Source organism: Erigeron canadensis, chromosome 9, assembly GCF_010389155.1.
Source record: "Erigeron canadensis isolate Cc75 chromosome 9, C_canadensis_v1, whole genome shotgun sequence".
NCBI lineage: Eukaryota > Viridiplantae > Streptophyta > Magnoliopsida > Asterales > Asteraceae > Erigeron > Erigeron canadensis.
Genome location: NC_057769.1, coordinates 33,869,498 through 34,004,267, shown reverse-complemented (window position 1 = coordinate 34,004,267; position 134,770 = coordinate 33,869,498). Strand labels below are relative to the sequence as shown.

The window sequence follows — 134,770 nt, the reverse complement described above, 5'->3', positions numbered from 1 at the left end:
ATCGTAATAAATTTTCTATTTTACTAACATTTATATGGTTATGTATTTCACATTATATTGTATACAACGATCGTGAAAAGAAATATTGTTGAGCCCCTTAACATTAATTTCTGGCTCCGCCTATGGCTATTTGTGTTTTTTTTCCTGAAACTTATGCTATAAACCTTATAGGGAAGTGATTTGTACACCACCACATTTTGACCCTACACCACCAAACATGCTATATAGTATTGTACTATGCAACACTCTAAAGCACATTTGGTAGTGTATTGTCAAAAACAGGTGATATATAGATCATCACCCAACCTTAATTATATCTTAGAAATGAAGAGAAAAGATAATCAAAAGGCACTATTGCACAAAGACCATCTAGTATATAGTGTATGTAAAACGAGTAATGCACCTGCACAATGTGACGCCTGAGACGGTATGCCATATACAAGGAAAATGGTTTTTGGCCACGACGAACATGCCATAAATATCGCGGCCAAAAGTTTTGGCCATGAATTAGTCATGACAAAAAGTCGTCTCCAAATGAACGAATCTTATTCTTTTGGCCACGACCAATGATGGCGGCAATGGTTGTGGGTTGACGGGTGGTAACGGCAACGACCAGTGATGAGGATGGTGGTAGCAGCAGTGTGGTGATGACGTTGACGGGTGGTGGTGACGGTAATTAGTGGCGGTGGTGTGGCAAGGGAGTACATTATAAAGCAATTAACCATTTACAATGGGAAATGATTCATATACAACACAAATTAATTATACATAACAATATATGTAATAAATAGTTGTACAATACAACTGTCTAATATATATATTGTTATGTATGGTAAAATTGTGTTGTGTGGAGATAACCTCCCATTTACAATAGTGCCCATAATTGCTTTCCACGTAACCAGTTTTGCAATAATAAAAGATTTTGAGGTTTTGGAAGAAATTTCATAATTTTGTCTTAAGAGGAATCCGTACAAAAATCTTACAGATGTATTAACGTAATGTGGGGACCAAGAATGTTAAACTTAAGAAAAATAATTCTTTGATTCTTTCTATACGTAGCAGTCCCTCCCCTCTTTTGTACGAGCACTCGAGCAGTGCGTATTAAACATTTAAACCCAATCGAATATTACCAGGTTCACAAAATATTTATATTAAGAAAAACGTTAAACTGTTCTGAATGTTATAATTAATATGCGTAAAAATATTATACATTTCTATTACGTTTTAGCTAGAAAGATTAGATTTTTGTTACAAAATTTGTACCACTTGAAAAGAAAAGAAACATCTATGTGGATCATGGACATTATGGGTTTTACTTAAGACTACTTTTAATGGAAATGATTAGCTATACCAGTCGATAAATTAAACAACAAGGACGAGCTTTAACCGACGTTTGAGAGAGAAACGGTCTAATTGAGAAAGTGCATATCTTGAGGCTCTTTTGTGTAATTTTTATAGATGAGTAATATTTGACAAATCACATGACCATTCATGTAATTTACCACTTCATTAAATCATCACTAAATACTTTAACAAACTTCAGACCACATAAGTCAAAGTCAAGTCATCCTACAAGATGTGTGGACGAAGCCAACAACTAAAAATCACGACTTATAGATGACGTGTAACGTCCGATGACTTGTACTAGAAGTGGGGTATCCTTCTAGGCTTATTTCCCATTGCAAGTTTGAAAAGAGATTTGATAAATTATCAAACTGTACATGATACGTAATGTACAAATATATAATACGAGTACATATATAGCTTTTGATAGATTAATTTTAATGAATTATACTAATATAATCTCCCATTTGAAAAGCCTATTCCCTATTTCCATAAATATTCGTGAGTACCCAATTTATTATAAAAATGAATCAATTTAATTAATTTTTTTCAGACTTTCACAAAATACACAACAAAATCGCAATAAAAAATGAAAATCGCAATGAGATTTTGAAAATCTTTATGAGATTTAGAAAATCGCTATGAAATTTTACAAAGTCGCATAGAGATGTTGTAAAATCTCTATGAGATTTTCAAAATCTTTATGAGATTTTGACTTTTTATAATTTTGATTTTTTTTTGAAATTTTGATTTCCACGTTACGTTTTTGACTTTTTTTTTTTTGATTTTGACTTTTTTGAGATTCAAAAAACACAATGCAAAAATCAAAATCTAAATAAAAAGTCAAAATTTAAAAAAAGTCAAAATAAAAAACAAGTCAAAATTTCATAGCGATTTTACAAAATCTCTATGCGATTTTTCAAAATCTCTATCTGATTTTGCCAAATCTCTATGCAGTTTTAAAAATCTCAATGCGATTTTCAAAATCTCATTGCGATTTTCACATTTTATTGCGATTTTTTCTTGGGTAATTTGTGAAAATAAAAAAAAGTTGGCTAATTTGATATATTTAAAAAAAAAGTTGGATACTCATGTGTTATTAACTCTATTCATAAATATTGATTGAACAATTAAATGTCCTTGATGCCCATATAATAAGAATATAAAAAAGGAATGTCAGCGTTACTAAAATCACGCTGAGGGACCCCTGTATAATGTACTCAACAAAAAGTCGTTCGCCTTTAGTTATGACGTATGTCACCTAACTAGTATTCCCGTGATCGTGTCTAGATCTTTTCTCTCATCATTCCAAAAGTTAGCAACATTTTACAAACCTCTGTTTACCAAGCAACATTTTCCCCACATATGTGGAAAGTTCTTCAATACGTATGCACAAGTCCTATAGGTAGTTTGTTTTTACTTTTGTTTCTTTTTTCTTTATGAATATTTTGCTGTTATTTATATTTTTAAATTCATACTTCGTATATTCACTTTATTGTCAAGCTATTTAGCCCATTGACAAACTAAGCCACACACTATCTCTAGACTCATATAGGCCCATTGACAAACTACACACTACTTAGCCCATCAACACATACTATGAATTATGAAATATGAATGATACGACTTCCTAAAGTTTGTACTTCTTCAGTTCTTCCCAAACAATAATTTAAATATCTGGACTAATATAGGCCCATTAGTAAATAGGTTTCCATTTGGGTCATTTTTTTAATTTTTTTTTTAATATTTGTTTTTAAAAGGGGCAAGTAATTCACACAGGTGCGGTAAAACCCCAATGAGTTTGTTAATCATTTTTAAGATCTCACTCATTTTTGGTCTCAGCTTCCGGTCTTCAGTTAAGCATATGTTGGCTATACTGGATAGCTTATGTACCGACTCCAGTGAAATAGTGAATGATTGCCTTCGAGTCTTGGATCAATGATTAGCTCAAACTTTTTTAAGTCTACGTATAGTTTCACCCATTTTAGAAGCTTCCGCCCATTATGAGGTTGGTTCCCATCCAATAGCAGCCTACCCGTGATGAGCTCATATCCCAATTAAATGTTGTGCCTTCGGGCAGTTTAGTTGGGGGTTTCTCTTCCTACTAGGTATTGAGTGTGAAGAGACACTTTAGCGCGGACCCGTTAAAGACTGTTTAAGTTAGATCCCCTTGTTGCGAGCAAATGAGGTTGGATACTAGAATACTAAAGTAGTAATTTCCCTTTCTATGCTTGTTTTTCATAAAAAAAAAATAGACTGGTCCAAGCTCTCCTTCTCCGATCTTTGAAGACTGGCTAAATTGCAGGTGGCTTTCTGCAGCTGATAATATGGGACATATAAGAATTCCTCAGTGGACAAGGTTGCTGCAAAATCCGCATGTGCAGAGTAATAAGATTGTTCGGTCAAAGATAACAAAAAAAGGTCTATTCTCGACTTCTGTGGCTAAGGAAACAAATTCCAAACATCTAAATCTGGAAAACATTTTTCAAACAGTTCATCAAAACTGCTTTCAAGGTACAGATCAAAAGAAGTGATAATACACATGAGACGGAAAAAGGTGTAAATATATACAGGAACCTATAAATAAACACTAAAAAGCCAAGTCCTATTTATGATCACCACACAATGTATAGTTTTGTTTTTAATTTTATTTGTCTAGATAAACATTTTGCCATATTTCTTTTGTTTTTAACTTCGTATCTAGTTCTATCACTCTTACTCCATTATCAAGATGTAAACTGAATTCACATATTATGAGTTTTTACAGTATCTTCTTCTTATTTCCTTAAAATTTGATAACCATGCCACAAACTATTATATCCATTCAAAGGCGGAACTTAGGCCCCCAAGAATCTCACTAGTTAGTAGTTACTAATATATATGTAGTCATGTAGAATGCAGGAAGAATAAGTATGCAGTTCAGATTGCCCAAGTGGTTCTCCACTAACATAGTAGGTTCTAATGGAGTAGTAATGGTAGTAGATAGGTTAGCCTTTTGATTTCGACTCCTATACCATAAAATAAAACGGTTAAGTTCTAACACCCAGACCAAGTAGAATATAGCCAGCACCAGTTAGAGCAAGTGGTTTTGTCCCTGTACAAAGTTAAAAAACTATAATGTTCTCGGGGCTATGTGCACTTATACACCGATTACAGTGTAAAGTTCTAACCACCAACAGATATTGTAAAGTTAAGACAAAAGATTGACAACTGTTAATACCCCCATTCTAATATAGAATCACCTTAAAAGTGAGGGTTATCATCTACATTCTACATAACTTAGCAGATTCATCACATAACTTCCAAATATACTGTTTACAAGTTAGATGTGTACAAAAATTGGGATAAATAGATGAAGCCGATCCAGTAACTTGCTAAGTTTCTTGTGCAGCTTGGTCTTTTAGGTCGCCTTTGGAAGCCAACCCACGAATTTTCACATCATAAAACACTTCCTCAACTTTTCGCAAATCATATTTCATGCCTGCAAGAAACATACGCAAACAGTGATGTAGCATTAACTGCAAAACGACAACCAGTATCCTAAACCATGGAGATTGAAAAATGCATTAGAAAAAAAAAAAAAAACGGAAGACGCCAGTATAAGAAACGTCGCTACCCACTTTTATAGTACGAGCATAGTGTTCGCGCGTTGCGGCGGCTAGAAAGTGAGGACAATATAAAAGGGAGGCGGTGTTGGAGATTGAGGGCGGCGACGGAGGGTGATAGAAGGTCGATGAGAGTGTGTAATGATTAGAAAGAATGGGGGAAAGGAGGGTATATAAGGGTTTTATGTTTAAGTAGGAGTATTTTGGGGGGAAAAATGCTTAATTTCTTAATCCTAGTTCTCTTTATAAGGGATTATAGATATAGATATAGATATTAATAAAGTAAGTCAATTGTTGTTTGGTAATTATCACCATTTCTCTTAGCATTCTCAATGTTCTATAGCATTCTCTATATTTTTATGTAATGTGGTACTTTGTACTTAACTAAATAAAATTTGTAAATATATTTGGAAGAAAAACTTTGCAAATATCAAACGTTATATATAAATTATTTTAAAATTTTATAATTCAAACGATATATTTATATATACAGTATCTTATTAGTTAACAACTACTAAACAATAAGTCAGTAACCTAGCAGTTTGGGCCTCTTTAGTGGTTATAACAAGAACAATTATAGGCAAGAACTGTTCGTTTACTCCTTTGTACATTCTCTTCAATCATAATGACAGTCACCCTTTAAAAAAGAATATTTTGAAGCAACTTTAATGTTAGGCAAGTTTTACTTGGTGGGAGCTCTTGAAGATGGAAATATGAATCTATAGATGTCCTAAGAGATCTAAATGAACTATTTATTGAGAATGCAACAACATTTAGAAATAACATACCATCAAACTTTCTCCTCAAAAGATCATTCCTGAGATTAAGCAACCGAAACGAGGCATGAAGGTCAGTTAAAAACTTTAGGACCTTTCTGGGGCAATCGTAGTCACCAGCTGTAACTTGGTTCACCACATACCTCGGCTGCAAATAATATAATTAATTTTGTTATATCAGACCCATTCATAAAAAGATAAAAAGACATCCAAAGAAAGTCGGATTTAGCTACGTAAGAGATGTCACATAAGGGTTATCTATAGCATATCACAGCCAACAGATCATACTATCAAGTAGCTATGCAGAAACTTGATTGTTCCAAACATTCTTACATACATGCTATTTAGACTTGGTAAACATTTCTGTGGGACAAATCGATACACTAATATAAAGAAAAATCAGTACATGGGATCTTCAGACGTCATGCCAAAAGGAACACAAAGATCTCCAAGGATTCATGCATAGATAATCCAATTGTAAAAAACATTTTTTTTCATCAGAATCTCAAATCAATCCATGCATTTACTTCAGAAAAATCGTTTACTACAAAGTAAACCGTAATAGTAGTTGAAGGTCAAGGAAGTAGTTTGCAAACTTAATTAGATATGGGAATCCTGACTAAATTGTTTTATCAATGAAAAAATGATAAGTAATAAGCATTTCCTGCAAATTCGATATGAACAATCAAGCATACAATCATAAAATATGACAACTCACCATTACTGCTTTTAGAATCCATCATAATTCATAGCGTTTGTCCATATGAAAGCCTATGTTTTAACTTGCAAAGTTGCAATCTTGTTTTAAAAAGACTCCACCTAGGCTTACCACATTTATCTACTTCCACTATCCAAACTACCCAATAATTTCACATAAAGGAAACATCAAGTTTGATAGGATTCTTACCAGTTCATTTGACATAAAACAGATTCCTGCAATACGAAAGTACATTAGTAAGACTGCAGCAGCTTAAAGTATGTTGTAACAAAGAAAGAACATGCATCATAACAAGTCACTACACATTCAAGTTAATACATATTGAAGTCTCCATGGGACACTAAGATATGGCAAGAGAAAAACATGTATCCACATGAACCACTCACCAATAAGATAGTCTTCAACATCGAGACCAAATTCTGAAGCATTCACTGCATGAGCCATAAAAAATTAGCATCAATCATGCACTAGATAGGTGAATAAAGCAGCTAATAGAAAGGTGTTATAAAAGAAAGAATGAGTAGCGTAATGCCGTAATAGTCTCAAAAAGGTAACTGAAGTTTGTAAATGTACATGAATCAAAAAGTTTGTAGACGTATTAAGTCACATATAACATGTGTGCTATATCAGAGCCACATGTGAGCCAAAATCCATTTTTACATGCCACCTCAAGAGTACTAGATTCTAATCCTCACATGTGTGCTAAATCAATGCCACATGTGCACTAAATCAATGTGTACATGCTAGCTCAGGAGTGATAGATCATAATCTTCATTTACCAAAGTTCAAAATAAGATATCCCAGTTGGGTAGTTTTATGACAATTGATGTATACTGACAAATGTTTAGAACTTACTTACAAAAGTTGACATTCTGAACATTTAGACCACATGGGGAAGGATCAAGAAAAAAACTCCATGAGGTAATAGTAAAACAAGGTAGCAGCCAAGGATTATGGACTTATGGTGTTGACACATGTCTGCTGCTTTTACACGGTGTCGCACCAAAAAAAAGGGGAATATCAATATGAAAAATAAGGTTCATGATGCATCAAACACATGGCAACAACGTATCATTTCTAACCCTATTTACCTTGAGAGATCTGTTCTCCTAAAACCCACCCTAATCTGCAAATCTTAAGACCTATAGATAGATACTCAGATGATCCCTATCAAACGAAATCACAGAAGAGAACTTACACTCTAGTTTTTCCTCCACTTCCACATGTACTAAAAGGTTTCCCGTCTCTAGCCAATGCATAAAAGCAAGAAGAGAGACCACCTGTTGGGTCTCATTCCTCCAATCACCATGGTACCTATTAGTAAACAGAGTAATATTACTACCAACAAGAAGCAATGACAGAAAAAGCAATAATACAGATTAATAAGTAAAACATATTTTTAACTGTTGCACTCACCTATAGTATTGACCAGGACTTTCCCGGACGATTTCTGCTAGACGACTGAACAATTGCTTCAGTTCGTCAATCTGAGCCTTGGCCTTTTCTAGAACCTCTAATTGTAACAAAGTAAGGAAATGCATTAGCCCACATCATTGAAACATACAGTTAGATTCTTCAAAAATATAAACTTCTCTTTAAAAGTGTTGTTGGAATAGGGCGATTATATGTGCGAAGTCATATATATTCAGTTTTATACAATGCAATTTGTAGCAAGTTCATTCCAGTTACGTCGACTCATTTACATATTTCCACATTCTTTCTGTGTCTTTCCTTCTCTCTCTCTCTCTATATATATATATATATAGGGTAGAGATCCAGAGAGAAGGTTCTCAAGGAGAGAAGGTCCGTTTTTTATTTTATTTTTTAGCTTGTTTTTGTGATTTTTTTTTTCATTTTTTCACCTTTTTCATTCTTTTTTTTAATTAACTCAAACCATAAAAAAATTTTAAAAAAAATTAAAAAAAAAAAAATTTCTTACCCGAGTTAGTGAGTTATACATGTAAGGGTATGGTACGGTCTTCGCCCTTAAGGATATTAATAAGGGGTATCTTGTGGGAGTGAAAAAAAAAAAAATTAATTCTTTTAGAATTTTTCTATCTAATTAGTGAATTAAGGAGAGAATGAAAAAAGTGAAAAATAGAAAAAATGTTCAAAAAAACAAGCTAAAAAAAAAATCAAAAATCAAAAACGATCTTTTCTCCCTACTCTGACCTTCTCATCTGATCTCTATCATATATATATATATATACACACACACATTATCAATTTGTTTCCAATCAAGGGCGTAGCTACATAGGGGCCGGGAGGGGCGCCCGACCCCCCGAAAACTTTTTTGTGATGTAGGGGATATATTGTTTTCGTGTAGAAAAATTTCGATATACATGGTTTCGACCCCCCATCTTAATTGTGAAATTTTTTTTATATACTAAGCAATAAAATTGATCCATTACATTTTACATAAGCCAACAAAATTACTTAGCCCAAACTAAAACTCATTACTTAAATAAAAACTTAGCCCACTGAATTCAAGGTTCTTAAAGGTCGAAAGACTGAACTCTAATTTTTTCAGTGAATCGAACCAGGTCCCAACCGTTTGTCTCCTTTTTAATGTTTACTTGTCTTGGACAAATGTTTAGTTTTGCCGTGATTGAAATTTTTTTTATAATAATAGTATCTAATTTTTTACCCGACCTGAATCGAATCACTGACCCAGACATATTACCTGAAAAATAACGTTAGGAAAAAAAAATTTAGATCCCGACCCCCACTCAAAAATTTCTAGCTTCGCCACTGTTTCCAATACACTGCTAAGCTCCAAAATACATAGTCATACTAACCAATTATTTTCAACCCAAAACTTATCACATTATATATACATATAATATATAGATACAGATATAAATATAGATAGAGATATAAAAAAGGTAATAATATGTATACCAGGAATGGGCCGAGATTGATGAACAAGAAGAAGGCTAGAATGCATCATTCTTGTAATAGATTCGATTTCCGTCGCAACAGCTTTGATTCTGTCACGTAAGCTTCCGGATTCTTCCAACCGGAGACGGAATTCATCGAATTGTTTTTCCACAACAGCGGAAGTAGGTGAGGACTCGCCGGTGGCTGCCATTGAAGTTGAGAAAATGGTGCGGCGGTTGACGGCGGTGGTGAGATTCAGATGATATGAAGGAGTAGTGATGATAGGGTGGTTAGGGTTTAAGGAACGGTGGGTTAGTGTGTTGTTGGTGGCTATTAATGCGGTCCGGAAAATTGACTTCATTGTTTTGAATTTTGATGTTTGTTTTGTTAAATGTGCGTTATTCATTTTTACTATCTATTGGGTTTATGTAAAAATAAAATAAATATTAGGGCGCGTTTGGTTTGCAGAATATTTTGGATGGAATGAAATCTTTCGAAAGAATTGGAATTTAAAAGAATGTAATTTAACGGAATGTTTTTGATTTTTTGAAGCTTTAAGTGAGGGACGAAATGAAATTCATTCCCCTATCTCTAAGGAATGGAAATTCCATCAAATGAGGGAATGTTAACATTCTAACGGAATGTGATTCTTCCATCTTTAACCAACCAAGCACGCTAAGGAATAGAATTTAATTCCAATTCCATCAAATTCTGTGAACCAAACGCGACCTTAGAATTAATTATAAAAATCGTTCTTGTCGTAGGTATCATCCCTAACTTTTTAAATTTACAAATTTAAAAACTTAGGTCTGTCAACAGTTTTAGTCCTAGCCATAAATGTCCTATTAAAACCAGGTCACGTGATTCACACGTGATGGGTAATCTCGTAAATTGGTTTAATTATACCTAGAGTTAATTACAAAAATCAAACGTACTGCTAACAATATGCTTAGCTCCTCGTCTTCACATATTCTTCGGTAAGACACATTCATCCGTGACACGCTCATGACATGTTGCCAACAAGAGTGTCACGACGGTACACACCCGTGATAATCCGTTGGGAGCGGTTAACAATCCTTTCAATAAGTAACATTTAAATGGGCTAGGTCAAAGTTTTTTTTTGGGATGACTAAAAGCAGCAGAGGGACGGAAGGAAGATGAAACAAAATAGTTATAAGCATATTGTAGTTAATGTCATCAATCCAAATCAAACATACTAAATGTTCACTATATATTCTCGAATAAAACTTGAATGCTATAGTTCTATATGGGATATTTTTTGTTTTTATGTATGTAAGAGTGTGTTGTTTCAACTTGTAAAATTTAAACTTTATCCATGTCTTAGTTAGATATCCTATTTTTTATGCCTAACACGAATTTTGTCTTTTTTATTATGCATTTGAGTAATGATTTTTCTAGTGCTTTTGCAAATCAGTCTGAAAAAAAGGAAGGGGATGCCCGTTCAATATATGTTGGAAATGTGAGGCTTTTTGTCCTTTCACTTTATTTTCATGTATTTAGCGGTTGATATAGTCTACACAAACTAAAAGAGTATTGTTGTGTTCTACATGATCAGTTACATGGATTAGAAAATTATAAGAGTAAAATGCGGTTTTGTTTAGATCTTGTATCAAAAATGGAAAATGTGGTTTTGAATCCAATGGGTTTGACCTAAAAAGGTACATACAACAGCTTCTAAGCAGATGCCCAGAAGCAAGTCAGTTACATGTAATTCACTAACCAGGTATACACACAATCACTGATGTACCATTGTATACATGTTTGCTATATCATCAAACAGAATATAGTATCAAGCAACAATGGTAAACATTATAATATAGCGAAACACTCTAACACACAACGGAAGATAAAAATCCAACTATTCTATACCTTGAAATTCCAAAAAAAAAAGCAAAACTGATCGATTACCTCAACAGGAAGTGAAGAGGTAGATGCACCGAAAGGAGCAGCCGTGGAAGGAGTAACAAGTATCTATAATACATTTGGGTATATTTACATTAAGTATGTAAATCCATATTTACATTTTTCATTTCCAATGTCAAGCCAAATACAATAATTAACAAACAACATTCAGCCTTTACATATACAAAAATATCAAAAATATCAAGTGAGGCATGCATAATTATATGCAGAACGAACGGCTTGTAAGAAATCTCTGTGAGAAATAAAGTTTTGTAAGAAATCATACAAGTTAATGAAAATCTATTATTTTTATTCATAACGATAAGCCTGATCAAATTTGTTAGCTTACCTCCGCTAGAATAATTAGAATAGCTGTTATTCTAGTCATCAAAGTGATGAACTGATGATGATAGATAGCATACACATACACATACACAAACAAAGAGAATTATATACTTGTATAACCCTAAATAGAAAACTTGAATATTCCATAAATTTTTCTCACTCGTAAAAATGCTTTGAAAATTAATCTAATATCAAATAACATAATCAGACCCATTCATCTGCTCTTCCAATTGTTTCCTCAAAATCTGCTCACGTCTAAGTTCTTCCTTTGTTAATTCCATCTGGGCTTGTATCTTCTTTTCCTTCTCCGTGGCAACTTTTGCCCGCTCCTCTGCAGCTTTTGCCCGCTCCTCTGCAGCTTTTGCCCGCTCCTCTGCAGCATCTGCACGCTCCTCTGCAGCTCTTGCATGCTCCCTTAGTTCTTTGCCTGGCTTCTCAAATACCACCTCGGTACTCAATAAATCTTCAAGCTCTTTTATGACGACATCCATAGTAGGTCGTTCTTGTGGATCATCCAACAAGCATCTATATGCAATTGCTGAATATCTGTCCACGAAATATGCGCCAATCATTTGTGCTCTTAAAACGGGATCAACAATCTCCTCAAGTTTCTTCTTTTCATACAACTCTTTGACGAGTTGGGCTGATAACATGTCTCCATCCACCTCTTCGATGCACAACCTTCCACACAGAACTTCAAATAATACTATGCCAAAAGAATATACATCTGCTTGACTCGAAATTTTACCACTAAGCATGTATTCTGGTGCACTGTAAACATGTTTAGCAGCAACCACATCTAAACCTGTTGAACTTGATATCATAAAATCACAAACTTTAGCAACCCACTTGTTATCTAGCAAAATATTTGTACTTCTTAATGCTTTCTGGAATATGCGTTGATTATGCAGTTGATGTAATCCATGAGCTGCACCAACACATACTTGAAGTCTTTGGAGCCAGGTAAGAGTTATACAAGTGGTATTGTTATGCCTGCTTATATACTGGTCTAAGCTTCCACGCTCTGCATATTCGTGAATAATAATTTTTCTCCTTTCCTCGTCACAATAACCATGAACAGAGATCGTGGCCGGGGGCAATGGATAAGAACGGTAAATAAGTTGACACAAAAAATCATGTATGTCTCGTGAACGGTCACGAAACCTCTTTATAAAGACCATTGTAGGTTTTCCTCCTGAAATGGAAAGTTCCCCTTTGTAAAACTGATATTGATGAGTTTCCCAAAGACACGTTTTAAAGTTATCGGTCGCTACTTCTATCTCTTTCATAGGCACTTCTGGCAGTTTCATGTCGGCAAGTGCCTATCAATTTGAGAAAAAAACTGTCAGAAAAAATATATACAAAACTAGGCTTATGAATTTAATTATCTTTCCATTTGAATGAACTAGATATAAATATGTATTAAAAAAAAAAAAACTATATGTATGGAAAGATTTTCAACAATAATACATACTTGATATCTCCATGCAAGGTCAATCTCTTCTGCGATTTTAGCCATTGATGGTCGTTCTTCACGATTTATGTGCAAACATTGATAAGCTATTGCTGAAAACCTTTCTAAAGACTTCGGCGAAATTGTTTTTCTAATACCAGAGTGAATGATTGTATCCAATTTCTTTTCTTCATAGCACTTTCGTGCCAATGCCGCCAACCATTTGCGAATATCACTGTGATCTTGTACACAAGCAAGTCTTCCACAAAGAACTTCGAACAAAACAACACCAAACGAATAGACATCGGATTCTTTGGTCAAGAAGCCTGTACGCGCATATAGTGGATCACAATAGCCAGGCGTGCCTACTGCATTGTCAATAACAAAAGTAAAATGTTGGTTAGCAGGACCAACTTTAGACAAACCAAAGTCTGCTATCTTAGGTGTCCACTTGCGATCCAACAATATATTTGCACTCTTGATATCACGATGCAAGATTCTTTGATGATGACTCCCCTCTAAGGGTTCATGAAGATATTGTAGTCCCCTTGCAACTCCATGGCATATAAAAAGGCGGTTATGCCAAGAGAGATTGGTGCTACTTAGGTATAAGTCCAGACTTTTGTTAGATAGATACTCATAGACGAGTATTTTCTCACCTCCCTCGTCACAAAAGCCTAGGAGGGAGACAATATTAGGATGTTTGTATTGACAAAGCATCACTATCTCTTTCAAAAACTCGGGAGTTCCCTGCCCAAATGATCTATCTAAACGCTTTATAGCAACTGTGGTGAGCACACTAGTTAGGAGAATTTTTCCTTTGTAAACTTTTCCAAATCCTCCATGCCCGATTAAGTTGGCGTCACTAAAATTGTTGGTGGCATCTTCTAAAACTTCGAGTGAAATTTTGAGATGCTGGAATTCTTTAGGGAAAGACATTATTTTAGTGATTAGAAGTTAGAACAAACAAAAAGAAGAGAATTAAGGAATATATATAGCTAGATAGATGAAAGCAAATCGACTCGCAGAGCTTGACAAGATTAAGAAATTAAATGTGTTTTAATTTCTATCTTGCTCGATTAGCACGTATATATGTGATGTAATGTTGTTAAGAATGAAAGGCTCGAAATATAATTAAATGGAGATAAAGACCAAATAATTGCAAATTAAAGAGCTTGAAACGTTAAGATATATAGTGATCTCGATCTCCTAAGCCAACAAAGCTACTTCCTATCCCTGTATCTCAAAGTCAATTCTTTATTTTAATGTTTTATGAGTTGCTTGCATTGGTGGTGCATCAGACTTTAATATTTGGTTCATCGAGATTGTTTATTTGTTTTAGATATTGTAGTAAATTAATTTTGTATGAAAAACAAATGATTTACGACTCTTTCAAAATGTTATATGTTACGTTGTTCGTAAAATATATTCACATATGTACGTGTGTATGAGGTCATGACACAATTTTACACGTTTTGATTCGTTCTGCCTACGATATAAAAACAAGTTTTCATTCTGAATTGCTCATAAGACACTATATATATATGAAAAAAATGAAAAACAAATCATATTAACACAAAACATTTATATTAAAAGAAATAAAGAAATGGCATCTAGTCTCCACAAGTTCTCCATGAAGACATCTTTGTCCGTGACACTTCATGACGTACCTACCAACGGTGTCACAGTGTGACACAACAGTAACACGGCCGTGACACAACCGTACGTTGGGGGCAATTATATTTTGTGACAACTAGACCATCTTTTAAGCAAAATCAGACTATTGGATTTGGGGCACACATGAAAATAAAGTATAAAATTAATTACCCAAGTTGGCGAAAGCTTAATTGAATAATTCGGTTGACCTCATCCACAACTATTCGATGTGGTAATGTTAGTCACATGGCCACCCCTAAACCATCCGTGGCCCATTAATCATGGAGTGATTACGGTTTAATAATAAGTTGACTTTAATTTTCATCTCAATTAACGTAATACATTTGTTTTAGTCGTCCTACTAGTCGATCATTGCATATTTAAGATTTAGAAAAGTGGTTTGTTTTAGTCCCACTAGTCCGTAAAATATTACCAGTACATAATTGAATGTAGTTTGCTTGGTTTGAAACAGTCAGGCAATGAGCGACTCAGCGCATACACATTTAATTAACACCTTTAACAAACAAAAATTCTCTTTACCCACTTAATAGCAAAGTCAACTAACCTATGCATTTGATGCAAAGTCAACTGACCTATCACCTATGCAATTTGGTGAATTTCATTATTGTAACAAATAGATTCTAGAATAGTAGCATATTAACACAATGTTTTAACTTAAAAAAAAAACACATAATTTCATTTTGTTCCAAAGCTGTTTTTTTAATATTATAAGAAAACTTTGCGTCATGTGTAATTCCTGGTATGGTATTGAATCCGATCAAGCACAAAACAATTTAACAGTTAGTCTGAACTTGAGGTGGAATCCCTTATCTGTAAACTGGGAGTAGAATTTATGGTTATAGTCTTTGGGTTTACTGACATCATTGCTCCACCAAAAAGAATTCATTGTGGTGACAGTACTATGGTCGACCAATAAGCATGTATAATTAGAAGAGGAGGGATTGGGGGTTGGGGGCGCAAAGTTGCTTCCAATAACTATGTATAATTTTGCATAGAACCCAGAATAAAGTCTTTGGTGATTCCGAGTTTTTAGGCTTATTTGTTAAGCTCGTTTCAAAAGACCAAAGCCTATGAGGTCAAGTTTGTCCGCACCGAGTCCATTGCGGGGAACCCGTCCACAAGACCAACTACAGCCTAAATGGTTCCTAGATGCCGCAAATATCCTTGACATAAGCATTTGTAAACATCGAGAGAGAAAGGAGCCTCAGATGTTTGAGCTTTGAAATGTAGTATCCCGCCCAATAGATGCATGTTCCTTTCGTATCATTGTTCTTAGTGTAAATTAATCTAACATTTTTTAACTTAAGAGCCCTGTTCTCAATTAACTCCCAATCACAGGGGGGAACTCACACTCTAGGTTTTCCTTCACCTCCACTTGTATTGAAACATTTACCGTCTTTAGCAAATGCATAAAAGCAAGCAAATAGACCAGCCGTTGTGTCTTGTTTCTCCAGTCACCAGGTATCTATTAGTGAACAGAGTAAATATTACCAGCAAGAAACAATAGCAAAGGTAATAACATAAATTAATACGTGAAACATACTTCTAACTCATGCACTTACCTATAGTATTGACCTGTTAGACGACTATATAATTGTTCCAGTTCATCGATCCGAGCCTTGCCTTGTCTACAACCTCTAACTGTAAAAAGCCAACCCATGAAAACATACAGTAGATTCTTGCAAGGTATAAACTTCTCTTTAAAAGTGTTGTTCGAACAGGGCAACCATATATGCGAAGTCATTTATTAAGTTTTATGTAATGCAATTTGTTGTTCCAAATAAATTGAATTCATTTACATTTTCCTTCGAATGAGAAGAAAAAAAAAACACCCCACTCATATGCTCATACATTCTGTGCCTTTCTTTCAAAGACTTCATTTTTTTATACATTATAGTATACAACCTTAATTTACACTTTCACAGCTTAAAGCCGGTACCAGTAGACAACTAGACATACATCTATCAACCAATTGTGTAGCAAAAAATGGCAAAAACAAAAAAGCCTAGACAGAATGGAGATGTCATCTAAGGCAAACATGGAAATATCTGGTACAATGTGCATATCGATAAATATGAAAAGCACAAAAAAGTCAATACAATCCCCAAAGATATTAACTAATCTTAACAAATGGCGTGAGCCAAGTCATATATCCAGTCTTCTCTAATGCATTTGTGCCTTTATCAGATATATTAAATCTATTCATATTAATACATATGAAATATTCCTTTAATTAGCAGCAACAAGACAACAACAAAAGAAGCCTAAAAACTCGGATTCAAAATTTGAACAAATGTCGGAGCAAAAACTAATTCAAAATGTGAATAAATTACCAATTAATTGCCCTGAATAAATTAGAAAACCATTTACATTTTCATTTGTCCATTTTTAAGTCATCAAACTTTTTTACTTCCTGATTAGGTCATTTGGTAACCTAAAAGCATGTAGTAACGTTTTATTTACTTTAATTTTTCACTCTATATTATAACTAAGCTCAGGAATACATAGTCATATTAAACAATAACTTCAACCGAAAGCTTACAATTTCAAGATATATAAAATCCTAATGTTACCGCAATCATGTGACCACATGAGCCCATAGATGAAGTGGAGAAACTATATCTTGTGATCTCATGTGTGAGGATGGTGACTTACCGGGCATGAGTTCTATGGGCTGTCATTGAAGTTGAGAAAATGGGGCGGTTGACGGCGGCAGTGAGATTTAGGGGATATGGAGGGGTAGTGATGATACGGTGGTTAGGGTTTAAGGAACGGTGTTATTGGTGACTATTAATGCGGTCCGGAAGACTGGCCCTTCTTTGTTTTCAATTTTGATTGTTTATTTTGGCGCCTGGTAACCCGATCACCTTTTTGGTAACCAGACCAGACTTTTTGCAGCGACCTAGAGAGGAGGCCCGCTTTTATTCTGCCATATTTATCATTATAGACATGGGGGCCCGTATTTTTTTCACTTTTTGCAGCGAGGGTCACTGCAAAAAGTGGTAGTGATCTAGATACTAAAAAAGAATGATTGGGATATGAGGGGCGTTTATTTTTTGTTAGAAGATATGTCTCCATTCTTTATGCTTTAAACATGATTTTAGTGTATAAAATTTAACAAAATAACTTGTAAGCAACAACAAATGAGTAAATATTATATGTTATATTCTTAATGTACTAAATGAATGGATACAATTCTTGACATATATTATTGTTGATTCATGACAAACAAAGAAATCAACAACATACGACACATGTAAGTATGTAACAATAGAAATTACACTTGATAATATTTATGTGTAACACACCAACCAATTAAAATAAGTTCTAAATGTTAGTGAAGGAAAAAAAAAAAAGTAACATAATTGAGATCTGACGGTTGACATGATGATAGTTGTCGACCTCTCATTGATTCATAAACTTCTGCGACAAATGTCATTTGACTTCTTTTCCATTTTTGATATGAAAGAGAAAGTTTTACTCTAACTTGATCATCATATTTTAATGCTATGTTCTTGAGTTTTTTTAAGGGATGAAAAGAAAGGAATCCAAATGATTTTGAAACAATTTGTGTTCTTGAGTTTTTTTTAAGGATGGAAGAGAAGTGAAATGATAGAAAATGGAGTGATAATTTAGTTGATTTTGTTCCTTAAATCTTCTTCCCACTTTTGGGATGATTTGAAAGGATTGATTATCTTCTAATCTCATCTCATCATTTCTTTTCTTTTCTTTTAATAAGGAACTCAAGAACATAGCATAATAGATGTTGAAACTCTGTCACGTGATCATTTGTCTTTTTGCCTTTTAAAGTTTTTCCCGCCTTTGCCATACAAATAGATAAAGATAAATGTTACTAGCTGATGATTTGTTGATGACTTACATCACCACCTACTCTTCTCCATGAATCCAGTACCTACAGACACATATACATAAATGACACACTTATATACATATACGCCATCACCACTTAGGTGGAGTGGTAATTAAAGACTTTTACCTTTTGGATAAAACCGGTTTAAACCTGACAATGTCTATTATGAAATTTATGCATATTAGTATGTCATATATGTCACGAATATATACATATTTTTTTTTTGACTAACATTTATAAAATTTATTAAAAAAATGATAGTAACTAGCTAGCAAGTACAAGACTCTCGCAAGTCGATCCAAATGACAAAAGAAGATAAGGAACTAAATAAGTCTAACGATACAAGACAAACACGCAACATATCGACTGCTACTACAATTTGAATATAAATATATATACTATATATATTAGACAAATATTCGCCCGATGCGGCGGTGTAACGACGGGTGGCGGTGGTGGAAAGAGTGTGGATATTGATGTAAAAGATAGTGTCATAGTTATTTTAAAAGTTGAAGGATGTATGTTGTAAATAATTTCATTAAGGGTATTATAGGTATTTTAATTCAAGATATTTATATTAACGAATATATAAAAAGTATGTTGGTGTTATCAACTACTTAGTTGAAAAAATTGAAAGATAGAAATACATTAATTTTAATTATAAAAAAATCTATTAGGACAAGTCTTGGCTAGAGAAAAGTTTTGTGACATGGAGGACCAACCCAACTCGATCGGTTGGTTGGCCTGCTGAATGACTTGTCTGCTACCAACTACTTTCTCTATGGGTAGGCCCAACCACCACCACACTAAAAGTTAGCCGGGATTTCTTTATTCAAAGGGAGGCAATAGAAATATTAAAAGAGTACACAAGTTATGTAAAAGTGATTTCTTATTAAGAAAAAACATTTCGTGAGGACAAGTCATCACAAAAAGTAAAAACCAAGAAAATTAGATGTGGTGTTTTGTAATTTTGTCGAGGACTTAATTTGTCCTCATGAAAGGATCAGTCAAACTAAAAATGGACCATTGACAATTTTTTTTGTAATTTAGCGGGATTTAATTTTGTGAAAACATTAAATCTTCGCAAGAAGTTTTCCTCACATTAGCCTCTTTTCCTAGTAGTGTAACAATATTCAATGGGAAACGAATTAATGAAAATGCATTGAGGCGAATTCCACACCTTCACCATGTTATATGTTGAAAAGGAATACCTGAAGATTAAGATCAATGTAGGCTAGTATTATAGGTTGGGGCTCCTTGTCGATTGGAACCAAAGAAAGATGACCTTCTATTGCAGTCCCACGAAGCTTTACAAGCTCGTGTAAAACAGTTTTGACCATGCTCAAAGGTCTATCATCTGCTCCCGCTCTACAAGTAGTAAAACACTCCAATTAGTTTAATACAAACTAGCAGCTAAAGATTCACCGGTAGATAATACGAACCTCCGCCTGATTTCTTCCATCCCAAGTTCTTGCAGATATACATGAATGCTTTGGAGAATGCGGTCAAGATCAACCTCATAAATGGTACTTTGAAGAACCTACATCAAAATGTAGCAAAGCCAATGGGTGGTCAAGTGTTAAAGATCAAGTCATCATCAAACCTACCAAATCTACCCATATTGCCATGCAATCAGGATACTGTGTTAACCTTTGTAATTTTAATCAAGCATTTGACGACTAACTCTGAAAACTTCTTATTTTTTAAAGCAAAAGACTCGGTTGAAGGTGGAGACGGTCGCCATCTAGAAGGGTCCAGTGGTTTTAAGAGATTGATCAGCACCACGAAAGAAGATGTCCTCTCTGCATTATCCTTCATTTGTTGTACCATTAATTAGCAAATAGTCTTAGTGTAGGATTATGTATGTAAATATAATAAATAAAGGGGTGTTTAGTGGTCATCCCCAAAGTGTCTAACGGGTCAGGATGTTAGGAAGTAACTGACTCAAATACCTCTTGATGGATCGACATATCCATTCACTGGCACCGGTTCACATTGTATATATAGGGTTAATGTCTGTACAAAACAACATATCCCATTCGTGTATTATATATCAATTTATATATTCTATGTCTCTCTTTCTCTATCGTTCTTATGGTTTACCAACACAACAACCGTCTCATCAAGGGTATGAGAAACCCACAGATAAATTCTCTACATCATTTACAACAAAATCAATAGAATTTTTTTAAAAAAATGTTCATGAGTTCAGATTAGGGGGCACATTTACCAATATCTTAAGAGTCAAAACATTTAACGCCTTCAGAAGCGCATTGCCATCGTCCATCCTTTCAACCCTTTCATCTATAAGCCACGTCAAAAGCTCTGTAATCAGATTGTTGAGTGTTGTCTGGTTGACAGCATGAGCAAGCCTCTTATTTTGAAATGCCTGCAAAAAAAGCACAATCATAAAACATAAGATACTCTTCCTAATCTGCTGAAATTAATCTATTGTAACATAAAAACTATTTGTAAGATCGAGCAGTATCAGGGATCACCTGCATGAGTGTGTTGAGAACATATTTGCAAGACCTTGAAGAAGCACCCATCAGGATATAGTCAAAAGTGTGTGGGACCTAGAAACCAAAAATCATAACAAATCAAATCAAATCAAATCAAATCAAATCATGGTAGATGTGTTGAAAAGAAGTTAAATTGGGTGAATTAAGCAAATTACTTTAGCTGCTAAACAAGAAACAAGCTTGTCAGCATCTTTTATTAGATCCTCCATCAAAGTACCATCAGGATCATTGGTTGCATCTGCCAACTCACGGGTCGTAACTTTCATGTCTTCAACCAACTACAAAACATTTTTATCGTTAGTGCACAAAGTAAATGATGCAGGTTGATCAAAGAACATGTAATCAACATAAATTATATTATATATTTGTCATTGTCAATTGTTACATAGACGATGGAAATTGTTATAGTTTTGGTCAGAACTAGCTATCCAACATCATGAAAAAGTCTAAACTTTGGGCCAAGTAGTAGCAGCAAGCCTAAGATTTTGAATACCCATGGATTGCGTGATATTTTAAGGAAATCCAATTCCAAATTCTTTGACCAAATATCACAAAATTTATTTTGGTATTAAAATTTGTGTTTTAGTTAATGATAATCCTGTTACCACCTCCCAAAAAGATGGAGGTGTAATTAGATAGAACGTACTTGATTCTGAATTGCACTTATAAGCTTTTCCACGACTTCACGCATTGTTGGTCTTTCTGCACGGTCTAATTGCAAACATTGATACGCTATTGCTGAAATACTTTCCACACACCATAGAGATATATTATTCTTGGGACCATTATTGTGAATAATTGTATCCATTGTCTTTTCTTCGTAGCACTTTCGTGACACTGCAGACAGAGAACTGCGAATTCCGTTATAACTTTGAAAACATGGCCTTCCACAAAGAACTTCGAACAAAACCACACCAAAAGAATAAACGTCAGATTCTTTTGTCAATAAGCCTGTATGCGCATATAGCGGGTCACAATAACCCATTGTACCTACTGCGTTTGAGAAAAGAAAAGTAAATTGCTGGTTAGCAGGACCAAGTTTGGACAATCCAAAGTCTGCTATCTTAGGTGTCCAATTGTGATCCAACAATATATTTGCACTTTTGATATCCCGATGCAAGACTCTTTGCTGACTCCCCTCTACAGGTTCATGAAGATATTGTAGTCCTATTGCGGCTCCTAGGCATATCATAAGGCGTTGATGCCAAGAGAGCTCAACGCTATCTAGGTATAAGTCTAGACTTTTTCTCGATAGATACTCATACACTAGAAGATTCTCACCACCCTCGTCACAAAAGCCTACGAGGGAGACAAGATTTTCATGTTTGTATTGAGATAACAACATTATCTCTTTCCAAAACTCAGTGGTTCCTTGTCCTAACGATCTATCTAAACGCTTTATGGCGACCATGGTGAGCACGCCAGATAGGAGAATTTCACCTTTATAAACTTTCCCGAACCCACCACTTCCGATACAGTAAATTTCACTAAAATTGTTGGTGGCAGATTGTAAAACTTCGAGTGAAATTTTAAGATGTTGGAACTCTTTAATGGAAGACATTATTTTGTTGATTAGAACAAACGAAAGAAGAGAAGGTATATAAAAACAAGTAACAAAAGCTAGCTTGAAAAGATTAAGAAAAGTAGCGCGCGATTTCTGTGGTTATGCCAGCTTATTATGTATTTGCCAGCGCTCTTATATCGATCTCTATCTCAAAGTCAACTCTTTATTTTATTGTTTTATGAGTTACTACATGGTGTCTCCAGTGGGCAGCGTATGTGATGTATTAAACTATTAATAATTGAAACAAACGAAACGTCGTAGTTACTAACATAGTAACATGGGTGGTGCATGTGCATACTTTCAAACGAGTGTCTAGTAGTCAAACAAAAAACAACTCTAGATGAGCAAAGGCTATCCTTGTATGCAGGGCTAACAGTTCTTTTAAACAATCGGTTTATTAAATTCAATACTTCACTTTTTTTTTTAAGAAACCTGTAGTTAAGACTTAGGACATTATACCTTGTGAGTTGTGACTACTAGACAATATATCTTGTGATAGTTAAACATTCACTTATGTTGAATAATAGTAGTATTTTAGGCAAAATCAGATTATTGGATTCGGGTCACATTGAAAAGAAATTATTAATATTATTTTTTTTAAAATATAATGAGGGTCATGTGTAATACGATATTTTAACCAAAAAAAAAACTCATTATATTCTAAGGCTGTTTTAAATTTTATAAGAAAACTGCGTCATGTGTAATTCCCGGTATTGAATCAGAATAAGCACAAATTAATTTAACAATCATAAAACTTGTAAGTGATAAAAAAAAAACCAAAAAAACGGTTATAGTCTTTAAGTGACATTATTCCTCCACCAAAATTCATTGTGGCGACCAATTTGAAATAAACGGCATGGGTTCACAGTAAGGTCTTTGGTGATTCCGAGTTTGTAGACTTACTATAAAGGCTCGTTCAAAAAGCCAGCCTATGACCAGGTATGAGGTCAAAGACAAGGAGTTTGTCCATATCAAGCTCAGATGTTCAAGCTTTGAAATGTAGGCCAACTGATGCATGTTCCTTTTGTATCATTGTTCCCGGTGTAAATTGATCTAACCCTTTTTACCTTAATAGCCCTGTTCTCCAGAAACTCCCAATCACAGGGGAACTCAGGTTTTCCTCCATCTCCACTTGTATTAAAAAAGTTTAAAATGTTTACCGTCTCATGCAAATGCATAAAAGCAAGCAGATAGACCTGCCGCTGTGTCGTGTTCCTCCGGTCACCAGGTACCTATTAGTGAACAGAGAATGGATGGAACTTAAATTCCAATTCTAATAAATTCCAATGAATTCCTTCCAACCAAACACCCCCCGAGAGAATCACACATGCATCAAAACCCACCCTTCATCATAGTATACAACCTATGACGAAGGCAAACATGGAAAACTAGACATACATCTATCGATCAAATTATGTAACAAAAAATGTCAAAAACAAAAAAGCCTAGACAGAATGGAGATATCATCTCTAAGCCATATATCCAGTCTTCTCTAATGCATTTGTGCCTTTATCAGATATATTAGATCGATTCATATTCATACATATGAGATATTCCTTTAATTAGCCTTTAACAAGCCAACAACAACAAAAAAAACTAGTAAGGTTTAATTAACCCTAAGAACTAGTTCGAAATTGAACAAATGTCGAACAAAAACTAATTAATTTCCCTGAACGATTATCCTTAATTGTTCACAATAACGGAAATACCTATAGATTAACTTAAGTAAGATTCCCACATTTTATATGAACATGTTTTACATACACCATATGGTTTATGGGTTAAAATATAGAAAACCACTTACAATTTCAAAATATATATATATATGTAGGTATATAGATAGAGATATAAAAAGTAATAATAATACATATATACCAGGAATGGAGCGATATTGATGAACAAGAAGTAGGTGAGAAGTCTCCGGTGACTTCCATCGAAGTTGAGAAAATGGTGCGGCGGTTGACGGTGGCGGTGGGATTCAGGGGACAGTGAACTACTGATGATGGGGTGGTTAGGGTTTAATCAGGTTTAGTCCACTGTAAAGTTTTCACCTTATTCGGGTTTCAAAAGAAAAAAAAGAAAAAGGAAAGTTAAAATTGGCTTAAAAATTGGCCAGAAGGACAACCTAAAAGAACAACTATCTGTTATATCTTTTATTATATTAAAGCATAGTTGCTTTAAAAACTTATTGATTAATCACAACTCTTGATTTTTTAATGTTGGCTTTTATTTTCAATTTTAACTTTAATTTACACTTTCCTACAACTCCATGTAGCTAACTCCCTACATGAACCTCTTTAAAAATCAATATTTTATCACTTAAAAATAAATTGACTTCCATACTCTCCTAGTTATTTGTACAATCCCTGCTACAATTTAATAAAAAGATATATTTCAATTATACCACAAGAAGGAATGTGAGACGATGAGGTCAAATTATCTTAATAAATTAGTATATTGAATATGTGGAGCATGGGTTGATGGCTTGATGCAATGTAAAAAGGGTTTATGTTATTGGATTCTACCTCATGAATTATGGGTTTATTGTTGAACTTGTTGGTTTCCTGCGGGTCAAATTTGGATGTCAATTTCTTGTTTTTTTTTTTATAAATGGGTTGGATATCAGTAAAATTTATTAGTGGGTATAGCCACTATCATTTCTGTTGTTAAGGCCTGTAGGTAATTGCAAAATTTGCCACTATGATTCTACCAAGTAATCATATTTTTGTGATCATAATAACTAGATTTGGCCAACCAAATTTGTAGACTAACTCAATCAGGCAAGAAAAGAAAAGAAAAAGAAGATTAAGAAAAGATATAAGAAATGAGAAAGATAAGTACTTGTACTACTTAAATGGTTGAAAAAAAAATTTATGACAAGGAAAAGTCAACAAACTTTTACGGATAATTAAGAAAGTATGAGGTCAATTTATTTTTAGGTGATAAAATATTAATTTTTAAAAAGGTTTATGCAGGGAGTTAGCTAAATGAAGTTGTAGAGAATATATCCCAAAAAAAATTAATGTACATTATTAAAAGTTTAAAACATATGAATTATTTCATCTCTGATTTCACTCAACATAGTTTTGCAGTAATTATTTGTTGGCATTACAAATTGTTAACAACACCATAAAAAATGACGGAATATCCAAAATTTAACTGACAAAATGCATAAGAATAATATAGCTACGGGGATTTGGGATGTAAGTTTTGTGAGCTCGACTTGAATCTCCATCCTTTTAACCACTCTTCTCCTACTTTAATCAAAGTGAAATCCTGTTACGTTGTAGTTGTCGTGTGACATCAAAAGTTGGAATTGTGTACATCGGATGCTTACTCGTTCATATTTCATCCCAGCATTCCAAAAGACGATGCGATGGAGCTTCTTTGAAGTTCTAAAGCTGAGATTAACTAACATATGCTAATCCATTACTACTGAAATTTTAAGGTATACAAGGATATAGCATGCATATCAACCATTTATTTGTTCTTATTATGAAATACAGACACATGAAATTAACAAAGATGTTTGATGGGTGTACGGTGTACCATTGAACTGATTTCATGTGTGCTTTTAAAAGTTACGAGACGGGGTGCCCGCGCGATGCAGCGGTGATAGTGGTAACGACAAAGGTGTGGCTGTGGCAATTGTGGCGATGATGTGCGTCAGTAAGGGTTAATATGATTATTTAAGTATTGGAGAATCTATGTTGTAGTTTATTTTATTAAGGGTATTATAGGTATATAGGTAAAGATGTTTAAATTAGTAAATAAATAAGAAGGATAATATGGTCATTTCAGGTTTTTAATTACTTAAAGGGAAGAGCAGCTTGCTTTATATAGTAGTATATATATATAGATATAGATAGATAGATATAGATAGGAAAGATTTTAAGTAAGCTAAAGCGTAAAAGCATTTTTTAAGTTGGGCCGCAGAAAATGATATGGGCTAAAAAATAACAGATGGGCCTTTTATAGATTCATATGGACTAGAAAATGGATGCAAAATACGTGCTAATTCGTCGGCCTTCTGGCCCATTAGCAGGGACACGCCTGCTCCCACCTGTCCGGCTGTCCCACAGGCCCCCACGCCGACTTTGAAAATAGACCACGCAGGTTTTTCCAACATGAAAAGGAAGCTCTTAATACATATGAATAAATAAAAATAAATTAACGACCTTAAAACATACAAAACTTTTCATCTTTAATTAGACATCTTATTTTTTTTCTCTTATTTTTGAAATAATTAATACTAAAAGTGGTTATGACAAATTCACAATTTTCATAAACCTTTATATTATATTATTGGGAAGTGATATCCCCACAACACAAATTACTTTACACAGTTGTACACTGTGCAGCAGAGTATATACATATGTTGTGAATGGCTAATTTTTGTTGTGAGGATATCACTTCCCTATATTATTATTATTATTATCATTATGTATTTATTTACTTTAAAGGTATTTAACACCCAAATTGATCGGAATTTAAATTTATAGTTTAAGTTACACTTGTTAGTATCATAAACACTGTTTAATGTTTCTAAATTGAGAATTGTGTAAGTTGAGAATTGTGGCTTCGCCAATGTGTGTGGGCAATACAAATTGTTAGCACCATACAACGGTGGAAATTTAATTAACCACAATACCACATGCATAAGAAAATAAGAATAAATATTATTAATTAAAAAAATTAAAATATTAAACCAAATTTCATATTATTTTTTTTAACTTAAAATATATACAAACATTATATATTTACCCGGTCACTTAATACAATTAGCAATTAATAGTTAAAATTGGATGTGTCAATTTTGAATCGTCTTTTTGTTAAACTCCATCGATGGATCAGCCGCTCTTCTATGATTCCACCCAAGCAATAGTCGGTTACGTTGTCGTTGTCGTGTGATCAACTTCACCTTGTAGTAATTCCATGTTGGTTGGTTTCTTGTTGGTCGGCTACAACTATTTCCCACCGATATGACAAGCTCTTTATTTTGTCTCGGTCCTCTGCTCTTTATTTTGTCTCGGTCCTCTGCCGCAAAAAAAAAAACTTGTATATCACATGCACGTCATTTAGTTAAAATGGTCTAATTCTGTACTGGGCTCGATCATGAATTTTATCAAGGTTATTAACTTATCTAAGCATTAATTTAAGTAATCTACAGAACATACATACCTTGTTCTCCAACAACTCTTCAAGCTGTATTGCGACATCATCCATGGAAGGTCGTTTTTTTGGATTATGCGACAAACACCGATAAGCAATTGTTGCATATGTCCTCACAGTAGTTGTGCTGATCTTCTTTTGTTTTAGAACAGGATCAACAAACTTATTAAGTTTCTTCTTTTCATACAAATCTCTCATCTGTTTGGCTGACAACATGTAGCCATCTACTTCTTCGGTGCACAACCTCCCACACAGAGCCTCAAATAATATTATGCCGAAAGTATATACATTATTTTCTTTCGTGTCTTCACCATCAATAATGCTTTCGGGTGCTTCATAGGCATCATCTTCTGAATCTGAATCTGTATCTGAATCGGTTGAATCTTGGAGCGGTGATATTTCAAGATCGCTAACTTTAGCTACCCACTTGTCATCAAGAAGAATACAGCTGCTTTTAAAAACCCACCACACACTCGTCTTGACTATGGAGGTAAGCTAATCCATGAGCTGCACCTGCGCATATTTCAAGTCTTTGTCGCCACGTAAGACTAGTAGAAGCTCTATTGCTATGCCTTATATACTGATCTAAATTTCCACGCTTGGGATACTCATACACTATAATCTCCTCCCTTTTCTCGTTGCAGTAACAGAGAGCCGAGAAAACATTTGGGTGTTGTAGTTTAATGGAGTCGCCCAGATCATCCAAATAAGAACCTGCATGCTCACTATACCTTATTATATATACCCTTGTAGGTGTTCCGAAAATGGAAAGTTCCCCTTCATATATCCATTCGCCATAATTAGTTTTGCCAATACAAAATTTAAAGTAATGAGTGGCAACTTGTATCTCTTTCAATGGTACTTCCTGTATTATGCCTTGCTGATAAATGCTCCTCTGTAAATTCGAAAAAGTAAGAAAAGACTTTTAGAAATTGGGAAAAGCATATATAAGTAGAAATTGGGTCATAAATATTTAAACAAATTACGGGATAAGTGTGAACAAAGTTATTGGTTTCTTGAAAACACAATTAAATTAAAATACATTGTGTTAGATTCACTTCACGTGTGTTTTGACACTTTTATAATTTTTTAAATTAACATTTCGCTTGTTTTTATATTCTAAATACATATATACCCGTGAAATATTGATGTTAACTCAAGGTTAATTACCATATATATATATCTTCATTTATACAAGTTAAGACTGGATATCGTGATCATTAAATTATTGATATCAATTTAATTAAATAATATAGAGAACATATAGATATACCTCGATATCCAATAACTCTTCAAGTTGTATTTCGACATCATACATGGAAGGTCGTTGCTTTGGATCATACGACAAGCATCGATACGCAATTGCTGAATATTTCTCCACGAAAGATGAGCTGATTTTCTCTTTTTTTAAAACAGGATCAACAAACTTATAAAGTTTCTTCTTTTCGTACAAGTCTTTCATCCGTTGGGCTGACAACATGTAGCCATCTACCTCTTCGGTGCACAACCTCCCACACAGAGCTTCAAATAATATTATGCCGAAATTATATACATTGTTTTCTTCCGTGATTTCATCATCAATAATGTATTCGGGTGATTCATAAGCATTAATGTCTAAATCAGTTGAAGCTTGCGTCGATATTTCTAGATCACCAATCTTAGCAACCCACTTGTCATCAAGAAGAATACAGCTGCTTTTAAATTCCAACTCACACTCGTCTTGACTATGGAGGAAAGATAATCCGTGAGCTGCACCTGTGCATATTTCAAGTCTTTGTCGCCACGTAAGACTAGTAGAGGCTCTATTGCTACGCCTTATATACTGATCTAAACTTCCACGCTGTGTGTACTCATACACCATAATCTCCTCCCTTTTGTCGATGCAGTAACCCAGAGCCGAGAAAACATTTGGATGTTGTAGTTTAATGGAGTCGCCCAGGTCTTCCAAATAATCCCCCGTATGCGGATGCTCAGGATACCGTATTATATATACCATTGTAGGTATTCCCAAGATGGAAAGTTCCCCTTCGTATACCCGTTCGCCTCCAGGTTTTTGGCCAATACAATATTTGAAATAATGCGTGGCAACTTGTATCTCTTTCAATGCTAATTCCTGTACTATGCTTTGGTGATGAATGCTACTCTGTCAATTTGAAAAGTACGTAAGAAGAGACTTCCAGAAATCGGAAAATCATATATAAGTAGAAAACCAACGAGGAATTAGCCTAGCGGTAAGGCAATCAATTGATGACCTTAAGGTCTCAGGTTCGATCCCCGCTTGGCACAAAAAATAATTCCTTTAAGGTAGCCGTTACCAATGAAGCCGAGACCCACATGTGAAGTTTAAATACGCGGGTTCGATCATTCGGGGTGCCCAGATCATATGGGGATTAGGATAGAGGTATTGTACCAGCATCATATGAGTCATGCGGGGTGAGTCGATGGGTATCCAATTGTGTTACCGGGGCCAGGATTCCCTCCATTACCCCTTTTTAGAAATTGGCTCATTAATATTTAATCAAATTACATGACAAGTGTGAAGAACATTTTTCGCTTTTTTTTCTCTTAATAATAAAACATGCCCATGAAGTTTATGATCAGTACTCAGTAGTCATTATATATCAACATGTAATTCCAAGTTGTTACGTACGTGTTATTTGAAGTTACCACAATATATGATGTTAAATCAAGCTTACCTTATCTTCATTTATACAATTGCTATATATGACAGATATTGAGTTAGATATAGAGTTAAAATAACAAGTTTAATTTGATTAAGGCTTCAATACAATTCATTTAAGAAAAATGATTAATTCTTCTAAATAATTAGGCTAAAAATCCTTCTAATCATATGATGATGACAAGTGATGAAATCAAAGGATAAAATTAAAACAAAGAATTAATAGATATCACATATTACCATTTTAAGGTTTTAGGAAAAAATTTAAGCTAAAGTTTTAGGAAAAAATCCTTCTAAAAATTTAGCCAATTTTTAGAAGGATATATCATATGCCTTAATTTTAAAAATACTAAAAATGAACGGTACGATGGGAAAGCTATAGCCACTCATCGGTCGGTTGTTTTACAGTATTTATTTACTACTATATATACATGCATGATGTAGTACTATTATGAATTTCAATATTCGTGAATGATACACGGTATTCAAGTTTAATAGTATAAAAAAATATCTAATGTAGTACTATTGAACTAGTAATTTTACTCGAATATTTCCCCGAAAAACATAATGATGTGTAAAACTTGCAATGTATATCAATAATACATACATAACACTAATAAAAAAAATGGTGTAGATTATATTTAAAAGCGGACCTTTTCGTTATAGTAGAATACTAAACCATAGTGTACGTTTTCTCGCCTGTTAGTCTATGATTACCCAATAGTTGTTCTTTTTTTTACTAATGATGATGTTTTTAAAAAAACAAAAAACATAAAGCTATGGTATATGTTACCAGAATCATGGGACGGTATAACCAGTCCTATGCCCATCCCTAGCTAACCCGGCCATATATAGCAGATAGTCTACAAAACTTACCAGGATACTCAATAACTCATCAAGATCTTTTACGACATCATCCATGGAAGGTCGTTTTCTTGGATTGTACGACAAGCATTGATACGCAATTGTTGAATATTTTTCCACGGAAGATGAGCTGATCTTCTCTTCACTTGAAAGAGCAGGATCAACAATCTCATAAATTCTCTTCTTTTCATACAACCTTTTGATACGTTTAGCTGATAACGTGTAGTCATCCACATCTTCAGTGAAAAGCCTCCCACACAAAACTTCAAATAATACCATGCCGAAAGTATATACATTGCCTTTTTTCGTCTCTTTACCATTATTGGTAATGTATTCGGGTGAGTTATACGCATCGCCACCTCCACCTAAACCAATTTTAGCAACCCACTTGTCATCAAGAAATATAGAGGTGCTTTTGAAACCAATCTCTATCTTGTTTTGACTATGGAGGTAAGCTAATCCATGAGCTGCCCCTGCACATATTTCAAGTCTTTGTTGCCACGTAAGACTAGTAGAAGCTCTATCGCTACGCCTTATATACTGATCTAAACTTCCACGCTTCGGATACTCATACACTATAATCTCTCTTTTTTCAATGCAGTAACCTAGAGTCGAGATATAATTTGAATGGTGTAGTTGAGAAAGAATATCCATTGATTTCAAATAATCACTCAATGTGAGTCCAGAGTGCTCGAAAAACCTCTTTATAAATACCCTTGTAGGTATTCCGAAGATGGAAAGTTCCCCTTCGTATATTCGTTCGCCATCAAGAGTTTTGTCAATACAAATTCTAAAGTTATCAGTAGCAACTTGTATCTCTTTCAATGGCACTCCCTGTAGTGTGCTCTGTGAATTTGAAAATCAAGTACGAAATTAAAAGAATTTTTGAAATTAGGAAAGTTTAGATAGAAACGGATCATTAATTAATTAAATTATATTACTAGAGAAGTGAAGAACATCTTTGGTGTTGTTTGTTTTTGTTTTGGGTCTCGTTAATTACAACCTCTTACAACCTATATATAGGGTTGTAATTAACGTATCATTAAACTTTCGATGTGAATATGTACAAATTTTTTTTATGTACGTTAAGTAGAATTTTATACTTCAGCATTTTTCGTTTCTTTAATCTTTAATACATGTCCATGAAGCTAGTTTATGATCGAGTAGTCATAATTTATCAACATCTAATTGCAAGTGGCTACGTACGTGTTATTTGAAGTTAGCACAATATATGATGTTAAATATTGTGTCATGTTTTTGTTTGTAAAAAAGGACATGATTAATTATTATGTTGCGTGTTGTGTTCATGTTTAAACTTAACAAGTATTGTTACTTATTGTGTCGTGTTCTAATAGGTTGTGTCAGACCTGTTATGTATGTTGGCTCTGTTACAACATATATTGCAAAAGGTTTTTAAAATTTTATGTGCTAAAATCTATGTATAACATGGATTATTCCAACTTGTGTGAAAAGAGATTTTAATTAATATATAGTTAGATATAGGACGTACTTGATAATGAATTGCACATCTAAGCTCTTTCACGACTTCACCCATTGTTGGTCGTTTTGTATGGTCTAACTCCAAACATTGATACGCTATTGCTGAAAATTTTTCTACACACATTGGAGATATTTTATCTCGTAAACCAATGTGAATAATTGTATCCAATTTCTTTTCTTCGTAGCATTTCCGTGACAATGCAGACAGATATCTGCGGGTGTCGTCATAATTTTGCACACATGGTCTTCCACAAAGAACTTCGAACAATACCACACCAAAAGAATAGACGTCAGATTCTTTTGTCAATAAACCTGTATGCGCGTATAAGGGATCGCAATAGCCCATTGTACCTACTGCGTCTGAAATAATAAAAGTAAATTGTTGGTTAGCAGGACCAAGTTTGGACAATCCAAAGTCTGCTATCTTAGGTGTCCAATTGTGATCCAACAATATATTTGCACTCTTGATATCACGATGCAAGACTCTTTGCTGACTCCCCTCTACAGGTTCATGAAGATACTCTAGTCCTATTGCGGCCCCAAGGCATATCATAAGGCGTTGATGCCAAGAGAGATCAACGCTACTTAAGTATAAGTCTAGACTTTTATTTGATAGATACTCGTAGACAAGAAGATTCTCACCACCCTCGTCACAAAAGTGTAAGAGGGAGACGAGATTTTCATGTTTGTATTGAGATAGCAACATTATCTCTTTCCAAAACTCAGTGGCTCCTTGTCCAAATGACTTATCTAAACGCTTTACGGCAACCATGGTGAGCACGTCAGATAGGAGAATTTCTCCTTTATAAACTTTACCGAACCCACCATGCCCGATACAGTTGACTTCACTAAAATTGTTAGTGGCAGATTTTAAAATATTGAGTGAAATTTTGAGATGTTGCAACTCTTCAATGGACGACATTATTTTTGTGATAGGAACAAAGGAAAGAAGACAAGGAAGATGTGAACAAGTAATTGCGAATGAAGGACATTGAAAAGATTAATAATAGTGGTGGTATTTGTTAAGCCAACTAATTATGTACTATTTAACATGCGCACGTAACTAGTACTACACAGTCAGCTCTTTATTTTATTGTTTTATGAGTTACTAAATGGTAACACGGTGGGTGCCAGTTAAAGAATTACAATTTTGACGCGGAACCTGTTAACACGACACGACATATTCTTAAAAAGTTTCGTGTTTGATCTTAACAGGTTTTGTGTCTTAACAGGTCCGGACCTGTTAAGATTCGTGTCTTAACAGATCCGGACATGTTAGGACCTGTTAAGACATGTTAAGATTATACATATATATAAAATACCAAGAATTGATATTATGATTTGATATATGATTTTTATAAGGTAAGATGTTTATGAACTTTTGTAATGTAAGGATTATTGTCGCTATATAATAGTTGGAATTTGTAAGAATTTTTGTATCCTAAAGGTTTTTTTTTCAATATTAGTCAAAAATTTTATAATATACATGTTAACAGGTTCCTTAACAGGTCTTAACAGGTGCACCTGTTAATTTTCGTGTCGTGTTCGTGTTTGAAAAAAATGACACGATTAGTTAACAGGTCGTGTTCGTGTTTGACCTTAACAGGTTCATGTTTTAACAGGTTCGTGTCTTAACAGGTTTTGTGTGACCTGTTATGTCAGCCTTAGGGCCAGGGTGGTGCAGTACATGTGCTTCAGATTTTCATATCTATTGTTAGAAAGGTTCTTTAATATTTGGCATGTATGTGAATTAGTCAAACAAAAGACAACACTTAAAAAAAATTAAAGCCATGGGCTAAGGGTGGTGCTTATTGAGCGTCTTGGCGAGAGTCTTAAAGCCATGGGACGCTCGAACGCTATTCACATTGATCGTCCTACTTGCTGCGTCTTGCACAATGTTTTTTTCCAAGAAGTTCAAGGATGGAAGGAGGTGGGATGGCTGAAGTTTTTTGTTTTGTATGTGTGTATTTGTGTGTGTAAGATAAATTATAAAATAATTGATAATGTGTAAAGAAGTTTCAAGAAACTTTTATTTATAGACACCGAGTATCCTGAGAAAAGTCATGAGTTATGTGATGCTGATGTGGCAGAAAAGAAGCTCCAAGAAACTGACCCTTATAAGCACGAGCCTAACAACGGTCCCTTAAACAGTCGGTTATATATATTAGCTACCTCCAAACTTGATCAAATTACATGAACCAGATTAAACATTCAGTTACTTAAGTTCAATAATAATTAAGAATTTTAGGCAAACCAGATTATCGGATTTGGGCCCTACTGAATTTTTTTTTTACTATTTTAAAAATTAATAATTCAGTCAAGTTGGAGAAAGTTTAATAGAATTATTTAGTTGACTGCCACAACCATGTGAGGTTCCTCGATGTGGTGATGTTACTCGCATGGCCAACCACTAAACTTTAATTTGGCGCGCGTCCCATTAAATCATGGATTAGTTACGGTTTAATAGTAAATTGACATTGAATCTTAAGCTATGAGAGGCCAGAAAATACTGTTGAATGTCGATATAATGGAGGCGGCGAAGATGACAAAAAAAATAATAATAATAACAAAACAACAAACAAAAAACACTATCCATATTTAGCTACTAAAAAAACATTTAATTCTCTTAATTTTTATATAAAAACATTTAATTCTCTTAATTCTTCTAATTATAAAATGACAAGTGACAAAATTAAGGTATAAGATTAGGAAAAGAATTAGTGGTATTCACATGATCATAAGTACATTTTTTTTTTTAACAAGTTGTAAATTACCACTAATCTATTTAAGTACACCAAAGAATATCATTTTCAAGATTTAAACTTTGATCTTTTCCGCCAAGAAGCCTCTACAACCTCATCTAAGTTTTTTTGTTTCTTTTTTTTTTTTTTTAAAGTGAGTTTCAATTAAGACGTGTTGCAGGCAACTTTAACCAGAGATTTTCTGGACCTCCAACCCCTACTCATAGAAAGTTCTTTTGAGATGAGAACCCCAAGACTCAAACCTGAGACCTTAGATAAACTCACCCCCGGGGTCCATATAGTGGATTTTGAAGATATCCCTGGCCACTGGAATTTAAACCAGTGGTTACAACCTCACCTAAGTGGTATAAGCGTTTGAGTCTCATTTATCATATTTGTGGTATAAGCGTTTGAGTCTCATTTATCAAGGATAGATTAATATGAGGTTTATAAGATGTATCTCAAGCATGGAACGTGCAATGTAAGATTAGAAGTAAGAGTTGAATAATACGAATATGTAAATTAATAATAAATAAAAAAATTATAAGTTTATTGTGCTGGCCCATACATTTGGTGAAATTTCATTATCGTAATAGCTGATAGATTATATAATACTAAATAAATAAGACTAGTAGCATTTTAATAAGGTGTCCTAATCAACAAGAATAGTATTCCATATATTCCAAGGCTGTCTTTTAATAAGGTGTCTTTTAATTTTTAAGGTGTCTTTTAATCAACGTTTTAAATACCGGTATTTTGGTCGTATCGGTCGGGTACCCGGTACCGGTATTACCGGTATACCGGCCGGTACATACCGGCACGGTAATTTAATTTTTGTATTTTTATTTTTATAAAAATCCTACAAAACTTGTTACAATTTAACGAAAATAGTCAAAATACAAGTACAATCCACTCAAAAATAATACCAAATAGATATTTCATAACAAAATATAAGTTTTAAAGTTTACAAATAATAAAACATAACATTAAAGTATCAAAAAATAATTTTAAAAAAATTTCAAAAAAAAAAAGAATCAAAATACCGGTATTACCATTACGGTAATACCGGAAATACCAGCCGATATTGAATAGTGAAAATATCGTACAAAATACCGGGATAGTTGTACCGGGGTACCAGCCGGTATCCGATATTCCGGGTAATACTGGCCGGTACGTACCGGTATTTAAAACACTGCTTTTAATAACTAGTGTTATTGAATAAATTAAAAAGACTAAGCACAAAGACAACAGTATAACAATTCAATTAACAAACATATAACTTGTAAATAATAGCAAAAGTTGTATTTCTTGGGTCTACTTGATCACATGATCATTCCTCCAAAAATTATTGTGACGCCACTATACTAGACCAGTTTGTAATTAATGAAGGTCATGGGTTCAAGAAGAGAAGGGATCGGGCCATCGGGGGCACAAAATTGCTTCTATAATATGTAGTAGTATAACTTTGCATATAGCCCACAATAAAGTCTTTGGTGATTCTGAGTTTATTTCTTGGTGGCCTCGTTTAGAAGACCAAAGCCTATGATGACGTATGAGGTCAAGGAGTTTGTCCACATCGAGCCCATCATGGGGAACCCTTTCCAGTTTCCATGACCAAATGGTTCCTAGACGAGATTTTGCCGCAAATATTCTTGACATAAACATTTTTAAACATAGAGAGGGAAAAGAATCTCAGATATTCTAATTAGCTTTGAAATGTAGAATCCTGCCCAATTTATTCCTTTGTTTCCATTAAACCCAGCCTGATTTACATATCCCATAGATAGATAGATATTCACATGATCCCTATGGCTGTTAAAAAAAAAAAATAAACATAATCCCTATGAATTGCAAAAATGGGCCAATTTTAGCATTCTTTAGCTAAATGGGTTACGTTGCGAATATGGGTTTGTTGTCTAACAAAAAGTTTAACATGAGTCCCACGCACCTACAATGCAAAATGTTTCATTTATACCCTTTTAAACTATATATAAAGAAATACTGTAGATGATAAAAAAATTCCTAAGTACAATGTTTTTGTAACGACAAAAGAATGGGATATGAAGTGAATAATATATGAATGTTAGAGGGAAAAACTACATTTTTTATTTTTTGGACACTCAGAAGTTAATGGGCTTTTTAATGGGCGGTTTTCGTAGCATTAGCATCAGTGCATCACGCCATACGCCCTTATGACGAAAGAATGGGGTATAAAGTGAATAATCTATGAATGTTAGAGGGAAAAACTACATTTTTTATTTTTTGGACACTCAGAAGTTAATGGGCTTTTTAATGGGCGGTTTTCGTAGCATTAGCATCAGTGCATCACGCCATACGCCCTTACGACGAAAGAATGGGGTATAAAGTGAATAATCTATGAATGTTAGAGGGAAAAACTACATTTTTTATTTTTTGGACACTAAGAAGTTAATGGGCTTTTTAATGGGCTTAATGGGCGGTTTTCGTGGCATTAGCATCAGTGACGCCCATATATTTTCTTTCTTTATTTTTTCTTAATAAAAAATAAAAATTCATCTAAATTATTCAAAAATTATGAGTATTCTTAATATTTCGTCCTTTTTCATTAGATATGTGACTCGAGATACTTTTGATGAATTTTTTAATTTTGTTATAGCTGAAAGATATATGTTGTAAATAATTTCAAGTATTATAGATAAGTAAGTAACTGCTCAGTGCCGCCTTTCGCGGGTTTTGAACCCCAATACCTCGACGGTGTATGGGGGAGGTTAAGATGTAGGCAAACCTTACCTCTATCTAAGTAGAGAGGTTGCTTCCAGTTTCTACCTAAATGGTAGAGAAGGTCCTCCAACCTTTGCATGAGATGAGGATCGAACCCATGACTTATGTCTCCAGAGGCAAAGGTATTTACCACTGATCCAACCATGCTGCTTAATTTCAAGTATTATAGATATATAACTTAATTTAGCTAGTAAATAAAAAGATTGATAGTTTTAATAGATCAAGTTGCTTATATTGAAATAATGAAATAAGTCAAATGTTTTATAATGAGTTAAAAGCAATTGATAATGCACTATATATGAGCCCATTGGTTTTCCATCGGTAATTTATCCAATAAAGCCTTTTCTCTAGTTTCACAGTATCAAAACATTTGATTTATTTAACATAATATACTACTTTAATAACACTTTATACAAATCAATATAGCATGTCTATTGTATATACATCAATGAACGTGGTACGAATATCACTTCTCTTTTATACTCGCATATGTTTTCAAAGTCCAGTTTTGGAGATCGAGTTATTATATATATATATACCTAAATATCTAATATACGAGTAATATATATAAACCATTAAACCGTAGATTGTGATCTACAAAAATATTAAACAATTATGTACGAGATTTTAAATATGCTATAAAATGATGCATACACATCAATTCATCAAATTTACTCAATTTTTAGACAAACGATTGTTTAGCAAAACCCACATAAAATATACTCATATGAAGTAGCTAGCTTGGGGGTGGAAGATTGCGTTGTTGTATCATCATTTCATTAAACTGTTTCACCTGCTCTTCCATTTCTTCCCTTAATTTCTTTTGTCGTGCAAGTTCTTCCTCTATAATATCTATCTTGCTTTGCATCTTCTTTTCCCTCTCGACGGCAACTTTTTCCCGCTCCTTTACAACCTTTGCTTGATTTTGTAGCTGTCTACGTTCTTGATAGAATGGGTCGTTTGATTTTACCTTGAAATAAAAGGATATTATCAGCAACACTAATTAGCTTCATTTAGTTGAATAATAGACTATAACGGTTTATATTAAATTTGGATGGTAAATTGGTTGTAATATGAGTCATTTATATTATGAATCATAAATCGAGTTTAAACATATCACAAATGAGTTACATTATGCGGTAGTTATGCCGATCTTACTGGCCTGTAACAACTCTTATATATAACGAGATATATTAGGTACGAATTGTAATGGGTTATAATAATATCAAAATAATATTGGATAACTTATGCACAAAAAGTATTCGTATCCATCAATAAACTATACTTTTCATAATTAAAGATCTGAGTGTAACGAGAGTTCATCTTAATTACATATTAAGTAGTTCAACGTTATATGTGACATTGTGATAATTTGACTGACAAGTGAGTGTGCTTTTTTTTAATTATTGTTTTCAAATCAATTTTCACTATCATTTTCGGACGATTCTTGCCCCGGTAATACCGTGCGGATTTATTTTTATTGTTCAATTTAGTCTTTAATCCAAAACCAAGGTGCAAAAATTCGGTATTAGTCGGGATTTGGTACCAAAAACCCGGTCCCGCCCCGACTCGTATCAGTCCCGTACCGATTCATATGGGACATAATTAAGCGAATATATATAATATACAGAATTTACCTCGATTCTAATCAATTCTTCAAGCTCTTCTATGAGGGCATCCATAGTAGGCCGTTCTTTTGGATCATCCGACAAGCATCGATACGCAATTGCTGAATATTTGTCGATTGAGTTTGCACCAATCATTTGTGCACCTAAAAGAGCAGGATCAACGACCTCATCAAGTCTCCTCTTTTCATACAGTTCTTTGATCAGTTGAGCTGATAACATGAAGCCATCCAGCTTTTCGATGAATAGCCTCCCACAAAGCACTTCAAATAGTACCATACCGAAAGAATATACATTTGCTTCTCTCGTCGCTTGACCACTAAGAATGTAATCGGGTGCGCTATAAACATGGCGAACACTAACGATATCTAAATTTGTTGGGAAGGGCATATACTCACAAATTTTAGCAACCCACTTGCTATCTAGCAAAATATTTCCGCTTTTAAATGACTCAAATTTCAAATTTCGATTATGGAATTCGGATAATCCACGAGCTGCACCGCAACATATTTGAAGTCGTTGGAGCCACGTAAGAGTAGCATTGCTACCTCTGCTTATATACTGATCTAAGCTCCCACGCTCTGCGTATTTATATTCATGGACAGTAACTTTTGCCCTTTTCTCGTAACAATAACCGACAACAGGGAGGATGTTTGGAGGCTGTTGACCAGAGAGTGCTACAAGTGTAGCGAAAAACTGATGCGCGTCTCCTAAAGGGCTATCATTACAAAACCTTCTTATGAAGACCGTTGTAGGTTTTCCTCCTGAGATGGAAAGTTCCCCTCTGTAAACCTGATAATGTTCATTTTCCCAAATACACATCTTAAAGTTTCCGGTTGCTGCTTCAATCTTTCTGATCGGCACTTCCGGTAGTGATATGTAGGTGAGGTACTATCAGTTTGAATAAAGAGAGAAAAGACTGTCAGATAAAAGATCGAATTTTAAAAAAAAGGAGGTCCTATATATATTGAAGATTATTATAATTAACTTAAAATTTTTCATGTATCAATCTCTCCTTATTATATATATAGATAACAATCCGGTATAACCAATTATCATTATTTAAATATTTAACAACATACAAATATTTAAAATAAAAACACGGTGAAAACACTTAAAAACATCATTTTTATCATTTTAAAAGTATATAATGATAATTAGTTATACACTATTTAGTTTATAAACTTTTAATGCATTAAAATATAATGTTTTTAAGTGTTTTAACATTTTTCTTATTTTAAGGTATTGTTCTTATTTTATTGTTCCCCTATATATATATATAATCTCACTTTGGTGGGATGACCACTAGCCGCCACTCCCTACGGAAACGGAGATTCAAACTGACGTTGAATTACCTTGACGTTATCCTTGCCGAGGGTTATGTGGGTACCAAAAGAGATAGGTATTCCTATCAATTTACCCTTTATATATATACATATATATTAACCGAAAAAACCCCTATATGTATGCAAATAATTCCAACAATCAAAACTTACTTCATAAAAATTTGCAATTTGAATTTCTTGCGCGATTTTTTCCATTGATGGCCGTTCTTCGCGATTTAAGTGCAAACATTGATAAGCTATTGCTGAAAACCTTTCTAAAGACTTTGGTGAAATTGTTTCTCTAATACCAGGGTGAATGATTGTATCCAATTTCTTTTCTTCATAGCACTTTCGTGCCAATGCCGACAAAGATCTGCTAATATCATTGTAATCTTGTACATATGCAGGTCTTCCACAAAGAACCTCGAATAAAACAACGCCAAAGGAATAGACGTCAGATTCTTTTGTCAACAAGCCTGTATGTGAATATAGTGGATCGCAATATCCAGGCGTACCTACTGCATTGGAGAAGATAAAACTATATTCTTGGTTAGCTGGACCAAGTTTGGACAAACCCAAGTCTGCTATCTTAGGTACCCCATTTTCATCTAACAATATATTTGCGCTTTTGATATCCCGGTGTAAGACTCTTTGCTGACTCCCCTCCACAGGTTCATGAAGGTACCGTAGTCCCAATGCAGCCCCAATGCATATACGAAGGCGGTCTGGCCAAGTAAGATCGGTTCTACTTATGTATAAGTCGAGACTTTTGTTAGATAGATACTCGTAGACAAGAAGATTCTCACCACCCTCGTCACAAAAGCGTAAGAGGGAGACGAGATTTTCGTGTTTGTATTGAGAAAGCGTCATTACTTCTTTCCAAAACTCAGTGGTTCCTTGTCCAAGTGATCTATCTAAACGCTTTATGGCAACCATGGTGAGCACGCCAGATAGGAGAATTTCTCCTTTATAAACTTTCCCAAACCCACCACGCCCGATACAATTGGTGTCACTAAAATTGTTGGTGGCAGATTTTAAAATATTGAGTGAAATTTTGAGATGTTGGAACTCTTTATTAATGAAAGACATTTATTTATTGATTAGAAAAACAATCGGAAGAAGAGAAAAGGAATATAAGATCGATGAAGCAGTAGTAAGCTAAGCTTGACAAGATTAATTAGAAATTGAATGTGTCTTCTAAATTGAATGCATGTGATGTATTTATATATGTAGTATAAGCGGTTGGGGTGAACTCATAAAAAAAAAAACCTTAAGAACCAATCTGGATCACACATTCTTTCCTTTTTTTTTCTCTTCATTTAAATAATAAAATTCACCCAAATCATTCAAAATGTTCTAATTCACAAACCGTAAATCGTTAGACGAAACAAAAAGCATGGGTAGTCTTAAAATTTCGTCATCTTTCATTAGAGATCTAATTCGGTATACTTTTGACGACTTTTTAATTTTCGTTTTCTTTTTGTAGTTACACATAACTTACACATGTGTAGGTTGAACAAAAAATATGATTCGGAACGGGCTTCGCCCTTAAGGATATTCATAAACCAAAACAAGTGGGGGTGATAGGTCATAGGGTGATAGGTCATAGAGGGTGATAGGTCATAGGGTGATAGGTCATAGAGGGTGATAGGTCATAGAGGGTGATAGGTCATAGGGGGTGACCAGTGAGGGGTGATCTACCTAACGGGCTCCGCCCTTAGCCGCTATGGCTCCGCCATGGAGTGACGGGCTCCGTCCTTGGCCACCATGGCTCTGCCATAGATTGATGGGCTCCGCCCTTGACCTTCATTGTTGTGTACATATGTTTATTTACTAATTTACATGTGAAAACAATGATCCTGCACATGTGTAGGATGAACGTGATGTGAAAAAAAAATGAAAATTAAAAAGTCGTCAAAATTATATCAAATTGAATCTCTAATGAAAGAGGATGAAGTTATAAGACTACCCATGTTTTTTGTTTCGTCTAACGATTTACGGTTTGTGAGATAAAGCATTTTAAATTATTTGGGTGAATTTTCTTATTTAATGAAGGAGAGAGAAAATATAAGAAAATGAGTGGTCCAGATTGATTCCTGAGTTTTTTTTTTTAAGAGTTCTCAAAATAACTTTCCTCGTAAGCGGCTTACATTCATTATTTTAAATCATTAGGTAACGCAGCTTGGCATTATCCGACCAGGCCACTTAATTGGTTTTAAGTCAACATATTTTTGATTTAATTTTGTTTATGTGAAGACCAGCTGCTCATTGGTGGCCGGACAATATTATTTGAGGTCCTTTCCTTTCTGTTTCATTGTGTTTTTTAGTTTCATAGTTCAACTATTGTCATTGTGGCGTATTTTTTAGGTCACCCATCTAGAAATTTCACATCTTCCAAATTAACTATGTTACTGAGATAAACCTAAATATATATATATCACGAACTATTAACATCACTTATAATGTATTTAACATGGATGGGAACCTATATACTATAAAAATTTGTTGATAATGGATCGAGGTGAAGATACATACCTGTTTTTCTTAGTTTTACTGCTTATTTAATCCATATTTAATTATAAAATCGTTTATCTTTTGACATTAACTAACTCGGTATTTAATGCCAGACTTTATCTCTGCGAGTGGATTTGGAGATGTGATTAATTGGAGGTTAATTATGGACAAGTCATTGCGTATTGAAGATTGAGATAAGAAAAGTGGTTTGCCTGGGTTTTGTTTTGGTCAATAGCTAGTCTATACAATATTATATAAAAATGTACGTAGTTGATTTGTTTGGTTTGAAAGAGTTTGCACTTTGCACATACATACTTAACTAACATCATCTATAGTAAATAAATAAAAATTAGTTTCTTTACCTACTGATCAATAGCATAGTCTACTACGGTGGCTCATTTGGTAAAACTTCATTATCGTAACAAATTATTGAGTTTTTATTGAGTTATTTGTTAAAAATTTAGCTCATATTGTATAACGTATGGGTCAAAAACCTGATGACTTGGACATCATGAGTTGTCATAAGTGGAGGACATGGACTCGTGGTGTCCAGAATAAGTTGAGATGGTTAGACAAGATGGTATTTGGTTGCTGTATGACAAAAAGTGTGAATTGCTAGCGGATTAAGGGGGTCAAAATGTTCGCTTAATCGGGTAGTAAACACTTTGGTTATTGACAAACCTAATAATGTGGAAAAGTGAACATTGAGGCTTGATTAAATCTGGCAGATGCCGCATTGTTAAATAGTTTAATGTAATTGGATTAACTTGTTTAACTATCAGCTTCATAATTAAAAATCATGTAACAGTAGTTTAGAAAAAATATGAGTGGTGTAAAAACTTGTGGTGATAATAGGAGGTAACAAGTTAGTAATTTAGCTACTTGTTGTCTCGAAAAATAATGACTAATAGATAGTGATAATAGGAGGTATAAAAATGTAATTTTTTCGAAAAATAATAACCAATGATTTTTCGAAAAATTTATTAATTATTTTAAAACTTTTTTTTTTATGAAAGAGGAATTTTATTCATGAAGAACAAAACTTACAAGGGGCAATTATACAAAAAAAAAAGACAGAACACATATCCACTAGAAACAAAAATGTCGTCAACTATCACGTATCTACTAGTAGAAACTTAAATAGTTTGTCCACATGAAGTCATGTGTTAGTTCGTAATAAGCAATTAATGTTCATAATGACTAATGAGCAATTAATCAGGTTTAGTCCCCTGTAAAGTTTTACAGTGTTAATAATCGGTCGGGTCATTCAGGTGGTTTCAATTTCAAGAGTAAAATATAAAAGTTGGGCCGTTAAAATAACACGGGCTAAGAAAAATTGAAAGTTGGGCCTGGTATATATATAGTATATACTGATATGGAGTATGGACACGCCAACTTTGAATATGGACTATCAGTTTTTCCAAACATCCACTACAAAAAAAATTTCCAATCTATTCACATTTGCTTTTAACAAATGTAAAAAAATTGTTTGATTTGTTCACACTGAAAAAAATGTAAAAAGTATTCAATTATAAAGATGTGAAGAAATTTGAAAAGTTATAAGTTTTTCACACTTATATATGTGGAAAAAAAAGTTTCACGCATTTAAGTGTGTAAAAGTATCTTATTATTCACACTTAAAAGTGTGAAGATTAATTTGTAACACTAAATTTTTTCACAAGAGAAGTGTGAAGAATTTAGGTGTTACAATATAACTTTCACACTTTTAAATGTGAATATATTTGACATTTGTTCATACTTTTGGGTGTGAACTTTTTCTTTTCACATATATAAGTGTGAAAAAATTATAAATTTTTAAATTTCTTCACACTTTTAAATGTGTATACTTTTTAAATATTTTTAAGTGTGAACAAATTAAGAAGTTTTTTCACACCTCTTAAAAATAAGTGTGAATATATGACATTTTTTTTGTAGTGATATTAGTAGACGAGAAACGAAAACAACCCCATCAATCACAGATACTCTTTAATATATTTTATTTTCACCATTAAAACATATAAAGTATCTCATCTTAAATTTTACTCTACATAGTTTTGAAGTAATTATTTGTATGCATTACAAATTGTTATGGGGGTGTAAGTTTTGCAAGTTCAATTTGAGTCATTATTCCCTCGATCAACTGCTCATTCATACTCCAGAAGACGATGCAATAGTGCTTTTTGGAAGTTCTAAAGCTGAAGCTGAGATTAACATACATGTGAAACCATTAATATTGAAATATTAAGATATAGGGGGACAATCAAATAAGAACAGTTTTAAAATAAAAATGGTGAGAACAACTTAAAATCATCATTTTGATGCATTAAAAGTCCATAAAACTGACATACTGCATAACTAATTATCATTATTTAAGTGTTTAACAATACATTGATTCATCAAAATCGAAAAAATCACGTTTTTTGTTGGATGCATCATTTTGATGAATATGCATCCAAGATGGATGCACAAAACAAAAAACATGATTATTTCGATTTTGACGGATGAATATGTTGTTAAACATTTAAATAATGATAATTAGTTATGCAATATGTTAGTTTTATGGACTTTTAATGCATCAAAATGATGTTTTTAAGGTGTTCTCACCGTTGTTATTTTAAAACTGTTCTCACCGGAGTGTTACCCCTAAGATATATATATATATATATATTAAAACAGTAGTTAACCGAGCCTTCTGAATCACTCTTCAAAGTCAAAGTTATGCTAAAAAATTGCCATGTAGGATTTATCTTATGTGGCATCTCTATATTTTTTTAACAATATTTTATTTTTTTTAATTATATTTATAGATATTAAAAAGAAAAAAGATCCAACAAATTACTTATATTAATATTATAATTATAATTATATATATATATATATATCTAATATATATATTAAAACAGTAGTTAACCGAGCCTTCTGAATCACTCTTCAAAGTCAAAGTTATGCTAAAAATTTGCCATGTGGGATTTATCCTATGTGGCATTTCCATATTTTTTTAACAATATTTTATTTTTTTTTAATTATATTTATAGATATTAAAAAGAAAAAAGATCCAACTAATTACTTATATTAATATTATAATTATATATATATATATATATATATATTAAAGATTGAAAGTATCCCCATTTTATTGTTCATAGGGTCTACGTTATTTGGCAACAAAATTTCAAACTCCTTCATTCTCATATATTATTGTCAATATATTTTATTAAGTATAGTAGGATTTTAAATCTTTTTAATGAAAAAATTGATAAATTCGTTTTATTATTGATGTACATATTGTCTTATTCTATGTTTTCTAATAAGTCCTCTACCCCATATGGGTATATTTGTTTTCCCTTAGATGTGTGAAAATAGTTAATGGTACTTTTGTTATAATACTAATTAGTTTGTTTGCTTTCATGACTCTTCAATTTCCACAAATATGAGAAGCCGGAGATTTCTAGAGGTGACTTGGTTTGATGTGTTTGAGATTGTCTTTATATATTAACCCCAACTTCCCCTGTTTCACTCTTATAATAACAATGAAATATATTCCGTTCTTATTGTGATATCCCAGATGTATCGTGGGCCTTGGTTAATTAGTTGTCACAAAGTTTTAGTATGGGCTAAAATATGTGCTTGACAAGTAATAATGGGGAATTAAAACGTTCAGCACCATATTGATTATGTTCACGTCAAGGATTTCAAAATATATATTTATCTAATGGAAGAATTAATGTAGCCATGAATTATAAAAAACTGTGAATATTTAATTGAATGTGCTTAGGATTAAGTGTGTAGCTGAAACCCCATCCATCATTTACCAACAAGACTGATAACAGACAATGAAATTGAAAAGCAAGAGATTTATCATTCATGGGCTATATCACTATATGGTTATACTACACAAGACGCATTGTTATATTTTGTATTTGACATCATGTTGATTCCGTCAACCAACAATTAGTAATGTCTACATAAAAATTGTAAGTTAATATCTTAATCAACTTTTTTTAAAAATCGCGCATCGCGCGGGTTAAAGACCTAGTATATATATAACACGCATTTCAATCATTCATTTATTCTTATTATGAAACTAGACTTATGCCCCCACAATGCAGCGGCGGTGGGAGTAGTGATGTCGGCGAAGGGTGGCGGAGGTGGTGGTGGTGGTGGTGGTGGCGATGGTGATGAATGTAAAAATAATTGATGTTAAAGGTGGTAGTATAGTTATTTTAGGGGATGAAGGATCTCTATTATAAATTATTTTATTGAGGGTATTATTGTGTAACAACCGTGATTCTTGACTCTTTGACTTCATGTACATTTTGACTAATTATTTAGTTAATTAATATATTGAGAACAATCTGGAGTTCAATTAAGTGCAATATGTTCATGTGGATTGATTCACCATTTAATTTGGGACTTGTGCTAGTCGAGGACATTAGTTAGTTCTATCGATTCTTACATTTTAATTAACTAGTAAATGTAAATGGGTCATATCCATGGGTTATGCCCAACCCATGACCCAAAACCCATTTCCAACCCTATCCATTCCTCTCCATCTCACCTCCCAATCATTTATTTCTATCTCTCTTTATCATGAATGCAAGAACAAAATTCTTACACACACTCTCTCTAAATTCATGCCTCATTTAATGTAAATTAGTTAAGATTGGTGGTGGATTAAGCATTAATATCATCATTTATACATCATATCGAAAATTCAAGGTTCAAGGTGCAAGAAAATTCTTCAACTAGGTCAAATTCGGATTTCATCAATTGTGGGAGTTTTGGTAAGTCAAATTCAACTCAAATTTATCATTTCAAAATGTTAAACATGTCATTTTATCAAACCTAAGTGTTCTTGGTCGAACTCGGGTTTAAAATGGGATTTAGGTCAAATTTAGGGTTTCATTAGGGTTTGTGAAAGTCTTGAACGATTTTGAGCAAAGAGTAGTGTTATGTAATGAGTTTTGATATGGGTTTCATCCACTTATGTTCAAAAATGGTTTGGAAACTTCCTCTTGTCGATTCGAAGTCAAAAATCGGATTTTTGGTGTTCTTGAGTTGCTATGGCCAAAATAAGGCATAAAAATGATGGTTTGATTCTAAGTTTGTGATATGGAATTAAGTTCATTTAGGTCTAAGGAATGTTGGTTAGGTTCAAAACCAGGTAATTTAGCTCTAAAAGTCGGATTAGATATCAAAAATGGTGTTTGGGTGTGTCTTGAGTTGTGTTTGGGTTCTAGATGGCATGCTGACCTGCACAGTCGCGCCGCGAATTTTGTGTATCGTTGATCAGAGCTTTTTCTTGTGCCATGAGGAATGTGTGCAGCTTGCGCCACAAGCCAAGCAACTCTCGCCGCAAGTTTGTGTAGTTTTCCTTGGTAGTTTTCAAACGCTTATAACTTTTGATCCATAAGTCCAATCGAGTCATATAACCTTTCGTTGGAATTGTATGAGAGTCTAGTTTCTTATGATAACATCTAATTGTGATGAATCTTTCCTTCGTTTCTAAAAAATGTCAAGTATAGTGCCTTATTCTTACCAGGGAAAGTTGTGTAGCGTCTATGGGTTTGCGACTTGACTTGAGTTAACTAGATCAAATTATTTAAGGGTTTAAAGTTGATATTGATGACATCATGATATACATTGATAGGTCGTGAATGTTTGGTGAACAATTGACATTGTAGCTTATTCTAAACTTAACATCGCAAGCGAAAGTGATTTTCGTAGCTCCCCTTACTCTTTTAAGAGTCGGGCAGAAAAGTGTACTTTCGTACATGATGACATTTGTGAATTGAATGTTTGCTTGATGAAATTTGTTGACGTACAAATATGTGGTTATTATACGATTATTGTATATGCATGTTTGAGTGATTATTAGGTTAGTTGTATATATATTGAAGACGGTAATACTTTTGAAAGGTTGTACATGTGGTGAGAAGGCTGCGGGTGACCCTTTATATAAACATCTATGACTTCTCAAAAATACTATCGTATGAAGTATATGCACATGGTGTTTGGGTAATGTGTGGACATTGATGGATATTGATGAGCAATTTGTGATGCGTTGAGAACAACGATCGACATGAGGGACATGATGACAATATAAACGGGCACTTTAAGTGCTTGATGACATTATATGACTACTTTGAGTACTTGATGACATTTATGGATGACATGAGGACAATTGAGGGACATTTCGTACATGTGTGAAATCATAGAACATGTTAAGACACTTAATGATAACAAATTTCTCGTTCTTTATGCTTGCTTATGTGTTGGATGACATTCGTACGTGTTCTAGTCCAAGGTCTCGGGTTCGAGTCTTGGGTTTCCCATCTCAAGGTATTTTGCATAAGGAGGGGGTTGGAGGTCCAGCAATTCGCTGGTTAAAATTGCCTCCAGTATGTCTGATTCGAAACTAACTTTACAAAAAAAAGTAGGTATATTTAAAATAGTGATAAAAAGGAGGGACAGTTTGGGTTATCAACAACTTAGAAAAAAAATAAAACGAACTAAGCTTTATATTATAATAATGTATATATACTTGTTGAGGGTTGTATGTTGTATAACATTTAATTAAGGATATGTATTATAAGTATACTACCTGGATCCTCAATAACTCTTCAAGCTCTAGTACAACCTCATCCATGGAAGGTCGTTGTTGTGGATCATCATGCAAGCATCGATACACAATTGCTGAATATGTGTCCAGGGAATCTGGGCAGATGGTCTCTTCTGTTAAAAGAGCAGGATCAACAATCTCTTCAAGTTTCTTCTTTTCATAAAACTCCTTCATCAGTTTGGCTGATAACATGTAGCCATCCAGCTCTTCGCTGCATAGCCTCCCACACAAAACTTCAAATAATACTATACCGAAAGTATATACATTGCTTTCAGACGTCTCAAAGCCATGATCAGTATTGTATTCAGGTGATTTATAAGCGTCGGCACCTTTATCTGAATATTGGGGGGATATATCTGAATTAGCTATTTTAGCAACCCACTTGTCATCAAGAAAAATTAAGGCGCTTTTGAAGCCAGGCTCACACAAGCCTTTACTATGGGTGTAAGATAATCCACGACCTGCACCTGCGCATATCTCAAGTCTTTGTAGCCACGTAAGACTAGTAGTATCACTTCTACGCCTGCTTATATACTGATCTAAACTTACACCCTCTGGATACCTATGTACTATAATATTCTCACCCTCTTCAAAGCAATAACCGAGAGTCAAGAAAATATTTGGATGGCGTAGTTTAGAGTACATGTCCAGTAATTTAAAATAACTAAATCCGTGTTCTGAATGCTCATGAAACCTTATTATATATACCTTTGTAGGGATTCCTAAGATGGAAAGTTCCCCTTCGTATATCAAGTCACCAGAAGGATTTTTGCCAATATACAATTGAAAGTTATTGGTTGCAACTTGTATCTCTTTCAATGACACTTCTTGTAGTGTGCCTTGGTGAATGCTCTGTCATTTTGATAAGTAAGAAAACACTTTCAGAGAGTGGGAAATATTAATTAATCAATAATTAGAAACCGGCTCATGGTGATGTTATCGTTTTTATAATCGTTTATTTTTTATATTATTCTAAACACTATATACATATTAATATTTTTTATTTCAATATAATAAGATACTAACAATGTAGAACTAAATACTTAACCAATATTTATTATGTTAGATGATAAAAAAAAAACTTATATAAAGTCATAATTTAATAACAAGGTTTGACAGAAGACAAAAGAAAATGTTATAAAAAAATATAAAAAAAGTGATTTAAAAGAATAATATCAGAATTGGGAATCATTTTCAACAATATAACATTAAAACAACTATTTTCTATAATAATAAGATGTAGGATCTAGTTTCCATAATTAAGTACTTATAAAAATTAAAAATCAATCTATAAAAGTTTAAAATAGATATATATTATATCATTACTTTCATCTAATGGCTCTAATTAAAACCTAAACTTAACTCTAAAAGCCAAAAAGTGTAAACTAGTGATGAAAACAAAAAAAATATAAACTAATGAAACTTTTTTCTTTATAATTATTAATATAGTAAATAGTTTAAGTTTTTTGTGGGCTCATATTTTCTAAGTTAATTATAATTATAATAGCAAAAGTCAAAAATAAAATAAAAGGTCAATTTGAAAAAAATAAGTATTATGCCATTTTGTATTATGTGAATTTCAAATTAGTTAATAAAGAAGATAGACAAGCATATACTGTACGAAAACCTTTTTGAAATGAAAAAATTTGGCGGGGTTTTTATAACAAGTTTTTGTCAAAAATTTTTTATAAAAAAAGTAAAACCGGATTTGAGAAATCCACTTTCATCCATATAGACTAAATCCGGCATTACTAAATCCGGTTTCAGACACACACTTAGAATCCGGATTTGGTTAATCCGGTTTCACCTTCCACTTTGAAACAACATTTAGAAAATCCAGTTTCGTCCGACGTGTTTGAAACCGGATCTCATAAATCCGGTTTTACTTGTTTTATTAATTTTTTTTTTACTAAAACTAAAACACCCGTCCATTTCAAAAAATAATTCTATAGAGTACAGTACTTACCTCGATATCCAATAACTCTTCAAGCTCTTTTGCGACATCAGCCATGGAAGGTCGTTGTTGTGGATCATCCAGCAAGCATCGATACGCAATTGATGAATATTTTTCCAAGGAGCTTGAGCTTATCATTTCTTCTCTTAAACTAGGATCAACAAATTCGTCTAGTTTCATCGTTTCATACAAGTCTATGATGAGTTTGGGTGATAACATGACGCCAGCCACCTCTTCGGTGCACAACCTCCCACACAAAATTTCAAATAGTACCACGCCGAAAGAATATACATTGGTTTTATCTGTCGGAACACCATTATTAATAAATTCTGGTGCGCCATAAGCATGGTCAGCAATGACATGCCTATCTAAACCTTTTGAACCTGGTGTGGATATCAGAAAATCAGTAACTTTAGCTTCCCATTTGTCATCTACCAGAATCTTTGAGCTTTCTATGTCGGTGTAGATGACACATATACTGTGGGCGTGATGTACAGCATGAGCTGCACCGGCACATATCTTGAGCCTTAACAACCACGTAAGAGACGTTGTAGATGAGTTATTGTTACGCCTTATATACTGATCTAAGCTTCCACGACCTGGATATTCATAAACTGTAATCTTCTCCCCTTTCTCCATGCAAAAACCAAGAACAGATATGGTGTTCTGATGTGGTTGACGACAGAGTGTGCCATCTTGCTCCAAAAAATGGCTTTCTGAAAGCTCATCAATATTCATGTACCTCTTTAGAAGGACTGTTGTAGGTTTTCCAGGGATGGAGAGCTCCCCTTTGTACATCTTGCCACATTTATGTTCGCCAATACACATTTCAAAGTTATTGGTTGCTAATTCTATTTCTTGCAATTTCACTTCTGGTACTGAGATTATACTGAAGGCCTATCAGTTTCCAAAAACATAGAAATTACTGTATGATCCAAAAGCGAGTCTGGTATTCCTATCAATTTTTCGGTAATCAAGCAGGAAATTTTATTCTTTTTTTTATAGCGGAATTCCGTTACATGCTAGTAAAAACTGCTGTTACCATTCATCCCTATCTCTATACCTCTATCTTTCTTATAAAACAAATATGAAAAGAGATAAATATAGCGATAATGTGGCAGTGAGAATAAGGGGAAGATGGTGATCATATTGTCGGGAAAGCTTAACTAAGATTGTATATAGTAGCTATTCTATTGTATTCTAGAAGTTCGTAAATATAATTACTTAATAGTATTCGTAGTGAATAATTTATGCCATTTTATAGGTGCATATTTCTTTTGTTTTGGTTATGTTAACTTCAAGTTAGACAAACCTATAATGTACATGACTTACCTCCATTCGTATCAATTCTACAAACTCTTTTGCCACATCAGCCAGTGAAGGTCGTTGTTGTGGATCATCCAGCAAACATCGATAAGCAATTGCTGAATATTTATCCAAGGAGCTTGAGCTTATCATTTCTTTTCTTAAACTAGGATCAACAACTTCGGCTAGTTTCTTCGTTTCAATCAAATCTTTGATGAGTTGGGCAGATAACATGACGCCATCCACCTCTTCGGTGAACAACCTCCCACAAAGAACTTCAAATAGTACCACGCCGAAAGCATATACATCTGCTTCTTTCGACGCTTTACCAGTACTAAGAATGACCTCTGGTGCGCCATAAACACGGTCAGCAGCAATGTCACCTAAACTTGTTGAAGTATTTGGGGCAGATATCATAAAATCACAAACTTTAGCAACCTGCTCTGTATCTAGCAAAATATTTGCACTTCTAAATGCTCTTTGGAATATGTGTCGTTGATGGACTTGGAATAATCCACAAGCTGCACGGAAACATATATTAAGTCTTTGGATCCACGTAAGAGTAGTATTACTACTGTGCCTTATATACTGATCCAAACTTCCACCCTCTGGATGCTCATACACTATTATCTTCTCCCCTTCCTCATAGCAATAACCGAGGGCCGCGATATAAGTTAGATTTTGTAGTTCAGATAAATAGCCCACTGTTTCCAAATAACTCATTGGGCGTCTTGAATGCTCAAGAAAACTTAATATATATACCTTCGTAGGTATTCCAGTGATGGAAAGTTCCCCTTCGTATATCAGGTCGCCACAATCATGTTTGCCAATATACGATTGAAAGTAATTGGTTGCTACTTGTATCTCTTTCAATGGCACTTCCTGTAGTGTGCTTTGGTGAATTCTCTGACAATTTGGAAAGTAAGAGAAGACTTCAGAGTGGGAAATTAGCTTAATTAGAAACTGGCTCATGAAGTTAATCAATTTGCAGAAGTGTAAAGAACATTTTTGTTTTTTCATAGATACCCATGAAATTTTTGAATAGTCACAAACAATAAAGGAATGACTGTTGAAACTTTTGTACGGATGGGGGCTTTTTGGGTACCAATGTTAATTTCATGTTAGTTGATTAATAAAATAGACAAGCCTATAATGTACATGACTTACCTCCATTCGTATTAATTCTACAAACTCTTTTGCGACATCAGCCATGGAAGGTCGTTGTTGTGGATCATCCAGCAAACATCGATAGGCGATTGCTGAATATTTGCCCAAGGAGCTTGAGCTTATCATTTCTTTTCTTAAACTGGGATCAACAATTTCGGCTAGTTTCATCGTTTCATACAAGTCTATGATGAGTTTGGGTGATAACATGACGCCGTCCACCTCTTCGGTGCACAACCTCCCACACAAAACTTCAAATAGTACCATGCCGAAAGAATATACATTGGTCTTATCTGTCCGGACACCATTGTTAATAAGTTCTGGTGCGCCATAAGCATGGTCAGCAACGACACCTTTATCTAAACCTTTTGAGCCTGGTGTGGATATCAGAAAATCAGTAACTTTCGCTTCCCAATTGTCATCTACCAAAATCTTTGAGCTTTTTATATCGGAGTAGATGACATGTATACTATGGGCGTGATCTATTGCATGAGCTGCACCGACACATATCTTGAGCCTTAGCAACCACGTGAGAGGCGTTGTAGATGAGTTATTGCTACGCCTTATATACTGATCTAACCTTCCACGACCTGGATATTCATAAATTGTAATCTTTTCTCGTTTCCCTATGCAAAAACCGAGAATAGATATGGCGTTCTGATGTGGTTGACGACAGAGTGTGCCATCGTGATCCGTAAGATGGTTTTCTGAACGCTCATCAATATTCATGTTCATGTACCTCTTTAGAAGGACTGTTGTAGGTATTCCAAGGATGGAGAGCACCCCTTTGTACATCTTGCCAAATTCATGTTCGCCAATACACATGTCAAAGTTATTGGTTGCTACTTTTATTTCTTGCAATTTCACTTCTGGTACTGAGAGTGTACTGAAGGCCTATCAGTTTGAAAACAAAGATGTTAATGTCAGATCAAAACAAGAAGCTTATAAAAGGTCTGGTATTCCGATCAACTTATTGGTAACCTGAACTTTTTTTTAAAGCAGAATTCCGTTACACCCTACTGAAAACCACTGTCACCATTCATCCCTATCTCTATATGTGCACGGTCCTAGAACAGGACGTTTAGAGGACCGAACCAAAAACCAATTGTGCAAAAATGTAGAACAGAGGACCGGACTAGTGTTTTCGGTCCGATTTATGCTCAGGTTTGTAGCCGGTTTATGCGCTGAAAGGTTGGACCAAGGACCGAGTTTTGGGCTCTAGTTTTTGTGACATGTTTGTTTAATTTCAGAATTTTATTAGATGTGAGAGTCACTATACAAGCAACTAAATATCCAGCTATGTTGGATTTCACTTTTTTTGTCTTCATTGTGACCTATTCATTTTGTGATATTTGATATGTGTCATTGCTCAAAAAAGTGGAGTTTCATTTGTGACAAAAGCCAAGCCATTTTCACTTGTATTCCCAAAATGCATATGCGATATGTCAAAGAGTAGGAGCATCTTAAAGACTGAAACTAATAACTTATTAACAAATAACTCGACAAAAACTGAATATAAATAAAAAAAAACTTATACCTACACAACATATGGTTACAACGATATTCACATTTGCAAGAAAGAAATGTCTTAGTGTTGGTATGTAAGAAGATGTATCATGTATATATGAATTCTTGCTTTCTTAGGGTCCGTTTGGTTCGCAGATTTTTGTGTGTGGAGGAATTGGAATCTGTTAAGTGAATTTAAATTTGATGTAATTGGAATCTGAATGGATTAGAATATGATGGAATTGCAATTTGAATAAATTATAGTATCTTTTGTGTTTGGTTGACCAGAATTGAATGAAATTCATAATATTAGTAATAATAATAATAATATTCTTTAATTAGTAATATTAATATTTTTTACAAAATAAAAAATTATATAAAACATTAATGTTTTTTAATAAATAAATAAAATAGACAAGCGTATAATGTACAGGATTTACCTCGATTCGAAATAACTCTTCAAGCTCTTTTGCAACATCAGCCATGGAAGGTCGTTGTTGTGGATCATCCAGCAAGCATTGATACGCAATTGCTGAATATTTGTCCAGGGAGCTTGAGCTTATCATTTCTTCTCTTAAACTAGGATCAACAATTTCGGCTAGTTTCATCGTTTCATACAAGTCTTTGATGAGCTTGGGTGATAACATGACGCCATTCACCTCTTCTGTGCACAACCTCCCACACAGAACTTCAAATAGTACCACGCCGAAAGAATATACATTGGTTTTATCTGTTGGGACACCATTGTTAATATATTCTGGTGCGCCATAAGCATGGTCAGCATCAACACCTCTATCTAACCCTTTTGAACTTGGTGCGTATATCAGAAAATCAGTAACTTTAGCAAGCCATCTGTCATCAACCAGAATCTTTGAGCTTTCTATATCATTGTAGATGAAATCTATACCGTGGGAGTGATCTACTGCATGAGCTGCACCGGCACATATCTTGAGCCTCACTAACCATGTCAGAGTTGTAGATGAGCTATTATCGTACCTTATGTACTGATCTAACCTTCCACGACCTGGACATTCGTAAACAATAATCTTTTCCTTTTCCTCTATACAATAACCGAGCATAGATATAACATTCGACTGCGGTTGACCACCGAGTTCAAAAACTTGATCCAAAAAGTACTTTAATACATGATTCCCTAAAGGCCCATCATTGTCATCAATATCCATGAACCTCTTTATAAGAAATGATGTTGTAGGTTTTCCAAGGATGGAGAGCTCCCCTTTGTACATCAGACCAAATTCATGTTCGCCAATACACATTAAAAAGTTATTGGTTGCTACTTCTATATCTTGCAATTTCACTTCTGGTACTGAGATTTTACTGACAGTCTATCAGTTTGAAAACAGAGAAAATACTGTCAGATCGAAATTAAGAAGCTTATATAAAGGAGTCTGGTATTCCAATCAAATATTTTGGTAAATAACCAGGACCCCCTTTTTTATATACTGGGATTTGTTGCATATAAAATGCTATGGTACACCCCCGTGAAAACCGCTATCAATAGTCACCCTTGTCTCTGTAGCTTTTTTTTTTAAGGATAATGACATACGAATGTAACTAACTATGAAAAAATGGTTATGTAATGTAGTGACCTACACGGGTGGATATGTGGAAAGTACTTAAAAAAGGATTATGTAATGTAGTGACCGAAAAATGAAGGAAAAGACATATACACTAAAACTATACATATACATACATAAACACTAAACAACAACAACAACAACAACAACATAATAATAATAATAATAATAATAATAATAATAATAATAATAATAATAATAATAATAATAATAATAATAACAACAACAACAACAATAATAATAATAATACAATCCTGTTTTAATATATTGGTAGATATATACACTAACACTATACATATATATACATAGACACTAAACAACAAAATAATAATAATAATAATAATAATAATAATAATAATAATAACGAATAATACGACAACATAAAAATGTTTATCTATACTATATTATAAAACAAAAAGCCCTTGTTTAAATTTTAAGTTTCAACATTTACTTTCCCAAAATGCCCACTATCAATTCTATATTTACCTAAAATAACTATATTACCTATTTTCTCTCCTCAAATCTCAACTAATCATTTTTTTTCTCTCCTCCATAAATCATTTATTCCTCCAATTCATTCAAAATCTTTTATCTAAAAAACCATATATCGATAAATTATAACAATTATATGGGTGTTCGTAAAATTTCATGCTCTTTCATTAGAGATATCATTCGATATACTTTCGACGAATTTTTAAATCCGAGGGCGGAACCCATACGGTTAAGCACTATCACACTCTATGACCTATCAGACTTTATGACCTATCACTCCTAACATCTCACCGCCGCAACGTACGGGTACTTACTCTCGTGTATACTAAAAGACATCTAACCTAACCATTTATTGACCAATCCCAGGTCTCTAATCCACAAATTTGAACATCCATGATGTCATTATTAATTTAATTATAAATTAAAATTTTTAATAACTATTATCATGATGTATTAGTATATTAATATTTATATTATTATTTGTAGAAAAAGTTTAACTAATTAATTTTATCTTTTGTTTTTCATCAATAATTCACACTTGGTTAAAGTTTTTAACCTTACTAAAAACTTAATATTAAATTATTTTGATTTTACAAAATAATTATTGTCTTATACACAATATTTAATATAATTAGCAAACATCGGTGACAATTTTTACATAATTCTATAGATTTTAAACTAATATTCTTTTTGTTTATTTTTTATTAATTGATAATTGACCGATTAATATTTATTTATTTGTATCTAAAACTATATCTTTTAATCCGATCATTAAATCTCAAATAATTTTTTTAGCAATATATTTCATTTTTAAATTTCGAGTTTAATATTCATTTATCTTTTCAGCATATTGATACATTGTTTTAGATAAGAAATAAAGTGTACAATGCTTATGTAAATTGTAATTAACTAAAGTTGGTTTATACCTAGTTACAACTTCCGATTTTTAAGTACGGACAACTCTACTTTGCGATAACTCGCGTTATATCGAAAGGTATCTTAAGGTGATGATAAGCAACAAATTTCAAATCAAAATATATAAACAAATATTTTCTACAAAAAAGTATTATAAAAGAAAATATACAATATATGTGTTCAATGTTTTATAATTATATATATATACCTTTTCATCTGATTTACCTATATTTTTTACATTTAAGTTTACATATTTAACGATTAATCTAGTCTTAAAAATTTCATATACAACCCATGTATTTGACACGAAAATAAATCAAGTAATAATAATAAAATATAATAAAATAAAATCTTAATTCATATATAACATAATAATAATACATAACTTTGTAGGATTAGTTTCGTTATAGTTAGTAGAGTGAGGGATTAAATAGCATCTCGAGTTCCCACTAATTTTTGGTAACTCCTTTGATTTTCTAATAAAACTGATTTTATTAAGAAAATGAAACAACAACAATAATAATAATAGTAATAATAATAATAAAATTAAAAAAAAAAAAATAATAATAATAATAATAATAATAGCAAAAATGAAAACAGATACGTACGTTAAATGCTTCAAAATTAACATAGTGCGGCATATGGCGGCGACGTTCCGTAGTTGGTGCTGCGGCAATCTCCTACAGAAATAATAATAACAATAACAATAATTACTATGATAGTCAAAACAACGATAATAATATGTTGATAAAGAGTGTCGTCGCAAAAAGGTCATCGGAGATTTCACTGGAAAAAGGGGTGTGATCTGTTGAAAAGTGGTCAGAGAAGGTAGAGGGATCGAGTGGATGAAAATTTGAAAAGGGGAGTTTATGAGTGAACTAAATAGGAAAATGAAATCCTCTAACAAAGTAGTCTTAAAATTTTGGTGTACTAACTTTCCTAATCTTAATCCATTTTTCTACACGTGATCATCTAATAATTAAGAGGATTTTTAAGCTAATTTGTTAAGAGGATTAATCATTTTCCAACTAGATAATATATCGTGTAATTCGCGGATACATATATAACTACTAAAAATATTAATGTTTGGTGATATTTTTTATTGACAATTTGTGTAAATAAAAGAGGTTGAAGAAAAAAATTTATTCAATGAAAATAAGTAAATATGAAATGAATAGGAACGTCAGTATAGATCAAAAAAAAAAAAAATTAGTGTTCAATTTTTCTATGAACTTTTGTTTTGAAAGGCGTGGATCATTTGTTTGCAAAAGGAGATCTAACTTACGTTCTTTTAAATGGGTCCGCGTTAGAGAGCCCCCTCACCCTCAATACCTAATAGAAGGAGAAACTCCCAACTAAACCGCTCAAATGCACGACATTTAATTGGGATAAAACAATGCTCCCTCTGCAAGACTCAAACCTGCTTCACTGAATGACTTTATTGTGAAATTCTCTAAATGTCCTTCTCATGTATCGAACTCGAGACCTCCAACATGTAATGTTGATGCTCAACCACTGAGCTATAAGGTAAAGTACAATTTTTCATGTACCTCATCTTCATATGTTACAAACATAGAGGCTTCAAGTATTTGATGCATTATTATTATGGGGTTGGATATTGTCAAAAAATTATTAAAGTAAAACAAGTAAGACACGATCTTGACTCTTAGATCATGGTTAAATTGATGCACAAAGATTTATAAAGCAATTGATGCATAATGATTTTCATGATGCACGGTGATCTTCAGTGTAGAAAACCCTATTATTATTTTTCTTACTTTAATACTTGTTTTATTTTACCTAAAACCTTATTATTATTATTATTATTATTATTATTATTATTATTATTGTTATTATTGTTATTATGAGATAGTGAAAGATTTAAGCGATCGTAAGTTTTTAAAGCTTATAGATATTTTTCGGTGAGAAACGGAAGAAAGGTGGAATGAATTTGTATAGAAAATGAGTTCTCGTTTGAAAATGGTGTAACTGTGTAAGTGTTGTGTATTTAAAGGGTTATAAGGTTTATAAAAACAAAAGAAAATATTATTTCTATTAATAGAAAGATTAAAATGGTTGGATATTTGACGTTGGGTGGGCCCCTCTCTACGTTCACACTAAACAACCCCGATTTCCATCCATTTTCCCTTCACCAAACCACTGGCGGTTGTGTTACCAGTCGATACCGCACGCCACTCCTTCCACTCTTAGACAATGAGTAGATAGTGGCAGAAATCGAGTCGGACAAATAGACGACATAAAGATCTATGTTTCATGTTGTGTTTCACACATATATAAGATAACCACAAGTAGTGTACGATCAAATATATATAATATATAATATATTTAGCTTATGATCCAAACACAAGAAAAAGTACCGGCACTGCATTATCGGCTACTTGTTGCCCGACAACATGATCTCCAACAATAGATTCGTTTAGGCATGCTAAAGAATCACCCATTTCACCCGTTCGATTTCTCATTCCCCCACATTCAGAGGGCATACACGAACCTGCTAACGAGAATATTTCAAAACGGACCTGCCAAGATCAATATGTATAAGATTAGCAACTCTAACTATACTATGTAGATTTCTAGGAGAGTGAAGAGGGTAGTTGTTGGTGCACTTTATTTGTTCTTTCTATAGATGTCGACAGGTGTCTGATTCAAGTTATTACATGATATATAAAAAAGGATTGATTATCTAAAAAACAGTTATTATAGTATATGTAAACACATTGATTTGTATATCCTCCCAAACAACTTTACAATACAAAAGATTGAAATGATTAAAGTTATTTATAAATGTATACAATACATGTAATTATAATGTATCTTCTTTTAGTTGTTTTCATCACATAACGAGTCGTCACGAAAATATTGTCGTAATTTAAGTTGAATTTATGTTTTTATATACTATATGTTTAGGTCTTTGATGGTAGACAGGGTACGTAGGGAGCAAGGTGGTGACTGATCGGTGATAGGGTGGTGATAGGGTGGAACAGCATCCCGCCCTATAGGTACCTTCTTGGGGGGGGGGGGGGGGGCAAAATGGTGATGGTGGTGCCTAGTTTCTTCCCACCCTCTCTCCTTATTTGATTTATCTTTTTTTTTTTTTTTGCCTTCGTTTAACTGGAGAAAAATGGAAAGAAAAATGTGAAGCATTCATTGCTTGTGAAAAGGGATGAAGAAGGATATCCCTGAAGTTTACTAATATATTAAAACATGATTGTATACATGTTGAAGCGACATGTGATATATATATATATATATATATATATAGGAGATAGATCAAATAAAAAGGTGTCTTAAGGAGAGAAAGGAAAGAAGGTCTTATGAACCAATCAGAACGTGACATGTGGATTTTTCAAAAAAAAAAAAACGCGGTGGCATTTTTGTAAATAAATCAAAATTTTGTCAGCCTGGTTCTGGGTCAGCTTGGGTTATGATCAGTTTGGTTTGTCAGCTTGGTTGGGTCAGCTTGGTCAGCCTGGGTTCAAGGTCAGCTTGGTTGGTCAGCTTGGGTTCTGATAAGCTTGGTTGGTCAGCTTCGTTGGGTCAGATTGGTCAGCCTGGGTTATGGGTCAACTTGGTCAGCCTGGAATCTGGGTCAGCTTGGGATCTACATTTGTGTAGATTATGTGTAGTTTTGTGTCAAGCTAACCAACATGACCTAAGCTGACCCAAAACCCATAATCTACATTTGTGTAGATTGTGTCAAGCTAACCCAACCCAAGGTTACCAAGCTGACCCAACCTGACCCAGACCCCAAGCTGACCCAGACCCCAAGCTGACCCAACCCAACCCCAAGCTGACCCAAAACCCATAATCTACATTTGTGTAGATTGTGTCAAGTTGACCCAACCTGAACCAGACCCCAAGCTGACCTAACCCAACCCCAAGCTGACCTAACCTGGCCCCAAGCTGACCCAAAACCCATAATCTATATTTGTGTAGATTGTATCAAGCTGACCCAACCCAAGCTAATCAATCTGACCCAACCTGAACCAGACCCCAAGCTAACCCAACCTAACCCCAAGCTGACCCAACCCCAAGCTAACCCAACCTGACCCAAGCTGACCCCAAGCAGACCCAATTAGACCCTGACCCTAATCTGACCAAACTGATCATGCTGACCAACTAAGCTGATCAGATCCCAAGCTGACCCGGACCAAGCTGACCAACCAAGCTAACCCAGAACCCAAGCTGACCAAACCAAGCTGACCAAGCTGATCAGAACCCAAGCTGACCAAGCTTCAAAAAAGTTTGATATATTTACCAAAATGCTACCGCGCATTTTTTTTTTCATTTTGATAAATGTCGCGTTCTAATTGGCCTATAAGACCTTCTCTACCCCCCCCCACACACACATATATATATATTATATATATATTTTATGAGACATGTGTCATTATTGAATATAATATATATTTTTATTCTAATTTTTTTATTTCATATAAAGGATACGTAATATATTTTTATTATTATCCAAATTTCACATAAAAAAGGGTAAATGTCTAGGAACTCTCTCATAGAAAAAAATTTCTCTCAAGTTAGTGACCCTGAAACGCTGTCTAACAGTGAAACCCTGAATTTCATATATAAATATAAATAATGCTAAATAAATAGATATCATTATCCTAATAGATGTCATTAATTATTTAAGGAATAAATTAAATGTATATTTTATTTTATTATTTATAATTTTTTAAGTTAATAGTGTTTTTTTATTAATTACAAAAATAATTACATATGATGATGGTTATATAATCATTTTGTAATTATATGAGTATTAATACTAGTATATAATAAAAGAGAAACCTTAAATTATAATTGATAAAATGTGGACCTTTAGACTATGTTGCACATACAGGTACGACTATGGGGTACGATGACGATATGAGAACAGAAAACGACAAAACTAAAAATTCAAGATACAAATACGACAATGTTACAACGATAAAAATATAAAACTATATAGATTAAAGAAGTTTCAAAATAAATATATATAATTAAAGTATAGATATCATAATATATGTATAATGTATTATAATATAAAGACTCAACAAAAGACTATTTATTTATAGCAATAATATATAGTATAATACAGGATATAAGGCTATTAGGTACCTATGCTTAGACATTTATTCATTAAACAATAAATAATAAAATATTAGTATGTGAGGGGTTCCACACCTAAGCTTAGGTATCGGACATCCTTATATTCCCTTTTCTATATATATATGTATGTATATATATAGGTGTTGGATATTGTAAAATAAGTAGTAAAGTTAAACAAATAAGACAAGATCTTGATCCTTAGATCATGGTTAAATTAATGCATGAAAATTCATGAAACAATTGATACATGATGATAGAAAACCTATTGTTTTATTTGTTTTATTTTAATATTTGTTTTATTTTACCTAAAATTCATATATATAAACTTTATTGAAATATCATTTAAAACGCTGTCATAATAAATAAAATTAAGTTCCAAACAAATATATTACCCTATTTTGTCACATATATAGTGTCATTAGTAAAACAAGTTAAAGAATAACGAACGATCAATATGACATTTCAGATACAACCGTGATAAATAATGGTTGCTAATGGGTTGGGGTTGGCAGGTTTTAAATATCTGACACTAATCCATCCATTAAAAATTTTCTGGTTAGAAATTCCAACCATGACCCACGATCCGTCAACCCGGACCTAGCCTACCAACCTGAAAGAATCCGTTTGGCAGGTTGACGGGTTGAGTTCCGGGTTGACGGGTCAAATGAATTGTTGGATTGGCAGATTGGCAAGTTGATTTCAGGTCAAACAAGACATATGTCTGGGTGGGTAGCTTTCTAGTCAAAGGGGTCATGGGTTGACGGGTCAAATAAGTTGATGGGTCAACCTATAAGAAATGTTAAATAAATTTAAAAATATTTTTAGGTTACTAGGGTTAACATGAACCCAACCCCGAAGAAAATTAGGTTAGTGAGCCCTTGATGTGAACCAAGGCGATTGAAGCCTTGGTAAAATTAAGAAAAACAAAAAATATGAAATTAAGATCGTTTTATTGCTTAATGAGTTTTGCATTGGATGAGTTTACTAGATTATCCAGACCCTTTTTCTTAATGATTGTTCCAAGCAAATTGCCTGAATTACATCATGATTAAAAAATGTGTCATTCTTTCTTTGATCTTTTCCTCCACTCTAGCTTTGTTTAGATGACGATCTTTATTTTGGATTTACTCCGGCTTAATGCTTATGTCCCACCAAACATTTTATCCACCCAGACTATTTAATTTTGCTTTAGAAATCCTTTTTTTCCCTTTAACGTAAATGATAATGTAGCTACATACCTTAAAAAAGGGTTTTTATATAGAAGGGAGATGATTATTATAAAAAAAAAAATTATAAATACAATTTTTAAAGTTGTAGTTAATATGAATAAAAATATTATACCATATATATCAAAGACATACTCTTAAATTTTAAGGTGAGTTTATAATTATTTTATACACCTTAACTATAACCAGTAAAATTATATACAACAAAATCTTAAAAATCTAACATGCATGTATTCCAACTTGTCTAATATATAGGATATATAACTGATACGGGACTCAATGAAGCTATGTTACAAATAATATCTCATGGCTATAGAACTTACTTGATCAAGCAATGCAAATTTAAGCTCTTTCACGACTTCATCCATTGTTGGTCGTTTTGCACGTTCTATGTGTGTACATCGATATGCTATTGTTGAAAACTTTTCCAAACACTTTAAGGAAATATGACCTTGTAGACCAACGTGAATAATTGAATACATTTTCTTCTTTTCGTAGCATTCCCGTGACAATGCAATGAGATATCTGCGAATATCATTATACGAGTAATAATTTTGTTCACTTGGTCTTCCACAAAGAACTTCAAACAAAACCACACCAAAAGAATATACATCAGATTCTTTTGTCAAGAAGCCTTTTTGGGCATATACGGGATCGCAATAGCCCATTGTACCTACTACTCCAGAATAAGCAAAACTAAATTGTTGGTTAGCGGGACTCAGTTTCGATAAACCAAAGTCTGCTATCTTAGCTCTCCAATTATGATCCAACAATATATTTGCACTTTTGATATCTCGGTGTAATACTCTTTGTTGGCTCCCCTCCAGAGGTTCATGAAGATACTGTAATCCCATTGCTGCCTCCACGCATATGACAAGGCGTTGACTCAACGAGAGATTGACACTATTTAGGTATAAGTCGAGGCTTCTGTTAGATAGATACTTGTAGACAAGAAGATTCTCACCATTCTCGTCACAAAAGCCTAAGAGGGAGACAAGATTTTCGTGTTTATATTGAGAAAGAAACAGTACCTCTTTCCAAAATTCAGGGGTTCCTTGTCCAAATGTTCTATCTAATCGTTTTATAGCAACCGCGTTGAGCACGCCACTAAGGAATATTTCCCCTTTATAAACTTTTCCGAACCCACCACGCCCGATACAGTTGGTTTCCGCAAAATCATTGGTCGCGGATTTTAAATCTTGGAGTGAAATTCGGAGATGTTGGAACTCTTTAATGGAAGCAGATGACATTATTTTAGTGGTTAAAAACAAACGAAAGAAGAGAAGGAATAAGATGAAGAAGTAATATAGTAAATCGAAGGAAGGAAAGAGTTTGACAAGATAGATTAAGAAATCAAATGTGTGTTGTTCTATATATCTTGCCCGATCAACTCTCACTTATGTGATGGGTGTATTAATATATCACAAGCAGGTTGGTGTTATTTTTAAGCGACAGTCGTACGTACAGGTGACTCAGCTTGGCATTATATATCCAGGCCGGCCACTTGGTTGTTTTAAGTCAACTTTGATATAAATTTTTTATGTATGGAATACGCGCAGTCATTATTGGTGAACAAATACTGAAATACATGTGGCTCTTTCCTTGCTGTTTCAATATTGTTTAATTTAATTTTGGCATTACCAAGTCCTATCTAATTAATCGCACGCCACTCAGGAAAATGTCTTCTAAATTTTGGAGTGGAATTCGGAGATGATGGAATTCTTTTAGTGATTCAAACAAAAGAAAGATGAGAAGGAATATAAGATGAAGGAATATAAGATGAAGCAGTAGTAGCAAATCGGGAAGAGCTTGACAAGATTCTGAAATTAAATTTGTGTTATCTATCTTGCTCGGTCAGCACTTATGTGATGCATTAATATATCACAAAGGCAGTTCAGTTCGCTGAATTTTTTACTGAACCGATAACCAAACGCGTATCATTTAATATAATAAACCAACTAGAGGGCCATCTAAACCAGCTGTTCGATCATTGGTAGACCATGTGAACCAAGTGTGTATGAATGAAGTTAAGAAGCCTTTTCTACCTAAGAAGGATGTTGAATGAGCGTAAAATTTTAAAGTATAAATAGTGACATGAATTTAAAGTTCGATGAGGACTATGAAGATTGATGAGGGCTTCGATCTAAATGCTGATGTTAAGAGAGAGTCGGTACATTTCTACTGGGTGACAAACTACATTATATAAGTTTGTCTTAAACTACATTATATAAGTTTGTCTTGAGTTTTATGAATATGTACTTGTAGTAGACTTAAACTTTTTACGTGTTTAGTGGCAAACTCAAGTAGGTCAAGGCTGCAAACTCGTGTTGGTCAAGTTTAAAAGACTCGAAATCAGTATCTGATACTTGTTTGGGTTCGGTTCGGTCCATGTTTGAGACTCTGAGCCAATAATTGTAGATGTTAGGTTTAGGTTTAACTTATGGTTTGAGTTGTAACTTGAAAACCCTTCGGTCATATTTTTGTATTCGTATTTTTAGCAGAACTTGGTGTTGTAATCTGAATTATATATTGATGTAAATATACAGTTCTGGTTCGTTCTTATTGCTTATATATTGTTGATTATTTGCGTTTAAGATCGAGTTTTCACGCTTAGATGTCAGCGATTTAACCTCGTAGATCCCGTGGCTTTAGAGACTTACATCTTATGACATTGATATGTAAAAGTTGTACATATAGTGATATAGATGGGAAGTTGTAGATCGGGTGCTTAAAACATACTGTACAAATTTTTGTATATTTAATTAGGCATCTCACTCCACATATTTTTGAGGTAAGCATTCGTCGGGATTACAAATTTTTACACCATAAAATGACGGAACATCCATAGTTTAACTCAACACCGTCTTTGTGGTTCTGTGACCAAATTCATCTTGTGATCATTCAATGTATCTTTATCTCTTCTCGGCTGCAACTTCTTCCCAGCCGTCTAGTTCTTTTTATGTCTTGTTTCTCTAGAGGAGCAGTTAAACATATAATTAAAGATATTAACACATACATTGCATATTGTTGGTTTTATTTTAATCTACTGCAGAGAACTAACCTCGATCCTCAATAACTCTTCAAGCTCTTGTACAACAACATCCATGGAAGGTCGTTGTTTTGGATCATCATGCAAGCATCGATACGCAATTGCTGAATACGTGTCTAGGGAATCTGAGCTGACGTTGTCTTTTGTTAAAAGAGCAGGATCAACAATCTCATCAAGTTTCTTTTGTTCAAAAAACTCTTTGATGAGTTTGGGCGATAACATGACGCCATCCACCTCTTCGGTGAACAGCCTCCCACACAGAACTTCAAATAGTACCACGCCAAAAGAATATACATCTCCCTTCAATGACGCGTTACCAGTACTAACAACGACCTCTGGTGCACCATAAACACGGTCAGCAGCAACGTCATCTAAGCTTGTTGAACTACTCGGGGAAGATATCACAAAATTACATACATGAGCAATCCAATTGTCATCTAGGAAAATCTTTGCGCTTCTAATTGCACGCAGCATCATGCGTTGATAATGGAGACCTTGTAATCCATGAGCTGCACCGGCACATATTTGAAGTCTTTGGAGCCACGTAAGAGTAGTAGAAGTATGCGTGCTTATATACTGATCTAAACTTCCACGCTGTGCATATTTATGGACAACAAATTTTCCCTTTTCCTCGTGATCACAATAACCGACAACAGGGAGAATATTTGTAAGCTCTTCACCAGAGAACTGAGAGAAGTAAATAAGTTGATACAAATATAAATTTGTGCTTCCTGGGAAGGAGTCAGAAAACCTCCTGATAAAGACCATTGTAGGTTTTCCTCCGGAGATGGAAAGTTCCCCTTCGTAAACCTGATAATATTCATTAATTTCCGAAATACACAACTTAAAGTTTCCAGTTGCTACTTCTATCTCTTCCATTGGTACTTCCGGTAGTGATATGTTGGCGAATTCCTATCAATTTGATCGAGATAAGACTGTCAAAAAATATAATTTTAAAAGGGAGGCCGTCTTATGAATTTAATTAACGGCCTTAATTATGTGTTCATTAAAACAATCAAACCAAAGATATATAAATATAAATAAATAAAAATACAAAGAATAATTCAACAATCAAAACGTACTTGATATCTATATGCAATTTCGATCTCTTCCTGGATTTTGGCCATTAATGGTCGTTCTTCACGATTCATCTGCAAACATTGAAAAGCTATCGCTGTAAACCTTTCTAAAGACTTTGGTGAAATTGTATCCCTAATACCAGAGTGAATGATTGTATCCAATTTATTTTCTTCATAGCATTTATGTGCCAATGGCACCAACGCAATATCATTGTTATCTTGTGCATATGCAACTCTTCCACAAAGAACTTCGAACAAAACAACACCAAAGGAATACACGTCAGATTCCTTTGTCAACAAGCCCGTATATTGATACAATGGATCGCAATATCCCCCCGTGCCTGTTGCATTTGAAAAAAGAAGAGTAAATTCTTGGTTAGCAGGAGCCATTCTAGACAAACCAAAGTCGGTTATCTTGGATCTCCAGTTGTGATCCAACAAGATATTTGCACTTTTGATATCACGGTGTAAGACTCTGTGCTTACTCCCCTCTACAGGCTCATGAAGATAGCGTAGTCCCTTTGCAGCCCCGTGGCATATTAAAAGGCGTTGCATCCAAGTGAGATCGACGCTATCTAGGTACAAGTCTAGACTTTTCTTCGATAGATACTCGTACACAAGAAGCTTCTCACTGCCCTCGTCACAAAAGCCTAAGAGGGAGACAAGATTTTGGTGTTTGTATTGAAAAAGCATCGTTATCTCTTTCCAAAACTCAGTCCTTCCTTGTCCATTTGATTCATCTAAACGCTTAACAGCAACCATGGTCAGCACGCCAGATAAGAGAATCTCTCCTTTATAAACTTTTCCGAACCCACCATCCCCAATACAGTTGGTGTCACTAAAATTGTTGGTGGCAGATTCTAAAACTTCGAATGGAATTTTGAAATGTTTGAATTCTTCTATGAAAGACATTATTTTAGTGGTTCGGAACAATGGAAAAAAAGAGATGAAATATAAGATGATGCAGTACGTAGTAGCAAAGAGGAGAGAGCTAGCTTGAGAAAATTTTTTTTTTTTTTATTAAATGTGTTTTCTATCAATTGCTCGATCAACACTCATGTGAAAACGAAAAAATAAAAAGTTATGTGATGCATTAAGGTGGGTGATATTTATTTTCAACGACTAACATGCACAACGCGTTTTTTATTAATAATAATAAACATTTACCTGGCCACTTGGTATGTGAAGAAGACCAGCTGCTCATTTGTGGACAAAAAATGTGGTCCTTTCCTTTCTGTTTCATTGTGTATTTTGGTTTGATAATGCAACTGTTGTCATTGACTAATTGTGGCGTAATTTTTTTTTCTAGAAACGATAATCGGACCACACTTTTTAACTAATCTACTATTATTGTGTATTATATATTTGTACTGTCTGCTATATTATTTGTATTAAGTGATAACTTGTTGAGAACATTCCCATAAATCTATATTAGGAAAAATAATTAAAAATGTTTCATAAATAATTATTGGACATACTTTTGTAATACATATGGTAACTTCGAACAAAACCACCAATAGAATAGATGACAAAAGGGTAGGACGAGATTCGAAAAGGGTTTGTTCCTCCTTTTCTTGCCTGCTCCTTGATGCCTCCTAACACCAACCTCCTTCGTAGATTAACATAGCATAATCTATTTACTCATTTAATTTATTGAATGAAACCCATATAAACGAGAAGCCCCAAATAAAATACAGAGTGATAAAAACCCATCTCTTGCGATTCTTTTTTACGTGACGTGAGAATCTACTCTTTTATCAAGGGACGGATCCAGCATGGGGCAACTGCCCCCACTTCAATCTTGGTAAAATTATGTAATTTTTTTTTATTTTACATGTTTATTTAAAATTTTAATGTTGAAAGTATGTACTGGATCTAGCATGAAGATTTCATCTTTTACATTAGTGGATATATGACTTTAAAGGTAATTAAAATAAAGCTTGAGATCCGAAAATTGTGATCGGAATTTTTGCCGTAAGAAAGGAAGAACATAGCCTGAGTCCACAGATAAGTAAAGAAGATGGCATTCTTACTTTGTCATCTTGTGATTTATTTACAGTCAACTACCATTGTTTTATTACTTTTACACTTTTTTCCATTAACTTGATAGTTTATGTATATATGGTTTTAAAAGTCAAAAATACAATATTTGATTTATTTTACCAGTTATCAAAGTATGTATTTTGTTTTGGTAAAATACTAAAATCCAAATCATAACTAACTTAACCAAACATTCAAATCTTTTATTTTAGAATTAAAAGACTATTTATAAAATATTGATCAGAACATAAACTTCTAAAAAATTATTTGCAATGAACTTCTTATACTTTAAAAATGTATATGAAATAAATTAGTATACACGTTTAGCAATCTTATCTACTGCACTATGATATCTTTGATTACTAGGCAATCTTATCTACTGCACTATGATATCTTTGATTACTAGGCTAATTTGATTAGTGAATTAGTGGTTGTCGACTTAAATATTACCGGTTTTAAAATATATTATCTTTTGACGAACTCACGCTCCCCATCAAATACAGGTTGCACAAATGAGTAAGATATACGACTTCAAAATTTGCCCCCTCGTTTAAAAAAACTCTGGCTCCGTCCTTACTTTTATGTGACGACATCGAAGCCCCGACAGGTGTGAGTGGGGACGGTATTGGTAGTGATGGTGGATTGTGTGGCGGCCAACGACGATGGTGATCGGATTAGATGGAATCCTTTGTGATTCGACAGATCTACAGTGTCCGATCCGAATATACTCACAATATAATGATATTCGGATGTTATTTTGGTTTTATGTTTAGAATTTTTAAATCAGGAATTTAATTGGTTACCATTGATTACCATTGATTCTAGATGTGTATACAGATAAAAAGATTTCATAATCTTTCTAAAACAAATGTCGAAGTCAAAATAAAAAAAAACTTGGTATGAATATGAGAATCATATGAAAGGTTTTGAATGAGCTTGAAGCAATTTAAAGTTGGGCTGTATAGAATGACATGGGCTAAATATATTAAAATGTCGGGCCTGATATGAATCATATGGAGTTATGGACTAAAAAGTTGATGCTAAGAAGTCGTCCTGCTGGCCCAGTGTCAGCCTGCCCTCACAGGCCACAACCCATCAGATACAGATGCTCTCTTTACAATAAATAAAATACCTCGTACAACATACAAATTTTTGCATCTGAAATTGAAATTAAAAAAAAAAACTGAATAAAAGGCTTAAAACTAGCCCTAATATCAAGACTCGTATCAACTATCAAATTCCATGCCGTTTTGTTTCTTCTTTTCCTTCTGCAACTTTTTCTCACCCGTCTAAATATGTTCTTGTCTCGGTTCTCTAATGGTGCAGAAAAAAATAGAAAGAAATTATATAATATTGATCATTTGATATTGATGCCGAATAAGTCGTCGTCCTGTTGGCCCAGTAACAGGGACGTGCCAGCCCCCACCACGCCAAGTCTACCAACTCTGAAAATGGACCACGCCGGTGCCCATGACCAAAAAAACCCAATCAATTAATTAGTTAATACATAAATAAAATATATATATAAACTTCACATTAAAAAACACATTCTTTTTTCGTCTATAATTGGTCATCTCACTCTACCTATGTTTGAAGTAATTATTTGTGGGCATTATTAATTGTGTTACACCATAAAATGACAGGAGTATCCATGATTTGATTGCCACATATACATAAGAATAATAGTTATGGGAGTTTTCCGACTTCGATTTGAATGTTCATTTAGTTAAACTCCGTCTATCCATAGCTCTTCTATCATTGTTTCTGCTTCACTTTTTTCCCACCACGTCCTGTTATTTGTTGTAACCTTATTCTAGTGGAGCAGCCAAAAATGCAGAGGAATTAGAAATCAACACTTAGTTGTCTAACCAAATCAAATTATCTCTCGATACGTTCCTCAAAAAATCCGATTCGGGCGGATTCTTCCCCCAACTAACGAAGAGATCTTGGCGGAATTGCCACATATGAAATTGAGCACAATTTTGCAAAGAAATAGCCCACTTGTTTCTCGAGAAGAGATGGGAAACATATGTGAGACGTGCTCAATTGGGGGAAATTTTTGAATTAGATCGTGCTACTTTGAAATCTGATGGTGTTTTTCGTAGCAGCCCAAGGGATTGGTTTACTTTTGGAGCAGTTTCTTTTTCTATTTGACGTTGCATATAAAATAGAAATTCTTATCACATATGGACGTTATAATAAATCATAACCGTTGTTAGTTTGTTACATACATTCTTTGCCTTTACCAATAATAACTTAATTGAACGTTGATTGACAATTTATTGATTCTTAACTTCTTCCTTTTTTGTTACTGGCGCCTTTTTATGTATGCATTACTAATTTATACATATTTTACTTTAAGTAATTAATTGCGTTAACAAATAAAAAATTAAGAAGATGTAAAATGTAAAATGGAAATAAGTGAAAGCAGCTAGCGTGTATGGAATATTTATAAGTTGTTTCTAATTAAGGAATCCACATATATAAATGCATTACTTCTTTTAGACAACTTTATATTCACCCACCATACATATATAAGTTGTTTCTAATTTTTTCGTCTTTTAGCAGGATTTCCTCACAAAAAGGTAAAAAGGTTTTCCTTACATTAGCCTCTTTTTCCAGTAGGGGAAAATTGCATATATATATCCAAATATGTATCCAAAATTACAAATATATCCCCAACAAAATTGTTAAATAACAAATGTACCCAATCTTATGTTTTTATATGAATAAAACTATTATACCTTTCATTAATCTGCCCTAATTAATTAATCACCAAAACAATGGGCCTATTTTTCTACTATTATTACTCTGCCATTGAGTTCTCAAGTGACAAGTAGTTGTTTCCAATTCTTCTTCGATGAAACCACCATGTAAGTTTTCTCGTTTTTTCCTTTGATAATAATGCGCACAATTGAAGAAATCAAAAACTCAAGGAACAAATCTTGGTGCGTATGTTTGTAAAAATATACAGTATGCATATATTAATGCAATATATATATATATATATATATATATGATCAATGTCGTTGAACTGATCAAAATTAAAACTAAATACCAATAATTAGTACGGGTAAGTAGAGTATCGTATCCACAGGGAATCAAGGGAAAGTGTTAAACAAATTACAAGAGTTAATTGAACTAGACATAAACTTAAAACGATTTGATTGATTGATTTGTTTGATTAAAACTAAAAATGAGCATAAACTTAACAAAATACTTCAATTAAATAAAGGGATCATTCTCATGCTTCAATTATGTTTTCAAAAGTATAACCTAACTTTTGTTCGTTGGAAACCATATAGACATGATTCGTTATATGCTTGGATTGAATGAATGCTAAGAACTAATCAATTAGGTTGTGATGATTCACGATAATGAAAACCGGGGAATTGACACAACTAAATTATCTGTTCATTAACAAGATTACAAGTTCATAAGAGATTCTTCCAATGATAATTGATTAACAAGAAATTGAAATAAAAAGATAGATGGAATTCATTCAAAGTTATAAACTAGTAATCATTCAAACAATCCAAACAACATTAGATGTTAAAAGACTAATGGGAAATTAAACATCTAATCCAACATGAACATAAGAAAAGTTGAATACAATTGTCTTACATAATTGTTCACATGAGAATGATCAAAAGAGAATTAGCCTAAAATTTTCATCATTGATAGCATCATTGATTCTTCAATTAAAGCTTTGATCTCCATGAAAATATGATTTGATGATGAAATTGGGGTGTTGTGTGTGTTAGGAAACTGCCTAGGGATGTGAAATTATGAAGTGTTAACTTCCAAAGTCGTGTATGGAAGTGTTATAAACTGAAAAGTAATTAAATCCCTAATTTTCGGATTTTTAGTGCAGCTAGGGCCGTCCCAGACTGCCCCCTGGCCGTCCCAGACTGCCCTCCAGAAATGACAGTTTTCCAGATTTTTGCATTGACACTTCTTGACTTGATTCTTGACTTTGTTTGACTTCTTAATGATCCATTTAACTTCAATTTGTCACCAAAGACCTGAAACACTTAAACAAACATAAAAACGCCCTAATCGTCTATTAACATTCACAAAACATGTTCGTTTTCATATCTTAAAGTAGTACGGATTAGGCGTTTATCAATATATATACTGTGTATGTGTATATATATAAGTCTTCAAAGATAGACGAAAAACTTTGGACTTTACATGTTTTTTGCTATGTAAATACTTTGTGTGTATTGTCTTTTTTACATATATTGCTTTTGGGTCTATATGTTGTTGTTTTTTTTTTTAATCATACCGTTTGTAACTTATATAGTCTTGAACTCTTGGATTTTGCTGGAAAACATATGTATGAATTATTTAAATGAAAAAGGGGCATAATGGTCATAATATATATTGTATTTGATGAAATAAATATAAATGGGTAAATTTGTGTATTTAAAAAAAAAATGGGTATATTTGTTATTAAAAAAATTTGGTTGGGAATATTTGTAATTTTAAATGCATTTTTGGGGATATATGTAATTGTCCCTTTAAAAAAAAAATGGGTATATTTGTTATTAAAAAATTTGGTTGGGAATATTTATAATTTTAAATGCATTTTTGGGGATATATGCGATTGTCCCTTTCTAGTGGTGTAACAATATTCAATGGGAAACGAATTAATGAAAATGCATTGAGGCGAATTGCACACCTTCACCATGTTATATGTTGAAAAATTATACCTGAAGATAAAAATCAATGTAGTGTAGTATTTTGGGTCGGGGCACCATGTCGATTGGAACCAAAGAAAGATGACATTTTATTGAAGTCCCACGAAACTTTACAAGCTCGCGTATAACAATTTCGACCATGAGCAAAGGTCCATCTGCTCCCCTTCTGTAAGTAGTTGCAAAGATAAAAGTTAAAGACTCCAACATGTATATTAAAGATATCACCGGTAGATGATACAAACCTTCGCCTGATTCGTTCCATCCCATGTTCTTGCAGAAATACATGAATGCTTTGGAGAATCCAGTCAATGTCAACCTCATCAATGGTACTTTGAAGAACCTAGTTACATTAAAAAGAAGCAAACACAATAGGTCAAACCAACCAAATCTACCCATATTGCCATAATGTAATCAGGATACTAGCTATTGTTGACCTTTGTAATTTTAATCAAGCATTTGACAACCAAATCTGAAAATTTCTTATTTCGTAAAGCAAAAGCCTCGGTTGATGGTGGAGATGACCATCTAGAAGGGTCAAGTGGTTTTAAGAGATTGATCAGCACCACGAAAGAAGATGTCTTCTCTGCATTCTCCTTCATTTACAACAGTAACAACAACAAAATTAATACGATCAAGGATAATTTCTGAAATAAATGTTCGTGAGTTCATCAGATTTAGGGGCACATTTACCAATATCTTAAAAAGCACAACATGTAACGTGTTCAGAAGCTCTTCGGCGGCGTAATCCATCCTTCCAGCCCTTTCATCTAAAAGCCAAAGCAAAAGCTCTGTAAACAAATTGTGAGTGTTCTCTGGTTGACAGCATGAGCAAGCCGCTTATTTTCAAATGCCTGCAAAAAAGCACAATCATAAAACATAAGATACTCTGCTTAATCTGCTGAAATTTGTTGTAAACTATTTATTTGTAATTAGAGCAGTATCAGAGATCACCAACGTGAGTGTGTTGAGAACATATTCGCAACATTTTGAAGAAGCACACATCATGCTAAAGTCAAGAGCCTCTGGGATCTAGAAACCAAAAATCAAATCAAATCATGGTAGATATATTGAAAAGAAATTAAATTGGGTGAAGCAACCAATTACTTTAGGTGCTAAACAAGAAACAAGCCTGTCAGCATCTTCTATTAGATCGTCCATCAAACTACCATCAGGGTCATAATTGGTTGCATCAGCCAACTCATGGCACGCAACTTTAATGTCTTCAACCAACTACAAAACAACATTCTACTCGTTGATCAGTGAACAAAGTAAAGGAGGCAGGTTGACCAAAGAACATGTAATCAGCATGAATTGTGCATCTTTGTTATTGTCAATTGTTACATAAAAAATGAAAGTTGTTATAGTTTTCGTCATAACTAACTATCAATCATCATGAAAGAGGGTCTAAACTTTGGGTCGAGTAGTAGAAACAAGCCTAACATTTTGAATACTCATAGTTTTTGATTGTCCTGATTTTAAGGAAATCCAATTCCAATTTGAAATCCCACAAATCAAACATCATAAAATTTATTTTGCTTTTAAATAAGCTCATATTTTTCTTTACGTTCATGATAATCCTGTTACCACCTTCGAAAAAGTTATTCTTTTATATATAAATGAGTTGTATATAAATTCTTATGTGCCACAATATATGTCTAGCATGAATTTCAACTTGTGCGAAAAGATATGGAGTTGTAATTAGATAAAAACGTACGTGATCATGATTGCCCTTCTAAGCTTTTCCACGACTTCACGCATTGGTGGTCGTTCCGCATGGATAATTTGTGGGCATTACAAATTGTTTTACCATACAATTGCAGAAGTTTAACTGATCACAATACCACATGGATAAGAAATTAAGAATAATAATTACTAATTATGAACTTAAAATATTAAATCAAATTTCAAGGTTTTTTTAAACTTAATAAACAAATAGCTGTCAGTTAACTTAACTATTTTATTACCTAGTAAATACAACCGTACGTTTTTTTGTTTTTGTTTTTTTTTTTTTTAAATGATTTTCATCAAAGCGAAAGCCTGTTACGTTGATGTTTTCGTGCGATCGACTTCACCCCTTGCAATAATTCCATGTGCTCGTTTCTTCTAGAACGGCTCCATCTTTTTCCCACCCATATGTCTAGCTCTTTATTTTGTCTCGATCGGACCTCTACCGCTAAAAATACAAATTAAGAAATTAATACTTATTGAAAAAGATACCCGTATATCACATCACATATAGCAGATAGTTAATCGAAGACAAAACGTACCTCGATATCCAATATTTCTTCGAGCTCTACGGCGACATCATCCATGGAAGGTCGTTCATTAGGATAACGCGACAAGCATCGATCCGCAATTGCTAAATATTTCTTCACGGTATATGAGCTGATGTTCTCTTGTCTTAAAACCGGATCAACAAAGTTGTAAACTTTCTTCCTGTGATACAACTCTGTCATCTCTTCGGCTGACAACATGTAGCCATCTACCACCTCGGTGCACAACCTCCCACACAGAACTTCAAATAATATTATGCCGAAAGTATATGCATTGCTTTCTTTAGTCGGTTCCGTGTGTTTATCATCAGTATAAATGCTTTCGGGTGATTTATAAGCATCAACATCTGTTGAATCTTGTGTGGATATTTCTAGATCACTAATTTTAGCAACCCATTTGTCATCAAGAAGAATATAGCTGCTTTGAAAATCTATCTGCACCTGGTCTTGACTATGGAGGAAAGCTAATCCATGAGCTGCGCCTGCGCATATTTCAAGTCTTTGTCTCCACGTAAGACTAGTAGAAGCTGGTCTATTGCTACGCCTTATATACTGATCTAAGCTTCCACGCTCGGGATACTCATACACCATAATCTCCTCCCCCTTCTCGTTGCAGTAACCGAGAGCGGACAAAACATTTGGATGCTGTAGTTCAGTGGAGACGTCCAGGTCATTCAAATAATAACCCGTATGCTCAGGATACCTATTTATAAGCACTGTTGTAGGTATTCCTAAGATGGAAAGTTTTTCCCCTTTGTAAACTCGTTTGCCACTTTCAGTTTCGTAAAAACAGATTTCGAAGTTATTGGTTGCTGCTTGTATCTCTTTCAATGGTACTTTCTGTATTGTGCTTTGTTGATTAATGCTCCTCTGTCAATTTGAAGCAAAGGTAAAAAAATAAAAGGCGACTTTCAGAGATTGGGAGATCGAGCATATACAGACAGAAACTGACTCATGAATATTAATCAAATTAAGTAAAGGATAAGTTGTTTATGATTTTTCTTATCTTTTCATTTTGATATTTTTACTTCTTCCATTCTCTTTTTAATGGATACGTAAAAAACATCTAATCTGAGTTAGTGTGGTATATATGAGGCTTCATTCTTAAAAAAGAAAAATCAAAAATAAACTACAGCATGACGGACTCTACCTTTAGTCAACATGACTTTGCTATACACTGACATGGTTACGCCCTTTAAAACAATACATATAAATTTTTTTTGGAATGAGTTAAATAAGAATGGAAAGTATGAAACAACAAATATAAAAACTAAAAAAAGACAAGAAAAAAAAATCAAAAATAAACTTATTTCCTTAAGGTATCTTTTTTTTGTTGTTGTTGTTGTTTTTCTTATACTTTTTTATAATTTTAAGAATAAAACACATTCGCAAAAAAAAAAAAAAAAAAAAATTCCCTGATTTGATACGGTTCGTACTTTGCCCTAATGGGTATTAAAAAAAGTTAGTTAGGCCGCTCCTTATAGCTCTTCTAGACCGCGTCTAGGCCGCTTCCGACGCACCAGACGCAGTCGACGCCATAAGCACGAGGTGCGTCTGGTGCTGCGTCTTCCTCTTGCCTCCGATTTTGAACGCGCGTCTAGTTATACAGGTGGGGCCCGATTTGTGTTTAAACTAGTGTAAATAAAAAAAAGTGTTAGAAGTGGGGGTTATAAGGAGGGGGTGTTCTTGGTGTGTCTAGAAGTGATGAATAGTGTTAGAAGTAGTTCCTTATAAGGAGAGACATTAATTAGTGGATTGATAATCATAGAGGATTAAAGGTGATGATTTATAAGTGGTGATTGGTTATAGAGGATTTTAAGTTTTGTTTAGTAAAAAGCCTTTTAAAAAAAAAGTTTTAAAAAAAGAATATTATTTTAAATTCTTTCTAATCTATGTGTACGAGTTAAGGTGCGGAAGTGGATGATTTTTAGAAAGTTTTAGACTTTGGTGTGAATCAAATCTAAAAATAAAATTGGTAAACTTTAATTATTACATGAAAGCAAGTGGCTTGTTTTTTAAAAAATATAAAATCAGGATGAGCGCAATTTAGTCCTAGTCATGTTCCGGTACCAGAAAAGGGTAACGAATCCCAAGCGCGACGTTACCGAATCTCAAATGGGACAGCGATTTATCGATATCATGTTTGGAAATTGCGGTCGATGTCACGTTTTGGTGATTTTTGTGAACGGTATCGTTTTGATACCGCATCAACAGGAACGAGAGGGTATAACGTACAGTAGTCCCATTTAGTCTCATGCCCATCCCTAATCCATATATGGCAGATAATCGTAGACAGAACATACCTCGATATCCAATATCTCTTCAAGCTCTACTGCGACATCATCCATGGAAGGTCGTTCTTTAGGATCATACGACAAGCATTGATACGCAATTGCTGAATATTTCTCCACGAAAGATGAGCTGATGTTCTCTTGTCTTAAAACAGGATCAACAAAGTTATAAACTTTCTTCCTTTTATACAAGTCTTTCATCTCTTCGACTGACAACACGTGGCGATCTACCACTTCGGTGCACAACCTCCCACACAGAACTTCAAACAATATTATGCCGAAAGTATACGCATTGCCTTCTTCCGTGTGTTTATCATCAACAATGCTTTCGGGTGATTTATAAGCATTATTTAAAGCTGTTGAAGTTTTCGCCGATATGTTTTCTGGTGATTTATAAGCATCATCAACAACTTTGGCAACCCACTTGTCATCCAGAAGAATCGAGGCGCTTCTAAATTCCAAGCTACACACGTCTTGACTATGGAGGTAAGCTAATCCGTGAGCTGCACCTGCGCATATTTCAAGTCTTTCTCGCCACGTAAGACTAGTAGACGTTGATCGATTGCTACGCCTTATATACTGAACTAAACTTCCCCGCTCTTTGTACTCATACACCATAATCTCCTCCCCTTTCTCGTTGCAGTAACCGAGAGCGGACAAAACATTTGGATGCTGTAGTTTAGTGGAGTCGTCCAGGTCGTCCGAAAAATTACCCGTATGCTTACGATACCTTGTTATATATACCCTTGTTGGTGTTCCGAAAATGGAAAGTTCCCCTTCATATACGCGTTTGCCGTCAGGAGTTTTGCCAATACACTTTTTGAAGTAATTGGTTGCTGCTTGTATCTCTTTCAATGATACTTTCTGTATTTTGCTTTGTTGTTGAATGCTGCTCTGTCAATTTGAAAAAGGTAATTAAGAAAAGACGACTTTCATAGATTGGGAATCGAGCATATATATAACTACTGGTTGCTGCTTGTATCTCGGTCGGTCGGTCATATGTTTATTAATTAGCTTTACGAAGTATTTATTAATCTATTGCAACGTAAGCCATTATATCCATACGGACAAGCAATCACTAGCGACCCACAGGATAGGAAAAATCTACCATTTTAACCGCTACAAAAGGCATGAGATTAAATTAAAGGTAAAATTTTGTCTGTTCAGACTCAAACCCTCGAACCCTGATCTTTCAGGATCCAAGTATCATTGCATGACATGGTGATGCCGTTGATATTCTTCCTCTTCAATATTAGGAAAAAATAAGAGCATTTTGATAACTGGTGTATCAATAATATAATTAATTAAGAACAGTTATGTGACAAATGACATCATGTGATCGTAACATATATAACAATTTATTTAGACGACACGTATTCTTTTAAATTTATAATAAATCAATAATCTTAATTTTTAATAACATATATAAAAAAAACTATAACTTTTATTACTCGAAAAATTGTATAGATTTAAATACCTAGCCAATATAATTAAAGTTCCTATTAATAAAAAATAAGATATGATGATGGGATATTGGATTACCTCGATATTGAATAACTCTCCAAGCTCTATTGCGACATCATTCATGGAAGGTCGTGTTTGTGGATCATACGACAAGCATTGATACGCAATTGCTGAATATTTCTCCAAGGAAGATGAGCTGGTCTTCTCTTGTCTTAAAACAGGATCAACAATCTTATAAAGTTTCTTCTTTTCATAGAACTCTCTCATCCGTTTGGCTGACAACATGTAGCCATTTACCTTTTGGGTGCACAACCCCCCACACAGAAATTCAAATAATACCATGCCGAAAGAATATACATTGCATTCTTTCGTCAGTTCCACGTCTTCATCGTCAATAATCCTTTCGGGTGATAAATAAGCATCACGTGCCCCGTAAAGCTAACGAAGTAGATATTTTAGCGACCCACTTGTCATAAAGAAAAATAAATTGGCTTTGAAAATCTTTCTGCACCTGGTCTTGACTATGGAGGTAAGCTAATCCATGAGCTGCACCTGAACATATTTCAAGTCTTTGTTGCCACGTGAGACAAGGAGAAGCTGGTCCATTGCTTTGATTTAGATACTCATCTAAGATTCCAAGCTCCGGATACTCATACACCAAAATCTCCTCCCCTTTCTCGTTGCAGTAACCGAAAGCCGACAAAACATTTGGATGCTGTAGGTCAGTGGCCTGCCTCAGCTCATCCAAATAATGACCCGTATGCTCAGGATACCTCTTTATAAACACGCTTGTAGGTATTCCTAAGATGGAAGCTCGTTCCCCTTCGTAATATCGTTCGCCATCTTCAGTTTCGTAAAAACAGATTTCGAAGTTATTGGTTGCTGCTTGTATCTCTTTCAATGGTACTTTCTGTAGTGTGCTTTGTTGATTAATGCTCCTCTGCGGGCGCTGTTAATTATAAAGGTAAGAAAAAACTTTCAGAAATTACAATATTTAAATGAGATAAATGTTAACCATTCGGTTTTTTTTCTTTCTCATCTCTTCTCCCCTCTTCTTTTTTTCTTCTAGAAAATAGTTTTAAAAGTCATAGCAAGTTAAGCCCGTTAAGTAGATTACATCATCATCCATGACTCCTATAACGATCACTCTCTGTGACCTATCACCCCGCTAGTTATTCATTATATATACCTCATAAGGCAAAACCTTTACCGTATCAAATTGAAAATGTTTTTTCTAGAATGGGCTTTTATAAAAGAAACTATAAAAATTATTTAGAAAATCAAAAATGAAAATAGAAAAAATAAAAATAATATCAAATCAAATTGCTGAGAGAAATGAATTGGCTCAGATTTATCCTCGTGTCTTTTTTGAAATAAGTGTCCTTAAAATGCTGAAGAGCATTTGGTTTTGTTTTTTTTTTTTAAATACGTCTATACTTTATTATAAAACAAATTACCCTCCCTTATTTTAAACTCTCTACCTTTAAAATAGCCAAAATACCCTTAAATTTTAACACATTCCTAACTCACGCACTAAATCTACCACTATATCCCTAAAATAATTTCCAACCATACTTATCCAAACTATCAATCTGTTTTATTCATTAATTTGAATATTTCCACCTAATATCTCTATAATACTCTTAATAAAATTATTTCCCTTAAACCATAAAATAACTACACAACCATTTACGTCAATTACTTAGGATTAATAACTACATCGTCACCACTGCCACCATCACCACCCGTTGCGTCATCGCCGTCACATTATACGGGTATCCATCTCGTATATATATATATATATATATATATTTGCCCCCATAAAGTTTATTATGATCACTAGTCATAATATATCAACATCTAATTGCAAGTGGTTACGTAAGTGTTACTTGAAGTGACCACAATATATTGATTTTAAATAAAGGTCTCCTTATCTTCGTTTATACAATTGTGAAATCGTTAACCTAGCTATTTAGCTATTGGAATGTGTTAAAGTTAAGGATTCGCTGACAAGACTTGGTCGCTGACGTATTGTGTCAGCGAGTCATCAGTGAGTCCAATGACTTTTGTCAGCGATGGTTTCTTTCCAAGTTAAGTCAAGGCGGAAAGAATTCAAATGAGAAGAAGACAAAAGTCACATGGTGGTTCTTCCAACTGTATTTTACCTTGAATGAAAAAGATACAGTTGGGACTAAAAGAAGGGTTCTCTCTTTCATACCCGATTGGGTAAAGAAGACAAAGGCTCATTAATTCAAGTACGATGAGCCAATAAGATCTTGACAACTACCATCAGTCACTATCAAAGGAAGGCTAGGCACTATCAAAGGAAGGCTGTGTTGCCCTAATTCCTCTCCTATAAAAGGCAACACAACCGCAACACAATACTTTGTGTTTGTCACCGAAAAAAGTGTGTGTCACTTATTTTCCTTGTAAAATTGTTAAGTTTTCCAAGTGTGTCTAAAAACTTATACAATCGTAGATACACATTTCGTGCATAGATTGTTTTCCATTGCAATGCAATTCCAAGGGCTAATTATGATGAAGAGAAGGCATCATCAAGGTCGTGATGATGTCACATCACCTCGTGATGACGTCAGCACGAGGCATCTAGTTCGTGTGACGGAAGTCGAAGCCCATGAACAAGATAGAAGTCCAGCCCGTTTCTACAACCTATATATATACTAGAATTAGGTTACAATTGTGGGGGAACGATCTTAGTTGCAACAGATTTCGTTCATGGCGCACGGGGTAAAGATCTATACCCCGTGCCATTCAGATGTATACTTATTTGGTGTAATGTTCATATGATTAATGATATATTACGAATTATACATCTGTTCTTATTTATTCTATGTGTATTCGTGATTATATGTTCATGTTTATTTAGAATCCTCAAAGACAAGTACAATCGGATTCCGCACGTTTGTAGTTGTTTAGATCGTGATTCAAAAGGTCTGACGTCTTTCAACAACATTTGTATGTTCATTTATTTTCTTGTAAGACAAGTTGTAATATTGACCATTTATTTTCTTGTACTACGGTTATTAGGACTAGTAAATATATATAAAAACCTCTAAAGTCACATCAAAATGAATATATAGACATTAGTTGAACTTGAATAAAGTGAAAAGTTGCCAAAAATAGATTAGACATGACGAACCGATCAAACCGGGTAGGGAACCATCCCACCATGGAATAACCCATTTGACCACCCACATAGGGTGCGTCGAACAAGAGAACACTAAAAATAATGTTGTATTTGTCCACACTTTTAGTTAGTCCACGCTAAATAAAAGTGTGAACAAATACAACATTATCTCTAAATATGTATAAAGAAGAATCCTTAATTAAAAAATTGAGAAGTTTGGACCCTTGGATAAAATTTAACTTTTGATTATAGCCTTTAGATCAAAACGATGATGTCATATACCTTTTTTAAACTTTTTTAGATTTAATTTTAATTCAATAAATTAAATAATTTTTATTTATTAATAAATATTTGTAGACATTATTTATTAATGTTATTTAATATATAATTATGGAAACTAATATTTTTTTAAATTTTATATCATTTTTCATATTTAAAATCAATTTTTGACTTTTTTTTAATAAAATTTTCTTTTTGATCGGTACGATACACAGATTGACATAACTTTTCAATAATTACGCAACGATTTTTGAGTTAATGAAGAACTGAAAAAAAAAACAAATAAAAAATCTATAATAAGCTATCACAATTATGTATCAAAAAAATAATTGTATGAAAATCGTAAAGATATTATGCATAACTTTAAGTTAGATTAGCACACAACATGTGATGTATAGATTGGTAATTAAAATGGTTAGTAAATTTTGTAAATAACTAAGTTATTCAAACAAAACGTTAAAGCTCAAGTACAGAAAATACAGACATATTCAGATGCATAATAGACATTCAATCCAACGAAAACATTACTTAGCGAGACCTTTAATAGATAATGTATCTATTTTTCCAACCGGCCGATCACCGTTAACCAGTAGAATCTCAACGAACATTAATCTAACTTCACGCTTTTTTAGTGGTTCAATTTTTACCCAGTTTAATATGTCATTAATTATATATATATTCCCCGCGTATTACGCGGGGTTATAATCTATTTTGTAGTGAAAAGAAAAAGGAAATATAAAATCTATTTTAGAAATGTTTTTTCATCCTACATTGAAACTTGTAGCTTGTAGGGAATTGTATGTTGCCCCATTCCGCATAAAAAAAGGCTAAAATTCCTTATTCGAATATAACTCTCTTCTTTCTATTGAAGCTTGGCCGAAATCCACTCCCATTGTTGGAGGATTTTGACATTAAATTTCTAGTTATTATTTTTGGCTCTTGCCTATCAAAATTTGTTTCAGAGTTGTGGCTAGCACCTAGCTAGTGTCCATAAAGAGTTCGTATGTACGAGACTCAATAGCAGTTCTACTTTAGGCTCTAGTACGTGACAATGTCGTCTTCGGATTTTTCTACTAAGAGTTAGTATTTCTTTTATTTATTTGTCTATTTAGTGGTTGATTATATTATATGCATATTGATGTTGTTTAAGGAAGGCGAATAGTTTAATTGTTTTATTAACTTACTTCCGTTTTATAATAAAAAGAATTTTAAAATAACATATATAAACAAATTTTACAAACTTACGTGTCATTAATGAAAACAATTAGAATATATATATTTTTTTTATAAACCAGTAGAATTATTTTTATTATTTCTTTCTTTCTTCTCTACTCCTTACTTGATTGGTACACATGAGTTTCTAACCATTTATTTGTCACTTTAGAATTACTCTAATATTAATTGAACTAGATATATACTCCCCCGATGCATTGGTGGCGGCTGTAACGGTAGGAGTCAGTGTGGTGATAAATATAAAATTAATTGATGTAAAATGAGTTAGTATGATTATTTAAGGGTTAGAAGATCTTTCTTGTAAATTAGTTTAGTAATATATTATACTTCTATTAGGTGAAAATGGTTAATTTACTAATTAGATTTATTATAAAAGTTCACGTTTTCTTAATTAATTAGTTTAATTAAATTGGTTTTTCTTTTAAATAGTGTAATATAATTAAAGGTTTCAGTTGTATACACTTTCAATACCTTTTTTCTTTAAGAAATAAATTACAATTTTTGTAAGTGATGAACATTAATATAAACTAGTTAGGCCGGATACTAAGCTGCGTCGATGGAGTCTTCGATTGGCTCGTCGACGAGTCAAGCTTAGGGAGCTCCCTCGTCGACCGGCAATTCGTTCGAGTGGTTTCGATGGGCCGAAGAGCTTTGACGAGGAGGAGGAGCGTGGTGGTGGGACTGAGAGGAGCGTAAGTTTGTTTCATTGTTTTTTTTTTCAAACGACTACTTTTTTTTAAAAAAAAAACTTCTCTATAAAAACCAACTTCTATTCAACCATTCTCATCTCATTCACTTCTTTTCACTCATATATTTTTATACATAATAACACACACTCTATACATTTTCACTAAATATGTCGAGTTCCGACGAAGATTCAGTTTCATACATGAGTAAATATATAGTAGATGCCGAAATTTTAAACACTTTCGTTAATATAATCGAAGATGAAGAAGCAGAAGCAGAGAGCTCGAGAATGGCCGACAAACCAAAAATACCGAGACGATCAATAACCAGAAACCATGTGGAAGCCTCCACACGTTTATACAATCATTACTTTGCCCCACAACCCGTTTATCCTGCCGATTATTTTAGAAGGCGTTTTCGAATGCCGAAAGAAATGTTTCTTCGTATAGTGAACGATATATATAACTTTGACGCTGTACAACCATTACCGCCCCACTTTGCATTCTTCCACAACGCTCCAACCGATGCTGTGGGTCGGCCGACGTTAAACATTTTTCAGAAATGTACTTCCGCTATACGCCAACTGGCTTATGGTTCTACTGCCGACCAGTTAGATGAATACCTCGAAATGGGTGCTCAAACGTCTGCCGATTCGTTGAACTCCTTCTGCAAATGTGTTATTCAATTATATCACGCCGAGATTTTGAGAAAACCAACACAAGAAGATGTTAACCACGTGACCACTAAACATGAGGCGGTACATGGTTTTCCGGGTATGCTTGGAAGCGTTGATTGTATGCATTGGGCTTGGAGAAACTGCCCAATAGCATGGCAAGGCCAATACACTCGTGGTGACAAAAGACACCCGACGATTATGCTTGAAGCGGTTGTTTCGTATGATTTGTGGCTTTGGCATGCTTACTTTGGGCCCGCCGGTTCGAACAACGACATCAACATCCTTAATGAATCTGACTTGTTCGACCAGTTTCTCCAAGATAAAGCTCCTGCGGTAAATTTCACCGTTAATGGCCAACAGTTTACAAAGGGTTATTATCTAGCTGATGGTATTTATCCAGAATGGGCTACACTTGTCAAGTCTTTCAAGTGTCCCATGGACCCTAAGACCTCTAAATTCAAACACTTCCAAGAGTCTGCAAGAAAAGACGTGGAACGTGCTTTTGGGGTACTTCAAGGCCGATGGAGAATCCTTCAACAGGGTGCGCGTCCATTAATTAAGTATTAACAAAATTAAACGCATCATGTACTCTTGTGTGTTGTTGCACAACATGGTCGTTAAATATAACGGGCGTGCAATCAGTCCTTTGGATTTGGAGCTAATTCCCGAAAACCCGCCAACGCGTTCTTGGGACGAACGTGTTGACATTCAGTTACGTATGACAGGGGAGTTACGTGATAGGGCGACACACAACCGTCAAAGAGGCGCCCTAGTCGAGCACATTTGGAACTTGCCAGAAAACCAACGTGAACGTTGAGTGTATTTTGTTTTTTCTAGTTGTGTTTTTTCAATTAATAAATGTAATGTATTGTTTTTCTTTTTAAATAAATGTATTGTGTTTTTTTTTATTAATGTAATGTGTTTTTTTAAATAAATGTAGTGTGTTTTTTTAATATTTAATTTTAAAAAAATGTTGAATTATTTATTTTTTATGTAAATATTAAAAAAAAATGAAAAGTGTAGAAGAGGTGTGGAAAAGGGGTTATAGGGAGTGATTGTGGAAGAGGTGGATGAAGAGAGAAAAGTTGATGTGACAGTGTGGAAGAGGCGTGGAAGAGAGTAAAGTGAGTCTTGCTTAGTATAAGGCCTTACATAGTTAATAAAAGCAGTTCATTAAAACTGAATTTTAAATTTTAGATTATTAACTCAATAATAATTCATATATAAGCATTTCATATTGGTTCTATTTTTATTTTAAACTTTTTCTAATTACTGGACATTATATTTACGTACTAGTATAGCTATAAATTGCATCTAAAAGTTATTTATGATGTTGTTTAAAAAATGAAAAAAACATAAAGCTGTGGTAGTAATCCAATTAGTAAAGCAGCCGCTTCGTGATATTGTGCCAATTTTTGCTTTCATAAATGTATAATGAATAAAATTTTCTGAAAAACTATTTAAGTAATAAATAAAAAAGTCTATAAAATGTTAAGTCTAAAAAATGTTTTCAACTATAGAGATATATAGTTTAATTTCTATTAATCAAAAAAATTTATAATATAATTAAAAGAGTAGGTAGAGGTACACTTGCTCCCCCTAAAAGCTCTTTTTAAGCCTAAAACTTTCTCCTAACTACTCTAGAACTCTTTTTTTTTTCTAGATCTTTTATATTTATTTGCTTATTAAATCGATAAATATTTTTAAAGCTCTATTATAAATATTTTTCTATCTAAAAAATCTTTTTAAATTTTAAAGTTGCATAGTATCCTTAAACTCTCTCAATCAGTTATTATATATACAACCTAAATTTTTATTAATCATTCTCACTATTATTCCTCCTCATCATATATTTAATAAAAAAATCAAGTTCAACAAATTTTTGAACAAAAAAACATACGGTTTTTTTTATATCACTTTAATTTTATTTTTTGGTATTTTGTTCGTGTTTGTTTATTTAAAATTAAACTGTTATGTTATTGTTATTTTCATCTCTTTTAATTTAGTATGTGATCAATTGTAGTTTGATTATGACATTTTTTTTTACTATTAAAGTGTCTATTCTTTTAAATTTGTTTTGTTCATGTTTTGTTAATTTTCACTTGTTTTATTATTTATTATTTTGATATTTACCTTTGATATATATTTTAGACAATACACCCATCGGACGTGCCTCAAAACTAGCTATGTAATAAAGGGCTAATGATTGAATTCTTTTCAATCATTTAACACTCTTTTGGTATTTTGATAAATAGTTATTCTAAAAAAAACTATATAATATACGCTTTCTTAAACATAGAATAAATATCAGAATAAATATTTATCAAAATCATGATGATCTCATTACAATAAATATGTCATTTTCTAACATTAGTTTCTTTGTATTTATAAAAGATGTCAGAACAATTAATAGTCTCTTTACACTTATAAATGTGTGCAAAAAACTCATATTTAAAAGTGTGAATAAATCTACAAAATCAAAATATTTTATACAATTTTAAGTGTGAACAAATTAACATATTTTTTCCACATATTTTAGAAGTGTGAAGAAATAAGTATGAGCAAATAACATTTTTGTTGTAGTGTCTATAATCTTATATATTAATAGAATTTATTTAAATAAGTTTTTCATAAAAAAAAATAATAACCTTTATAGACTAAAAATAACATTTTATAAAAATAAAATATTATTTTATAAAATAATTGTAAATTTTTACAAAATATCAATGAAGTTTTATAAAGTTATTAGTTATTTCTAAATAATACTCCGTATTTATTAACAATAATATTTTAATAACAACAATATATTATTATCAATAATTGATAAATATAGTTTTATAAGTAAGATAATGCTTTAAAGGGTAAATTATGAAAATAATACTTAAATAATAGTGAAAACAAGTATTTCTACCCGGGCGTTGCCCCAGGAGAAAAAGAGAACTTTCGTGACAAAAGTTAGAAAACATTAAGGCGAAAAACAAAATTTACGTGACAAAAGTTAATAAAACAAAAGTTGTGGTTAAAAATAAAGACATTGAAACTTTGGTAACAAAATTTAGAAACCAAAAGTTATGTGGTAAAAAGCAAATAAAAGAAAATTTTCGGCACGAGACTTAAAAAAAATGAGGTGGAAAAAATTACAAAAGTTAAGAAACTTAAACTTGAAAACAAAGTTTGTGTGGCGAAAGTTTGAAAAATAAAAGTTATTTGGCAAAAAATAAAAGGTGAAAGGTAGAAAAAAAAAGTTTTAGTGGCGAAAATTTAGAAAGTTAAAGTTATGTGACAAAAATAAACTAAAGCAAAACTTTGGTGACAAAAGTTAAAAAAGTGTAAACTTGGAAAAAAAAACCCCGTTAAATATCCTTTTGTAACTACCGTTACTTAGCCAAACAGTAGCTAACAATCATTAAGTCCGTCACCTAACAATCGTTAAGTCTGTCACATGACGGTCGTTAAGAGGCTTGTACCTTATGCTAAATGGGGAATACTTTTAGATACACTAACTCCTCCTCACAAACCAAAGTTGGTTTTTAGTATTATATATATAATTACTGGTTTCATATTTGTAATTCAGATAAAACATAGAAAACACAAAAATACCCCTCACGTGACATGCATGCGTGGACATTTAACGGCCAAACTGATGTTCGTCACGTAGAGGAATGGCAGGAGTGCATAAATGAAAAGTTAGGATATGACTAGCATAATTTTTTTATTTTAATAGACCATCAGTAATATGATACATAGTTCAAGTACTATTTATATAATTAATCATAAATTCTATAAAATCATCTATTCTCATCTAACAATTTTCCGAGACTTTCATGGTCTATTAAATTAATTAATGATTAGTTATATTGTCGGGAAAAAAAGTTGTTAAATGTTTCTAAGCTTCTAGGATAATTATTCTTTATTATAAAACTTTTCACATACAAAATGTTTATTATTTAATGTATAATGAGTATATAAAAAAGTCTTTATGTGTTTTATAGATTAATATTAAGATGAGAGAAGTTATATATCTAAGCTTTGATATCTAAATGGGGAGATATATATAGATTTGGTCAGTGTGTATAGAACAAAAAATGTAATCAAGTTCTTAAACAGATTACTTATCATGTAACCTGTTAGTTTTCGTGTCATGTATTGTGCACCTGTTCAAGCTTAACAGGTGTCGTGTTTTAATCAATCATGTCTGACTTGTTTTTTTCTTGTATAGAAATGTGTTGGATATAAAATTTAGTGTGCTACAATCAGAGGAAGTAAATTTTTTTTTTCCAAAAGGGGCAATATTAAAAAATCCATTAAAAAATAAATATAAAAAGGGGTCAAAATGTTAAAAGCCTATGAGAAATTTTTAAAAATCGATGAAAATTTAAAATTACATGGAAAAATCTAAATTTTGAAGTGGACATTTGCCCCCTTTAACCCCCATGTGGTACTGCCACTAGCTACAATATATGTATAGCATGAATTCCTACTTGTCCGAAAAGAGAAGGAGGTGTAGTTAGATAAAACATACTTGATAATGAATTGCACTTCTAAGCTGTTCCACAACTTCATCCATAGTTGGTCTTTTCGCACGGTCTAACTGCAAACATTTATATGCAATTGCTGAAAACCTTTCTGCACACATTGGCGATATTATATCCCGTAGTCCGCTAGAAATGATTGTATCCATTTTATTTTCTACGTAGCATTTCCTTGACAATTCTGGTAAACATCTATGGATATCGACATAATTTGGTAGTATACATGGTCTTCCACAAAGAACTTCAAACAAAACCACACCAAAAAAATAGACATCACATTCTTTTGTCAATAAGCCTCCATTCGCATACAAGGGATCACAATATCCCTGCGTACGCACTGCATTTGAGAAAAGAAAAGTATATTGTTGGTTAGCAGGACCTAGTTTGGACAAACCAAAGTCTGCTATCCTGGGTCTCCAATTATGATCCAACAATATATCTGCGCTTTTGATATCCCGATGTAAAACTCTTTGCTGACTCCCCTCTACAGGTTCATGAAGATATTGTAGTCCCATGGCAGCCTCTAGGCATATGTTAAGACGTTGACCCCAGGAGAGATGTACGCTATTTAAGTGTAAGTCCAGACTTTTGTTGGATAGATACTCGTAAACAAGAAGATTCTCACCACCCTCATTACAATAGCCTAAGAGGGTGACAAGATTTTCATGTTTGAACTGAGAAAGTAACATTACTTCTTTCCAAAATTCATTGGTTCCTTGTCCATGTATTGTATTCAAACGCTTTACGGCAACCATGGTGAGCACGCCAGATAAGAGAATTTCTCCTTTATAAACTTTTCCGAACCCACCACTGCCGATACAGTTGCGTTCCGCAAAATTATTGGTGGCAGATTTTAAATCTTCAAGTGAAATTTTGAGATGTTGGAACTCTTTAATAAAAGACATTATTTTTTGTGATATGAATGAACAACGAACAAAAAGAAGGAATATAAGATCGATGAAGAGGTCGTGGCAAATCGAGGGAAGGGCTTGACAAGATTAAGAATGAATGGATTTTCTATCTTGTTCGATTAGCACCCACATAGCACAAGGTCTGGACAATTTTTTTAAACATTTTGTAAATCTCCACGTTATTAATTGCATCATATTTTTATAAATCTATTGTTTAAAGTTTTTCTTTTATATTATACAAGCATAGAACTTGCACAATGCAGCAACAATGGATAGAAGGCGGTCTAGTAGTGTCGATGATAATACTATTTGTGGTGGTGGCGGTGTCAAGTGGTGTAGGTTGATGTAATTGTGATAGTGGAAATTTTTTGAAGATAAGGACTTAAAGTGTTAATTATTAAAAATAAAAATTTAGAGTGTAAATTAATTCATTAAGGGCTAAAATAAAAAGTTAAGGACAATTCTGATAATTCAAAGGTAGTTTCACCTAAAATAAAAAGGAGGTTTTTTTTTTATAAGAGAATTATAGATATTGATAATATTTTTGCATATATTTATATTTTTCATATCCCTACACATATTTTTCTTATATAAATTAAAGTAAACATTAAAATTAATTAAAAGCATATTCTTGAACAACGGTTTGAAAAACAAATTCTTTTAACCATGTATTGCTGCAAGCAGTGGTGCGAATTTAGTTTGTAACACAAAGCGATCATGAAGTTTAAGTACGTTGCAGTCATGGAGAATAGTATCTTCACTCATGGAGGGAAGCCTATTTAATTATCCTGATCTTGTTTGTGCTTTTTTCATATGTATAGGTGTATAATCTAGTTCTTTGGTTGGTTTTTTATGGGGTTTAATGTTGGTCCGGGTCAAGTTGAGATACCATCAAAAACGAGATAAGGTGAAAACCCATATTTTTTGGGCATATATACTTTCGGGTTTACTAGCGATTTGTTAGTAGTCTGTTAATATAATACCTCTCTGCCTTCAAAAAAAATACTATATATATATACTTTTAGATATTTAGACAAACTAGACTATTTGGAACCTGATAAATTCTGGCATTATCTACCACCTCTCTATATCTAAAGTCAATTCTTTATTTTAATGTCTATGAGTTAGTCACATGGGCGGTGCAGGTGCGCATGTGCGCATGTGTATCAGACTTTCATATTTTCAAATTCCACTTCCAATATAATTCCTACCCGGTAAAAGTAGTCTTCTTCTCTATTGAACCACCTGCAAATAAAAATAAAATTTAAGTGCGGTGTTTAAGTAAGAAAAAGATGAAGCCCGGTGTTGTAGATGCGAAGTCAGGTACCGTTCTTCCTACTTATGCAAACAATTTGAGCCAAATTCCTAATTATACCACATGACTAAATTTTTTTCCTATCCGTACAAATTGTTCCAACTATTGGCCATGTGGTGATGTTACTCACATGGCATGCAATCTCTGAAGTCTAAACCATATGCGTCCCATTGATCATGGAGTAATTACCATTTAAAAGTAAGTTGACTTTATTTGTCATCTCAATTAATGTAATAACATTTGGAGATATTGGAACTTAATTATGGACAAGTCATTGCATATTACAAATTAAGAAAAGTGGTTTGTTTTAGTCCCGTCCGTAAAATATTACGAGTACTTCGTACATAATTGATAATTAAATGTAGTTGTTTGGTTTGAAATAGTCAGTCAGTTAGCGCATACATATTTCACTAACATCTTTTAACAAACAAGAATCATCTTAAACAAAAATTGTCATAGAATGCGTTAGCGAGACTAGAAGGTTGAATCTTATGGGGTTGAAGGTAATTAAAGAGGACTCCCAATGTCATTAAGGAGTATAAAAAATGGAATTTCAAACCAAAAATTGTTTTATGAGCTTTGTAGTGTGTGCGAAAAGGAATATATAGCGAACAGTGAAAAATGAGGCTACTTGGTCCTTTGAGGCTACTTGGTCCTTTTCTAACACTATTAAGTATGGTGTGTTGGATGTAACCGATGGTTCTTTTTTGAAGTATTTGACTGTATGTGAAATGTGAAAGAATTTGGGAGTTGAAGATCAAAGAGGTTCCAGTGGTTTAGTTTTCTCTTTGTATATTGTATAGTGTGTACGAATTTTGATGTATCACTCGGGGTTGTCCAAAGTTTATTTGTTGATACCTGTAACTTTTGATAATTAATACAAGTTCACTTTTTGGGTAAAAATTAGTATTATCTTAACCAACTGAATAACAAAGTCAACTCGCCTATGCCTTTGGTGAAATTTCATCATCGTAACACATAGATTCTATAAAATAGTATATAGTATCAATATGATGTTTTAACTATATATAAAAACGAGAAGATCATTGAATAAACAACTATTAGTGTCGACAAGGTTTTTAAGGAGAGGAAGGCGATATGTTTCTTCCGGTAGTATAAAGAAAAGAAACATCAGTTGGGATAGTTGGTGTTACTTGACTTGAATATAATTTATTATTAATTTGCTATTCCATAATTATGGAGTAAGGTAAATATATATGAATGACTAATTTTTTTTTTTGAAAAAAATAAAATAATATTATGGGATTTGGGCCACAAATGATAATAAGTTTATTAATATCTATCTATATCAATACTATATTATATATTATAAAGTAATTTTATGTTTGATTTTTAATATTGAGCTTAAAATTTTAATTAAGTTTCAACATTACTTTTCCAAAATGTTCATCCTATCTATTCTATATTTACCTAAAATAACTATAATATCCTTTTTTTTTCTTCTAAAAAAACCAATCATTTTTTTTTCTCTTTTATAAATCACTTTATTCTTATAATTCATTCAAAATCTTCTATCTTAAAACCGTACATCGATAAATTATAAAATTTATATGAGTGTTTTTAAAATTCTATGCTCTTTCGTTAGACTGGTCATTCGATATACATTCGACGAATTTTTTTGATTCGATGACGGAGCTCGTACGGCTAAGGGCAGAGCTCGTCAAGTAGATCACCATCGCCACCACCATTATATCACTAACCCGTTAGCACCTCCATCACCGTCACAACATGCAGATACTATTCTCGTTATTATTTGAAGTATAAACCACTCATATTGACAAAAGCTTAATTGAATAATTCGGTTGACCACGTCCACAACTATTCCATGTGGCGATGTTACTCACATGGCATGCAATCTCTGAAGTCTAAACCGTCTGCGTCCCATTGATCATGGAGTAATTACCTTTTAATAGTAGGTTGACTTTGTTACATTTGGAGATGTTAGAACTTAATTGGAGACGTTGGAACTAAATTATGAACAAGTCATTGCATATCACTACTAGAAAAACTGAAATTACCGACGGCAAAATCTGTCCCAAATCCGTCCCAAAAGTCACTTTCCGACGGATTTTCTCCGGCCCAAAAAACGGCCTTGGTAAAATTTTGGGACGGCAATCAATATTACCGACAGATTTGCGATGGACTATCCACGACGGATTAGCGATAGCTATATTACCGACAGACGTTTTAGGGACGGATTTTCGACGGAAGTCTTGTGCTTTACTACCGACGGATCTAGTTTACCGACGGCATCTTCCGCCGCTAATCTGCCTCCATTTTACCGACGGAAATATTTCCGACAGACTTCCGATGGGTTAATTATTAATTATTTTCGACGGATGCTAGTTTTTCGACGGAATAGTTTGTCACAAATCCGTCCCTAATCTGACTGAATTTGCACATAAATCTGCCCAAAATTCCTTTTATACAGATTTTTTTTCTAGCAAATTTGGCACCTGTTTCCATTCACAAATCAACACAAAATTCCTAAAAATACCAAGCAACATTAAACATCCTAAATATCATCCACACATAATTCACATGCATCATCCAAAACACAATAGCATCCTAAAAGTTAAGTAGCAACTACAAACAAAATAGCAAGTTTAAGTAGTAGTTAAGCATGAACGTCAAGGCTTCAAGTTTGGTACGAGCATCATAACTTTGGCCATCTGCTCACGCATCTCTCTCCTAATTGCCTCCGACAAAGCTTTACTATCCTCGACTTCTTTTTTAAGACGATCCTCGCGTTCTGCCATTTCTTTTTTTGCATTTTCGTGAGCTTCCAGAAGCTTTGCCATACGCTCTTCCATCTCTCTTTTAGCTTTTTCATGCGCTTCACGCATCTCCTCCATTGTTTGTTTCACCCTTTCTACCTAAAAATCAAAAAAGGTTGAGAATGCTTAACTTGATCATCAATTCTGTCCCTAAACTAAATACTTTTAAATGAATTTAATTGGCTTGATCATCAATTCGAACGGGCAATGCCACTAGAATGCTGGCAAAGAAGGCATCTGCCAGCAGTGACTCAACAGCTGCTGAGGTAAAGAAACTTGCTGACCTGGTCTCTCCCCTCATCACCCAGGTCGAAACAATTCTAAGGCCATCAGTGCCTTGGAAACACCAGTGGCCAGTCTTCCTCCTCATCAAGTCTCATTCACTGAGGAAGATCGTAAGTGCTAACAGAAGCTTGAGACAGAAGTTGGAGAAATAAAGAACATGCTGCAACAACTTCTGAATCAGCAAGCAGCCCCAACAGCAACTGTGGAGGTTGTAATTAATGATACAACCAACAAGGGGGGAGAAAGTGGATGCTGTGATCTTGGATCTCGTCTCTAAAGCAGTGAAAAAGGCTGTAAACGATATACATGAAAAGGCTGCTGATGAGGTCCTTGACGAGGATAATGACGATGCTACAGCCACCCAAACAAAAAATGAAGAAAGGGCAATGGTGGTTGTAGAAGATGCAAGTGAAGTTCCCCCTTCAGGTGCTGAGGGGGAGATTTTAATGAAGGAGGATGTCGATGTTCCCCCTGCTGGTGCTGAGGGGGAGACAAATGCTGAGGGGGAGCAACGTTTGATTGTTGCCGATGCTCCCCGTGATACCACTTTTAATGAAGAGGAAGAGGTGCTCAGCCCTCATACTATAAGAGCAGGTTAGGAAGTTGTTAGACAACAAGTATTAGAAAGACAAAGAGCTGCAGCAGGACCTGGCACTAGCAGGAGACCATCCTATTATCTCTTTGTTGAAAATCTCTCTGTCACTTCCCCAGCAGGTAATAAATTCCAAGTGATTGATATTCTTTCTCTTACTGCTGAGGGAAAAACTCAAGCTGAGGCGCTGGAGGAGCTTAATAGAAGAAAGAAAAACCAGGATAATGAAAGGAAAAACCTAGAATTCATCTCCCAGTTAGCTCTCACCGAGACAGATGAGATAAACGCTGAGCAAAGATTGTTGCTAACCACTGGTGGGCCCGAAGCTCTCTACAGACAAAAGCAAGTTGATGTAGAGCAACAACTTAAAGAAAGGGCACTGAAGTATGAAACCAAGTTCAAGGCAGATCTTCCTTTGCTGAGAGCTGTCTTTGGAATCCCAGCAGCTGTCACTCTATCAGCAGGCAAGAGGGCACCAAAAAGAAAGTATGCTAAAAGACCCTTGCTAGCTGACCTTCCTCCAATCCCCACTGATGCTGGCTTGAACCTGAGGCTTCCTCCTAGAGCTTATTTTGAAGAAGGAAGAGTTCTTGAGCAACCTGCTGGCATCTTCTTTAACAACTTTGGAAATGATGAGCTCCTCTTTCGCCTTGCTGAAATCGAAAGAGCTTCTACTGGATTTCTGATCGGCCTCCGTAAAAGATTTTCTAAGATGCCAAGTGCCAGATCAGTCATCAGCAAAATAGAAGAGGAGCTGATGAAGCCTCATAGAATGAATGATCCAGTGCTGAGGATTGCCAAGCAGGAAGAAGCTTATGAGATAGAAGCAGCAATGGCCTCCTCCAGTGTCTTTCATATTTAGTTTGTAAATGTCTTTGTAACATTATTGATATGAAATAAAGATATTAATTCTTCCCTCATATATGTCTTTAAGACTTTTTCATTCAGCAAGTCTCCTCAGCAAATAGGGGGAGATTGTTAAGTCTGGGATTCGCTGACGAAGACTTGCTCGCTGACGTGTGTCATCAGCGAGTCTTCAGCAAGTCCTGGCGGGAAGTGACTTTCTTCCGCAAGTTGAATACTCCAAAATGTAAGTCATGGCGGGAAGAATTCAAATGGAATGAAGACAAGAAGTCACATGGTGGTTAACCAACTGTAATTTGCCATGTATGGCAAAGGTACATGTTGGGACCAAAACAAGGGTTTTCTCTTTCTTACCCGTTTTGGTAAAGAAGACAAAGGCACATGATTCAAGTACTTTAAGCCAATCAGATGTCGACAAGCACCATCATATCATTATCAAAGAAGGCTATGTTGCCCTAATCTTCTCCTATAAAAGGCAACATAGCCGCATTGTATCAAGTGTGTTTGTCACCTTGAAAGTGTGTGTCACTTATTATTTCTCTTGTAAAAAATTGTTTAAGTTTTTAGTGTGTCTAGACTTAGCAATTTACTTTGTTCATTTGTATTTCTTATAAGTCAAGTGTTTGTAATCAACCATGTATTCTTCGTTTAGTGAATGAATCATATGATTATACTTGCATAGATTTGTTACTCTTGAACTTGTTTATTGTTCTTGTTTATTTACTTATTTACATTCTTGCCTAGTTTAATTAAATACATAAGTTGTGAATTCGTGGACTGTCAAAGTATATATCACGAATTGTAATTAACATTGTTTATATTGTATTTAACATGGATGGGCACCTAGCTACTACACTCCATCTCCTATCTCTCTAGATCAATTATTCTTCAATATATATACTAGAAAAATCTGCTGATATTGGATCGAGATGAAGATATGTACATGTCGGTTATTCTTAGTTTTAATTACAACTACTTATTAATTCAGATGTATATAAAAAGCTAGGTTCATCTTTTAGCATTAATTAACTCAATCGGTATCCATGACAGATTTTATTTCTGCGAGTGGATTTTGGAGATGTTGGAAATTAATTATGAATACAAGTCATCGCATATTGAAGATTAAGATAAGAAAAATGGTTTGTCTGGGACCTGGGTTTTGTTTTGGTCAATGGTCTATACAATATTGCATAGCCGATTCTTACACCACGAATGATATTGACGGATACAAGGAAATTTAATTCAAATGGACGATTGTACCCCTAAATTATGTTTTTCCCGGATATTTTACCCTTTCAACTTAGTCCTCCAATTCTCCAAATAAAAACCAAGTATCCAAAATCCTTTACGGCTCATCATCTACCACTTTCTTTAGTCAATCCTTCTATTCTCTTTATGTATGTATAAAAATGTCTTTATGTGTATATAAATTAACAGAGAATGTCACAAATGGTCCCTGTGGTTTGTCATAATCGCATTATGACCCCTGTGCTTTTTTTCTTTGCAAATGGTCCTTAGATTTTCCATTTTCGTTGCCACAGGGCCCTGACACCAACTTCTGTTAGTTTAAGCCGTTAAACCTCTCATGTGCAAACCATATGAGGATATAATCGTCTTTTAACAACCATAGGGACTATATGTGATAAAAGGAGTTTTTAATCACCAATATATAATTATATATATACACTTTATATACTTAGATATGTAATATTAATATATAGTTTGATTTCACAAAACTTTTTTCAATCTTCAATTAGTTAGAATTCATTACGGTGGTGTAAGTTTCTCTTGTCCATCTTATTACTGGCGATATCATCTTCTCAGGAACATGTCTTGCGTAGGTTTTTAAGACCTTCCAACCGACTTACCCACATGACATGATTTTGCGAAACTCATTGTAAACGCAAAGTTTGCAAAGCCACAAGTTTTGGTTATATCATATGGTACAGGAAACTTGATGCTATGTGACATCGACTGGAGTTGTTTATTTGCTTTCCTAAACTACCATTTGCTTACCGGTCGTCTCATGTACTTTGAATTCAAAGAATCTGAAACTATCTCCAAGTACTTATTGGAACATCAAATCTTGTCAATCCCATCATATACAATGTTACAAACATCATGGTGTTGAGATTAAAATCCATTTATAGTTCAAGCTTAAAAAACTCGAAGAACAAGGTAAATTTCCATAAACTTGAAGTGAAAATGAAGATAAATCTCCTCATACTTCTTCTTTTGGTTGATTTTTTGCATTTAGGCAACATTATTGGTTCTAATTTCATATAGAAATCAGTGGCAGAAAGTTGCACACCAGGTGTTCGATATAATACCTCAATGAAAACCAGTTTGTTTTCATCATTCAAGGCTGAATTCAAGCACTTTTAAAATGATTTTCAGATATTAGATTAAGATTCTAGCAGTTGATATTAGATCATTCTTGTTATGATGATTTTATAATTGGATAATTGTGTTAAATTTATATATTAAATAAAAGAACATATAGATTAAGATCCTTGTAATGGGGGAAGAATGGGTGCAACAAAAGACGATTATACCCTCATGTGGTTTGCACATGAGGAGTTTAATGGCTTAAACTAACAGAAGTTAGTGCCAGGGACCTGTGACAACGGAAATGAAAAACTCAGGGACCGTTTGCAATGGAAAAAAAACACAAGGGGCAAAATGCGATTATGACAAACCACAGGGACCATTTGTGACATTTTCTCATAAATTAATAAATACAAAACAATAAGTAAACATTTTTCTTTATATATAGATTTTTATTTTTGAAGACATGTCACTCGCTTTCCCTTCGTCTTCTCCGGTCTATACAAAAGCTTCAATGTTCTTTTGGTTCGCCGTTCATCGGTCCGACACCCGGCTGTTGATCACCTCGTTCTCGTTTTCTTCATATCTATTATATGTATATGAATATGTCTCATGTGTGTGTATATATATGTATCTATATATATAGTTGAAGCCATGGTTTTTGGATTTCAGTTATTCAGTTTTTTTAGAAATCAAGATTATATGGTATGTATATATATATGGATACATGACTGACTTTGTCAACAAATTTTGACTTTTTGTTAATTAGAATACTAGAAAGGAATTAAAAATAAAGTTATTTTGTATACAATGCTAATCAAGATATAAATGGTGTACAACTGAGAAAGATGTTAAAAAAAAAAACAACAGAGAAAGGGATAAACATAATGACGCATGTGGATGTTTGAGTTTCGTGAAAAAGAATAAATGAGACGGTGACGGAATAGTGCTTTTCGATCATGAACTTTGAAGGGTCAAACATGTAAAGGTGAAAATTTATTGGGTAAATATAGGATAAAGGTATAATAGTCTATTTATATTAGACTTCCTTTGTATGTATCAAAACCAACCATGAAAGAATCACCAGCCATAAAAATATTGTACGTAGTTGTTTGCGTTTTGTTTTGGTCAATAGTCTATACAATATATTACATAAAAATGTACGCAGTTGTTTCGTTTGAAAGTGTTTGCACATACATACTTAACTAGAATCTTCTGTAATAAATAAATAAAAGTTAATTTCTTAACCTACTGAATATATATAGCAAAGTCTACTACGGTGGCTCATTTGGTAAAACTTCATTGTCGCAAATAGATTTCGTGGGAATGCCAATTGTTAAATGAATAAAACTAGTAGCATATATTAATTCATAAGGTGGTTAGTCGAGGTACACGAATATTTTTTTTATTATTCCGTGGCTGTTTTTTAAAGTTAAAACAAAACTTGGCGTTATGTGTAGTAGTAATAACAGCTGGTGTTGAATAAACAGATTAAGCATAAAGACAATGTTATAGCCAAATTAAGGATATGATGATGACTATTGAGCATTTTATTAGAACACAAAGGACCTAGAATTTCCCCTGTCGACAATTGTAGTTTATTGGGCATCTTAATTAATTATCCCAAAAGAATACTTCGATCTCCTAATTAAGAAAAAGTATTTGCGATAAATAAAAGTAATTAATGCTACAATTTTTACTTTTTGATCGGTTAGAAGTTTGTGGTAAGATGTTTGGTATAAGTTAACTTTTAAATAAAAAAGAAAAAACAAAGTTAGAAGTTTGGTCCATTGGGCACATATCCGGTAGGGTGAGTACGGTTCGGTTTTTGACTAAAACCGCGCGAAACCGTACCGTTATAATTCGGTTTTTGAAAACTAAAACCATTGGGTTTCGGTTTCAATTTTTTCGGTTTAAGTCTAATTCGGTTCGGTTTTTCGGTTTTAGTCGGTTTTTAACCACTTATGGTTTGGGTCAAATTAAGCTTGAAAAGTTTATAAGTTTTATACCCTATAATTACACCTTAATTAATTTCAACAAGTTTTCAAAACAATATTAATAACAATAACACTACAACAATGACAACAAATCCATAAAAGTAAGTTGTACAAACTTCAAACAAATTTTATATATAACTATTTATATTTTTTTCGCGTTGTTTAAATATACAATTATTAAAACAAATTAATTTTATTGTGTATTTTCACTAAAAACATATTAATGATATTACTATATACATCTAAAAATGCAAATATATTAACATATTTATCAAAAATTAATAATAAAATGATATAAATATAAAATAAAGTAAAAAATATATATTTTTGGTTCAGTTTGGTTTTATGGTTCGGTTTTTCATTAGAAACCAGAACCGAACCACAACTTTCGGTTTTTAGAAAACCAAAACCATTGGTTTTTGGTTTTTTCGGTTTTCGGTTTTTTCAGTTCGGTTTTCATGATTTTTTCGGTTTTTGGTTTGGTTTTTGCTCACCCCTAAAATCCGGCTTCAGAGAAGCTTTACCGAAGTCTGGTCTTGTGTTAATGGGCCTAATGGGCGGTTTTCGTAGATCACAATTTACATGGGATGTACATGTACTGTACATATTGTTAAATGAAAATTCAACATAATGAAATAGCTTTATAATTTTTGTTTTTACTTTTATACAAAAAAAAGTTAAGCTGAAATTAGAAATCTATCTTCTATGATTGTTCAAATTAAAAAAAAATAAAAAAATACCAAGGTATAGTACCTAGATTCCTATAGAACATAAATGCAATATATGATTTATCTATCTAATTACGGCACAAGACATAAAATTAGAAATCAATTAAATTCGGAAAAACAAGTAATAGACTTGAATTTGTTACTTGACTCGGATTATTGCAGCTATTCCGCACCATCATTGTGTACGTGCAAGTTTAGAGAAGTTGTTGAGCTATCCAAGCGTATTGATTCTATAATAAGGTGTAGGAAATTAAGTTCATGATTTTTATTAGAGGGACAACATGTACAACGAGAAAACACGATCTTTCTTCGAAAGTAAACATCATCTCTACTATAGTACTATTATACTTGGATGGAACCTAGTTGGCCGTAGCTAGATAACTAATAATGAATTACTACCTTTCTTAAAAGATAAAAAATAAAAAATAAGAATACCAATATTCAATGGTAATAAAACATATATATTCTTCAAAACTGCAACCAAATAAGTGAATAAACCAAAGCTATCTAAAATTCTAAATTACTTCCTGTGTGCTTTTGAAAATCTAAAATAATATGAAAGGTTGTCAAATGAGCAAAAAGCAATTTAGAGTTGGGGCCGTGTAAAATATCACCCTCTAAGAATATTTAAAAGTTGGGCCTGATATGAATTGATATGGACTAAAAAACTGATACCGGATGCGTGTGTTACAGCTCGTTGGCTCGTCGCCCTGCTGGCCCAACTTTAATGATGGACCACGTCGGTTTTTGGTCTAGATTAAGTGGCATGGAGAGTGATACCGTAACGGGATCATAACTTTTATTTTTATATATATCGACTTGTAGGATTTTATTTGTAAATAGTGATATAGCCAGTGTAAGGATCAGCTATGTAAACCTTAGGGATGTTCTGGTTCAGAACCATTGTGTACTCTTTACAAAAACAAAGATCACATCGTTTAAAAAAAAAAAAATTAATAAGGATGATTGTTAATTAGTTTCAAATTCATGTCATCAAAGCTAAAAGCTGTATACATATATTATTGTATGTATATTTGATTCAACAAAATTGAGTGATTCAATTACAAATTTGTTCTTCATCGATCTATTATCAAACCTCGTCAACATTAATATCTAGCTTAATTGATTTTTAAGGTTAATAAGAATGCTTATAACACCGATATAAGTTCAAATATATATATATATATATTACCTCATCAATCATATATAGCCGATGCTTTGGATATTATTATGGGCACTCTTGGAGAGGACCTTAATTCTTCCGAGCTTCTCTTACTGAGGATCACGAGGACGTTCATTGATGGGATTGGGAGAAACGTATTGGATGTTTAATAAGCATTCCTCCACTTGATTACTCGATTCCTTATTCTCAAACTATTACAGGTACGTACAGAATTAAGTTTCAATTCCATTATGAAGTTGATCAAGTGAAAAGAATCTGATCATGAAACAAATCACTTACCAGCTCTCTATTGATATCTTTTGGCAGTAATTCAGGACTAACTACTGCACTTTGAAGCAAAAACTTATCGCTGCATTCCATGTCTTGAGGTGCCTCCTTTTGAGTTCTCATTGTACCTGAAAATTGAAGACTTGAGTATTAACCAGCAGCAAATTGCTGGACACAAACAAACGCAATTGAAAATAGTCAGAAGCTAACATGTAACATCTCTAGTAGTGTAAGGCAACAAAACCCCGGTAGGTGGATCAACAAAATACTTATTTGGCTTCGTAATTTTCACCTGCAATTCATATATATATATATATATATATATAGAGGATGGTTAGATAAGATTGTTAGGTACCTAAACTTAGGCGTAAAACACTCAAATATTTATTGTTTTAATCCAGAAAATTCATGTGGACCAAAATTGTATTCCTTAAACAAAATATATTAAAAAAATATTATGTGAAAGGGTTTCACACCTAAAATTAGGTGCCAGATAGCCTTATATTCACTTTTCCCATATATATAAATATGTGATGATTTTTGGGTATATATGTTATTTTCTCATAAAAGTTTTAGCTCTTTGATGTTTGATGTTTCATTATAGTGTATATCTTAAGCTTATGGTGGTGCTAATAGTGAGTACTACTGTTACCTTAAATGCTACATGACTATCCGTTTTGTTTTTTAGCAGCAGGGAAATTGAGATCTCCTTCATCAATTCAACTATATATAACAACACAATGAGACTGAAACTAATCACAATCACAATTTGATATAGGAAAGCAGGATAATGAGTTTGAATGTGGAAATAACTAGTTCAAGAAATGAACTAAATATTATTAAAAGTTTTACATGGAAACTGAAGCTCGTGGGGTTCGATACTGAGAAGCCTTCCCATACATGCGCCCTTACTGTTTTCTTGAATGTGATCATCACCGGATCCCTAAAGGGAGCAAGTTAATATGTTAGGCAGGAAAAAACACATTTAAAAACAGAGAAAAATTGAAACCAAATATTTAAAAATCTATGTAGTAGTTAATATAGATGTAAAATCAACATAAGATAAGTTGTTTATCAGAAATCCATGAATGACTTACCTCGATACTCAATATCTCGTCAAGCTCTTTGACGACATCAACCATGGAAGGTCGCATTTTATAATCATCCGTCAAGCATTGATATGCGATTGATGAATATTTGTCCACTGAGTATGAGCTGACCTTCTGATCTTCTCTTAAAAGAGCAGGATCAACAATCTCATCGAGTTTCTTCTTTTCATACAAATCTTTGATGAGTGCAGCCGATAACATGACGCCATCCACCTCTTCGCTGCACAGCCTCCCACACAGAACTTCAAATAATATTATGCCGAAACAATATACATTGGTTTTACTCGTATGAACACCATGACGAATCCTTTCGGGGGAGTTATAAGCACTATCACCTGTTGAACCTTGAGTGGATATATCTATATCACCAAATTTAGCAACCCACTTGTCATCAAGAAAAATAGAGGCGCTTTTCAAACTATCCTCGCCCAGGTTTTGACTATGGAGGTAAGATAACCCACGACCTACACCTGCGCATATTTCAAGTCGACGTAGCCACGTAAGACTAGTAGTAGTATTACTGCTACGCCTTCTGCTTATATACTGATCTAATGTTCCACGCTCTGGATACTCCCACACTATAATTTGCTCCCGTTTCTCATGGCAATAACCGAGAAAAGAGATATAATTTGGATGGTGTAGTTTTTGGAGAACGTCCACAAACTTCGAATAATGATCATAACCGCGTCTCGACTTCTCGGGATACCTCTTTATTAATACCCTTGTAGGTATTCCGAAGGTTGTAATCAGTTCTCCTTCGTATATTCGTTCGTCGTAATGAATATCATTGGCAATACACAATTCAAAGTTATTAGTTGCTTCTTGTATCACTTTCAATTCAAATTTCTGCATTTTCATTACGTGCATCTGTTTCAACAATCCTTCCGGCGGTGTTATGTTTTGGTAAATGCTCTGTCAATTTGAAACGTAAAATAAGAAAAGACTTTCAGAAAGGGCGGAATTAGAAACTGGCTAGCTCATGAATTTAATCAAATTACACAACAAGTGTTTAGAACATTTTGTTTTGATTTTTCATACATTCCCATGAGGTTTATCATAAGTAGTCAGACTATCTTTAACAATCCACAATGCCACGTAATCAACACACTAACCCACCATACTGCACAACTTTTCATAAGTAACTCATATTTAGTTTGGGGTAAAATTTCACTAAATTTTAAAAACCATTAAAAGATAACAAGATTAGTGCTTAAGTTGACAATTGAATCTATAATTACCTTTTCGTTGCTGCTAGTGTTTTTAAGAGAATTTCAGCTTTATAATTACAGTAATTTTTATGATGTTTGCATATAATTGAACCGGATATACAAAATCAAAAGTAACGCAGTAGGACGAAAAAATATTCAATCAAAGGATGAGCCAAAAAAGGGTTTGGGGGAAAAAGATGTCAGGCAGCGACAACAACTACACAGATCTACATCACCATGGAAGAAAAGATGAAGAAGAAGGCTGGATCAGAGTAGATCGGACCAAAAGCAAGCATATCAACACTCATAATGACAGAAATTACTCAAGAGGAGAGATCAACCGAGGGTTTAAGATAAATCCTGATTTTAAATCTCTTGAAAAAATTTCTACAACCATCTATCTTACAAATCTTCCTTGGAAGGCAACTGTTCAGGAGATTCGAGGTATATGTGAGCAGTGGGGCACGGTGGTGGATGTGTTTGTCTCTTCAAAATTATCAAAAGTGGGTGCCAGATTCGGGTTCATTCGATATATTAGAGTTAAGGATGTGGTCACTCTTATATCGAATCTTCGCTCTGTTTGGATGGGAAATTTCCATCTCTTTGCGGACATGGCTCGAATTCAACGACCTACATCAGCCAAAACAGGAACAACCCAAGGGGATGGAAGATATTCTTATGCAGATGCTGTTAAAAAAGCACCACCATTGAATGGGAAGAAACAAGTGAGACATAATCAAAATGAAAGCATTCACACCTCCAAAGAAAGATCAAACGAAAGAACTGCTAAGAAGATTGTGGAGCTCACGACCGAGGATTGCATGAATCTTGAATTGGAACATTCATCTTTCTTAGCAAAGGTAATAGACATCCAAACCATTTCCAAACTTCACTATATACTAAGATTGAATGGTTTTGTCAACTTTGATATCTCTTACCTTGGGGGTAGATGGTTATGGTTTGACTTAGATGAAGTAAACTCTGTAGCATCTTTCAAAAATTCCGTGGAACTAAATCAGTATTTTTCTGAATATCGTACAATTGATAAACATTTCTTACCAGACGAACGTGTAGTCTGGCTAGATCTTGTTGGTGTACCCTTATGTGCTTGGACTCCAAAGGCCTTTAAGAAAATTGGCCAAGTAAGGGGTGAAAGTAATATTGTTGACATGGATAAGAGCGAATCGATTTCCAATGGGAAAGTTTGCATAGTTACCAAACATATGCGAAAAATTCAAGACAACATTTGTGTGAAGATTAATGGGACTCTATACGACGTACATGTTAGTGAGTATGCGTATTGGGTACCTGATTTTGAGGAGCTCTTTGATAGAGACGGGTCAGATGGTTCATCTTATGTAGAAGAGAATAATTCATTTGATGCTTCAGAGGAAAATGAAATTGAGATTTTTGATGATATAGAGGCGTTTAAGGTGAAGGATCCAAAGGAAGCCACCCAGTCAAAAGACGATGATCCTTGTAAGGTGACGGGCATTATTGATGATACTTGTTCATATCTTGGAAAGAAGGAAAAACCCGAAGTGAACGTGAAGCAACTAGGGGACAAATACAATCAAGGAGAATCAGGTAATAATAATCCCAATATGGAACAATCGGGTGACAATCTTGGATCAGAATACACTATGAAAAATGGTGGGACGGGTGGAGTGAAAAAAGCCGAAGAAAATAATATAAATGAAATAACAAACGATGAAAAGGGTAGCTCAAATAGCCCCCTTAATTAATAGCTCGCCTAGTGCATCCTGTTCTTGTCCACCTGGTTTCAAACACTCAGCAGAGCCCTCTAAAAAGAATATAGCAGATAGAGAAAAGAAAAATCTCAGCAACATTGCACCTTCCTCTCATTCTTCAGGATCCAAACAGACACCATTCTTTGAAGAAGAGCCGGCCAGAGTTACTGATATGGGCAATATTACGGGGCTGGATATGCCTTCATCTCTTGACGATGTCAGCAAACTCCTAAGTAGGAAGCGAGTGGTAAATGTGACTCGATGAATATCCTCTCTCTGAATATTTGTGGGATCGGGGGGAGGGACCCCAATAAACTGTCTAAAATTAACAACATCATTATGAAACACGGGGTTAACTTTGTTGGTTTACAAGAAACATTTCTTAATGACGATAATTTGTTTGTGTATCGTAAAATTTGGGGCAACATGCAATTTGATTATGCATATTTATTGGCTAATGGCCACTCGGGTGGAATTGTTTCTATTTGGAATCCTAATGTTTTTTGTAAGAAAAAGATAATCTCACTCTCTAATGTTCTTATTGTTGAGGGGAGCTGGACTGATACTCAAGTAGAGTTATACATGGTCAACGTATATGCACCTCAAGATGAGGATGGTAAACAAAGGCTATGGAGGTATATCATTGAGTTCATGGCACAAAATCCTGGTGAATATCTAATTTTTGGCGACTTCAATTCGGTTCGAAATGCTACTGAAAGGTTTGGTTCTTCTTTTTCTAATAGCAATGCAATAGCGTTTAATGAATTCATTGTGGATGCCAACCTTATTGATGTACCAATGGGGGGATATAGATTTACTCGTGTTGACAAGGCTTGCTCCAAAGGTAGTAAACTTGACAGATTCTTAATCTCTGATTCGCTTTGGAATAACTTGGGCTCGATCTCTGTTTGTGCTTTGGATCGACTTATTTCCGATCACCACCCCATCCTTTTTACAAGGTTTAATGCTGATTATGGACCTATACCTTTTAAGGTGTATCATTCTTGGTTTGAAGAGGAGGGATTTGACAACGTTGTTAATAAATTCTGGTCACAAGGTACCTTTCAGCGATCTTCCTCTGCTATCATTAATCTTAAAAACAAGTTAAAGGGTCTTAAAGAAAAGATAAAAGAGTGGAAACATGCTAAAAGAGACAGGAACTCGGAGCTGGAAATTCTTAATGGTGAGCTAAGGAAGATCGACCAGATGATCGACAACAGAAGTAATACCACTAACGCAGCTGATATTCGCCATGACATTCTTGACAAGATCCGCAATATTAAAAGTAGAAACAAGGAGGATATCATTCAAAAGTGTCGTAACAAATGGTGTGTGGAAGGAGATGAAAATACCAAATTTTATCATGGCATAATTAACAAGAAAAGGAAACAACTGGCGGTGAGAGGTATTAAACATAATGGTAACTGGCTGGAGGCTCCTAAAGACGTCAAAAATGTTTTCAGAAATCACTTTATCAATAAATTTGCTTCTCATGACATCGTCCCTATTGGTCGTCCTAGCAAAAGATTCAAAAAGATCTCAATGGAGCAGTTGCATCTTTTGGAGGAGTCTGTAGGTGTGGACGAGATCAAAGAAGCAGTTTGGGAATGTGGTAGTGACAAAGACGGATTTACGTTTGGATTTATTAAAAGTTTTTGGAACACCATGAAGGAGGACATATATCGGGCCATCAAGGAATTTTTTGATAATGGAGATATTCCTATTGGATGCAACTCGTCTTTCATCACTCTCATTCCTAAGATTGATTCTCCTCTCACTGTCAATGACTTCAGGCCAATTAGTCTTATCGGGGTGATTTATAAAATCATTGCCAAAATTCTTGCTTCCCGTATTGCCCAGGTTATTCATGATCTAATCGATCCGATACAGTAGGTGTATAGAATGACTTCTAATTAATTTGTTTGGAAAGCTATGGAGATCTAGATAGTAGAACTTACTTGATAATAAAGTGCAGCTCTAAGTTGCTGCACGACTTTACCCATTGTTGGTCGTTCCGCACGGGCTAACTGTAAACATTGATATGCTATTGCTGAAAACACTTGTAAACACTTTGGAGAAATATCTTCCCGTAGACCAATGTGAATAATTGTATCGATTTTCTTTTCTTTGTAGCATTTCTGTGACAATGGACTCAGATATTTGCGAATATCCTCATAGTTTGGCATATATGCAGGTCTTCCACAAAGAATTTCGAACAAAACTACACCGAAAGAATAGACGTCAGATTCTTTTGTCAACAAGCCTTCATGCTCATACAAGGGATCACAATACCCCGTTGTACCTGCTGCATTTGAAAAAAGAAAAGTATATTGTTCCTTAGTAGGACCAAATTTGGACAAACCAAAGTCAGCTATCTTAGGTCTCCAATTGTGATCTAACAATATATTTGCACTTTTGATATCTCGGTGTAAAACTCTTTGGTGACTCCCCTCTACAGGTTCATGAAGATATTGTAGTCCCATTGCAGCCTCCAGGCATATAATAAGGCGTTGATGCCAAGAGAGATCGACGTTGTTTAGGTGTAAGTCGAGACTTCTGTTAGATAGATACTCGTAGACAAGGAGATTCTCACCACCGTCATTACAATAGCCGATAAGGTAGACAAGATTTTCATGTTTGTATTGAGAAAGCAACATAATTTCTTTCCAAAACTCTTTGGTTCCTTGTCCTAATGATATATCTAAACGTTTTACAGCAATCATTGTGGGCACGCCAGATAGGAGAATTTCTCCTTTATACACTTTTCCGAACCCACCACTCCCGAGATAGTTGGTTTTTGCGAAATTATTGGTGGCGGATTTTAAAACTTCGAGTGAAATTTTGAGATGTTGGAACTCTGTCATGGAAGACATTATTCTAGAGATTGGAACAAATGAAAGAAGAGAAGGAATATAATTAAGATGAAGCAGTAGAGCAAATCGATCAACAGATCGAAAAGCTTTGATAAGGTAATTAATTGAGAAATTAAATGGGTTTTCTCTCTTGCTGGATCAGAGTGATGTATGAATATATCCTGGCCATCTGGCTATTTTTAATTAAGTCAATGTATCGTTGATTTAACTTTGTGTATGTGAAGGCCAACTGCTCGTTGGTGGTTCTTAATTTCCTATCTATTTCATTGTGGCTTTTGGTTTCATATATAGTTTAATTTAATAATTTAATTAGTCAAATATATATTGTGGCGTATTATTTTGGGATAGCCATGTCGATATTTTTATCTCTTTTTTATGAGTATTATTATTATTATTGTTTTATGAGTTACATGAGTGTTGCATCAGACTTCCATATCGATTTATACATGCTATATATATACATACATACATATATACATAGATTTTCCCGATAGTCCATTAGCAAAACGTTTGTTATTAGAAAGGTTCATCAGTATTTGGCATACATGTGATCACTTTAATTATAGTCAAACAAAAGACAACACTAAAAATTAAAGGCGATATATGTTATTCTTGTACACCGGAGGGCTAACGGTCCCTTAAACAGTGGGTTCTTTAAATTGACGAGGTTCTCTTTGTTCAAATTATTCAAAGAGAACAAGTTTTTATTTTACTTTAGACTAAGATATAAACAACCTAATCAAGAAAATCCTTGTGAGTTGTGACTAACTAGTAAGATTCAAACCTAAAACCTTTGGTCAAGACATCAAACCCTTGCTACCACTAGACCATCTTGACTGTGATTAAACATTGAGTTACTTAGTTGAATAATAAAGTTTTAAGCAGAATCAAATTGTTTGGATTTGGGCTTCGCTGAAAACAATTTTTTTATTTTTTTAATAAATAATACACTCAAGTTGGAGAAAGTTCGATATAATTATTTGGTTGACCCTTTGCCAACAACCATGTGAGATTCGATGTGGTGATGTTACTCACAATCTCACATGGCCACCCCTAAACCTTTCGCGTCCCATTAAATTATGGAATAATTGCAGTTTAATAGTAAGTTGACTTTAAATCTTAATTAATCTAACATCTAAGCCAAGAGACTAGAAAAAACTGTTGATAATGGAGGCAAAGATACATGCATGTTTTTTTTAGATGTAAACTATATTTGTTCATTCATGAATTACTCATTCCAAAAAAATATGCATATATATATCTAACTATAAATCGTTTATCTTTCAACATTAATAACTCAGTATTGACACAGCCGGCTCAATAGTTCTAAGAGGTTAAGCAATCGCTTTGAGCCTCCAAAATCTAGAGCATCAGTATCTGTATAATAGGCTTAGTGTTTGAACTTTGTGTGAAGTACTGTTATACAATTTGCAATGCGGTAAAACTTTTATCAAACTTTTGCATTAACCTCTATAGTTTTTACATAGATGTTCAGCAACATAAGTCAAACTATTTTTTTTTCTTGTTTTTTTTTTTCTCGTTATTTACTTTAATGAGTATGTTAATGAAGTAGGTCTCCAACTTTGATCTCGCATAACTGTTTAAGGCCATCAAAAACTTTATGACGAAATTTAGAGATGTTGGAACTTAAGTAAGTACAAGTCATTGCATATTAAAGATTAAAACAGCGGTTTTCTGCTAATTAATTGCTTGCACGTTTTAGTCATAGTCTATACGACATTACATAAGAATATTGTAATTTTTTGATTTGAAAGAGTCTGCAACATCCTTTATCATAAACAAAAATATCTTTTTAATTACTTACTATATAGCAAAGTCTAATGAGCCGGCCCATCCATTTGGTGAAATGTCATTATCGTAACAGATCGATAGATTTTATAATACTAATTGAATAAATAAAACTAGCACCATATAAATAATGTGATTTTTTTTTTATTTTTTGAACAACGAGTTCGTAGTTAAGAGCTAGAATTCGAGACATCACAGTAACAACATTCAACTGGGCAGTATAAGCAACTACCCCCGCCCTCCTCCCTTAATAATTCACTCCTACAAATGTAAGAAGTTGGATTAATTATGTATTTTAGCTAGATGAATATTATTTCTATTCATTCCAAATGCCGTTTTCTTCTAATTTTATAAGAAACCTTGTGTCATACTCATTGTAATAATCCCGTCATTTATAAAACAAATTAAGCACAAAGACAAACTTCATAACAATTTTTTTTAAAAACATGTATAAATAAATAAAATCATAACAATTTAAGAAATACTCGTAACTTATAAGTAATAACAAAAGGTTGTATACTTGTAGTTTTGGGGTATAGTGACATCATTCCTCCACCAAATTTCAATGTGGGCCCACTATGCTAGACCAGCTTGGAATAAAGGTCAAGAAGAGGAGAGATCGGGGGTGCAAAAATTGCTTCCATTAAGTTTTTGGTGTGCTTCCATTGAGTTTGTAGTTTTACTTGTTAGGCTGGTCTAAAAGACAAAAGCCTATGACCAGGTATGAGGTCAAGAAGTTTGTACATATCGATCCCATTTATGCATAGAAATATTCAACCTTTTTTAAACAATTAAAGTATCCTTTGAAGCATTTTTAAACACAGAGGGGGAAAAGAACCTCCGATATTCTATGCTTTAAAACGTAGAATCCTGCCCAATTTACATGGCCGGTCCTGAGAATTGTGATGCTCATGGCAAAATTATAAAATTATAAAAATATGCCGCGTGTTAAAAACTTTAAATCATTTTCTACCAATTGCATTTTGTATAATATAAATAAACATATCTATTTTGTAAATACTTACAAAAAATGATTCTTCCATATTAAAAAAAATTATATAAACAAATTATTCCAAACTCTTAAATAATGCAAATTCCATTGAACTAAATATAAATAAATAAAAATACAAAAGATATTAATGGGTCGATCAAAAAGATGTATTAAAAATCATAGCTCTAAAGTTTGATGGGGTACTTTTGATTTCCAAATTATGTATAAAAAGGTAGAATATATTAAAAACTAGTTTATAACCCGCGTAATACGCGGGAGAATTATACAAAAATAGTTAAACTTGTATGTATAAAAGCTGACAAAAAAAAATAAAAAAAAATAAAATTAAAAGGTATTAAAAACTAAGAGAAGAAAAAAATATTTTTAAAATAGACTAAGACTAAGAGGTTTCGCTTATAGCTTACGGGCTATGCCTTTTGGAAAAAAAAAATTTTTATATGGAATTAGATAATTAAAGGTGAACATGAAAAAAGTGAAAAAAAAGTGAAAAAAAACAAACTAAAAAAAAAAAATTAAAACGAATCTTTTTTTCTTAAAGTACCTTTTAATTTTATCTATATCCTATATATATATATATATATATAATATAATATAATGAGTAACAATCCAGTGAGAACAGTCTTAAAATAAGACTTGTGAGAACACTTAAAAAACATTAATTTAATGCATTAAAAGTCCATAAAACTAACATAGTGCATAACTAATTATCATTATTTAAGTGTATAACAACACATTGATCCGTCAAAATCGAAAATATCACGTTTTTTGGTAGATGCATCATTTTGAAGAATATGCATTCAAGATGGATGCACAAAATAAAAAATATGATTTTCTTGATTTTGACAGGCCAATGTGTTGTTATACACTTAAATAATGATAATTAGTTAAATACTATGTTAGTTTTATGGACTTTTAATGCATCAAAATGATGTTTTTTAAGTGTTCTCACCGTTTTTATTTTAAGACTGTTCTTATTTGATTGTCCCCCTATAATATATATGCTAAATAATTTGATTTAAAGATGTGTAATTGTGTATACAAAGTTTACATAATATTTCTAAAACATTTGCAGAATTAAAAATAGAAAACTCAAAAAAAGTATTACCATTGACTCAAATCCTCAAATCCTGTATGCTTTTAAAAATCACGTGAAAGGTTTTAAATGAGCTTATAACAATTTAAAATTGGGCTGTATAGAATGACATGGGCTAAAAACATTTAAAAATTGGGCCTGCTATGAATTGATATGGACTAAAAATAATGTTGATGCTAAGAAGTTGTCCTGCTGGCCCAGTGCCAGCCAGCCCCCACTAGCAACAACCCATCAAATACAAATGCTCTTAAAATAAATAAAGTACAACGTACATAAATAAAACATACAAATTTTTGCATCTTTAATTGAATAACAAAAACTGAATAGAAAGACTTAAAACTAGCCCTAAATATAATGACTCGTATCAAATTCCATGTCGGTTCGTTTCTTCCTTCTGCAACTTTTTCCCACCCGTCTAAATGTGTTCTTGTCGCCGTTCTCTAATGGAGTAACAAAAAATAAAAAAGAAATTAAATATGAGTACGGGCTAAGGAAAAAGATACATCGCATGCACGTTATAAATTAGTTATAATGGATCATAAGCATTGTTAATTACGAGTAATTTGTTACATATATTGGGTTGTAGCGGGTCATTATTATAGGTATGGGTTGTCATGGTCTAAACCATATCCGTACCTACTAAGGATTTGATCTCATCCATATATCTAACCCGAGGACCGCACCATGTATTACTAGGTCGGGTTTTGGGTTCAATCGATCTACACTATTAACTATCATTTAGGTTGACTATTTTGAGATTGATAAGTAAAAGTTGCCGTGATAATTTTGAATTTGGTCAATCGGATGCTTACTCATTCATACTGCGGTCCATCATTCAGGAGACGATGCACTAGCTAGTGCTTCCTTAGAAGTTCTAAAGTTGAAGCTGGGATAATTAACATACGTGAAAATCATTAAAGTTGAAAGTTCTTTTAACGAGAAATGTTAAAGCTGCAAACAAATTACAAACAAGTATATACGTACAAACTGACTTGTCAATTAAGGTGAAGTTATTAAAACATACGGAGTAATTTCTTTTTCTCTATCGTGCTTCTCTTTTCATATTCTATTGGTCACCCACGAATTTATAAACTTTTGTTTATAATTTGTTTGTAAATTGTAATAATAGCATATCGCGAAATGAATTACAGACATATGAACAGATGATCTGAACACACACACACTGACACCCTTGCATATCTTTACTATTATAAGTATATAATTAATCAACTCACATTTTTCACTGTCTTTAATGGAGAGATTGTTGAATTCCTTGTGAAGTGGCTTGCCTAGCCTCAATTTCTGGGTTGAACCAAAATGAAAACAAGAAAAAGTGAGCATGAATCCTAAAAATATCTACTGATCATATGGATGTATTCAACTTAAACATAAATCGTGCATTCATTCAGTTTCTCTATTTTCTGGGTTTTGAAAAGGTTAAGACTTAAGACCGAAACTGCCCAAAGATCGTATATATTTTACAAAAAGACCAAGAATTGTGAACCGATCAGTTATCTAGGCTAGCTTGTATTGCTCTTCCAGACTACATTAATGCTGGTTTTCCGGGTTTATCAGGTGCGTATCTGATCACCCCTAATTATATTTATTGATGGGTTACTGGGTTGTAATGAGTCATTATAGGCCGGTCATAACGGTTCTTTAACCAGTTAGATGGTTTGTAATTATATCGGTCAATTATAATGAGTTATATTAGCGTGTAAAAAGTTGTTAATTACTAATTAAGGAATCCATGTACGTATAGCAAATAATATATATATATATATCCACAGAAGGTACTTACCTCGATACTCAACAACTCTTCAAGCTCTTTTACGACATCATCCATGTAAGGTCGTTCATATGGTTTTTGCGACAAGCATCGATACGCAATTGCTGAGTATTTGTCCAGGGAGTATGAGCTCACCTTCTGATCCTCTTTTAGCAGAGCAGGATCAACGATCTCATCAAGTTTCTTGTTTTCATACGACCCTTTGATGAGTTGGGCTGACAACATGACGCCATCCACCTCTTCGGTGCACAGCCTCCCGCACAACACTTCAAATAGTACCATGCCGAAAGAATATACATCGCCTTTAATCGTCTCGTTACCATTAGTAATGCATTCCGGTGATCTATTAGTGTTGGCTCCGCTATCTGAATTATCTGCAGTTGAACATTCTGCGGATATTCCTGAGTTGCCAATTTTAGCAACCCACTTGTCATTGACAAAAATGGTCGTGCTTTCAAAACCACCCTCTGGCATGTATTTACTATGGATGTAAGATAAACCATGACCTGCAGTTGCGCATATTTGAAGTCTTTGTAGCCACGTAAGACTAGTAGTAGCATAATTACTACTACTATGACTACGCCTTATCAACTGATCTAAACGTTCACCCGGCCCTCTGGATACTCATACACTATAATCTTCTTACTTTCGATATAACAATAACCAAAAAATGACATATAATTTGGATGCTGTAGTTTAAAGAGAATGTCCACCCTTTCCAAAAACTGATTGAGTGAGAGTCCTGAACGCTTAGGAAATCTTGTTATATATACCCTTGTAGGTACTCTGAAAATGGAATTTAGTTCCCCTTCGTATGTCCGTACGCCATGATGATCTTCGCCAGTATACGATGTAAAGTTATCGGTTGCTACTTTTATCTCTTTCAATCTTACTTCCTGTACTGTGGCTACTAATTGTATCTGTTTCACCGGCAGTTTTTGGTACATGCTCTGTCAATTTGAAACGTAACAATGACTTTCAGAAAGTAATCGGAAATTACAAATTACCGAAAAAAAATGAGTCAATTTGTTAACCTGGCTAGTGGAGTGCATGCTATGATCGAGACAGATATTGATCAGTTATGCGGAATAGTGTATAACAACAAAGTTAATTAAGGCTTAATAAATACAATTAACTTAGAGGAATGTCACAAGGAAAATGAACGTACGTACAAATGGGTCGGTCACGTACATATCGGTCATATGAGACAGAGATATTATCAGTTATAGTATATATCTATATATATACATCTACACAAGTAAAAAAAGAAAGGAAAATGATATATCCTTCTGATGAAATCTCTTAATGAAAAGTCCTTCTACATGTGGCAAAACTAAGAGATAAAATTAGGAAAGAAAGTTAATGGAATCCACCTCTCATATATTTTGGTGGTATTGAGATGATTCTTAAGAGGATAAGGATTAATCATTTTCTAAAGGAACTTATCAAAGTAACTAAATACATATGTCATAACTAGTCAAAATGGCAGATACTCTATGTACAATATATTGAACGTTGATGATGACAATTTATTGGTTTTAAATTTTTTTTGTTATATATAAGTAAGACGTAAAATGTAAAATGAAAAAATAAAATTCTAATTTTACCTCGATTTTAACAATTCTTCAAGCTCTTTTATGACGAAATACATAGTATGTGGATCGTAGGGTGGATCATGTATCAAGCATCGAAACGCAATTGCTGAATATCTGTCTAGGGAATATGAGCTGACCTTCTTTTAACAGAGCAGGATCGATGATCTCCTCAAGTTTCTTGTTTTCATACAAGTCTCCGAGGAGGTAGGGTGATAACATGACGCCATCCACCTCTTCGGTGCACAGCCTCCCACACAGCACTTCAAAGAGTACCATCCCAAAAGAATATAGTATATTGCTCGTTGGCTCCCCAAATAGAAAACCCTCCAAACCAGTTAAATATTGCCTGTATATCTCTGGATCAGCAATTTTAGCAACCAACTTGTCATCAACAAAAATAGAGGCGCTTTCGAAATCAGCATCTTATAGCTCATTACTATGGAGGTAAGATAATCCATGAGCTGCACCTGTGCATATTTGAAGTCTTTGTAGCCACGTAAGACTAGTAGTAGTATTACTACTACGCATGCTGCTTATATACCGATCTAAACTCACACCCTTTGGATACTCATACACCAAAATGATCTCCTTTTCCTCAAAGCAATAACCGAGAAGCGATAAAATATTTGGATGGTGTTTAGAGAAATGGTCCACGAATTCCAAATAATTATCCGCCAGTTCTGAATGCTCAGGGTATCTCATTATACTTACCCTTGTACGTACTCCTGAGATGAAAATTTCCCCTTCGTATGTCCGTGTGTCATCTGCAGAAGTCTCGCCAATACCATTTTGAAATTATTGGTTGCTACTTGAATCTCTTTCAATTCAACTTTCTGTATTCTCGCTTTTTGCATCTGTTACAGCGAAAACAGTTGCATGGTGAATGCTCTATATACCAACTTTCTGTAATCTCTTTCAAAAGTTTTTTGTTAGTCAATAACTTAATTAACAAGTGTTTAATTTTATGTTCTTATTTATCAAGTGTGAACCGACCATGTATTAAATGTTTAATCACTGATACATCTGATCAAACTTGTTCATCTTCATATTTTGTCTAGTTAATTAATAGGATTGAGATTCCATAAAGTTATACTGTAGTAACTTTATAGATAAGTTAGAAAAATCTTGACCATTAAATTAAAATCAAAAGTTAAGATTCAAAAATAATTTTTTAATCCAATGGTTCACATCCATCAACTAATTTACCTATCAAGTTGATATTAACTTTAGTGAATCTCAATCCTAATTAATATTAGTCGTTAATGTAAGTGTTTCAAACTTGTGGACTTACAAATAATAATAAATAATGATAATACTACAGTATAATAATAATCCACAAAACTTACCTCAATACTCAATAACTCTTCAAGCTCTTTTGTGACATCAGCCATGTAAGGTCGTTTCCATGGATGATCGGACAAGCATTTGTATGCAATTGCTGAATATTTGTCCATGAAATTACTGGAGCTGGTCTTCTCTTCTCTTAAAACAGGATCAATAATCTCATAAAGTTTATTCTTTTCATACAACTCTTTGATAAGTTTGGCTGATAACATGACGCCATCCACCTCTTCACTGCAACGCCTTCCACACAGAATTTCAAATAACACCATGCCGAAAGCATATACAGTGCTCTTTTTCGTCTCAAAACCATTAATAAAGTATTCGGGGAACTTATAAGCAGCTTCGGCATCTCTATAACTACAGTTGAATATTGCGTGTATTTCTCTGAATCAGCAATTTTTGCAACCCACTTGTCATCAACCAAGATAGAGGAGCCGTCGAAACCATGCGCACACAAGTTATTACTATGGTGGTAAGATAATCCTTGAGCTGCACCTATGCATATTTGAAGTCTTTGTAGCCATGTAGGATTATAAGCTCTATTACGACGCCCTATGTATCCATATAAACTTTTACCAAGTGGATACTCATACACTATGATGGTCTCGTTTTCCTCAGAGCAATAACCGAGGGCCGAGAGACAATTTGGATGGTGCAGTTTAGAGAGAAGCTCCACTAATCTCAAATAATCATCCAGTGGTCCTGAATGCTCTGGAAACCTCCTTATAGCTACCAATGTAGTAGATTCTCCGGAGATGGAAAGGTGCCCATGGTATGTCCGTACACCATCATGATTTTTGCCTTTATAAATTTCAAAGTTCCTGGTTGCTTGTTTTATCTCTTCCAATTCAAATTTCTGCATTAATGTCGCTACTTGTATCTCTTTCAATTCAACTGTCTACATTGCTTCTTGAAAGAATATCAACAATCAACCAAAAAATATTACCTGAATGATTATTGTTATTATTTATTATTTAAGAATTTGATACAACCAAATTGAATATTATGAATAAGAACAGAATCTAATCATCCAGATGATGATTAGTAGCAGAAACAGAATTTGTATATCAAAGTGATATACAAAATTATACATAATATATATGAATAATGAACGAATAATTGAGAGGAAAATATATGTTTGTGTAATACGAATTAGAATTCTGAACTCCTAATCAGCTCATTGTGAGCTTATATTCTGCATCAGTTTGAGGTGTCTTCATAACAGCCCCTCATCTTCTATTATCTTCAGAATAGCCCTTGAACTTCTTCTCCTCAATCATAATTGTATAAACAGTCCCTTAACTTTAAGATTTAAGTACCTATTAATCCTACAATAAACAAAAGGGTGTGAGAATAAAGATAAACTTGTATATTTCTTAACATCCCCCCTCAAGTTTAGCTTTAAACAAGTTCAGAAAACCCAATTTTTTACAAAGAAATTGATGACTTTTATATGTAAGACTCTTTGTAAATAAATCTGCTATATTAAGAGCAGATTCAACTTTAATTGGCTTTATAATCCCAGAAGTAATTTTCTCTCTCACAAAGTGAAGATCAATCTCAAAATGTTTGGTCCTTTCATGAAAAACATGATTTGAAGCTATTTGCATAGCAGATTTACTGTCACAGTAAACAGAAACAGGAAGCATATTTTTGCTAAAGCCAAGATCATTCAACAAATTTAATTAAGAGCCACATAATTTCACAAGTTACAGCAGCTAGAGCCCTATATTCTGCTTCTGCAGAAGACTTAGCTACTGTAGACTGCTTTTTACTCTTCCAAGATACAACAGAATCACCCAGATAAACAGCGTAACCAGTAACAGATTTTCTGGTAGAAAGACACCTTGCCCAGTCAGAATCAACATATGCTTTAAAAGTAAGAGACTTACAAGATGTGATATGTATCCCTTTTCCAGGATCATTCTCGAGATATCTAAGAATTCTCAACCCATATTGAAAATGTATATCAAGAGGAGAATGCATAAATTGACTTAAACATTGAACAACATAACAAATATCAGGTCTTGTCAAAGTAAGATATATAAGTTTTCCAATGAGTTTTTGTTAGACAGAAATATTCTCAATAGGTTTAGACTTAGAATCAAAAGGTTTCATGGTTAAATTGAATTCCAAAGGAGTATTCATAGGTTTACAACCTAACAAACCAAAATCATTAAGCAACTCAAGACAATACTTCCTTTGATTAAGACACAGACCTCATTTAGTCTCTAGAACCTCAATACCTAGAAAATATTTAAGTTTACCAAGATCTTTTATTTTAAATTTAGAGCTCAAAAATTCTTTTACTTTGTTAATCTCTTTAACACTGTTACCAGTAACTACAATATCATCCACATATACAAGTAATGCAACAAAGCAGTCATCATGAGACTAAACAAATAAAGAATAATCACATTTACTTTGAGTAAAACCATATTCAATTAAAGCACTACAAAGTTTAGCATTCCATTGCCTAGGTGCTTCTTTTAAGCCATATAGAGATTTAACAAGTTTACACACTCTCTTATCAGATTTATCAAAATATCCTTGAGGAAGATCCATATAAATATCTTCATAAAGATCACCATATAAAAAAGCATTATTCACATCAAGTTGGAACAAAGGCCAATTATTAGAAACAACCACATTAAGAAGTGTTCTAATGGTAACCATCTTAACCACTGGAGAAAAGGTTTCATCAAAATCTATTCCACTCTTTTGACTATAACCCTTAGCAACAAGTCTAGCCTTATATCTTTCTATTTCTCCAAAAGATTTGTACTTAATTTTATAAATCCATTTACAACCAATTGTAGTTCTATCAGGAGGAAGATCAGTAATAATCCAAGTACCATTTTCATTTAAGGCTTCCATTTCTAAATTCATAGCCTCAATCCAGTTTTGATTAGTTGCAGCCTCATAAAAAGTTTTAGGCTCAACAGTTTTATTCAAGTTTGACACAAAAGCATATATCCCAGAACTCAAATTAGAATAATTAACAACCTTATTGAGACCATACTTAACTTTTCCATCAAGTTCAAAATCTTTTAGCCTATTAGAAAGACTAGTATTTCTATTAGATCTTCTTAATCCATCTTCATTAATATGATAAGCATCATTTCCCTCAGAATTATTTTCATTATCACATCCTGTTAGAGTTGCTAACATCTCAGAATTCCTAGTAGATCCTGGAGAATTACTAGAAGAAGAATTCTCATTTATTGGTAATCCTGCAGGACTGCCAGAATTAGAATCTTCAACAGTATTCTCTTTTAAAGATCTGCCAAAGGAATTCTGGTGCCTACTACCAATAACAAAATCAACAGATTTGTCTTCCTCTTCATCATAAGGAAGGACATTATCACTAAATGAACTAGTAGTATCAATGTTATCAAAAAAATTTAAAGTATTTATTTCTTTGTAAGCAGAATTGAAACCATCAGTTTTCATTGTGAAAGGAAAAATATTTTCATGAAACTTAACATCTCTAGAAAAAACAACAGATTTAGACTCAAGACTAAAAAGCTTATAACCTTTTTTACTATTAGAATAACCAATTAAAACACACTTTTCAACCCTTGTATCAAACTTATCAGAATTGTTTAACTTAGTAGCAAAACATAAACAACCAAAAACTTTAAGATGAATTAAAGAAGGTTCAGTTTTAAAAACTAGTTCATAAGGAGTTTTGCCCTTTAAAACAGAGGACGGAGTTCTATTTATAAGATAAGTAGCAGTAAGCACACAATCACTCCATAGATATAAAGGTATTCCCCCCTGAAACATAAGAGACCTAGCAACATTAAGAAGGTGTCTATGTTTCCTTTCAACCACTCCATTTTGTTGAGGAGTGTAAGAACAAGAGGTCTGGTGAACAATTCCCAAAGAAGTGAACATACTATGCATTTGTTTATTAACAAACTCTATACCATTGTCACTTCTAACAATTTTAACTTGGGCTTCAAATTGAGTTTTTAATAAAGTAATAAAAAACTTTACAGTTTCAAAAACCTCAATTTTAGATTTCATCATGAAAGTCCAAACATGTAACACCCTACCGTTGACGGAAACATGAGGTGTCATGAAAAGTACAGCACGACATGGAATTATATAGATACTGCTAAATGAAATAGAATATAATAAATATATTTCCAAAAACATGAGTTCAAAGTCATAATAGTGCTACATAGCTTATTACAACCATGTCTATAAAGAAAATAATCCAAGGCATGTAGCCTTAAAGTTTGAAAATAAATAAGGAGCACTAATCTCCGAAGTCCAGCCTAGCATAGCAGTCCTTATCCCTGATTGACCTGAGTACCTGAAAAGTATACTAAAACGTGTCAACACAAAGATTGGTGAGTTCGTAGGTTTTAGTCAAAATGTCTAGTCAAAGAAATAAGTCTTTTGTCGATTATTTTAAGTCTAAACCAGAAATAGTTCAATATACAACGAGCAGAGTTACGTCATAATAAGTCCAAAGTCTCAATGTCTCAAAGTCCGGCCTTACGGTACCTGCCTTAGTCCAAAGTCTCAAGTCTCAACACACACAATAAGTACGTCCAAAGCACAACAAACACACATAATCACACACATACAACAAGATCAAAGCACGTCAAATGGCACAAGTAACTCTATACGCACAGGCTCAATATTGAACATAGAACAGAAATCGACAAAACTGTTTGAAAATAAGTATACTTTCCACCCCAAAACTTATAAAAAGAGGGGCTACGAAACTCACTTGAAAGCAGCACAAGCACAAATATCCTATATCAACGAACAGGAATACGAACTGTCAGAAACACTGAAATAAGCTCACTATCTGTCCAAAAGTCCTACATTGTCCACAAGTCACCCAGTAAGTACTTACTTAATTGTACAAGTCCGTGTCCTATACTAGTGTCTTAGGAAATGTCGTTGTGTTTGTCAAATGTCATACTATATATAATAGTCCTTTTGTTCTTATAAATTGTCCAATAATAATGTCACGTCTTATGTTTATCTCTCGTCAGTGTTCAATTGGAACGTCACAATATAATTCATCAAGTTCGAAAAGTTGTATACTTTAGGATTTAGATTTATTATTTATAAAGTCTTTTCGTCTCAAAAAATTTCGTGTTTATATATGTATATGTAAATTTATATACGAAACCGTTCAGCTTAATAAATCCGTATAAATATATATTTAAGTCCAATGTCCGTATCAATTTAATTCTTTGTACATATATAATATGAATATCTAGTTAACTTACTCTTTATATATTTATATTTAATTATTCAAGGGAAATAGGATTTAACTTTAAACAATAATTCAAATAATTTAATTATATCATTCAATTTATTTAACACCTTTAATTTTTACTAAAATTCCCAAAATAATACCCTAACCCTAATTTTGACCAAATTATGAATCTGCCCCTTTGACCGGCGTTGACCAAGTTTGACCGCATGAAATTCATGGTTTCTGGAGGATCTATGAACCCTAATCGACCTCCAAGACCAAAAACGAAATCAACCTTCGGATTTAATCAAGTTCTAACCGACATCATCCAAAACAACACATTTTTAATCTTAGACAAGGACATGGATTCCGGATTCGAAGTGTTCGGTTCTAAATATATATATATATATATATATATATAAATCTATACTTTTCGGATTTGAGAAGAGAAAAAGAAGAAGAAAACCGGTTTGTATATATACCCAAGGATAAAATTTTCGAATCTATATAGATATATATATACATGACCGAATCTATATGTATAAATAGCAGAAAATCGTGGTTATTGAGAAGAATAACCGATTAGATTCGTTATCTAGACAAAACTTACCCAAAAACAAAGAAAATGAAGAAGAAGGTGAAGATTGGATGGTGTTTCGTGGTGTTATTCGTGTAATTCGTGGGCCGTGTGGTTGGTTCGTGTGGTTCGTGATGTTGGTTCGTGGTGGTGGTGATGTTGGTTCGTGGTGGTGGTAGTTCGTGGTGGTGGGTCTTGGTTCGTGGCCCTTGGCTGCCAAAAAGAGAGGAAGAAGAGGAGAAGGGGGGGGGGACGGCCAAAATAGAGAGAGAGAGAGAGAGGAGAAGTAAGGAGTTAGGGTTAGGATATTAGGGTTTTGTTTTGTTCCTCCTCTAGCTTTGACCAAGATTTGACCAGCTTTGACCCTCACACAACTCGTTTGACCCGACCATTTTAGAAGACTCGTGATCCGTTAATCTATTTTGTCATCATATTTAAGTGTAACTTTTCAATAGCTTTCTAACGACTATAAATATGTCTATATTTAGTTATTAAATCTTTAATTGATTTAATTTTAAATATTTTACTTAATTTAGCATTTCCACAGGACATCTAGTATTCCTCCTATTCTCGAGTCCACGTACAATTTATTTAAAGTCTAAACGCTCATGAAGCCCAAATCTAATAGAAATTCATTTATTCCATGGCAAAGTCTTATTAAACAAATTATGTACCTAAACGATACATACTAAAGTGTCCAGAAAGGTAGTTCCAGGAAAACGCTCAGATGACAGTTGTCACAAAACAGCTCTAGTAAAATCATCTACAATTGTAAGAAAATACTTGAATCCTTCTTTACTAGCCACTTTATAAGGACCCCAAACATCTAAGTGTATAAGATCACCAAGTTTAATAGACTTATGTTCACTCAATGGAAATGGTTCCCTGCTTTGTTTAGCTTTATGACACACATCACAAGGACCAATAATATCAGAACCATAGTTAAGTTTCTTTTTAAACACAGAAAGAGCTTGGTCAGCAGGATGACCAAGTCTTTGATGCCAAAGTAATTTAGACTCACAAGGAAGACAAGCAGAATTACAAACCACAGAAGAGCAAACAGCAGTATCATCATACACATATAAACCACCCTGCTCACTACCAGTCCCCAGAAGGTTCTTTTGAGGTAAATCCTGAATATAGCAAGTATGAGCATCAAAACCTACATACAGATTATTGTCTCTACATAGCTTATGTACAGACATCAAGTCAACAGAATATTCAGGTACTACTAAAACATCAAATAAGATTGCACCATTTTTAAGATGAAGATTACCAATTTGTCTAACAGTTGCACAGGTGCCATTGGGATGTCCAATTTTAAGATTTAAATCGGAAACATCAAAAAAATTTGTAAGAGTTTTAGCACTCATAGTCATATGCTGATTTGCACCACTATCCAGAATCCATTTTATAAAAGCATTGAACATAAAAGCATTAAAATTCAACCAAGTATTACTACACATAGGAATACCTGCCATATTGGCAGACAACCCAGAAGATGATCCTTGATTATCAAGAAGACTAAGAAGCTTGCAAATCTGATCAGAAGTAAGAGTGGGAGAAGAAGAGGAACTAGCACTAGCAGATGACATAGCACAAGAACCATTTTTTATTAACAACTGCACTTGCATTGTTGCTATTAAACTTTCCCCCAAATTTGTATCCTAACTTGAAACACCTTTCAATAGTATGACCAATTTTATTACAATTAGCACATTTCAGATTAGGATTAGGAGGTCTAAGATTTCTGGAACCAGAATCAAAAGTTTTCCTAAACTCAAAATTATTATCAAATACTTTATGAGAATCAAAAGATGAACTATTCTTAGAAAACTTTGGATTATTAGAATTATACCCAGACCTAGCAACAAATGCAGATGCATTACCAAGAGAAGATTTATCAGTGATACCACCCCTATGAGATTCTTCCCTAGAAACAACAGAAAATGCAGTTTTCACAGAAGGTAAAGGATCCCTGGTTAACAAATTGCTTCTAACAAACATATAACAATCATCAAGACCCATTAAAAACTGCATAAGTTTCATTAAATCAGTATGTTTTTGAAAATCTCTAGCAGCATTGCAAAAACAAGCAAGCAGTTTAATCATAGCATCAAATTGTTTCCAAAGAGCAGATAGCTTACGATAGTATTCAGACAAACTACTACCATTTTGAGCAAGAGAATTAATTATTTGATATAGATTAAAAGTAACAGAACCATCTACTTTATCATAAGTATCTTTTAATTCCTGCCAAACAGTTGCAACATTCTTAGAATAGATTTGACCTAGATATAGTTCTTGAGAAACACAGCCAAGAATCCAATTTAGAACAACAGCATTACATCTATCCCATTGTTTAGCAAGAATCAAATTTTCACAATCTTTAACACAACTACCATCAATAAAACCTATTTTGTTTTTAGTTTCCAAAGCTAATTCAATAGCACAAGCCCATACAGTATAATTCTCAGTACCAAGCAATTTAAAACCAATTAGAGGAGTACTTGTAGTATCACTAGCATGCAACTACAAAGGATCACCAAAATCAAGTTTACTTATCCTTGTTACTTCAAAATCAGTTTCATGATCAGATTCTTCATTATGCACAGAATGAGGAGGAGTATTACCATGAACAGAACCAGGTGGAGTATTAACCATTTTATTAAGTAAATTCAATCACAAAACTAGAACAAATGAAAAGGCAGATAGATGGATAACACACTAAAACAGATTTTAATTAAAAAGCACACCAAGGAACAATCAACAAATATCAAGTAAAGTAGAAATATGAAAGTAGATAAACAGAGAACAAAAAAAAACACAACTAACCAGACAAACAACCAGAATTTTCTTCTCAAACTAAAAAAAAATTGAAAAAATAATCTTAATCTCACAAAGGTGCCAGTGACAGGATTCCTAACCACTCAAATGATGGCAGGTCAAGTATTAGCACGGTTATTTTTTACGAGAAAAAGATGAGAAAAATGATATATATATATATATATATATAAATAATTTGAAATCGAGAAGAAAATAATAGTTGAAGCAACAATCAAAACAATATAAGTAAAAGAGAAGAGAAGACAAACAGTGCTATCAATGCAGAAGGTAGATGAACCCTAATTATCCCTTGATTCACTTAGTTAAGAGATCAATCAGGATCTGAAAGAAGAAACCCTAAAAATTAGGGCAAATACGAACAACAGCAGCGGAAGACAAATAATTAGGGTTTTGAGAAAGAAACCCCAATTTAATCGAACAGATTGCCAGAAATAGAATCTAGGGTTTCGAAGTGAAATATGCCCAAGATCTAAATAAATCTGTAAAGATAATCACCCAAAAATCACCAACCACGGATGATCGGCTCTGATACCATGAAAGAATATCAACAATCAACCAAAAAATATTACCTGAATGATTATTGTTATTATTTATTATTTAAGAATTTGATACAACCAAATTGAATATTATGAATAAGAACAGAGTTTAATCATCCAGATGATGATTAGTAGCAGAAACAGAATTTGTATATCAAAGTGATATACAAAATTATACAGAATATATATGAATAATGAACGGATAATTGAGAGGAAAATATATGTTTGTGTAATACGACTTAGAATTCTGAACTCCTAATCAGCTCATTGTGAGCTTATATTCTGCATCAGTTTGAGGTGTCTTCATAACAGCCCCTCATCTTCTATTATCTTCAGAATAGCCCTTGAACTTCTTCTCTTCAATCATAATTGTATAAACAGTCCCTTAACGTTAAGATTTAAGTACCTATTAATCTTACAATAAACAAAAAGGTGTGAGAATAAAGATAAACTTGTATATTTCTTAACACCTCTTTTTGTATCTGTCACGTACGTAATAGCAAGTGGTTAATTGCGTGTTAATTAGTACATTATTTGAAGTTATCAAATCAAGGTTACAATATCTACATCTTCATATAGTATGGATAGTTTGGGAAACTGTTAACCTAGCTAGGGAGAATGCTATATATTTTATACTAGTATTAATACTCGTACGATGTACGGATTATATATGTTTGATGATACAATAATATCTATATAAAGAATAGAGAATATGTGACTGTTAAATACCTAAGTTTGGATACAGACCGTTATACATGTTATATGAAATCCCATGAATTATATAATATATTTGTTTAATTAAATTATTAAAACTTAGCATATATATCTTATCTTTTACAATAGTTGTATTCTGTATTGATGTTAACATTATTATAATTCTTTATAAATTATATATATGGAAACTTAATATATATATATATATATATATATTAACAATCTAAAGATTTGTGTTTGATTACAACTAGATTATAACCCGCGTGAAACGCGAAAAAAACCTATAACAAAATTATATATGCATGTATAAAAAGCTAGCACAATGATAGTCATTTAGTATCTATATAGTGTCACAAATGATTATATTTTGTACAACATGCACTTTTATTTATTGATTTAAAAATTAAAAAGGTTGGCCTCATAGGGAAGTAGTTGACTACGTATAATTACAAAGTTACAAGGATCCATAATATTCACAAAAATAATTGGATACACAAATAGTATTTGTTTTGTATAAGCTAATTTCGTGCCTATGATCAACAAGCGTGTAACCTCCTTTATTAAAATCATAGCGAATTTATTGATTTTTGGGTTGTACTTGTACGACTGCTTTCAAATTAGGACGATTTTAACCCAGATGTTTCAAGATTCCCTGGATGCATCGATGTTAGCCACTTTATCAAAAGCAATTTAACATGTCATGATATTGTATAGGATGAACTAAGAGCAAATATTTACTCTTTATTTTGCTAACGTGTAGTTAATGTACAATACTCATACATTTTTCATATCATGATTATGATTGTTTATCAAAATATCTTCGTCGAGTTCATTCAAATGATTAGTAGTAAACTATAATAACCATATTTTTCAACCTTGATCACACATCATCAAGTATATATATTTATACTTCATAACATAAGGTTAATTTAGACTATAATTAACTGCAAAATTATTTGTTATTATCTATTTGTAATAGAATCAATTTATGAAAAATAAACTATAATGAAAGATTGATCATAATATTACTTGACACAAATCAAAAACTCTACATATAATTGCTTATACTTGTTAAAAAAAATCAAGTATTACAAAATTAAAAGAGGATATAATTTTGAAACAATCATTGTTTGGTAACAAATCAAGAATGTGTAATGTTTTTATTTTTGATGATATTATTCTATAAGAAGATTTATAAAAAAATCAAATATAAAATTCAAATAAGTTAAAAGAAAGATAGATGATTTATGTTATATGAGATTAATGAAAATCAAGAGGATAACCAAAAAATTATACATATTAATTTTGATATGGTTAGTTAAGTAGAATATTAGATTAATATATGTATTGTTGAAACATTTGTAGTTGAAGGACTAAAAACGTATATGAGTGAAAGTTGAGTTAAGATGATGTCATCATACTGATCCAATGGTGGATAAAAAAGATAGAAATTCAATAAATGGTTAAGATTACTTCTTTTTTGAATTAAAGTTTCTGTTTTAATATATATTAAAGATTAGGTAATTATGAATTAAAATTCTTTTTTTAGTTACACCAAAGTGACACATGTCGTGCAAGGAATGCGCCAAGTATCGATCAATATTATTTTTTATATTAAACTAAAGAAATATTAGTATTTGATTACAATTAGGTAATTATGAATTTAGAATTTTTTTTAATTATACCAAAAGTGACACATGTCGTGCAAGGAATACGCCAAGTGTTGATTAAAAGAATACACAATCCTGTTTTAGTATATTTGTAGATATATAAGAGATATTATATTATATTGATAGAACTGGAATTTTTTTCACACTAAAAGTTGTGAACTTTTAGAATACCACAATTTTCAATGTGAATTAATTTTTTCACTTTTTTAGTTCAACATAATTAACACCCGTGAACAAATTTAAAACTTATTCACGCTAACTAAAAGTGTGGATAATAATTGAAAAATTATTTGTATCAAATATTATATATCAAATATTATATAACACAAATAAAATTATTTACAAAGTTCAAAAAAAAACAAAACAAAAGTCAACTAGGACATATATACATCTGGAATTTCAAAAATCCTAACTTAATCTAATTCCAAATCATATGAAATCCGCAAACCAAACATCAAATAATTTATTTTTGGTTCGTTTTAGAAATCTCGATTATATTTTTCTTTTAAGAATGATAACCTAATTACCAGCTTCCAAAAAAGTTATTTTCTATACAAATTAACTTAATATAAAGATTAAATGTACTAAAGTAATTTATAGCATGAATTCCAACTTATTTAAATAGATATAAAGATTTAGATAAAACGTACTTGATAATCAAGTGCAAATCTAAGCTCTTCCACAACTTTACCCATTGTTGGTCGTTCAGTACGGTTTAAGTGCAAACATTGATACGCTATTGCCATAAACCTTTCAAAACTTTCTGGAGAAACATTATTATGTAGACCAATAGGAATAATTGTATCCATTTTATTTTCATCGTAGCGTTTCCTTGATAATTCCGCCAGAGATCTACGAATATCGTTATACTTTTGTAGTATACATAGTCTTCCACAAAGAACTTCGAACAAAACCACACCAAAAGAATAGACGTCGATTTCTTTTGTCAACATGCATGTACGCTCGTATTCGGGATCACAATACTCCAGTGTACCTACTGCAGCTGAAAAAAGAAAACTAAATTGTCGGTTAGCAGGACCCAGTTTAGACAAACCAAAATCTGCTATCTTAGGTATCCAATTGTGATCCAGTAATATATTTGCACTTTTGATATCCCGGTGTAACACTCTTT

The 134,770-nt window shown here is 33.4% G+C and overlaps 12 protein-coding genes and 1 long non-coding RNA gene across 15 annotated transcripts in view; 2 read left to right on the top strand and 11 right to left on the bottom strand.

Moving 5' to 3' along the window:
* Positions 1-4,547: 4,547 nt before the first annotated feature.
* LOC122582107 (translin) lies at positions 4,548-9,715 on the bottom strand. The gene is made up of 7 exons (XM_043754464.1): positions 9,345-9,715; positions 7,860-7,956; positions 7,642-7,757; positions 6,830-6,874; positions 6,633-6,658; positions 5,738-5,873; positions 4,548-4,825 (listed from the first exon to the last, which is right to left on the bottom strand). The coding sequence occupies exons 1-7, from the start codon at positions 9,682-9,684 to the stop codon at positions 4,719-4,721; spliced, it is 867 nt and encodes a 288-aa protein (XP_043610399.1). The 5' UTR covers positions 9,685-9,715; the 3' UTR covers positions 4,548-4,718.
* A 2,067-nt stretch (positions 9,716-11,782) lies between these two features.
* LOC122583649 (serine/threonine-protein kinase Nek1-like) lies at positions 11,783-13,983 on the bottom strand. The gene is made up of 2 exons (XM_043756035.1): positions 13,066-13,983; positions 11,783-12,913 (listed from the first exon to the last, which is right to left on the bottom strand). The coding sequence occupies exons 1-2, from the start codon at positions 13,981-13,983 to the stop codon at positions 11,783-11,785; spliced, it is 2,049 nt and encodes a 682-aa protein (XP_043611970.1).
* Positions 13,984-26,627: 12,644 nt separating this feature from the next.
* LOC122583647 lies at positions 26,628-33,816 on the bottom strand. The gene is made up of 6 exons (XM_043756033.1): positions 32,905-33,816; positions 31,407-32,240; positions 29,124-29,993; positions 28,432-28,745; positions 27,860-28,298; positions 26,628-26,819 (listed from the first exon to the last, which is right to left on the bottom strand). Exons 1-6 carry the CDS (start codon positions 33,814-33,816, stop codon positions 26,628-26,630), a joined length of 3,561 nt encoding a protein of 1,186 aa, XP_043611968.1.
* A 5,315-nt stretch (positions 33,817-39,131) lies between these two features.
* Positions 39,132-42,434, bottom strand: LOC122583646 (serine/threonine-protein kinase PBL27-like). Its single transcript, XM_043756032.1, has 3 exons — positions 41,517-42,434; positions 40,033-40,911; positions 39,132-39,365 (listed from the first exon to the last, which is right to left on the bottom strand). The coding sequence occupies exons 1-3, from the start codon at positions 42,432-42,434 to the stop codon at positions 39,132-39,134; spliced, it is 2,031 nt and encodes a 676-aa protein (XP_043611967.1).
* A 3,396-nt stretch (positions 42,435-45,830) lies between these two features.
* Positions 45,831-60,263, bottom strand: LOC122581716. Of its 3 annotated transcripts, none has more exons than XM_043753979.1 (7): positions 60,024-60,263; positions 56,851-57,756; positions 54,908-55,798; positions 53,768-54,646; positions 52,448-53,332; positions 50,464-51,333; positions 45,831-46,060 (listed from the first exon to the last, which is right to left on the bottom strand). In XM_043753979.1, exons 1-7 carry the CDS (start codon positions 60,054-60,056, stop codon positions 46,049-46,051), a joined length of 4,476 nt encoding a protein of 1,491 aa, XP_043609914.1. In that variant the 5' UTR covers positions 60,057-60,263; the 3' UTR covers positions 45,831-46,048. The 3 variants fall into 3 exon arrangements, with proteins under 3 accessions (XP_043609914.1, XP_043609913.1, XP_043609915.1); XM_043753980.1 differs by lacking the exon at positions 45,831-46,060 and having other exon boundaries at positions 50,792-50,948; positions 51,190-51,333; XM_043753978.1 differs by lacking the exon at positions 45,831-46,060 and having other exon boundaries at positions 50,363-51,333.
* A 1,503-nt stretch (positions 60,264-61,766) lies between these two features.
* On the bottom strand, positions 61,767-67,012 carry LOC122583645 (probable receptor-like protein kinase At5g38990). Its single transcript, XM_043756031.1, has 2 exons — positions 66,086-67,012; positions 61,767-61,955 (listed from the first exon to the last, which is right to left on the bottom strand). The coding sequence occupies exons 1-2, from the start codon at positions 67,010-67,012 to the stop codon at positions 61,767-61,769; spliced, it is 1,116 nt and encodes a 371-aa protein (XP_043611966.1).
* Positions 67,013-68,487: 1,475 nt separating this feature from the next.
* LOC122582795 (receptor-like protein kinase FERONIA) lies at positions 68,488-70,937 on the bottom strand. Its single transcript, XM_043755232.1, has 3 exons — positions 69,894-70,937; positions 68,824-69,723; positions 68,488-68,734 (listed from the first exon to the last, which is right to left on the bottom strand). The coding sequence occupies exons 1-3, from the start codon at positions 70,800-70,802 to the stop codon at positions 68,720-68,722; spliced, it is 1,824 nt and encodes a 607-aa protein (XP_043611167.1). The 5' UTR covers positions 70,803-70,937; the 3' UTR covers positions 68,488-68,719.
* Positions 70,938-71,647: 710 nt separating this feature from the next.
* Positions 71,648-72,739, top strand: LOC122583074. The gene is made up of 2 exons (XR_006321310.1): positions 71,648-71,694; positions 72,434-72,739. It is a non-coding gene; the product is annotated as an uncharacterized LOC122583074 (long non-coding RNA).
* Positions 72,740-77,400: 4,661 nt separating this feature from the next.
* Positions 77,401-83,790, bottom strand: LOC122583644. The gene is made up of 8 exons (XM_043756030.1): positions 83,779-83,790; positions 83,173-83,610; positions 82,740-83,099; positions 81,210-82,091; positions 78,901-79,776; positions 77,738-77,863; positions 77,585-77,662; positions 77,401-77,484 (listed from the first exon to the last, which is right to left on the bottom strand). Exons 1-8 carry the CDS (start codon positions 83,788-83,790, stop codon positions 77,401-77,403), a joined length of 2,856 nt encoding a protein of 951 aa, XP_043611965.1.
* Positions 83,791-88,177: 4,387 nt separating this feature from the next.
* Positions 88,178-89,251, top strand: LOC122583643. The gene has a single exon (XM_043756028.1). The coding sequence runs from the start codon at positions 88,178-88,180 to the stop codon at positions 89,249-89,251; it is 1,074 nt and encodes a 357-aa protein (XP_043611963.1).
* A 3,940-nt stretch (positions 89,252-93,191) lies between these two features.
* On the bottom strand, positions 93,192-94,121 carry LOC122583642 (receptor-like protein kinase ANXUR2). The gene has a single exon (XM_043756027.1). The coding sequence runs from the start codon at positions 94,119-94,121 to the stop codon at positions 93,192-93,194; it is 930 nt and encodes a 309-aa protein (XP_043611962.1).
* An 11,879-nt stretch (positions 94,122-106,000) lies between these two features.
* On the bottom strand, positions 106,001-108,451 carry LOC122583641 (receptor-like protein kinase FERONIA). Its single transcript, XM_043756026.1, has 6 exons — positions 107,582-108,451; positions 107,337-107,427; positions 107,137-107,207; positions 106,695-106,776; positions 106,497-106,612; positions 106,001-106,408 (listed from the first exon to the last, which is right to left on the bottom strand). The coding sequence occupies exons 1-6, from the start codon at positions 108,449-108,451 to the stop codon at positions 106,307-106,309; spliced, it is 1,332 nt and encodes a 443-aa protein (XP_043611961.1). The 3' UTR covers positions 106,001-106,306.
* A 25,822-nt stretch (positions 108,452-134,273) lies between these two features.
* LOC122583640 (receptor-like protein kinase HERK 1) overlaps positions 134,274-134,770 on the bottom strand; it is a 543-nt gene continuing 46 nt past the window's right edge. The window contains exon 1 of the mRNA XM_043756025.1: positions 134,274-134,770. This exon is cut by the window's right edge and continues 46 nt beyond it. Coding sequence (XP_043611960.1) covers positions 134,274-134,770 — 497 coding nt within the window.

What these genes read in the sequence shown, in the direction of transcription:
- LOC122583642 (XM_043756027.1), bottom strand. Translation starts at nt 94,121, where the DNA reads ATGTCTTTTATTAAAGAGTTCCAACATCTCAAAATTTCACTTGAAGAT.
- LOC122583647 (XM_043756033.1), bottom strand. Translation starts at nt 33,816, where the DNA reads ATGTCGTCCATTGAAGAGTTGCAACATCTCAAAATTTCACTCAATATT. An exon ending in GATGTGCAATTCATTATCAA is followed by an intron (nt 32,241 to 32,904) that starts GTACGTCCTATA and finishes TCAAATTCACAG; the next exon opens with AGCACACTACAGGGAGTGCC. An exon ending in AAGCGTGGAAATTTAGATCA is followed by an intron (nt 28,299 to 28,431) that starts GTATATAAGGCA and finishes TTTTAAAAGCAG; the next exon opens with CTGTATTCTTCTTGATGACA.
- LOC122583645 (XM_043756031.1), bottom strand. Translation starts at nt 67,012, where the DNA reads ATGTCATCTGCTTCCATTAAAGAGTTCCAACATCTCCGAATTTCACTC. An exon ending in AATTTGCATTGCTTGATCAA is followed by an intron (nt 61,956 to 66,085) that starts GTAAGTTCTATA and finishes TGATCTTGGCAG; the next exon opens with GTCCGTTTTGAAATATTCTC.
- LOC122583646 (XM_043756032.1), bottom strand. Translation starts at nt 42,434, where the DNA reads ATGTCTTTCATTAATAAAGAGTTCCAACATCTCAAAATTTCACTCAAT. An exon ending in AAATTGCAAATTTTTATGAA is followed by an intron (nt 40,912 to 41,516) that starts GTAAGTTTTGAT and finishes TCAAACTGATAG; the next exon opens with TACCTCACCTACATATCACT. An exon ending in AAGAATTGATTAGAATCGAG is followed by an intron (nt 39,366 to 40,032) that starts GTAAATTCTGTA and finishes TTTTATTTCAAG; the next exon opens with GTAAAATCAAACGACCCATT.
- LOC122582795 (XM_043755232.1), bottom strand. Translation starts at nt 70,802, where the DNA reads ATGTCTTTCATAGAAGAATTCAAACATTTCAAAATTCCATTCGAAGTT. An exon ending in AAATTGCATATAGATATCAA is followed by an intron (nt 69,724 to 69,893) that starts GTACGTTTTGAT and finishes TCAAATTGATAG; the next exon opens with GAATTCGCCAACATATCACT.
- LOC122583644 (XM_043756030.1), bottom strand. An exon ending in GAGAGTTATTCAATATCGAG is followed by an intron (nt 82,092 to 82,739) that starts GTAATCCAATAT and finishes TCAAATTGACAG; the next exon opens with AGCAGCATTCAACAACAAAG. An exon ending in TTTCTTGTTTAGCACCTAAA is followed by an intron (nt 77,663 to 77,737) that starts GTAATTGGTTGC and finishes TTTGGTTTCTAG; the next exon opens with ATCCCAGAGGCTCTTGACTT.
- LOC122583641 (XM_043756026.1), bottom strand. Translation starts at nt 108,451, where the DNA reads ATGAAAATGCAGAAATTTGAATTGAAAGTGATACAAGAAGCAACTAAT. An exon ending in CCACGAGCTTCAGTTTCCAT is followed by an intron (nt 107,208 to 107,336) that starts GTAAAACTTTTA and finishes TGTTATATATAG; the next exon opens with TTGAATTGATGAAGGAGATC. An exon ending in AAGATATCAATAGAGAGCTG is followed by an intron (nt 106,409 to 106,496) that starts GTAAGTGATTTG and finishes TACCTGTAATAG; the next exon opens with TTTGAGAATAAGGAATCGAG.
- LOC122583643 (XM_043756028.1), top strand. Translation starts at nt 88,178, where the DNA reads ATGTCGAGTTCCGACGAAGATTCAGTTTCATACATGAGTAAATATATA.
- LOC122582107 (XM_043754464.1), bottom strand. Translation starts at nt 9,684, where the DNA reads ATGAAGTCAATTTTCCGGACCGCATTAATAGCCACCAACAACACACTA. An exon ending in TCAATCTCGGCCCATTCCTG is followed by an intron (nt 7,957 to 9,344) that starts GTATACATATTA and finishes TGTTACAATTAG; the next exon opens with AGGTTCTAGAAAAGGCCAAG. An exon ending in AGTGGAGGAAAAACTAGAGT is followed by an intron (nt 6,875 to 7,641) that starts GTAAGTTCTCTT and finishes TGGCTCATGCAG; the next exon opens with TGAATGCTTCAGAATTTGGT.
- LOC122581716 (XM_043753978.1), bottom strand. Translation starts at nt 60,056, where the DNA reads ATGCCGCACTATGTTAATTTTGAAGCATTTAAC. An exon ending in TAGAATTAATACGAATGGAG is followed by an intron (nt 54,647 to 54,907) that starts GTAAGTCATGTA and finishes CCAAATTGTCAG; the next exon opens with AGAATTCACCAAAGCACACT. An exon ending in TAGAATTGATACGAATGGAG is followed by an intron (nt 53,333 to 53,767) that starts GTAAGTCATGTA and finishes GGAAACTGATAG; the next exon opens with GCCTTCAGTATAATCTCAGT.
- LOC122583649 (XM_043756035.1), bottom strand. Translation starts at nt 13,983, where the DNA reads ATGTCTTTCCCTAAAGAATTCCAGCATCTCAAAATTTCACTCGAAGTT. An exon ending in ACCTTGCATGGAGATATCAA is followed by an intron (nt 12,914 to 13,065) that starts GTATGTATTATT and finishes TCAAATTGATAG; the next exon opens with GCACTTGCCGACATGAAACT.